The sequence below is a fragment of the Patiria miniata genome, unplaced genomic scaffold (genome assembly GCF_015706575.1).
Source record: "Patiria miniata isolate m_02_andy unplaced genomic scaffold, ASM1570657v1 HiC_scaffold_5, whole genome shotgun sequence".
Classification (NCBI taxonomy): Eukaryota; Metazoa; Echinodermata; class Asteroidea; order Valvatida; family Asterinidae; genus Patiria; species Patiria miniata.
In genome coordinates this window covers 32,621,579-32,765,757 of record NW_024037072.1, presented here as the reverse complement: position 1 = coordinate 32,765,757, position 144,179 = coordinate 32,621,579, and the positions used below count along the sequence as shown (strand labels likewise).

At 40.5% G+C, this 144,179-nt stretch overlaps 8 protein-coding genes, 1 long non-coding RNA gene and 1 pseudogene across 13 annotated transcripts in view; 2 read left to right on the top strand and 8 right to left on the bottom strand.

Moving 5' to 3' along the window:
- The window catches only part of LOC119741714 (JNK1/MAPK8-associated membrane protein-like), a 16,669-nt gene extending 16,204 nt beyond the window's left edge, over positions 1–465 (bottom strand). Inside the window, exon 1 of one of the 2 annotated variants that reach the window (XM_038217580.1) lies at positions 218–465. In XM_038217580.1, coding sequence (XP_038073508.1) covers positions 218–377 — 160 coding nt within the window. In that variant the 5' untranslated portion in view covers positions 378–465. The remainder of the gene's footprint in view (positions 1–217) is intronic. The other variant, XM_038217582.1, reaches the window with a different exon arrangement.
- Positions 466–5,451: 4,986 nt separating this feature from the next.
- On the bottom strand, positions 5,452–13,466 carry LOC119741206. 2 transcript variants are annotated; one of them, XM_038216938.1, is made up of 3 exons: positions 13,250–13,466; positions 8,374–8,638; positions 5,452–6,597 (listed from the first exon to the last, which is right to left on the bottom strand). In XM_038216938.1, exons 2-3 carry the CDS (start codon positions 8,630–8,632, stop codon positions 6,278–6,280), a joined length of 579 nt encoding a protein of 192 aa, XP_038072866.1. In that variant the 5' UTR covers positions 8,633–8,638; positions 13,250–13,466; the 3' UTR covers positions 5,452–6,277. The 2 variants fall into 2 exon arrangements, with proteins under 2 accessions (XP_038072866.1, XP_038072865.1); XM_038216937.1 differs by having other exon boundaries at positions 5,453–6,597; positions 8,374–8,641.
- A 5,005-nt stretch (positions 13,467–18,471) lies between these two features.
- LOC119740961 (leucine-rich repeat-containing protein 58-like) lies at positions 18,472–37,845 on the bottom strand. The gene is made up of 12 exons (XM_038216485.1): positions 37,575–37,845; positions 35,229–35,392; positions 33,064–33,218; positions 31,694–31,827; positions 30,130–30,261; positions 28,189–28,354; positions 25,978–26,159; positions 24,276–24,330; positions 23,648–23,808; positions 21,589–21,710; positions 20,298–20,459; positions 18,472–18,752 (listed from the first exon to the last, which is right to left on the bottom strand). Exons 2-12 carry the CDS (start codon positions 35,314–35,316, stop codon positions 18,583–18,585), a joined length of 1,527 nt encoding a protein of 508 aa, XP_038072413.1. The 5' UTR covers positions 35,317–35,392; positions 37,575–37,845; the 3' UTR covers positions 18,472–18,582.
- Positions 37,846–47,964: 10,119 nt separating this feature from the next.
- Positions 47,965–55,268, bottom strand: LOC119740960. Its single transcript, XM_038216484.1, has 4 exons — positions 54,871–55,268; positions 51,325–51,995; positions 50,118–50,176; positions 47,965–49,968 (listed from the first exon to the last, which is right to left on the bottom strand). The coding sequence occupies exons 2-4, from the start codon at positions 51,854–51,856 to the stop codon at positions 48,868–48,870; spliced, it is 1,692 nt and encodes a 563-aa protein (XP_038072412.1). The 5' UTR covers positions 51,857–51,995; positions 54,871–55,268; the 3' UTR covers positions 47,965–48,867.
- An 11,024-nt stretch (positions 55,269–66,292) lies between these two features.
- LOC119741510 (neuroendocrine convertase 2-like) lies at positions 66,293–96,265 on the bottom strand. The gene is made up of 11 exons (XM_038217291.1): positions 95,738–96,265; positions 82,404–82,514; positions 77,387–77,590; positions 73,410–73,518; positions 72,595–72,709; positions 72,010–72,098; positions 71,266–71,441; positions 70,542–70,757; positions 69,221–69,321; positions 68,734–68,961; positions 66,293–68,449 (listed from the first exon to the last, which is right to left on the bottom strand). Exons 1-11 carry the CDS (start codon positions 95,936–95,938, stop codon positions 67,555–67,557), a joined length of 2,445 nt encoding a protein of 814 aa, XP_038073219.1. The 5' UTR covers positions 95,939–96,265; the 3' UTR covers positions 66,293–67,554.
- A 2,775-nt stretch (positions 96,266–99,040) lies between these two features.
- Positions 99,041–106,662, bottom strand: LOC119740225 (actin, muscle-like). The gene is made up of 4 exons (XM_038215457.1): positions 106,062–106,662; positions 103,146–103,385; positions 101,665–101,911; positions 99,041–100,277 (listed from the first exon to the last, which is right to left on the bottom strand). Exons 1-4 carry the CDS (start codon positions 106,185–106,187, stop codon positions 99,748–99,750), a joined length of 1,143 nt encoding a protein of 380 aa, XP_038071385.1. The 5' UTR covers positions 106,188–106,662; the 3' UTR covers positions 99,041–99,747.
- Positions 106,663–112,655: 5,993 nt separating this feature from the next.
- On the top strand, positions 112,656–115,260 carry LOC119741385 (annotated as a pseudogene).
- Positions 115,261–115,672: 412 nt separating this feature from the next.
- On the top strand, positions 115,673–123,891 carry LOC119742034 (hydroxyacid oxidase 1-like). The gene is made up of 9 exons (XM_038218052.1): positions 115,673–115,778; positions 116,562–116,720; positions 118,154–118,305; positions 118,881–119,130; positions 119,620–119,753; positions 120,789–120,880; positions 121,265–121,426; positions 123,215–123,284; positions 123,520–123,891. The coding sequence occupies exons 2-9, from the start codon at positions 116,581–116,583 to the stop codon at positions 123,588–123,590; spliced, it is 1,071 nt and encodes a 356-aa protein (XP_038073980.1). The 5' UTR covers positions 115,673–115,778; positions 116,562–116,580; the 3' UTR covers positions 123,591–123,891.
- Positions 123,892–131,637: 7,746 nt separating this feature from the next.
- Positions 131,638–135,558, bottom strand: LOC119741204. Of its 3 annotated transcripts, none has more exons than XR_005272726.1 (3): positions 135,164–135,558; positions 131,924–135,032; positions 131,638–131,792 (listed from the first exon to the last, which is right to left on the bottom strand). It is a non-coding gene; the product is annotated as an uncharacterized LOC119741204 (long non-coding RNA). The 3 variants fall into 3 exon arrangements; XR_005272727.1 differs by lacking the exon at positions 131,638–131,792 and having other exon boundaries at positions 131,799–131,992; positions 132,152–135,032; XR_005272728.1 differs by lacking the exon at positions 131,638–131,792 and having other exon boundaries at positions 131,799–135,032; positions 135,164–135,232; positions 135,392–135,558.
- Positions 135,559–139,797: 4,239 nt separating this feature from the next.
- Positions 139,798–140,880, bottom strand: LOC119741384 (thyrotropin-releasing hormone receptor-like). The gene has a single exon (XM_038217135.1). The coding sequence runs from the start codon at positions 140,878–140,880 to the stop codon at positions 139,798–139,800; it is 1,083 nt and encodes a 360-aa protein (XP_038073063.1).
- Positions 140,881–144,179: the final 3,299 nt, after the last annotated feature.

Sequence of the window (144,179 nt, the reverse complement as noted above, 5' to 3'; positions counted from 1 at the left end):
AAAATTTGGCAAAGTCGACACGTTTTTGTACATGTGGATGTGTGGCCTATGTTTACGGACATGACGGAGGCAGTCCAGTAAATAGGCCACATTTATGGGGCTAGGAAATACTTAGATTATAGAAAATGTTCTTGACTTGTTGTACACCGCCATGACCGCTGAAGTGGCGTCAGGTGTCAACATTTTTTTCCCGATTGGGATTGTGAATGTGATTCACTGAATGGGCTTCTGTTACATGGCTCAAACGGGTTGAATGTAGCTCCTTCGGCTTCAGACACTAACATCAACGTCAGTAAAACTACACCAGACATCAAGAAGAAACTCGACCGTGTCCGATAATAAAGCATGAGACACGAGATCGCTACCAAAATGACCATATTTGAATTTTCTTCTGTCCAAAACAATCATTTTCAATTTCACTTGATCGATGAGCTAGCTCTCAGTAGTCTGTACCCATACCTGTGCCTATCCACATTCACAGGTAGTGATGTGGGTGCAAGACGTATAGTGTGTAAATTAGATAGCACGAGAGGGCGGGCTTCATAAACATTGCATGTGGCTGGCCATTTGCGGGGGGGGGGGGGGGGGGGGGAGGAGTTTGGAGGAGTTTGGGGAGGGGTTCAACTTCAGTTATGTTCCCTGAAAACAATTTTAAAAAAAAAGCGTCTTGGATTGTTAAATTCAGCCCCCATCAGACAATGAATTTAAGCAACAACTTATCATGTCTTTGTTTGATGTCTATACTGTCTGTGATATTATTATTATTATTTTTTTTTTATACCCATTGTAAATTTGACCTGCAAAATAATAAATGAAATGAAATGAAACAAAGTGCATTTGGTCGTGATGTTACACACATGTTTTTGTTCAGTGGGCGGTTGTGTGTTTCAAATATTTAGTATTTTCAGCAACATAGAGCTTCCTTGTACAATTTTTTCCATTTCATTCCGAGAGCAGAATAAAAGCATCTTTCATTACAAATATTCATTTTCCCCATGGCAGTACAAGCTTAATTACGAGGTTTACACATTGTCCATTCAAAATGCCAGCTCTGTGTATTAGGGGGCCACAGTGCAAGCTTGGGGAGGCAATGCTTACAATGCTGTTAATCTGGGCAAACTTTTATATTTTTATCACCAAAAAAAACCCATACAAACAAACAACAGTACACTATGTTCTATTGATGCATTTTAATTCTACTTTTAAAATATTTCCCATCTAAAATAGTTTTATACACAGCCAAATTAATAATATGCCAAACGGCATTGAAAAAACACTACTTCATTTTCAAGCTCTTTATACAAGGTACTTATCCAAAGTTGATCAAAACAACTGCCTTCCTCTGGACACAAAATGGCTGCTGATTTATGTAGCAACAGCACGTACATTGGCACTCATCACTGAGTGCACTAATGGTGACTGCTCTATGTTCCGACAACTGACCTAGATTGTGTTACTCCCGGTTAGGGTTAGGGTTAGGAATAGGAATATGTGCAGTCAGAATATAGGGGTGTCGGAACATAGAGGTGTAACCGCACTAATCACTTTCGTTCACAGTTTGTGTCCTTTTTGGACACAACTCTCTGTCAAACCGTAAAAGCACCCTTTGCGTACAACAGGTTTATTTGCTATGTCAACAGAGGGTGCGGTTTTTATGGGGGGGTATTTATATTTCTGCATTTCCAAACAAACTGTGGATGCGGAAACAAGGCTTATACGACAGAGTACACCATAATTTACATGTCTGGAAAGTTTTATAAAATTTGGCGTACCAGATCGCCTACTTCAAAACCTACTACAAAATTCGAAGTGCTTTCAGCCACTCGTCCCACTCATTGTGCATGTCTCGGTATAGAACTGCGTTACTAAGGACGTGCTTGGCGGTCTCACGTTCAAACTTTCATGACTTTATGGAACTATGGCTGAACCAAAACACTACGATACTTGTCAATTAAAATGCGCGTCAGAACAATTATATGCTAGCTGTGTGAACGATCGATATTCAAGTTGTTGGTCAGCATGGAGGCTAGCTACACGATTCATGAGTATATAAATATAATCAATTTTATCGACTGAACGATAAAATATCTTACAGGTTTATTTTGCGGAAACACCATGAGCGAATAATTTCTCAACTAAGAGAATGGTTCTGAAAAGAACCAGAGGTATAACCTCAATGTTCCAGTCAGTATGCTCTGACCGTCTTCAGGAGAATGCCTAAACTCTAAGAAGGTAAACACTTAAGTAGCAGAAGCGAAAGCGATTAAGTGTGAAGTTGCATCCTGTGTGGATGCCAAGTAGCTGGGATCCTAGAGCAAGCTTACTGCCCACTGAAGTGGAACAGTAGGGTGACAGTCTCAGTAGAGGGAGGACCTAGGGTATAGGAGACCCATCAGTCTAAGGTAAAGGTTAAGGACCTAGGGTATAGGAGACCCATCAGTCTAAGGTGAAGGTTAAGGACCTATAGGGTATAGGAGACCCATCAGTCTAAGGTGAAGGTTAGGACCTAGGGTATAGGAGACCCATCAGTCTAAGGTGAAGGTAAGGACCTAGGGTATAGGAGACCCATCAGTCTAAGGTGAAGGTTAGGACCTAGGGTGTAGGAGACCCATCAGTCTAAGGTGAAGGTTAGGACCTAGGGTGTAGGAGACCCATCAGTCTAAGGTGAAGGTTAGGACCTAGGGTATAGGAGACCCATCAGTCTAAGGTGAAGGTTGAGGACCTAGGGTATAGGAGACCCATCAGTCTAAGGTGAAGGTTGAGGACCTAGGGTATAGGAGACCCATCAGTCTAATTAAGGTGAAGGTGAAGATGGTCAGAGCATACTGACCGGAACGTCGAGTTTATACCTCTGGTTCTTCTCAGAACCATTCTCTTAGTTGAGAAATTATTCGCACATGGTGTTTCCGCAAACCTTTCATGATTTAGCATCTCCACCATGCAAAGCCTCAAATCTTACTTCTCTGTACATGGCTTTACAGTACTGCCATCAAGCTACAGCCATCTTGTTAAGAATGGGTTCCCATTAACAATATAACAGTGCTTGCATTTGCATGCATTACTGAATGCAGAATTGGTGTTCAGCTTTTAGACATGACTCCAATTTTCTGTAGCAATCAATCCTTTTTGCGTTTCAGCATCACGGTACCATTCAAAATTTATATGAAAATAGAATCATCATTTCTTGGACATCAATTCTCTGGCTTACATCACAATTGTCAAAATGGCGACTGCTCTATGTTCCGACATCCCTATGTTCTGACACCCCTATGTTCCGACAATCCGCACATAAATTTACTCCCTGTTAAGGTTACTGGGTTAGGGTTAGGGTTAGGGTTAGGGTTAGGAACTTGTGCATTCAGGACATAGGTGTGTCTGAACATAGGTGTAACACCCTCAAAATAACTGATTTCTGATAAACACTTTCTAACAAACATAATTATTTTGAAGTTTACCATTATAACCCATAACCCATTATTTTGAAGTTTACACATCAACTAAAACAAATATTCAAAGACACTACTTTCGTAAGATAATACAGTTGGGCATCATGTTTTGACTGTCAATGCACACCAGTTGGCTTTACATGCTTACTTGCAAAAAAAAAAAAAAATGACATTAGATGTCAAACAAATGAAACAAATTTAAAGTACTATAGTCAATCTGTTCTGATATTTTTACAAATTCAAAATCCAACAAGTTAGATTCGTTTCAATTCTAGCGGATCCTGCTAGAATCTTAAGATTAAGCCCTCAAATTTTTCGATTTGTGTATTTCAGGCCAATCAAGTCAGTTAACGGTTTGCAGCAGTTTTATTCATATTCATTTTTCATGATTAATATTAGGCCAAAAAAAAAGTCTCCGGTTTCTGGTATGGAGCTTGCCCAAAAAGTGGTGCGGCGACGCGGCTTTTTTCTTTTTTTTTACCTGATTTTTTTGCTTCAAATGTCGGCTGATGACTGCAAATGGTGCCCGACTATAACTTAGTGCAAATATATGGGAGTCCAGAGAGGCCACATAAAGCTTATTCTCGACCGTAACCCAATCTCAAAACACGTTAAAATTGTGCAGCAGCAGGATTCCAGTCAAACCAGTGAGTTTGGCGGTTTTGAGACATCATCTTTCATTGAAAAAAAACCTTTTTCATTTTGCCGACGCGCATGGTTACGGCGACGCGTGCATACCAGAAACCGGAGACTTTTTTTTTTGGCCTTACTAAAACTCATTCATATGTATTAGGAGTCCACTTTTTTTCTGTCCTTGTTACATCTGACATCTATGATTTTATAATTCTGATGCACTCCTTAATGCAGTCGTCCTCCAAGAGTGATTGTGAATAGCAAACTACCTACCCAACAAATCAAATTCGTTTGAAGTCATTCTTAATGACACCTGAATGGTAAATTACAAAGTACGTGTAGCAGATAAAAGGGACAGGAAAAAAGTCACACTTTGGAACATTAATTTGTAGAATGACCCATTAAGGTTTAAGAAAAAATCTGTCTCCGGTAAGGTGTGAACGATACTATTACTTAGGTGGTCGCAAAAACTACACTCAACCAAAAAAGAAAGTCCCCCCCTCCAATACTTTTTTGTTAAACTCAAAAAACAACTGAGCACCTCTCGCTCAAATAATGACTTATCAGTACTTACATTCCTTCAATCGGCCATACTCTCTACTTGGCCCAAAACAGTGATAATGTGTATGAATTCATGCAATTTATGACAAATGATACCGAAAACAGTTGCACTTTTATATACGTGCAAGTTGTGGTTTACACTCACCTTGCACACATACAAAAGTACAACTTTTTTTTCGGTACCATTTGTCATAAATTGCATAATTGTGTACACATTATCACTGTTTTGGGCCAAACAAAGAGTATGGCTGGATTGCTAAGGAATTACTGTACTGATCAGTCGTAGTTTGAGCAAGATGTGCCCAGTAGTTTTTGAGTTAGACAACAAAGTATTGAGGGGGGGGGGGGCTTTCTTTTTGGGTTGAGTGTATTACCCCACACCACAGAGTTGACTGGTTTGCAAGCAATGTAAATGATCATATCCTAATTAGTTTAATTATAATTAGTTTAAGTGTGGTTTAAGTGCATTAGGCCAAAAAAAAAAGTCTCGGGTTTCTGGTATGCGCGCGCGTCGCAGTAACCATGCGCGTCGGCAAAATGAAATAGTTTTGTTTTCAATACAAGATGATGTCTCAAAAACGCCAAACTCACTGGTTTGACTGGAATTCTGCTGCTGCATAATTTTAACGTGTTTTTAGATGGGGTTATGATCGAGAATAAGCTTTATGTGGCCTCTCTGGACTCCCATATAGTTGCACTAAGTTTAGTTGGGCACCATTTGCAGTCATCAGCCGACATTTGAAGCCAAAAAAAAAAAAAAAAAAACAGGTAAAAAAAAAAAAAAAGCCGCATCGCCGCACCACTTTTGGGGCAAGCACCATACCAGAAACCGGAGACTTATTTTTTTTGGCCTTAGGGTGTTTATTTGTTTATTTGCATTATCTTACTGATATAATTATTTTTCAGTGAATTACAGTTTACAAAATATATGGGCTGCATTTTCCCCACAAAATTATTTTGAATAATTATGGTACATGGTAGTCTCAGCACAGGTTTCATTAAAAAAAAATGACAAATATACATGTAAAACCAAACTCTATTTCATCTATGGAACTATTCAAGTATGTCTTTAAGTGAAGAGGAAATGTACCCTCTGAAGTCACGATTTAAAAAAAACAAAACTTTTTTTTTAAGAAGTAGATGAAACTTTCAAAACCATAGAACATGGTTGTACATGTTGCGCTTAAGAATTTTCAAAAGCAGATGTCAAGTTTTCGGTGATGAAACAGGCATACTTATACATAAATCTATTCCCCGAATCCAAGAAAATGTTACACAAATATTCCCAGGAAGAATCCTAGCCATCCTGGCAAATCCCAACACCATACGGAAAACTGCACACACACACATATACATCTGACTTTGATTCTGGAAGTGTGCCAACCCAATGTTAAAGACTGTCAGTTTAGGGGTACTGTACTCATCCTGACAGATTCCAACAATGCCGTTGGGATTTGATGGGTTGAGTTCTGTTAGGGTGAAAGCATTTTGAGCTAACAGCAAACTTGTTACCGATTGACGAACTTGACAAGATTTTGGTCGGAATAAGTACAAAATCAGTGATTGGTACTGTATAAGAGCAAAGGTGTTTACAGGAAACGGCAAAGGTGTTTACAGGAAACGGATTCCGTTTTCTGTTAATTTCTATGATCACCACTGCTACCTCCGCCACCCCCAAAATTGAAGGTGCTATGTGAGACGGATCCAATGATGACGGGGCTGTTTCTGCCGGTAATGGTGAGCCGGCCGACGTAAGGAACTGTGCCAGGCGGTGCATGGTAGGTGTAGGTGGTAGGATGAGCTTGTTGCGGCTGGTTATAATTAAAAGACGTCTGTGACTGTGGCTGAGCTGATGTTTCTTGTGGATTGATGATATTGGCTGTGATCTGAACCCCACCGCAGGCTGCATCTGCCGTGTCTACTGGGGCTCCTTGGGGAACTGCAACAGCCGTTCTCGCTGCGTATTAAAGGGAATATACAACATTTGCAAACATCAAAAAACAAAACTACCATATTATTATGAAATACCTTACTGGACTTTTATTGAATGACAGTCTAAAGCATCCTGTAAAATCATGGCACCTGGATTGCTGTCATTTTCAAGAAAAAAAGGTATTTTTGTATTAATTTCCAACGCTGGTCAGCCGACCAGTGTCGGAAAAACCTGACTTTTTTTCAACTACTGCCCCTAATCTACCAAATTTATCCAGTCCACATTTTGTTTGCAACTGGTTACATCTTAAGTGGGGTCAGGGAACCAGACTACAGGAACATGATTGTTTTTCTTGGTTTTTTCCACCATCTACGAACACAAAACCTCCAAAAAGTCAGTGAAACAATATTTGCTATAAACTACTAACCCCCCAAAACCATCTATTTCTGAAAATTTTGGCAAAAGCAAATGTAGTAGGTAATTAGTCATCTGACCTTTTGCACGGCGGCCATCTTGGAGGGAAATGAGAAGACTTTTTGTGCATTTTATTTATGTACAGCGATCACGTGCCTGGATTCATTCATACATGTACATGTACATACATGTACAAGTACATACATACATTGATGTACTTTTAAAGTCAAGATTTCACCAAAACTGGACTGACTATGTACATGGAGGTTTTAACAAATATGCAGATTGTTCAAAAAAATTCAGACACAAGAACTACATGTGCACATAGATGTAAACTACAAATTGTCCCCCCCCCCTGAAAAAAGGTCATTGTGTTTTTATGGGCAAGAAGCACTGCAACAGTTGGGTCTCAATGTTGTAGTCAACTTAGTCAAGACCATCACAAGTCCAGTCAAAAGTAAATCACACTATCCTTTCACAAATCATGTTACAACCTGGAAAAAAATACATTTTAGGCTGAAAAAAATCTTTAATCCAATAACTTAACAGCCATGGAAATTGAGACAGCAATTTTCAGTGGTCAAAATCACAATGCCATCACGAAATTCAGTGACGGTCTGATCGATCATCATGGAAAAATGAACTTAACCTAATTAACCCTGCTAAATGCAACAGAAAGCAACAAAGGCAAAAACTTGTTGCATACTGTTGCATTAAGCCGCCAACTCAAGTCCCCGAGCTCTGTTGCATCTTGCAAGCTTGTTGCACTTAGCAGGGCAAGTGCTCATATTGCCAAGGCGATACAAGAGTATCAACTGTTGCAGTTTGTTGCATTTAGCAGGGTAGCTGCTTGGTACCAAGGCTGGTGTGCACTGGGTTCACTGCACAATGCAACAGAATCCAATGTTGCAGTTTGTTGCATTGATCAGGGTTCTCATTTGAGTTGAGTTGATATATTGTTGCATTTAGTAGGGTACCTGAAGAATACCTGGATTAACCCTTACCCTACTAGACCCTCCAACGCATGCCAATATGTGCCTCAAGAAAATCTCCTATGTTTTTTGCATGGCCCTCCAATATCTGCCATGTCATTTCAAGGGTAACTGGACAGGCACTCCAATACATGCCACAGAGAACAATGAGAGTCCTCTGATAACAATCAAGTGCCCCCAGCTGGTCAGTATCAGGCACCCTCCAGGGCCTCCAACTCCTGCCAATTGGAGCCTTCACTGCTACATCAAAGTATCCTCCAATAAACTGCAGCTGGAGGGCATTGGCATAACCAACTGACATGCAGTAAACTACCCTCAGAGAGTAAGGGTTAATGGCCACTTTGCAGAAAGAAGGGCCCTATATAACATTCAAGTTTAACATTAATACCGGTACCTTGTAACTTGTCAGCCAAATCATTCCTGTCTACCCTCCTCAGTGCAGTCAGCAACTTCTCTCTTGCACCTAATTCCGAAACTCCTTCTTTCTGCCTCCAAGCTACCAGCATTGCAAAGATCTGGTTGGACACGCCATGATGATCCACTTCAAACCTGTACATCTTATTATTGTCAAAGTCCAGCTCTGTACCTAATCTCTGCCATTCCGGTCCCAGCAAGTCTGCTAATTCTCTAAAGTACTTTTCATCCAGGGCCATCTCCAACTGCTGATGTGAAAAATATAGTGTACATGTAAATATCACCATTTGCCAACATATCTCCAATTATCCTTCATTGTCCTTATGATTAATACCATTACCCCTTTTCACCTTCTTGTTTTTTTTTCTTCGGATTTTTGTTGTAACCGTACACTGGAGAGATTAGCAGAGAGTGGTTTACAAACGGGGGGGGGGGGGGGGGGGGGGGGGGGGGGGGGGGGGGGGGGGGGGGGGGGGGGGGGGGGGGGATGTGAAAATCAAAATTTGATAAAGTTTGACATGTTTTCGTACATGGTGGAAGTGTGGCCTTTATTTACGGAGGTAGTCTAGTAAATTGGCCACATTTATGGCGCTAACTCTCCATTAGCCCCACTTGTGTGGCCTCAGTATTGCTGCGCTGTGCGTTAGGCCACACATCTGGTTTCCCAATTATTAGGGAGTTTAGTCCAAACACTGGTGCATATGCAATGATATGGACTCCAGAAAGATGCTAAATTTCTCGAAAAATTTGAAGAAATATTACCTTTACCCGGAAGGCAAAAAATGAGAAATCATAGAATACAACCATTCAATTTCATTCATTCATTCATTTAACATTTATTTCCAACTCTGTATACAAACGCAAATAATATCGTCAGTCCACCTAAAACGACGAGGATATGTTTTGACGCACTCGCATTCAATTTGCGTTGGACAACGCGCGCCCATTGCAAGCGTTATCTGCGTCAATTATGGTGACTCGAGGATATACAATATAACGAAATAAATTAACACGAAATGAAATACATGTAATAATCAAAAAGGGTCAATAATGTACATGATATTGAGCAGTGGTATGTAAAAAAAAAATGCACAAACTGCGCCAGTGTTTGGAATAACGCAGTGGCTATCGTTACGGCAGCCGTAACGCATTTCCCATTTTCTATCGTAATACGGTAGAACTGCAACTTTTATTAAAACATGAGAAGAAAATATAAAATTAGAACTTACAAATGTAGAAGGAAACAAGTGAATTTGAACATGATGAACGTTATGAAATTCGGACTTTATTTCCCTTTTCAAAAAATCCTCCAAAGCCTCAGGTTAGAAAAGGAAAAAAATTTGAGTGCGAAACGGAGATGCGAACCCGCAACTTCGCAGTGCAAAATCCTACCCTCAATCGACTGAGCTGTCGCACTGCTGGCTAAAACGTGGGGAAACAAATTTATATACCTGTGTGCGTATCAAAAAAGTATCGTAGAGGGCGCTAAACAACGGCTGCCGTAACGATAGCCACTTCGTTGGAATAAACTCCTCAGTAGTATACTGGAGGACCTGGCGTGTGGCCAGAGATTACAGGAATACAGTCATGACAGTGCAGTAGCCCAGGTTGGACGAAGTCTTCATTGCAATACGACTAACGTCCAGGGCAAGAATTCTCTACATGAAACCACCCAACATTTTTACCAAAGTTTTGTTATGTTTTACCTTGTTACAAAAGCTTATTTCACGCCTGCATGTTCTATGTATCCTTACCTATTGGGCTGCTGGGTTCAGGAATTCCATATGTGATGCTGACTGACATTAATCAGGAAAATTCTAAAGCAGCGTTAAACTTGTACGTGTTTGTAGTCTCTTTTCATCAGTTTATTCCCAGAGTCGTACGTCATGTACAAACTACAATGTACGTGCGTACGAAAGCATGCACGCACGCTAGGCGCCCTCATTTGTTTAGTTTTGGTTGGAACCGTGACGTCACTCCAGCCAACCGATGTCACGAAAACGCTCAACCAATGACCAAAGCCGAAACGTGTTTCTGGTAACTGGCGCGAAAACACGCTCGGTCATTGGATTAGCGACCGCGCCTTCAAGTAAGTGCGCGTGCGTATGAGAGTGGTTACTAAGCAAATCGCGCGTGCGCACTGTATTCATGCTTCATAGTCTGGCCCCCGGACCAGACGTGATGAGCGTCGAGAATAATTGTCCGGTCTAGGGAACCAGACTACACGCTGCACAGACGTACGTCATGTACACCGACTAGAATAGACTCGGCGGTGAGAAACTTGGTACTTGGTACTTGGTGGTTATCCTCTTCAGAACTCCTCGAGGAAGTATAACTAAGAGGCTTGGAGAGTGGCATAATAACTAAATCAATGATTTAAATTGATTGTGGTTTGGGGCATTGATGGGCATTGGTTTAATTCCCTCCTCTCTTCAAGTGGTGTCCAGCCCAAGGTAGCCAACATCTGAGTTACGCTGCTTCTTCTTGAATAATCCTTGCAGACGAAACGTGCAGCTCGCCTCTGGACTCTTTCAAGTGAAGAGATGTTTTTGATGGCATATGGGTTCCAAGCAGTACTCCCATATTCAAGGAGGGGCCTAACCAGGGTGAAATATAATTTCTCTTTGACGGACTTTGAGGCTGGGTAGAAGTTTCTCATGATGAAGTTGAGGACACAGGTGGCTTTATAGGCTGCATGTTCAGTCTGGCGGTTCCAACTCAAATTATTCTGGATGATGATACCGAGATAAGTGATCTCAGCTTTTACTTCAAGATTTACCCCTAACATGGTGTATGATGGTTTTACCGAGTCTCTTTTTCTGGAGATTCTCATGATATTGCATTTGCTTGGATTGAATTTCATATCCCATGTATCTGCCCAGGCAGCCAAGGTATCAAGATCTTTCTGGAATGAATGCTCATCGGATGGAGAATGAATCTTGCGGTACATCAAACAGTCATCAGCAAAAAGTCGTGTTGTTCCACCCACAGAGTCGTTAATGTCATTTATGAAGAGTAGAAACAAGTGCGGTCCCAGGACTGTTCCCTGCGGAACTCCACTTAATACTTGATGCCACTTGGATGTTTCACCATTGACCATCACCCGTTGTAGCCTGTCTGTCAGAAATGATTTAATCCAGTTCTGAGTTTTACCTCTGACTCCATAATACCCAATTTTTTGGATTAGCTTCTTGTGAGGGATGACATCGAAAGCTTTCGAGAAGTCTAATACTGCAACATCTGTGGTTATCTGGTTGTCGAAATTACTGGTCAGATCTTGCATGGTCATGACGAGCTGTGATTCACATGACAAGCCTTTCTGGAAAGCGTGTTGGTTCGGGTTCAGGATTCGGTTGTCTGTAAGATGTTCCATAAGATGGCTGTCTATGATGTGCTCCAACAGTTTACAACTAGCCGACGTCAGTGAGATAGGCCTATAGTTGGAGGGATCATATCTGGAGCCCTTTTTGAAAAATGGCGCAACATTTGCTTTTCTCCAATCTGTAGGCAGAGTGCCAGTGTCGAGTGACTGTTGAAATATGACTGCAAGCATTGGTGCAATAACATCAGCAGCCAGTTTAAGTGCCTTGTTAGACAGAGCATCGGGTCCTGCAGATTTACTGGTGTTAACCTCCTTCAGCAGCTTGGCAACGCCATCCACGGACACCACGATGTCAGGCATGTCAGGATATGGAATGGATGGTAAACTCTGCTGGGTATCTGTATCAACCTCCCCTTCTCTGGTGAACACACTACTGAACTGGTCAGCTAACACATCAGCTTTTTCTTTATCTGTGGTGATGTTTGTGTTATCTTTTTTGAGAACCTGTATGGCCGTGTTGTCTTTCCTGTTGGAGTTAATAAATCGCCAAAACTGTCTTGGATTTTCAGATGAGGTAATATCCTGTAGGTGAGAACGCTTTGCTCGGCGAACCTCACGGTTGACTTTCTTCTGTAGTATTTTGAAGTCTTCCCAGTCTGATGTTAACCCACTTTTCTTTGCTTTCACATAACGCCTCTCTTTCTTTCTGCACATGCGTATTAGGTCAGTTGAAAGCCAAGCAGGTCTAGGTCTGCCTTTGGCAATCTTCTGAGGAACTAGTTGATTTATGATATCAGTCAACCCATTTTTGAAGATATTCCAGTTTTCCTCCACAGGTTTCGTTAATGGAGATGAGTTCATAAAATCAGCTTGTAACTTGGATACTGATTCAATGAAGCCAGGTTCGTCAACATCCTTCCATCGGAAAATGGTCCTAGGTGGTTTCGTGGGTTTGGTCGCCCTGATGTTAACTTCTGCTATCACTGCTGCATGATCACTAATCCCGGAACTTGCACGGGTGTTGTTGACTAAAGTTGGGCGTGTAGTGAACAAGAGATCTAAAATGTTCTCCGTACCAGACGCCGGGTCCCTTCTCGTTGTGAAATTTACCATCTGATCAAGGTTAAACTGATGAAAAGAGTCTACAAACACGTACAAGTTTAACGTTGCTTTAGAGTTTATTTTCCTGATTGACGTCAGTCAGCATCGCATATGGAATTCCTGAACCCATCAGCCCAACAGATAACTTTAAGGACACATACTGACATAGGAGATTAGAATACTACGACGTCAAAATTAGCTTCTCCAACAAGTTAAAAATATTGAAATTATTGGTCAGAAATGTTTTCGTTCGGTTTTGAGCACTTTTTACCCAGGACTCCCTCCGTTACGTAGGGAGGAAAGAGAGTCCACCTGGGCTAGACAGTGCAGCAATATCGCGGCCACAGTGGGACTAACTCTCCATAGACTTTGTACACAACCGCTGAAGTAGCGCGTCAGGCCAGGTTGCAACATTCTTTCCAAAAGAACTTACCCTTGCTCAGCGTGTAGTTCCGAAAAGGTCAAAGAAAAAAAGAACTCAGAAATCTGTTAACCAGAATTTTGAGTTTCCACAGTCCAGCAGTAGGCCTACCTACACTAGGGTAGGCTACAGTTTCAGAAGGAAATATCGATATACTTCGTCTGAGTTTCTGAAGCCTGAAGGAAATATCGATGTATGCACTTCGCCTGACGTGAGCAATAACGGGAACACCGCCCTCTATAGGTCGCCACCCTTACACAAATTATTGAGTATTTTTAACAAGTGCAATTTCGCAAGAACCGATTTTAGTCAGGTGGCTTAGATCTAATTTTCGTCAAGATCGTGACCGACTGGTCCAAAGCACCAAACTTGGCAGATATATTCTTATAGACCTAGAGAAGATATTTAGAAGGGGTGACACCTGAAATTCTTTTGGGAAGGGTGCCTAATTTGCATAAATCGTTAATCCCTGACGTGTAATATATTTATTCCCATATTTGGGTATATTTCCATTTTTTTTATTTTTTTGAAAGTGTATTTTGGGGATTCTAGTTACATATCTTTACTTAAATAACATTTTCCAAAGCATATAAGTGACTGAATAATTATGAGGACATAGTAACGATCCAAAATGGCTACTATTATGACCTAAAATTGCGTGCATTTACCTTGTCTCCAGATATCATCAATTAGTCTTGCCAAACATTAGCATTGATGAACTTCAAATTCACCAAGTAGCTAACTGGTACAGCTACCCTATTAAAACCTTATGCAAAATCATGTGAACTATGATAACATTGTGATATTAAGCACAGAAAACAAAAACTGGGGAAAACGAGGTGTCCATAAACTAGGCTAACAAGTAGGTGAATGGTTGCCTAACATGGAACACTGGAACAAGTTCAAGGAAATTCCCCTAATTATTGTTGAGAAAAGGTTTTGGCGTAGACAAAATTATTGTAAACAACAATAATCTCTTATTTAGGGGGATTTTGTTGAACTTGTTTAAGTTCCCACGTTACCCTTCTCGTCCTAGCCCAATTTACGGACACCACATTTTTTCCCCTTTTTTGGTCTTTTGGGCTAAGCATCAAGATGTTATCAATTTTCACTTGATTTCCCACTTATTTTTGTTAGGGTAACTATGCCAGTAAGTAACTTTGTAAATTTGAAGCTCATCAATACCCACGTTTGGCGAGACTAGTTGATGATATCTGAGGAAAAGGTAAATGCGCGTAACTTTAGGGTAAAATAGTAGCAATTGTGGTTCTTTACTATGTCCTCCTAATTATTCAGTCACTTATATGTTTTATAAAATGTTATTGAAGTAAGAATATGCAAGTAGAATCACCAAAATACACTTTTCAAAAAAATAAAAAAATAAAAATATACCCAAATATGGGAATAAATATATTACACGGCAGGGATTAACGATTTATGCAAATTAGGCACCCTTCCCAAAAGAATTTCAGGTGTCACCCCTTCTAAATATCTTCTCTAGGGCTATAAGAATCTATCTGCCAAGTTTGGTGCTTTGGACCAGTCGGTCACGATTCCGACCATATGCCACCTGACTATTTTTGAAGGAAGCCGGGGAATACCCTTAGATTAGAATGGGACGGGGGGGGGGGTGGAGATGGAGGCGCATTTTTTGTCCGAATCATTGGGCAATTTTTCTTTCTTTATTTAATAATTTCTTTAATGATATTTAAGTGAATGACATTTTCGTCCATAATTATTAACAAACTCCCCCCAAAACTTGAACAATCCATATCCATTCATACACACACACACCCAACCCAACGAAAGAATGTATTATCCAGACACCACCTCTTTGGTTGTGTACAAAGTCTGTGGAGCCGAATGCATTTTCAAAAGTATTTTCTAACAAAACTGGAATAGTTTCTCCGTCCAAGATTCATATCTTTTCAATTTTTTTGCAATGACTGACCTTTATTGATGGATAATATATAATGAAAAAAGTGGCGTCAGGATGCAACTTTCTTTCCCAAAACAAAACAAAAAATGGTAACACAATACAAACCAACCAAGAACAAACATACATGTATATAAAAGGTTCATTTTTACACTAAAAGAAAAATTAAATAATTTATTGTACCAAAAGAATAATGCAGTTCAGTGACCCTAACAACCCTGAAAATCCATGCCCCTGTTTTGGAGCATTTCGGCGGATGCAGGATACATCCATATCAAAAACTGGGGAATTTTGATGGATTGAGGATTGTAAGCCTAACGGTACGGCAGGATTTTGATGGATTCAGGATACCGCCTTACTGAGCAGTCACCAACACCAACATTTTTGTGCATGACACAATAGGTGGATTTTGGCAGATTCAGAATACTTTCTGGTAAAAGTGCCAAACTTGGGTTAATAAACAAGAACATCACCATAACAGACAATTACATCCATGCAAATTTTCTTCTGTCATTTATTTCAAATGTCAACATTGAAAAAAGGCAACAACTAAACTTAAGAGCAATTAAGTCAACAACAAAACTTGCTTTTTGAATCACTCAGAAAACGGCAGTACTGTAAAACATGTACAATTGCACTCATCCGACACATTTAATTTCAACTTGATGGCAATTTACTTACAATTTAATATTTTTAAGTGGTAAAGATATATTATTGTCGTTGAAATGAATTCTTGCAAGAGACCTCGCAGTCTGGTGAATTGTGACAATATTCCCATTTTTTTCTCACTTTAGCTCTGCTCCTAATTTATTTATAATGAGAAAAATGGTACAATGTGGAGAACAAACTGCAGCAATATAAGTATTTTTGCAGCTGATACGCACAAAAAATAAATATCACAAAATAATTTTCAACTTTCAATTTCGTATTTTTGAGATTGAATGACATTGGGCATTGTTAATGTGAACAGATGACACAAGGACATTGAAATAGAAATGAAAAAATAGAGAAAAAAACAAGAACACAGAACAAGATCAAAGGTTTTGATGGTCTCTAATAAGAACCCAGTTTTTTTAATCTTTTTTTTCATCAATAACGGCCCTCAAAGGAAAACTTCAAAACATTGAACTGACTTTGTCAGCTGGGAAGTGGAAAAAAAATCAGAAAACCTATTTCAGAAAATAAGTAATTTTCTAGACTACACGTAACTGTTTAATTTCCAGTCAACAAAATGAATGAATAAGTCAACATATTCAACAGATTGAATGTATCCAATCGTTATATTTCTTCTATGCACAGATCCCAAATAGATAAACATTTTTGAATGTTCACACATTTTCTTTAATTCTTCAGTAAATAGCTTTCCGATGGTCAGGTGACTCACAACTCATCCTTGATTGGTCAATCCGGTTCGTAAGTGACTGCGTCAAACAGGTGCACCCACCACTGAATACTAGCGCCCATTGGCTAATGCCACTTTGCACAACTTCTGGTGTAGCGTGAATATCCGACTCCATGAAATGTGGACTCATTGGTAGTACTGCGCACGCGTGAGTACGATACCATGCTATTTTTAGGATCGTTTCGGGAGAGTGACCTGACACGTGCGAGGGGTTAACCAATAATAGGGGTCCAATTTTCATAGGAGTCCGATTTTCATGTGATACCGGTTCCAATGGTTCCAATGCTTCTCCGTGTGTGTGGGCGTGGTTTAAGTCACACTTGTGAATCGGATAGGCCAAGTGTACTGAATCATGTTATATTATTGTTGACAATTTTCACTCTTTCCACTGACTGTTAATTCCTTTAATGATAAAGTTTTTAAACATCTTTTAATGTAATAGTTTTGAATGGTGATTAGGATAACCAGATTTTCAAAATCTGGTTCTCCTAATATTTTTTCAAACAGAAGAATATCAGTCACGCTGACAAAAAGTGCTTGATGTGCTATATGCAATACCCTACACAATGAGTGGATATAGTTTGCATGATTCATTGACCACTTGGCCTTTAAAAAACATTTCAGAGTTGTAATGGTAAAAAAAAATTGATAGGAACTCTCTGATCAGTCAAATGGGCAGGCGTTTCATATACCAAGAAGACTGCTAGTGAGTGAATGCAGTTACAATCAGAGATCATGGAGCAAATTGGGAACGTTCCAGTTGTTTTCTTTATCTCGTGTCAAAACAAATGGAAGGCTTTCCTTTTTTTTTTTTAGGTTGGTTCTGAATATCCAGTTTTCAAAATCCAAACTGAATAGTGAAATTCAAACCGAATATTAAAAAAATCTGGGTTTTAATCCCACCACTAATACTTCTCAATTTTAATTGCAAATTGCATTCAAACGTCCACATAATTTGCATACATTTACTAACATTAAAGCATTGCCTTGAATAGAATTTAAATACTTTGCAATCTCTGTTTATATATTCGATCAAAATGTTTGTTTTTTTATATCATATCAATTATTTAAGTATAACAAAAGCAACCTTGCATTTCAATTTGAGCATAATGGCAAAGCATGAACAAAATATATCTTAAGCATATGTTGTGAAAATTCAACGGCAAAAAAACAACTTGAAAAGACTTTGAAAACATTGCAAGATAACTCTACCTCAACTTATTAGTTGAGGACTTAATAATTGAAATGCGCTTTATTTCCATGTGTAAACAATTTCAGTACAATATCCTCCACAATCCACTGATAAGGGGTTTGAAGGATTCCACAGGATTAAGGCAGCCCAGCAGTAATCACTTTATGGGACTTGATCCCATTTGAAAGTAAAAAGAATATGGAGGATTTTGGAGGATTCAGGAAGAATCATAGCTTACATGCCTAACGTAAAGAGTTGCTGAAATTTTGTTCCCAAAACTTGTTATGATGTGTCCAATACGTTTGATTATTTTCCTAATAACCACTCTCAAACAGACGGCCTTCACAAGCAGAGTTTTCTTGAATTTAGATATTTCCTTTTAACTAAATTCTGAGTTTATGATTTGATGTTCAATAAAAGCAATTTTAATGTTAGCCATTGCAGGCCTAGCTTTACTGTGGCCAGAGTAATACTCATGTACACATTTTTTGCCTTCCTTATCGACTTGTGTTTAAATAGAAATTAAATTGAATTTGATTGAATTACATTGAATGGAGACGAACAGGATACGATAAAAAGCATTGTCTCAACAAACTCAGCAGCACGGCCAAGGCTGCAAATATGTCCCTTTGTGACTCTCAGTTTGGAAAACAAATGTTTTTATACGCTACAAAAAACTTACAGGATCTTACCTTTTTAAAAAATTTTACGAACACAACAAGATTCTGAGTGTAAGTATCTGGTAGAGTTGAAGAATTTCACAACAAAATCAACATATTGCACATGATTATTCAAAGCGTAGGCACAGTTGACCATCATGTGAGATCCACAGGTTGGCAGTGCATGTTGTTGAATGGACTACAGATCTGCTGGTACAGCGGCACACGGTGGAAGATACCAATGTTGGCAAAGACGACTTCAGACTGGTAGAACCGGAAGAACGGCCCCTCGCAGCTGGAACACTGCTTGCGACTCCTCAGCAGCGCTGTGGACGACAAGGAAACAAATAAGCCATTTGCAAACAACCTATACCCTTTGAGAGTTAAATTCCAATAAAATCTGGTACAGTGACTTGTTCACAATGCTTATTTTAACTTCGAGTTCTCCAGACCAAAGACACTGTTGCTATATCACATGATTCGGGGCAAGCTCTTGCATAGTTATGTAAGAGACGCTCAGCATCAATACACTGTTCACAATGGGTGAGAATGGCACAAAGGCATAAGACCATGCTGGAGCTCGGGTTGCTAGTGTAAGGCTTGCCCTGAATCATGTGATATAACAACAGTGACTTTGGTCTGGAGAATTCAAAGTTAAAATGTGCCAAGCATTCGAGCAAGTCAGGGCACCAGATATTACTCAAATTTAATTCGCAAATGGCTTATTACGATTACAGTCAGGTTTGTGGCTGCAATACACTTTTCTGGAGTTGTAATACGCTCCGTGCGCTAACAAGAGAGGCTGTTTGTTTTACCACTTTTGAGAGCCCAGTGCACGGGACACACCATGTGTGCGTACTGGTTCAAACGCGTATAGCGTAAAGCACGCCAACTTATTCTATTCTCAATGTGCACAAAGCCACATAGCGTCTTGGCATGAGGGTCTGGCGTCGTCGGTGACGTTTAAATGTCTCTCTGATGGTCTCCTGCATCTCTCCCTTTCTTGTCAATGAGGGGTAACTTGCGCACGGAGCCCGTAACCAAGCCAGTCACATGTCATCAAAAGTGATCCACAAGTTATTCAAATTTGTTAATCCACTTTTACGTGTGACCACCTGGACTTGTAAATTGACTTGCGATTGACTGAATTATAGCTCCACCCTTTCCCACCACAGATTGAGACTGCACCTTGAGCTTTTAATAACCCTGGGTCCCATACACCAACGTTATTTCTCCACTTGTTTCATTAACCCTAACCCTCTGCAATCCTCCAAAATCAGCCAGGCAGTTTTGGAGGATTTTGGAGCATTGAGGCTGATTTAAAAAGGTGTGAGGTGAGTTGATTTGGGGGATGCATTGTGTCAAGGTCTTAAGCTGTACCCAGCAACGTTTATGTTCAGCCATGCATAATGCACTGAAAACTCAATATTGGGCAAAACCCAGTATTGAATTAACATCACCCAGACGCAAATTCCATCTTATGAATAAATCTGGACTGTATCATGTTTAAAGATGCATACCCCATGCTTTTTGGAAGGGATTTTTTTGTCTCCTAACAAATTTTTAATTTGTATGTTTTGTTCTAATGAAAAAAAAATACTTTTTTCCCCCCGATTTTCGGTGTCAGCAAACACTCTGAAAAAGGGATTTCATTTTGTGCACAAATGAACCCGCCCTGCGTCATGTGCGTAGCCAATTATTCAAATTTTGTGAAGGAATACTAAACGTCGGTGGATTTTGTTGATCAATGTCTCATTCAAAAGTGAATAACTTTTATATTGCTTGGAAAATAGCAATTGAAAAATCAAAATCTATTTTTCCATGTGACACTAGAAAATAGCGCACGGGGAACGCATCTTCAATTAACCAACCTGCCAGCTCTGATGGTAAGTCCCCATCCATCCAGGCCACGTTGCACCGGGCGACTTGCCTGGCTGCGAGCTCTACTAACGGTGGAACATCGGTGTCTGGACTGATGGTCAGCTTAGCCCTAGCTGGCCCATCCCACTCATACAATAGTGGATTCTGATTGGCTGTTGGGTTCAAATCAGGTCAAAGAGTATTGATGATTACATGCAAGAAGTGCAAACAAATACTTGCCATGGAAAAAATATCTTGATGACCCTGCTTGACGAATTCCAAATATGAATTTTATTAGGACAAATTAAAAGTGATAGTGCTCATACTTTTTCCATTCGTCTTACAGTATCAAGGTAGCGTTCCTAAATATACGCGTAGTGGACTAGAGTCCCAAGTTGCTGCATATGTGGTTCCCTGTGTCACAAGGAAATTAAATGTGTAGTTCCGGACTTCAGGCATGCAACTGGGAAATCACAAAAAAAGAGGGAATTCAAATTTTTCCCAGACTTTGTACAGTGTTTTTCTATTTTCAATGGCACACATTGGAAGTAAAAAAAGAGGAAATCAGCTGATCCGAGGATAAGTTGCATGCCTGGGACTTAAGGCTCGGCACTTATACTCGGCACGAAAGCGAAAACGAATTTGTGATTTCAGGGCAAGTTTTTGCGCTGCGAATTCGCTGAAGTTTAACACATTTCAACTCTGAGGAACTTTGAAGCAACTGCTTTGTGACGTCAAATTTCATACAATTCATACAAAAACAGACAGATTGTTTCTGAAAAAAAAAGTCATTTTGTTGAAGTGGGTTGCCAAAAAATGTTTCAATTTCAATAACAAAGTGTTTTTTTTTTCACAAGGTAGAAAATGGAATCATTATTTATGCCCATCATGTCAAAACCCTTGGTATGACTGAGCCTGAAATCAGGCAATTGCAGGACGACTTACATCCCTGAGTAAGTCACTGCATTTCCAAGATTGGAAGGGAGACGCATATAAGATCCCATCCCCCATCCCCTGTGTTGATATACAGTGAACACTGTATAGTGCCCTCTATTGACAAACTTCACCGTCTAACATGGCTGAATGTTATACTATGGCATGAAAGTTAATAAATGTTAATCCAGTTCAATCCTTGCCGCCCTGTCATCAAATCACAACATCCCCCATCCCACTTACCCTGTCCCCCCCCCCCCCCCCCCACGGTTCTTAAAGGATATAAGGCTTGTACAGTTTTGCTTCACACTTTCAAAAACCAACTTATAGGGCCTACCAAGTTTGGGTGTTGAATAGTGTACCACTCACCACTGAATGTGTAGAGTTGTAGATATGACAGAGAGGCCGGGAAGTATCGGATGCAGTTGTTTCTGACGTGAAGCTCTTTCAGCTGGTGAAGCCGTCCCAACTGGTCTGGCAAGGTTTGCAGCCTGGGGCACAATCATAAATGTGATTACATGTCTTCACTATAACCATGGTAACCCTCACCAGATCCACTATAGGACGTTTTATGAAAGATTGTGCAGGATTGACTAAAAGGGCTCATGAAATGTTATTTTTTTTAATGCAATCCTTGAAAATACACCTTTTTTCAATTATCGTTTTGCCAATTTTCAAGGGTATTTTGGTGCCTTTTTGGTTTCTATGCCAATGCCAATGTCCATTTTAAGCAAAAACCTCAATGCTACAGCTATTTCAGCATCAAAAGTTGCCAGAATTTTGGATGTTTCGCTGTCGTAAAGTGTATTTTCTTTGGCGATTCATTGTGTCACTACATGGCAGTAAGCCAATGAGCAAACTCTTCTCACAAATGTTTTCAATGAACACATTTGTTGATTCACAACTAATAAAAAACCCTAAACTTAACTTTTCTTCCTAAAATGACATCACAGCAACAGCCCCCTCAGTTGTCCGGAAAAACATGGAAATTTTGTGAATGTTTAGAGAAGTGCACTTTTCAATAACATGTACCAAAAGGGATGTCAAATAGTTTTCATACATTTAAGAGTAGAAAGTTAAACAAAATGTGTTCCTAAGAAACATACATCTCTAAGGCTGAGCGCGGCCCCTATGCCTTTTGACAGAAGTGCAATAAATTATATCTGTGCCAATGCCTCTGGCAAAATTGTGAATTCTGGAAGATTCAACAAGGTTCCTTGCAAAAAAATGCATAGGGGGTTCAATTAGGGTAACAAAAAATGAAGGGAATGAGGATATAATTGGATGATGCACAAATGTCAGCTCGTACACAGTCTCTGCAACGTGTATGGACACCGTGTAATCGTAACTGTAGTATGATTGACATGGTCTTGCAAACTTCTTCCTTCGAATGCACACAATTTGCACACACAAAAATTGCTGATTCAAGGCACAGCAGTACAATAAATCTGAAGCAGGTTATTACAAATGAAGCTGTCAAACTTTTACCTCATCATACTTTGAAAATGCATCGTCATTTTTCTTGACACAAAGCAAGGTTTCCGTTGAAATCCCTCCCTTCCGAAGTGTTCATTAATACGTTTTGACTTGCACCCTCTTGAAGCATGATCGACAGTTTGTCACTCAGGAAAAAAATTCTCACCCCTATCACTCACTCAATATGTAACCGATTGGAAACTAAACTGAATTCATTCAATTGGGACCAGTATTTGACAAAGCTTTTTTTTTTCTTTTGCCGTGTAACCTCAATCCTCCAAATTCCTCCACTTTGGCAAAGAGGATTTTGAAGGATTCAGGACGGTTAGGGTTAAAGGGAATATACATCATTTGCTTTTGCTGTAATTTTCAGAAATGGATGGAATTGGGGGGTTGGAAATATATAGCAAATATAGTTACACTGACTTTTTTGAGGTTTTGGGTTCGAAAATGCTATAAAAACCAAGAAAAACAATCATTTTCCTGTAGTCTGGTCCCTGACTCCATATAAGAAGAAACAGAGCAGTTTACATACATTGGGGAATTGTAAGGTCAGGGAACCAGTCTAGCTAGCTTGTACCCGTTCATAGGTGTGTAATCGATTGCAAACAAGTGCGATGGTCAATTGGGGCCAGTATTTGAAAAAAAGCCAGTGTTTTCCAACGCTGGTCGGCCTTCCAGCGTTGGAAATTGATACAAAAATACCACTTTTCTTGAAAATGACAGTATACCAGGTGCCATGATTTTACAGGATGCTTTACACTGTCATTCACTAACAGTCCAGCAAGGTATTTCAAAATGATTTGGTAGTTTGATTTTTTGATGTTTGCAAATGTTGTATTTTCTCTTTAAAGTGGGAGTCTGTGAAGCTAGACTTCAGTGAACTGGTTGCACAAAGAAAGACATGACGGCCAAACTAAGGTTTCTGTTGATTGCTTTTTAGAAAACTTACTTGTTGTTGGACAGCCAGACTTTGATGAGAGATGTGCATCTAGACAGAGAGTCTGGTAGTTCCATCAGCTCACAGGACGACAGATCCAGCTCTGTCAGCATTATCAACTTGCCCAGATCAGCTGGCATCTTTGTCAGTCTGTTTTCACCCAGGTACAAAGCCTGCATATATTGTGGCAGAATGAGAACAACAGATGGTCATCAGAGCGTAATTAAATGTATTAAACTGAATTAATAAATACCTTGGAGAGTTGATAGTTTCTGATTGGTCGAGACTCAATCACGTGGGGGTGTATTAACGGTGATGATAAAGACCGGCTTCGAGAACAAGCAAATAAATGGCCCCTGAAACAGCACTGATCCAGCATCATCAACAAATCATTACAAAAACACCACGAATGACTAGAATATCAGTTATTGAAGAAGTTCCAGAAAAAAAAGTTATTGTTTGAAGGCTCGCAAGATTATCTGCATGAATAAAACATAATCCCTCACAATCATGACAATGCAAGATGTGTCAGTGTGTTTGGGAATATGATCGTTGTGTATATAATCCATTAAAAAATCCAAACAACAGAGCAAGTGTAAGCAAGGCAACTGGATTTCATACCAATGTCCAAGATTCTTACCGTCAAGTTCAAAAGGTTACATATTGAGTCCGGTAGTTCAGTCAGCTGATTGGAACTGCAAAATAACAAGAACGAGAGCCACAATTAAGAGGATGTCAATACCAACCAGCGTAAAGCGTAAGTCACATAGGCAAAGTTTCTTAGATGGATTCAAGTTTTTGCAATTACTTGCAAACTCCAAAACATTCAACAAATGCGAGTGCACAATAAGCTCTGGCTGTCTTGCATGAAAGTCTTGCATGAAATCTATCAAAATGATCCCTGCCAGAGCTTAAAAATGCGACGCCGATGGCACATATGGAACACCATACTTCAGATTTATAGTGATTTGTGATTTGTGATAAATACCACATGACTATAACATTGCTGCACATATTTTGCCTCCATTCACAAACTTTACATAAACATCTTTCCGAATCGTTACAAACAATTTTTGTTAAGTATTTATTTATTTTATTTTTTAAATAGAAATTTTGTAGTCATATTTTATGGGAAACTTAGTGGCCTTATTTTGGTCCATTTTCCAGGGACAGACCGACTGACCACCAAGTGACATATAGAAGCTCCTGCCAGAGCTAAAAAGCAAATCAGCAATCAGCAATGGGATTTCACCTGTGAGCTCTAAATACAATGCTGCAGTAAATACAGTTTCATAAGTATAAAAAAAATAATTGAAAGCACATTGGCAAATATGTGTATGTGTGAGTTGTTTGTTCAGAGCAAACAAACCGTTCATTTACTGATTGTTTGCTTCGGTTTTGGGCGTATTGATTGTGAATACAAATTTTGAGCTTTCCATGGAGAGTGTGCACAAACCATAGAGCTATATTAAATTACTAGAGCGGTAACTCGCCATTGCGAGGAGACGCTTTGAAGCCATCCTGGGTGCAGACATTTTGAATTCATGTGCGTGTTTGTAGAACATAATGAAATTTTGAAAGTGTACTCTTCATGCAACGCGCAAGTAGAAGATACGCAAACAACTTAAGCACGTCATTGACGGTTAAAAAAAACGTGACGGATAAAAGCATCTGCAGCGAATACGCGCAAGCGTTGCACTGTTTGCGTAGAGCAAAATGGCACGCTCATTTGCTGATCGTGCGTTTCGGTTTGGGCGTATTGGCTTCGATAACGCACCGGTATGGAATACAAATGCAGATATGCAAATAGCCATACAAAAGCCGTACAAAATTTCTAGGTCTCCATGGGTTTGTGCACAAACATGGATACGTCCAGCAGGCATTACTTTGTACACGAAGTTAGCGCTCTAGTAATTTAATATAGCTCTATGGCACAAACATAGATGCCCTCTGCATATTACATGTACCTTGCATATGGAAAGTAAGCTTAAATGATCTAGCATTGGATTTGTGGTCTGCGGGTAAAGCTGCAGGTTGTGGGTTCGAGTCCAGCTTGGGGTTACGGTGCATGTGCCCTTGGGCAAGGCACTTTGGCACTCAATGCCTGTCTCCACCCGGGAGTAAATGGGTACCTGTGAGGGCCGAGATGGTCATTGTAATTGATTTAGCTGCTTTGCGCAGAAATGGCAGCATCGAGCTGTATACTCCCCAGGGAGCTGAGATGGTATTGGAATGTTTCATGGGCCCAATGAGCAGGGGTAATAAAGATGTAGTGCATTGAGCCCTAGTCCTGGTGGATACGTGCGCTTTATAAAAACCCACTCTCTAAGACATAAACTCACTGTAGACAGAGCTCCTCCAGTCTGGCAAGGTTCCCTATCTCACTCGGCAGTGATTGGAGTAAGTTGTTGGTGGCATTGAATATGGACAGTGAGCTCAGATTGCCCAGACTACGAGGCAACTTGCGTAGGTGGTTGTTCTTACAGTCCAGCTCATGGAGCTTGTGAAACTGTCCAACAGCATCCTGCATTGGGACGTCAGGAAAATAATGCTAATGGTAAATGTCTGATCACAACGTTATAAAGAGTACATGTAGATCATTTGCAGCTATCCAAAAAGTAACTGACCAAATTATTGTTAAAAAGCTTACTTGGTTTAAAGACAGTAATAGTAATGGCACTTAACTCCCTGTGAAATTATTCCTTCTGGCATGCTGTCAATTTGAAGAAAACAATAAAAGAAGGTCATTTCTGAAGATGAGTCAAGTGACACATTTTTGGAAATTTTTATTAGTAGTTGGCTTGCAACCAGGCAAATTCGTAAATTGGTGCGCGCAAGCATTGACACGACGCACTCGTGCGCAGTAGCTATTATTCATTGGTTCAGTGTGTGTCATTGCATACCTGCAATCAGCCGACTGAGAACATGTTCCGGATGCTGATTTCGGGCGCAATTCAAAATATGATTCGGAAACTTTTGAATTGAAATCAAGATCCTAGAATATTGTTTTCTCAGAATATACAGCATTCACTGAGCTAAAACTTCTTCAGGTTTAGTTGTTAAGCACCCGTCTTTAGATTTTGCGCACTTTTGTTGTTTCAAACGAAACAAATGCATAAAATTAGGAATGATCTACTCTACCTTTAAAGGGTGGTGTTGAAAAAAAAGAATATTCTAGGAAGCACTGAGGAGGTCATGGGTTCGAGCACACCCGGGTAGCTTGTGACAAATTTTTTCGTAAATCCTCGGACAGCAATACTTACCTCAGTGAAGGGTAAAACCCACTACTGAATTCACATCTCCCCTCCGTCATATAACAATGAACCCTTTAGTACTTGTATTACATTGTAGTACTACACTGTATTTACTCCTTGAGAAATCCATGTTGGGGCGATTTGGGGTGGTATAAGGAGTCATAGGCAGGGAGCTTTTGGGCAGTACATGGTCTAATGTTTGAAAAAAAATGTAACGGAGACACTAGGAACCGGAAAATAATGTCTGAAACGCTTTTGTTCCAGACAAAATGTCTGAAACATGAACAATGACGATTGTATTTCAGACATTTGGCCACCGTTTTAGACAAAAACTGACTAGGAAAAACTGACTAGGTGTATTATAATTAATTTAAGGTTACACAAAGAAATTGACTGGAGCAGGGTTTGAACCTGTGACCTCCGGATTGCCGTTGCAGTACTCTATCAACTGAGTTATTCTCCCTATGTTGGCGGTTCCCCATTTTGTCAATGTCTTTGTTCAAGGGGGGCTAGTCAGAAGCCATAAACTAAAGAAAATTTACTGGGGTGGGGTTTGCACCTGTGACATCCGGATTGCCGTTCCGGTGCTCCACCAACTGAACTATCCAGCCCTATGCTGGCGGTTCCCCATTTAGTCAATGTCTTTGTTCAAGGGGCGCTAGTCAGAAGCCATAAACCCGTATGCCATGTAGCCAGGGATCACGCCCAAAGTCACGATGCGAGCAACATAAGCAATGCTGCAAACCCCGCAAATAGTAAACGGGGATCACTCAGAGAGGTTACGGCTTTTTATTACAAATTTTCAAAGAAACCACATGGGGAAACTGTATGTATTTAAATTATGTTAAGGTTGAATAAAGAAACTGGCTGGAGGGGGCTTGAACCTGCAAACTTCGGATAACCGCAACGGAACGGTAATCCGGAGGTCGCAGGTTCAAACCCCGCTCCAGTCAATTTCTTTGTTCAACCTTAAAATAACCTCAAAATATCTGAAACATGAGCCTATCCAGAACCTGACCAGGTTAAGTTTCAGACATTTCCAGGTGACTGACATGCCAGTTTATTGATAGGCTTAAGTTTAAGATATTTTGAGGCCAAATGAATGTCTTAAACATGATTTTAACAGGTTTACATTTCACACAGTTGTCTCAAACGTAACAAGGGATTATGACATTTCTGAAATATAGTAACCATTGTTCACATTTCAGACATTTTGGCCCGAACAAAAGCATTTCAGATATTTCTGATTCATGGTGCGATTGATTAATTGAATAACTGAATAGCCACAGGAGTACTGACCGGTAGTTCCTTGAGGCAGTTGTACTGTAGGAAGAGTTCCTCCAATCCTCTGAGAAGACCAATTTCCTCAGGTAGCTCCGTCAGTCGGTTGTTGATGAGATTGAGACAGACAAGCTGAGTGCCGACGTAACCGATGCGTGACGGACACTGCTTCAGATTCATGTAGCTGTTGGGAAAGAAAAACATTTCTTCAAAGGATGGGAATTCATTTTTCAACAGAGTGTGAAAGTTTCACATTTCATGTTCATCTTTCATGTAAAAGTTTTGATAGCAAACACTGACTAGTCTAGTCACAAACTCCTGTGTTTGTTTGTTTTGTAACGAATTGTACTGTGCATGATTTATAGCCTTAAATTTGAGGTCACTTTTTCATTGTTCTATGGTTCATCAATTTGCAATATTTTAAAAATGTTGAAAATTGTAAGGATTTTTTTCCACACAACCTATTTATTGTCCTTGATCGCATGGGCCTAGTCAGAAAACAAAATAATTCCCTCAAAAATAGGACATTTCGTGCAATTTGTAGCTCCTATATGATGTACAAGTCATTATTTCAATTAAACCTCACTAGTTTTTGAGGTCAACTTGCATGCCCTATTTGTTCACACACTGATTAAATTAATTAATGCTTAGGCCAAAAAAAAGAAAAAAGTTCTGCTTCCGATTACATGGCATTCCAAAATAGGGCAGGTAGTAGGGAATTGTTTTTTTGCCATTTTTTTTGTGTACGATCATTTGGAGGCGTCTGCGTGTAGTCAAAGGTAAAAGGTAGAATTGAATTGTTTTGGGTGTTTTTTCCTCACTTTTCCCATTAAAAAATTAGGGTAGGGGCTGTCAGAATAGGATAGGTAGGGAAACCAGAAGCAGAACTTTTTTTGGGACTAAGCACATACAACACACAAAGACTGTAGCCTGTTTTGGTAGGAGATGCACTGAGCAATGATCTTGACAAAGAAACCTCATCACAACATCAAAGACAATTGTGTACAATGTACATACGTGTATATATATGTTTGGCATGATAGAAAGTTGTCATTCACTGGAAATTATATAAATGTCTGTGTTCGGCTCAAGTAGCGAGGCGCATCTAATGCTCTGTGTTTTAAGCAGATTGATGGCAGGTTGACTTTAAGCTGTCTGGTTTCATCTTAACAAAGTTGAAATGGAAAAGTAAAATCTTAAAGTAGTTTATGACCCATATAATTCCAATCCATTGTCTAGTACGCACATTTAGATTGAGCAGTTGCTGTACAGACCACATCACCTGTGACGTCATACCGACACATTGTCCACAATAAACAGTTTCTGTCAACACTTTTTTACCACTCAAATTTCAAGAGATAAATATGCAGTGCAGAAAAGGATAGTTTGCCAAAAGTAAACATTGCATGACCCCAATATCTTATATTGTAAACAAATGTACACAAATAGTACACTTTCTAGTAAAAGAGGTCCACTTCTACTGAGTTAAGATGTAAAGTCTGTCAGGGCCAACATGGCCCATTAGGCTGGCTTCTATCTTCGGTATCAGTGACATGAAACAACCAAGAATACGCCTACTCCCCTTGAATGGGATGCTTGGCCATCGCAGGTTACTCCCCAGCTAATGCCAGTACCCACTTATACTCCTGGGTGGAGAGAGGCAAGTGGTGAAGTGGCTTGCCCAAGGACACAACATATGGCAGGTAGCTGGAGGTGAACCCCTGACCCTCTGATCATGAGTCACAAACCCCAAGTGCTAGGCCAAACTTCGGAGTGAACTGGGGGATCCCCCAGCTCAGTTTTACTAAAGAGGGCTCCCTTACTTGTAAAAAAAAAGACCCATCCTTCAGACTAGGCCAGTTTCGAGCCTGTCTGAGTACACCCAGTAAAGACTACACTGCACTGTACTGTGGCCCTCTCCTATTGACTAAGAGGGCGTTTCTACAGTGGGTTTGTTACCTGAGGTCCAATTCTTGTGGCTTATCATCAAGAGCGCCCTCAACGATTCCCAGTGCGGCTGAGCCTCCTGTCCCATGCGCTGTGCACACCGAGGCCTTGTTGGCCCGGCAGCATTCTCCACAACGAGAGTATCTGAAACAAAGGCAGAAAGATGTGGATCACAAGTGTCCATCGATCATTGCTGGACTCAACTTTTAACAATTAGCCCCTGAACTACATGTACATGTATCACAATGTATTTATTCTATGATGAATCCATACAAGCATACAGTGTTCATGGTGTTGGAGCGGTAAGGTGCGGTACAGGGAGTAACAGGCAGGGCGGTTTTGGGCGGTACAGGGAGTAACAGGCAGGGCTGTTTGGGGCGGTACAGGGAGTAACAGGCAGGGCGGTTTTGGGCGGTACAGGGAGTAACAGGCAGGGCTGTTTGGGGCGGTACAGGGAGTAACAGGCAGGGTTCTTTTGGGTGGTACAGGGAGTAATAGGCAGGGCGGTTTAGGGCGGTACAGGGAGTAACAGGCAAGGCAGTTTGGGGCTGTACAGGGAGTAACACGCAGGGCTGTTTGGGGTGGTATAGGGAGTAACAGGCACGGCTGTTTGGGGAGGTACAGGGAGTAACAGGCACGGCTGTTTGGGGCGGTACAGGGAGTAACAGGCAGGGCGGTTTTGGGCGGTACAGGGAGTAGCAGGCAGGGCTGTTTGGGGCGGTACAGGGAGTAACAGGCAGGGCGGTTTTTGGCGGTACAGGGAGTAACAGGCAGGGCGATTTGGGGTGGTACAGGGAGTAATTAACAGTCAGGGTGGTTTGGGGTGGTACAGGGAGTAACAGGCAGGGTGGTTTTGGGTGGTACAGGGAGTAACAGGCAGGGCGGTTTGGGGCTGTACAGGAAATAACAGGCGGGGTGGTCTGGGATGGTACAGGGTGTAACAGGTAGGGCGGTTTGGGGCGGTACTGGGAGAAACAGGCAGGGCGGTTTAGGGCAGTACAGGGACTTCTGATTAATTAGTCCACGAGTGATTCTTGCAAATGTCCGCCTTAAGCCCGGTTCATACTCGGTGCGAAAGCGAAAGTGAACGAGAAATTTGTGAAGTCGTGGCAAGTATTCGTGATGGGAATTCTTAAAAGTTGAACATACATGTATTTCAACTCGGTCGAATTTCACAGCTAATGGTTCATGACGTCAAATTCCCTTTGCATTCGCATTCGCATTCACATGAAGTATGAACCGGGCTTTAGTGTGAACAAGGAATAACCACAAGCAACAGTTTGGAAGCAAGCAACAACACTCTGGGAATAATACTGATGTGATCATATAGACCAAAATCAGCCTGACTGCTAAGTATTGGGAATAATCCATAACTTTATGCAACAAGCTACATCCAAATCTTGGATACTTCAGGGTTCGACCCTTACTTTTTTTTCACTAGCCAGGGGGCTACTGAATCAGACTCTTAACTAGTCCGGGGGCATTTTCACTACTAGTGTAGTCCACCCATCCCGTGTTCAAGTGAAGTTAGTCAAGTTATGATTAACCCTATATCCGCGCTCAAACTTGCTCATACCTGCAAGCTTTCTTGGACGGTACCCTGCCACAGCTCACACATAGGATACTCAGCTGGTATCGGGGCACCTCTCGACATGTTACAGTCACTTGTTGGCTGGATGGGTGACTCTCACTGTATGGCTTTCTGTGAACCTTTAGATCAAACGAAACCCATTCTTAAATTACAAAAATGCCTATAAAGATGTACATTCTAACTGCGTATACAGAGGAATCCCATTATGTTTGTTGACACCCAAACTGTCAGAGGTGCTCTATCTGGAATTATTACACCTCACCCACAGATTCTGTGTCTTGATTGGCCAAGAGCGAGTCACATGATACTTTCTATTTTTGCTATCTTTCTGTGCACGGCCAAAAGTACTATACCCGTAGCAACCAAAGTACTATACCATTAGCAACCAAAGTACTATTTCCACGGCGCGGCATTTGTGTGCAAACATGGCAAATGCATGCTGGTGTGCGCGTTGCACGCAGTGCGTTTTGTTCCAAAGAGAGCGCGCCACAGAGTTGGGTTCAAACACTTCGCGAAGGGGTAGTTTGTTAGAGAGAAATACATTTTCCACCAATTTTGTATTGAAGTTGAAGTTTATTTCAACTGTGTTCAGATTTAAATAATTAAAAATATTATAACCAAGCAGAATCTGTGGGTGAAGTGTTATAAAACAAATATTGAATGCTTTATCTCGTGGTGAAGTAAAACTAGCCTCCCTCGGTGATCCATGGAGCATTCTATTTTCCCTCGGGAAAATAGAATGTCCATGGATCACCTCGGAGGCTAGTTTTACTACACCACTCGAAGCATTCAATATTTGTATATTGAGGGACGTAACAATTTTGTTGTTGTTAGTACAGGGTGAGTCAAAAAAATGAAAACCCAAATGTCAGGACCAATTTTTGAATGAAGTTTTGCCTGTAGCACTTTCGAAATCTAGAATATGAAAGCCCAGTCATTAAGCTTTCTTTTCATTCAAATCACTGATGTACTTTTCAACTTACGGAATTTGAACACAAAAACCGTGTTAGGGTTCTGTCCATGGATCACCAAGAAAGTGAGTGTTCTTTCAACAAAACGAAAACAATTCTTAAACATGTAGGGATACATGTGAAATGTTTTCGTTTTGCTGACCTTTTTTGTAGTTGGGCACTCGTTTTCTGGATTCCATATTTTCATTGCAACCTCAACTGCTTTGCATGGTTACTTTGATAGGAAGACAGCAACAGAGGCAATTTTTGAGATTCAGTAAAATTTTGAGGGATCATTCTAAAGTCAATCCCCTTGGACACAATGTGAGGAAATGTATGTGTTTCCCATCTCCCAGTTCTAGGATTTGTGTCCCTAGTTATTAAAAAAAAAGCTTTGTTGTTCACCCTGTTTCTCATGTGTTGGGTCGTGGAGACCGTGGAGACATGGTTCACATAGGAGCCCAGGGATCGTCTTCGCTTTTTCTTGATTTGTGACGGCGGTTTGTGGAACACACTCCGCAGGTTAAACAGCAGACAACAGACCGTGACACCCACCAATCCTACAAATCAAACAAGAGGATAGGAATATACAAAAACAAACAAAAACAAGGTGAGGTGAATTGGTGCAAAAAATCACTGGTTCAAAGGTATTAGCTGATCTGACAACTTCTAGGGCCCAATTTCATAGTGCTACTTAACAGCTGATTTTGTGCTAACAGAGCCTCCGTCCATTTCATAGAGACTGTAAGCAGTAAGTGCAGCAAAAGCACGCTTAACCCCGGGTGAAACAGTTGCTTAAAGGGAAGATACAACATTTGCAAATATCAAAAAACAAAATGATCAAATTATCATGAAATACCTTACTGGATTGTAAGGGAATGACAGTCTAAAGCAAACTGTAAAATCGTGTCTCCTGGTGTGCTGACATTTTCGGGAAAATTTATATTTTTCCAACGTAGGTCGGCCGACCAGCGTGGAGAAAACTGGCTTTTTTCCAAAAACCAGTGTTCCCCAACATGTAGAACAAACCTGGCGCCCCGCCATGCTTTCTGCGGTGCCCGCCATGTTTAAGAAGTCCCCGCCAAGCTTTAAAATCCTGCCGCCAGGTTTAATTTTTTTGACTCTACAGTGTACATTTACAACTAAAATAATTGATTATTATCTATGATAACGAATTTGGCGGGAAACAGAGCTTTCACACAGTGGCTTTACTGGTTTATTTAACTTTGTGGGGATTCCTCCAACGTCAGGCATTTCCTTGGTTTCAACACCGGTGTCGGAGTCTCACAACACTAACTGGGGGAACCAAGTAAGCCAAAGATTCTAGCTGAACCGAGTGGGCACGGTACGAGCTTTCGCAGAGACGGCCGGACTCAAGCGGGAGCGGACCGCTACAGTGACGGGGAAGCAACAGCTGGACGGGGCCAGCGAGTGTACCGGATCACACTATAGTTCGAGCCATGGTGTGCATGGTCAACCGGGGCCAGTGGCGTAGCCAGGAATTTTTCAGTGGGGGGGGGGGGGGGGGGGGGGGGGGCGCTGGGGGGGGCTGGAACATATCATGGGGGGGCGTCATGTAGATCAATGATAATTTTTTTAGAAACTCAAAATCTCAGTGGGGGGGCGACTGGGGGGGGGGGGCGACAAGGTTTCATGGGGGGCTGTCCCCCACGCCCCCCCGTGGCTACGCCACTGTGTACTGTACATGTACGTCATGTAGGCCTACGTGTATCCAATCGCTATAAAAACTGGACTATTCAACCACTGGACTCCAAGACTACGAGGACCGCAGCCTGTGATGTGATGTCTGCCCAAACCTGATGTTTTCTTTCGCTCGTACCCCCGCCCTGCAAACAGGGCGGGGGGGGGGGGGGGGGGGGGGGGGGGGGGGGTACGAGCAAATGTTTTTCTCAGCTACCTCACGTGACAGGCACAACCTCGTATGTCACATGTCATCCACCTCATCCAGAAAACGACAAAACCACGGTCATCTTTGTGGCTTCCAAAACTGTAACCTGTCATTCCCAACAGCATATCAGCTGGCAAAAACACAAGAAAACTGAAGGTCACCAGTGCAAAAGAGGAAGACCGACAACTTCACGCCGTCACTGAACTAGACACAGATGTACATGGTGTTCAAGTACATGTACATGCAAGTGCATGTACATGTACATGTACATGTTCAGTTTTTATTAATCAAAATTAGGGGTGGGTGGGTGGGTCAAAATAATTGGAAAAAAAAGTCGAAATTTTAAAACATTGAAAATTCTGAATGGCCCCTAAAGTGTAAAAACCTGACCTTAAATTATGTTTTGTTTAAACCAAGATGTTTGGAGGATAAACTTGAAATGTTCAATGTAAAGAACTACATGTATGGAATTTGGCCCGTATTCAGATTTTGAAGCATTCTAGTCCTAGAATTCAGTGCATGTGAGGTGCATGTATTCTCAGAATTTCACAGGTCTGATCAATGTGCCAAAATTCAAGACCAGCTCTATCTGGGGAACATAATTTTATCAAGTCTTGGGCCAAGACTATGCCAAGGTGTCCTGCATCCTACAGATATTTACCCAGTATAAAAATGGCTATGCTCGAAGTCTGGACATCACCAGGTTTGGCAAACAGTTCCATTAAGTATTTGCCGACCGCTGATCCCATATTGACTCCCTCTACATGTAGCTATGGCTGGTCACACCTGTGCAGCATCATTAAGTAGTAGGCAAAAGGTTGTCATCTGGAAAAAAATAAATAAACTGAGCATGGAGTTACACAGACAAAGATGAGAGTTATGTATCGATAGCCATTCACATCTGCGATAGTTGTACATGTAGATGCAAGGTGTGGCTCTGTGCTGTACCTACTGCCACACAGCCAGCATTCTCACGGTTAGAGAAAGTGGTCAACCTTTTTCCGCGAAAACATTTTACATACGGTTGTATTATGTCTCAGCTTTTGCTCTCAGGGTTGATATAGTAATCTTACTTCAATTTTTTCGAGAAATTTAGGAATTTTTCTGGAATCTAGGGGCCTATGCACATGTACGAATGTATGAAGCAATGACTCCAAAGCTGTGACGTCGTGTTTATGCAAATCGATCTTGTCGCTCCGGCCACACAGGCTGCGCGAGTTATGATGAGACGGTTGTTTCTTGTAGGTAGTGGATATTTTGCCGGAGGTAACGCCGGCAAACTAACGTTTACTAAAGGTTTGCCGGCGGCAATCCATATCAACAGAGGGCGCTGTACTCTTTAAGATAGGGCTGAATTATGTATTAAATTCCCACCAAAGTTGTGTAGCACAGTCGGTGCAGTGGTTAAGCAATGGCTCTGGTGAATGGGATGTGAATGGGATTATAAAATGGTCTTATTCCCATCTTGTAAATACAAAAAATACAACGATAATATTGGCATGGAGCCAGACTAAAATTTGTCACCGGAAAATGTTTTGAGTACAAAAAAACAGTAACTGCGCATGTTCAGTGCATATCCGGCAAACTAACGTTTACTGAAGGTTTGCCGTCTCCGGCAAAATATCCACTGCCTTTCTTGTACAACTTGTCAATCGATTGTACAATGTAGCGCATAACCGGCCCATATACAGTCTGGGTGATTCCGCTGTACAAGAAACAGCTGTCGCATCGCAACATGCCCAGCTGTAGCAACAAGTTAAAATAATAACAGAACAATCATGACAATAGTCTCAGTCATTTCTTGTTGCCCAAAAAACACAGAAAAACAGAAAAATAGTGTAAGGTGATTTTTGAGCAAATAATTTTTTTTTTGACTCTAATTTGATCAAAACAAAACAGGGGCCCTACACTACTAGTAAACGATCGCCATGAAGTCTACCTCCAATGCCCATGACCTCATTCAGTCATTGTGTTGTGCCCATTCTTGAAAATCACGCATTCTCGAAAATGGGCATGCACATTCTCGAGAATGGGCGCGCATTCTAAGAATGAGCGCCCATTCTTAAGAACGAGCACGCGTTCTTAAGAATGAGCGCTCATTCTTAAGATTGGTTGGGAATATCACGTGCACAATTTATGAATTTTGCCCAATCTTAACAAACATTGCACGACATAATTATGTTAAATGAATTGTATAGCGGTTAAAAGGGAAACAATTCATATAAAGAGGAAAGAAAATGTGCTATGCTTCTGTACTCGTATAATTACGATAATTTGAATCAAATTAAACCTGTTATTATTGCTTTTTTCTGCCCACTATGGGAAGTTTTGTAATAACGGAGGACTGGGAACTAGTCTGGGAAGTGCTTTGTTTAGGCTAGACAAGTTACAAGTCCCTGCATGTATCATATGCGTGCCACAAAAAAAAAAACGATGTCCAGAAGCTGCCAAAATTGCTCTTTTGACTAGATAGAATTCAGCTCTGCGACGTTATGGTGGGATGTGAACAATAAATTGGTGGCAATTTAAATGGGAAATAGCATTAGCACTATGGGATGTCGCAGTATTCATTCTCATTCTTCACATTCTTCATTCTTACGTCCCCCCCCCCCCCCCGCTTTTATTATCCCAAACATAGGAATTCTTTGCACTAGTATTATTATGTCTCTTATATTTTCCCGGTCCCCCCCCCCCCATATTAATACGCCTTTACTTATCATATCCACTCTACTTTTCAGAGCCTTGCGTTGCAACAGTATAATTATTGAGAATCAGTGAACGAGGATTCAGCTAGACTTGCCAAGCGCAGCCGGTGCTCGGCATCGACAAGACCGTTATCTTGTCGCGCATTCTCGAGAATGTGCGCTCAATCTGGAAGAGTTATTTTTTGCCAAGATTGAGCAAGGATCCAGTTGCACATTCTCAAGAATGTGCATGCCCATTCTCGAGAATGCGTGATTTTCAAGAATGGGCACAACAATTGCATTGATTTATCAGTATGGCTTACCTGGATGAAACACTTGTCAGTTTCGACCGCTCCCGCGCTAGAATCTGTAGGACCATATAGCAAGGTACATTCCGAGTACCCAGTCAATAAATCCGAGTAAGCCTAACTGTTACTTGTTAGGTCTAAGTTCTCTAGTCTTAGACGTAAAAATATTGCAATGCAGTTTGTCATCGAGCTCAAAGAATGACATTGACATTCATGAATCTCCCGTCCGTACTATACGCGTAATATAGGCGCAGCGCCGCCAAGTGACATTTTTTTGGGGCCCAATCACCCTTTCATTCAGTTGCAACAAAGATAAATCGGACACTCCACTGAAAAATAGTGAAACAGGAAGTAAGTTGCTAGCTGGGCATGGAGAAGGGCGCCACCACGTTCCTGGTAGGTAAAAAGCAGCTTAATTGCTCCAGTTACTCAACGTGATAACCTCAGGTACCCAGAAATGTCTTTTGTAAATAAAATCATGCAGATTTGTAACATTTTAAAGCAATTTATTCTGTAATTAATAGCACCACTCAGGTGCTTCAGAGGCAAATTCCTAAATGTCTCTTTTCAAAATGGACAGTGGGCCTACATTTACAGTATCATGCTGTCAATTTCAGAAATTGCTGTCAATTTCAGAAATTGACAGCATCAAATTCAGAAATGGGGAGCCCCCCCCAAATCTTTTCATCATGTAGACATTGCTAGCTTATGGCTTATTCACTTCATACAGGGGGTATTTTTAAGGGGGTATTTATTTTTGTAATAGTGACTTTCATTTTTCTTTCTGAAGAGGTTGTGTATTTGCATTGTACAGCGCTTTGTGATATTCTTGTGACATGGATGGAAAACGTTTTCAAATAATTTATTAAATATCCTTTTTATTATACCTAAAAAAAAGTTAGGGGATCGTACATTCTATTTATTATTGGCAATGGGTTGTACTTGAACAGTGATTGTATTCATTATGATATAACTCATTTTGTGGGTTTTTAAATCGAATTTTCTTCGTATGTCTTATTTTGTTATTGACTGTCCGAAGTAGGAGATTAAAATCCCGCTCACATTTTTTTTGCACGATGCTATTTTCTCGGGTTGATTACGCCCATTTACCTACCAACAATAGGGGCGCACTTCTACGTTAAAGACGTCAAACCGTTTCATCGGTCCCGGCCCTGTACAAAAGGTACCTTGTGGCTTAATATCATCTTATGCGAATAGGAAGATCGTGTCCAGCCCCAGCCCCTACTCTTGTTTTATTTTACGTTGGCAAGCTGACCGGTGAAAAAAACTATGTCTAACCTTTCAGCACGGATGGGGGAGTGCCTTTTTGTGTTCACGTCTACCCGGTATCCCCCCCCATTAAAAATTACCTTGCTACGTGCTCTGTTTTCAACTGAAACGTTAAGAATCGATGATTTTACACGCGTCGGGTTCACCCATCTTTTGTCCGCCACACGGTTCACATTATTGTTGAAACGTCGTGGCGCAATAATTTATGTCCGTCGCAGCTCACTTTTTCAACGTCGCAGTTTACATTACGACGTAAGTATAATAATCCGGTCGGAAACCCTTCCGTTTTTTCAACATCGTTAGACATTTCTTTCGTTTTTAAAGTTACATTCTGCATCATCTGCTAGCTTATCGAGCTTGTTATGCCGGGGGAGGGGAATGAAGACTATATCGACGTCCGTCCGTCGTTCGAACCGTCTTAAAACCGTCTTGAAAAACAACCAAAATAATGTGGGCAAAAAAAGCACGGAAAAGATGCTTAAATGTTGCCCGTCGGTTGGCCTTGGTATGAAGTCACAGGACACATGGTACATCATATATAAGACACACCAATGCGAGTTTGAAACGGTTGACGGTCCTGGTGTATAGCCATTACTGGGACTTGTTTTGTAAGCCCTATAGCTCCAGAATACGTCACTATAGAGGAGCATGTTGTACAGTGCAGGGGGGGGGGCAGAACCGGGAGGAGGGGGGCCAGGGGGCGGCACTAATTGCCCCCCGTGACATTTAGCAAGTGCCCCTGTTGCGGACAGAAACTTGCCCCCTGGAGCATACAGGTGCCCCCTCGATCGCGAGATGAAAACAAAACTGGCCCAAAATTTCAGATAAGTTATTTTCAGTAAACCATTCCCAAAATGGTATAGAGAGTTCTGATATGAACGAGTTCTCCATAATAATAAAACCAAGCCACAAAACCCATACAATGCGCGCCCTAAAAATGGGCACATAATGCGTAGTTTGCATAATGGCCGGTTGTGAAGATGGTACCAGTCCCCCCTCCCCCGCCCCCCCCCCCCCCCCCCCCCCCGCCACTATTTGATTTTACGGAGGCCAAGTGTCCGGTGACAAAAAACGTGTCGACATTTCAGCACGGATGCGCTCCCCCTCCCCCCCCCCCCCCCCAAAAAAAAAAGACGAAATGCTGGATACGCTGTGTCATGGTCTATTTCAAAATAAAGGCTACCGGTTACTCTTGCTCAGTCGCTAGTGAACGGCAAATTACCATATATACGTGCACGATTCGCGGCACGTGATCAATGTACACGCACGAGGTTACCGGTCAATGACGAAAGCAGTAGGCATGGGTATTTTAATACGAAAGCATATTATTTACGACGGGTCTAAGGCCAAAACTAGAGTTTCTATGTATGTTGGCAAAAGAACATAGGGCTTTTTTCGCATTATGCTTCTTTATAAATAATATTTTTTTCATGGTACCAAGTTTGAAATCAATCCGATGAAAGGAAGTGTACAATTTTGGAAGCAGAATAAAATTGTAAATATTAAAAAAATCGTAAAAATCAACCGATGACGTCATCGTGACGTCATTTCGACGCCATGAAGTGTTGGAACGCCCTCTACCGACAGGTTAAAAAACGTCAAAAATGCATTTTCATTGGATGTCTGTGGCGAAGTTTGCGGTAATCGCTTCAAAATTAATGTACATGATGACCATAATGCAGACAACACATGTGCGTGAAAAAATTGATTACGTCATCAGACCGGAAGTTACAATAAAAAGACCAAACTTACAAACTGTACAAACATATTACAGGTGACGTCATCAAATGTCAGAGCGCCCTCCAGCGGCAGTTTAAAAAACGTCGAAAACGCATTATCACTTGATGTTAGTGGCGAAATATGCGGTAATAGCTTCAAACCTAACATACATGATGAACTTAATGCAGAAAAGACCTGTGCACGAAAACAAATGAATGATATCATCAGAACGGAAGTTATAAAGAAAAGATCTTTAAACCTTAAACAATTGCTAAAAAATCAACCGTGAGAGATATAATCAAGGTGTGGCTATATATAGCAGAGTAAATATAGCTCTGGAGGTTTCTGGCGATGACGTCACAATGACGTTATCAAGTTTCATATTACAAGCAAATAAATATTTCCATATTTAATCTTTGAAAATCAATATAAAATCAACTGCTACAGATTTGATTTTGTTTTTTATGGCAATCGATAAAATATTGCAGGGTCTTCAGTTTTGGTTTTAAGTGCACAATTACGTGACCCTTCCTTCCGGTCAAAACCGGAAGTGCCTTATTAATTGAAATTGGCAGAAGATGCGAACTTGCTTTTAACGATTCGCCGAGTGTCTGCCTAGGCAGTACTGTACACACATTTTACAGGTGACGTCATCAAATTTTAGAGCCCCCTCTGGCGGCATGTTGAAAAGTCAAACATGGATTTAAACATGCATATTTTGAGTTGATGTGTGTGGCAAAGTTTGCGGTAAATCCATGGCCCAACACCGTGTGGTTGTTCCTTCAACCTCTGGTTATTTCTGTATTTGATATTTCATCGTATGTTTTGCAATATGCATTTGATGTTTCACTTTACATTCGATGTTTCGTTAAGAGTCGCAGTCTGGTTACTAGACCGCGAAAGTCTGACTATTTTGTCTAAAGTCAGTATATGAGACGTCAGGGGGATCGCGTAAGTGATTAGAGCCAGACCTAAACGGTAAAAACCGGAATAGTGGGTAATCTCAATGCATGCGCAAAGCAGTCGTCATTGTATGGGCATACCGCCAGCTGCATGTGTTTGTACTTTGTACATGGTATGTACATGTACATGTACATGTATGTGGCAGGGCCAAATTTATCTTGTATATTTTTCATGTATGTAATGTATAGTGTATTGAATAGGAGTAGTTCCCCTTAGAAAAGAAGACCATTTCAGTTTCACTTAAGATTCCCCCCCTTTCTTGGTAGTGTGTCCCCCTGGTTGTTTACTTTAGCCCACATGTTCCCCCTATAAAAGCTGCCACATGGTCAAGCCACGGATCAACCAGCAGACCAACAGAGACAACTTCATAGTATGTATACCGGTATTTTATGTTCCTCCTAACTGGAGAGCCTGTCCTGTTTGAGCTCGGTCTGCTCGAGTCATTTGACTTTATTCCTGCTTGAGTGTTCTTTGCAAGGTCCACTATTCACACTGTGTTGGTTTTAGACTTTAGGGTTTAAGTCTTAATTTCTTGGGTTTTTTTTGGTTTTTAAGTTTTATTCTTTGCTTTTAGTTTCTGGTTTTTGGTTTAAGGTTCTTGTGAATAAATTCTTTTTGGTCCTTTTTTTGGTTGAAATCTAGAATTGTGTCCCTTGTCCCTATTAATTCAGTCTCCTCACGCCTTTTCTCTTAAAAGATCCTGAGTTTAGTTTAGTTTTGTTAGTTAATCCCCATAGAGTCTTAGTTTGTGCGAGTTCCCCAAGTGTGTCATTTTTCACGGTTACATGTACATCATTGATCATCCATAATAACCACATGCCATATGACATCCAAAGCCAACCTTTATTTACACATAAGTGCTAGCGTGGCGCTCTAAAATCCAATCGGCTCAGTACCGGTGTCACGGTCTCACTTCTCCGGCGTGCTAGCTTCTCCGGATGGATTCGGCGAACAGTTGAGCACGTTACAGTGCACGTTACATGAGCACGATACATACTGATGTGTCCGCTGTGCTTACTTTTCCTCGGGCTGTATTACCATGGAGCTATCAAGCCTATTAATAACACAGTAAGGGACATCCAAGAATGTGTTATGTAACACTTCCCCCATGGTCTTGCAAGCATTCTGATTTGTGTTCCCAGCGTCATGCATGTGTGTGTGTTTATGGAGGAATAATTAAGAACGAACTCCTTGGTCCGTGTTCCTTGCTCTTTCATGTTCAATTTTGTCTTTATTTTTGCAACCATGCGGCTTAAAATAAATGTGCATTTCAAGTCTTTTTTGGTTATGGTTATTGGGAGTTGTGCGCGCCACGAAAATTCTGGATTCGACTGGTACCCTGTATGCATACAACACCGGGTGCAGTTTCATCGTAATTCTAAAAAAAACAACAGCCCACCGAGTGTTGTTTAAACAAGATAAGCAGAGTTACAGAATTCGTTGGCTTTAATTAAGTGGCACACGCGAGGGTTCCTTGCTCTATGGTGAGAGACTGAGGATATTTTTTGGCAAAATATGTTTTCTTTTTAAAACTTTACGGACTAATATTCAGTGCAAGGAGTGAAGTATTATTTAGATTTCTTCTCAAGTTACACTCTCAGTCATTTTTAGTACAAAAGGGCAAAATGTCAAAATGTCAAATATCTGAGTGTTGTCAATTCAAGCCGGGAACTTACGGCTGCGCCGAGAGGGATTGAGACCTTTATAGTATACGGCCGACAAAGAAAAGAAAAACATTAGGCCTATGTCTGCAAAATTTCACTAAATCGATAGATGGGTTTAATAACTAGAGAAAGGACATCCAAACTTCAATTATAAGCGCCCCGAATTGCGAATGATTCGGTATCAAAACAGTCTCAGCCCATCGAGGCTAACGTCCAGGCACATAAATTGAAAACCCTTTTTTTCATCGCTGATAGAACAGATTTCCGGCTTTGGAACGAATGTGGTCCGTCGTTAATGACAGAAATGTTATTTTGTTGTTAAATCATCTTACGAAAGGGGGAATGAAAACTGAGAATGTATCATAAAATAGCGCCTTGAGAAAATCGGTGTGTAACCGGGTGAATTAGAGCCCCTTGTATTTTATTCCCTTTTGTTCTTCCTTGTATGTGATGGCCTTTTTGATTTCATTTATTATTTTTTGTAGTTAGCCCTCATATATTCTGTTGCATTTCCATATCTTACTAACATACTAACCTTCGAAGTTTCTTGTTTTTTTTATGGACATGATAAAACACTCCCTACCAGAGTTTCCCCATCTACCCCAGTTGTGTTCTGTTAAATTTCATGATGAGAATGCAGCCTTGGTCAATGGTCTGGTGTCACGTGGGGTGGGAGACCTTATGGGGTGATTTTGCCTCTGTTACTGGGCGTGGGAAATAAGTCCAGACTGTGCAGGCCACTTTCAGATCAGACATTGATATGCAAGCACCTTGTTCAGCTCTTGAATCACCTCTTCAAAGCTAAGCGCTGGGCTCTTGGTTTTCCCAAGTTAATCAACCGATAAGGTAAATGTCAATTTCTTTTGATACTCTTAGTTTTATTAGTGAGGCAGTAGTGACATTAATGATGATTTATTAGTGATAGTTCTCTTATAGTTCGACAAAGAAATAAGAGCCGAAATCATTTGTTTTCATGATTTATCTACCGGTATAGTTTAAGTCATGGTTATTTGGATCACTGAAGATAAGAGTATTGCGAGGAGGAAGAGTGTTTTTCTAGTTTATAATATAATTGTTGCTTTTAAGTGCATGCTTACGGTGAAGCCGGTGATTAAGATTATATGGCACAATATGTGTAACAGTGGTTGAATTCCAGCATCATTGCTGTGGAAATTCTTTCTTTCTTTCCTATATTGGACTATAGATACTTGATAGGTACTTTTGCGGTTGTTATTGGTTTATATTTTGTAGCTAGTTAAATTGTGTGGCTTTCTTATATCATTGTATCATTACTCGATATGACTAGTGTTTAGTTCACCTATTTACATGGTGGGTCATATAAGAGTGTTTTGCCTGAGAGATTTGAGTGAATTGGTCAGATGAAGAAATCAATGTAAAGTTGATTCATTTTGCCAGTCATATGTTATTTCGGTGTATTTTGTATGTTAAAGCTAGACCTTTATTGAGGTTTGCCTGTGAATCTTTTGACCTTATAATAGGGTGAGACTTGAGACAACAGGTGGGAAGTAACCTGGGGCAGGACAGGCTAGCTGAGCGAGCCAGCCATTTGGCCTCGGTGCCACTGGCCTGGGACGGTCGTTAAAGTACCCCTCGAGGCTGAATGGGGTATGTTTAGTCTACTGACTGATTGATTGAGTACTCTGTACTTATTACTTTGTTTTATGCTAAATTGTGCTTTATGCCAGATTGTGGTGGAGAACAAGACTCCCAGTGAAAAACTTAAACTGTTAAGCTGGTGTTTTTGTTACTTTGATGCATCAGAATATTGCTTTGGCCAGTGAAAAGTGATTCTTTGTTTCTAAAATCATGTGCATGTATCTGGTGGATTGAAGTCATGATTTGTATTGATGTTATATTTTAACGGGGAGATCAGTAAATGATCAATTGTTAAAATGAAATTCCTAAGTGATATGCAGTTCTGTTGATTTTTATTATTTAAGTTTAATTTTATTTTTCGTATTTTGTTTACAGGGTTTTTTGGTGAAACCGTGTAATGCCAACAAGACCTGTTCTATTAAAGTACATAATTGCCACCGCATCCTGATTTGTGTGTTTCCTTATTTTATGGTGCGAAATTTGGCTCACAGGTGCATTGGTAAACCCAGCCCAATTAATTCTATAATGAGACGGAAAATCGGTGCATTGGTAAACCCAGCCCAATTAATTTTATAATGAGACGGAGTTCCTTGCCCTTGAATGAAACAAAAACTCATAATTCAGTCAGACGATGTTGTTCCATCTCTAATTTCAGAAATGTCCAGATTCGATAGATGGGTTAAAGCACATCTAAAGTTTAATTTATTAGCGCCCCAAATAATTCGGTATCGAAACAGTCTCAGCCCAACTACATGTAATTTCACATTGAGGTTAAAATCCAGGCAAAACATTATCAATATATGTCGTTCATCAGAATTACGGATTTCCAGCTTTGAAATGAATTTGTTCCATCTGTAATTCGGTTGTTTTTTTTGGGTTAAACCATCTTACGAAAGGGGGAGTGAAATAAAATCCTGCCCCGAGAAAATCGACACACATGGCAAGCCCAGCCCAATTAATTTAATTTAAAAACGGAGATCCGGCTTTTTGCAATTCCTTCAAATCCACAGTGCAATCGGGTCGGGAAGGGCCACGTTCTGAGGCCGAGGGCCCGGAGACAGGGTGCCCGACCGGTACTGGCAGGCGCGGTCCGCTGATGAGAGTGCACGTGCCGCTAGTTGCGCCCCGCACACCGTCGGGGTCCGATGAGGCAGCCGCGGCCGATAACGGGTTCAGCTATTGTTTTGGCGGGAAAAATATTGCAAAAATAGCAAACGGACCGGGGTTTGTACTCGAACACAGTGCTTGTCAAAACGCACCCATTTTGCCGATAAGCACAGAGCTAGAGCCCCTTGCTCTATGATGTAAGCAATCATAATGGTGAAATTTTTCAGACATATTTTTTTGTGGTTGTAGTCGGTATCGGCCGTGTATATCGTGGTCTTAATCCCTCTCGGCGCCGCTCCCGGCTCGAATTTACAACACTCGATTGGATATTCGACATTTTGTACTATAAAAAAGAGTGCAACTTGAGATTAAGTCTAAATTGGTACTTCACTACTTACACTGAATATTAATATTGATAAGTTTTAAAAAGAAAATATCTTCGGCCAAAATGTCACACAACTTCCATCGTGTGCCACATAAGCAAATGAATTACGTAACTCTGTTTGTCGCCTATTAGCTTATGTAAACAAATTATCATGCATCTGGATCATTAAACGGGACAGGTGGACACTCTGCCTTGGAGCTTCCATGTGTCATTGCAGTCCTCAATGCATACGTGGACGTAGTAGCATGGATGATGCACATAGTACAAGTACAGCTGGGGGTACTGCCCAAACAATGATGAATGCATTGCGCAAGCTCACAGAATTACCTACAATTCCGTTTTTTACCGTTTAGGTCTGGATCTAATCACTTACGCGACCCCCTGACGACTCATACACTGACTTTAGGCAAAATAGTCAGACTTTTGCGGTCTAGTAACCAGACTGTGACTACGAAACATCAACTGTAAGTGAAACATCAAATGCATATTGCAAAAGATCGAATACAAATATACCGATGAAACATGGAATAGTACATATTGCTCGAATTATCAAACATAAATTCGAGAATATCGCAAATATATTGTAAAACATCATACCATGGAGGTAGAATTAGAATTGTATAGAAAAACATTGCACATTTAATGTAAAACATGGAGCATAATATTGAAAACATCTCACATATAGGCCTATATCGTCAAACATCGCACATATAAATTAAAACTCGCACATAAATGTAAAACATCGCACATTATATTGAACACCGCACATATATTGTAAAACATCGCACACATAATGAAAAACATCACACACTTATACTGAACATCGCACATAAATGTAAAAGATAATACACACATATTGAACATCCAACATATATATTGCAAAACATTGAATATTGCAGCGTTTCACACGCCATATGTGAAAACGTCACTGCGAAAACTACACGCCCATACTCAGTGGTGTATACCGGGTTAAACTTGTTGGGGCACTAAGGGGTGCATACATATTCAAGGGGGGGGGGGGTACTGAGCTAGCAAAATGATTTTGTTTGTTCAATTCAAGATTTTAAACCGGGCCGGGGGGGGGGGGGCAGGGAGGGGGTACGGACATCTACGGGGGAGGGCACGTGTCCCTTACTCCATATACATGTACAATGTACATGTATACTTTTGGTATCAACCGACATCGTGTCACATCCAAACGGTGCGGAAGGGGTCTTAACAGTTGTGCATGGGTATCCCGGGGAGGGGCGGGCGGAGGGGCAGGAAAATTTCGCCCGATCGTCTCCCTCCCCCCCCCCCCCCAAAAAAAAAAAGGGGGATGGTAAAACGAAAAGGGAGCTGATGGTATAAGATATATTTATATGGAAATTATATCAAATTTTTTGTATGTATATTTTTAGCAATAGAAACTACCTGTGTACACACAATAATGTACAAAGCCATGTTCACAGTTTTGAACAGTGCCCCAAGCGTCATGATATTATGATGTCCCGCCCCCCCCCCTCCCACCCTGTCCTTTTTTCTCGATTTTTTCACAGCCGGTAAGTGCTGTTGCCCCCTCGCGCAAAAAAATCACAGAGACGCCCATGCATGCCTGCATAGCTTGGCATTCCCGCTACCAACAGACTAGAAGGTTCAGTACATAAGACACACAGTTTTACAAACACGTATACACACAGCTCAGCTGTTTATTTCTCTTAACGTACTCTTTCATACATTTTTTTTACATTATACTTTTGAAAACCTAAGTCCAAAGGGTGCACGTTTGACCTTTAGTAATTGCGACGGAGGCATACGCTTTATAACTATTTTAAAGGCAGATAGGATCATTTGCTTTTCATGCATTTTGCTCGTTTCCAATAATAATAACACCAATTAAATTCTTTCAAGAAAACAGTTTAAAAAAACAACGCACAACCCTTTGATCACGAAACACGAATTCGTCAATACAGGGCGACCTCAAAAATGCAACCCTAAACATTTGCCTTTTTTTCTAAAACGTATACTCCGTGCATTTTTAATGTTTTGGATATCAGATTAAAGGTGAGAGTTTTTTTCTCCAAATAGTGAATAAATCAGACAAATTAAATGAGCTTTTTGATAATAATTCGGTAGGTTACTTTTGGGATAAATGCAAATGATTCTATGTGCCTTTAACTATAATCCTGCGTTCCGCAATGGTCGTACTAGCAATGCATTCGAGAAATATTCATGTACATATGGTTTATATCAAGCACAATATAAAACACGGGTGGGTACAAAATGTACAATGTAGTACCAGGGAAGTATGACCCCAAGATTAGCCTCTGGACTCCTAACATGCAACAACTTTTGCGCGCGCATGTCGGATGTTAATCTCGGTTGTAATGGTCGCAATATCATGGGTCACGGCTTTATGGGTGAAAGCACTTGTCACTACATTGTATTTATTTCTAGATCCAAGATAACAAATAGAAAATAGCAAATATCATTGGTAACCAAAGGTTACAATATATTGTACACTAGATGGTATTATATACACCACTTTTTTTTTACAACTTTAGGCTGAGGTGGATGGTAAATTTCAGGTCGAACTTCCACTGTTCTGAATCGTGCTTGACGATTGCGCGTTGCAACTATCTGGGCTTATTGTTTCGCCAGAGCTATTACGCTTGACAGCCATCCTTCGGATGTGCTGAAGGTTAATCATCGGCGGACCATTGTGGGAATGGGAATGGCCATCTTGCCGGATTAAGATCGCCCGTAAGTTCTTCATGATTTCCTGGGCGGCCGCTGAGTCGAAAGATGAGGTGAGTTGCTGGCTGGCCGACATCCCATGGATAGCATTGTAGAGAACCTCCGTCTGTTGGCGTAGAGACTTGAGCTGCTGATGCATGAGCGTACTCTGCTGCATTAGGGAGGCTGTCTGTAAAGTGAGTTCTAGAAGGCCACAGTGCCGCAGCAGAACAAATGTGCGGTTGAACCGGCGCCGCTTCCGTTCAGACTCGTCAGTACTAGTTGAGTCACTCGAGTAACTCTGCTGCGCCTTCTGCCGATGGGTGAAATGGTGCTGGTGATGGTGGCTCGGGCCGGAGCTTTCCTGGCTTAATTCGTCACGCTTCACAGTGGAGATCCTGATTTCATGATAGTGCAAACTCACTGATTTGGCCGTCAAATTCTTTCGTTCCTTGCCACCGTTCTGGCGCGTGTCCACACCCGAAGACGACATACAGGTGCTTTGGGACTGCACAGATTGGCTACTTGCGCTGGACGTGGCTATGCCAGTGTCCGTACCGTTTGAGATACAGCTCTTTGCAGTTTTCCCCTGGGAACCCTCCTTCTCTTGGTGAAAATGGACGTGATCCATGCTGGCAGACCCACTGCTACTAGAGGCTCCCGAGTAAGTGACCGTGATGTCAGCCGTGGCTCTCCCGTGTAGCTTGTTGCGCATCATGGGTGGCACTTTGGTTGGCTTGCTCCGGGACTGGGAGCTGGACCCCGAATCTGACTGGTCGCCTCCTTTACCGCACTTCCTAGAGCGAATGTGCTCCCGTTTGGGCGCATCGTGGAGGACGCGATCGAAGTTGGCCCTGGACCAGGGAGAGGTTTTCTCTTTGTCGCTGCCGACCTCAGCACCGCTTGACGATGTCTCATTGGTCTCAAAAGAGTAGGTATCTTTAGGCGTCTGAAACAGAATCAGCGTAAACGTACATAAGTAAGAGTACAGTGTATGTCTCTTCAGTGAAACTCTATTTAAAAGTAGGATTTAGATAATAGTCGAAAGTGTCCATGACTAAGAATACGGCAGAAGCTCCCAAGGTAAACTTTACTTACAGTGGAACGATCATACAGGCTCGATGAAGACATGGAGTCTGATGAGTATGGACTTCCACCTAGGGAAAAAAAGGTAAATGGAAGGAAAGTAGTTATGTTACTACAGATATCAAACCAGACAGACAGGTGTTGGTGGTGTCATGAATCCAGTAGAGGGCCGTGGTCGTACTCTCTAAATTCCAAAGAGTGAACATTCACTCCATTCGAGTGAAGATTCAATCCCACAGTCGGAAACTATAGGGACTAGACGTTTTAGAGTGAAATTCCTTCATTCGTAAAGATCGAGTTTTCACTCGAGCTTCGTCTGAGGCAAGGGCGGATCCAGGGGGGGGGGGGGGCCAAAGGGGGCCATGGCTCCCCCCCAAAAAAAAAACGAAACCAATTTTTTTTTTTTTTATGTGACATCGCAATAAAGGCAGGCAATGAGTACACCACCATCTTTTTCCTCCAAAAAACATTGGTTAAAGTGGTCAGAAATTGCCTCAGATCGCACCACAGAGCATCTAAAATCCAAAAAAAATTCGGGGCCCTTAAGCGGGCCCCGAACCCCACGCCGTAATTTTTTTGACCCATTTTTTGGGGGGACCAATTTTTTTTTGGCCCCCCAAAAAAAATTGTGTTCTGGATCCGCCCTTGGTCTGAGGTGGTACTTTTTCAGACTATTTCAATCGAAAATGAGAGTGATTTCCACTCTTAAACGTCTAGTCCCTAATTTCACTCTTTGGAATTTAGAGAGTATGAAAAAACCCCGTAACCTCGAAAAATAACCTGTAATATCGATTATCACTTTTCATACATGGTATGAAAAAAATGAAAACCGAAAAAAATCGAAATCCGTACTTCCACATCACATGTCTTTTCAGTCGGTCTTAACTTTGTAAAGAATACATTTGTATACTTCCAATTCAATCCTCGATACCACTCAATTCATTGAGATATCGAATGTTAACTTTGTCCTAACTTAACGTTGAAAATTTACTGACACAATAAAAACTACTGTAATTTTTTTAATGCGGCAACCTTGCCTTCGAAAATGTGTTGTTTTATGAGAATGTTTTAAGGCAATAGTGTCAGCATGTGAGTAGATATCAGCCGATGCGTTTGGTGGAGAAATACGTCATTATAATTAACAAAAATAACATTACAGGATTGTGATTTGTCCCCGTTCCTTTTATAGCGTTTAAGGATTCCTTTATAATGTTCTTACTTCTGGAATAAGGCAATCTGCCTTGAATCTGCCGGTGCTTTCTAATCCCCTGTGATGGATCTGGATTCATGATGGCGACCCTTCGGTGGACATCAACAGCCTGAGCAACAGCCTCACTGTCTTCCATCGTGGGCGGTATCGACGGTATCGACGGCTCAGGATAGTACTTGCGTTGTCCCGCTTCACCTAGGTCAGGCGGGCTGACATACAAAGACGGAGACACGGGCACTCCGCACGTCTCAACATCGTTCTCCAGACCACCTTGCTGAATCAGCAGCTGATCGCTCAAATTCTCCATCCCGAGAGGTCCGAAGCACACTGAAGAGGACCCTCCGATGGGCACCTCTGCCTCAAACTCCGGCGAGCTGCAATTTTGGGGCCAGCTGTTGCTGGCCTGGAGCCCGTTCACCAGGGGAAAAGCCCGCACTTCTCCGGTAGCTTGGCGTGGAAGTGAGAACGCCGGCCGGTAGTTGACTGGCTCCTCATGGTCCGCCGTGCTGTTTAATCCCGTCGTCTCGGATACACTATCCATCTCTGCTGCCCTTGCGCGGGTTAACGTACCACGGACTAGTTTATAGATTGCATGGGGTCCGTTTGGCCAATGGACAAATCCTGCAATCCGAAGGGAAAACTTGTATAGTCGAGTAGAAAGCACCAGTCAATGGCTGTATCTGTTAGAAAAAAGAAGAATATATTGAAATCACATGTTAATCAATGTTTAAATGGAAATTGGAAAAACATTTTTAAATTGTCTTTTCCGGCTTAATTCGGCCTTAAAATGTAAGGTGCATCTTGAAACTAAAATGCATTGTAATTTTTGTTCACATGAACATAATAATAGTCCCGGCATCAAAACGAAAAAGGGCCCTGAATTCTGTCAATTCTGTCAATTCTGCTGTACTAAAAGATCATCAGGAAAAAGATCCAGTATGGTAAAGATGGGTACACGAATTAAAGTGATGCTGTACTAAAAGATTATCAGTTCAGGAAAAAGATCATCAGGAAAAAGATCCAGTATGGTAAAGATGGGTACATGAATTAAAGTGATGCTGTACTAAAAGATTGTCAGTTCCGAAAGATCATCAGGAAAAAGATCCAGTATGGCCAAAAAAAAAAGGTCTCCGGTTTCTGGTATGGAGCTTGCCCAAAAAGTGGTGCGGCGACACGGCTTTTTTTTTTTTTACCTGTTTTTTTTTTGCTTCAAATGTCGGCTGATGACTGCAAATGGTGCCCGACTAAACTTAGTGCAAATATTATGGGAGACCAGAGAGGCCACATAAAGCTTATTCTCGATCATAACCCCATCTAAAAACACGTTAAAATTGTGCAGCAGCAGGATTCCAGTCAAACCAGTGAGTTTGGCGGTTTTGTGACATAATCTTTCATTGAAAAAAAACCTTTTTCATTTTGCCGACGCGCATGGCTACGGCGACGCGCGCATACCAGAAACCGGAGACTTTTTTTTGGCCTATGGTAAAGATCCCCAGGTGCATTATTCATGACTTGGCCCCAGCCGTCCTGGGAATAAAAATAAATTACGGGGCAACGCCATACACAGGAGCGCTGCGCTTGCCATTGTTAATCTGTCACAGGGCAGTTGCTTTGTACAATAGAGTGTACAGTGGCGTCTCCATTGAAGGGGGCCTCGTCGGCGTAAGCCGATAACGTGCCCAGAAAATGGCTTCATTTGGGCTCGAGAGCGAATTTACCACGATATGATATTTGGAGAGATCGTTAAAGGGAATATAGATCATTTGCTTTTTCTGTAATTTCAGTAATGGATGGATTTGGGGGGTTGGTAATATATAGCAAATATTCTTACACTGACGTTTTTGACATTTTAGGTTCGTAGATGCTATAAAAACCAAGAAAAACAATTCATTTCATGTAGTCTGGATCCCTGATTCAATTTAAGATGAAACGGAGCAAATTACAGACGTTGGGGAATTGTAAGCTTCAGGAAACCAGTCTAGCTGGCTTGTACTCGTTCATAGGTGTGTAATCAATTGCAAACAAATGCGGACTAACTGAATATGGTCAATTGGGGCCAGTACTTGAAAAAAAACCAACATTTTTTTTCCAACGCTGGTCGGAAAAATACGTTGATACGAAAATACCACTTTTCTTGAAAATGACACCAGGTGCCATGATTTTAGACTGTCATTCACTAAGAGTCCAGCAAGGTATTTCAAAACAATTGAGTTGTTTTATTTTTTTATGTTTGCAAATGTTGTATTTTCCCTTTAAAACAAAATGGGGGGGGGGGGGCTATGAACGTTTACACGATTACCAATGTTTTTTTAATGTCCTTACCGCGTGAAGGAACTTTTGGCTACAAAATGTTGGTCCTCAAAAATCGAGCCATGAGAACGTACGCTATCGCGCTAGTGCATGGTCATTTCACTCAAACAAATTTCTTTTCAAAACGTCCTTCAAACACCAGCTCAGCTTGGGACCTGAAATCTTCAGTGGATTGTCACATACACTTTATGCGACCCCAGTCTTTGAAATAAGATAGGTAACGAATCTAAAACATGACATTTTAGCGAAATTTGACTAAATGTGCGCCATGTACATTATTTGGAAATTATTTCAGGGTTTTCGGAAGCGCGCCAAATTATGTCGATTTTTTTTTTGCCTCAGGACAACATTTAAGTCTTGCTAGATCGACTTTTGCGATTTAAATTTCGCGATTAAAATAACAACCATTCCTCTATTGTTCATATTTAATGATTCCGTGAGTTAACATGTTTGTATTTAACTTAAAAAACAGACGTACGTTTAAGTCTCAGGGTTCGAAATTAGCGGTAGCCCGCTAGCCAAATGCTAGTCAAAACTGCGGCGGGCTAGTCAGAAGGCTGACGGAGAGAAGCCTTCTAATTCTAGAAGTAAACCACAGTTATCTCGGCACACACATTATCCAACTACATTGTCAGATATAATTTCTTAAAATTTTTGGACGCGATTTCGAATGGTTCAATGGGTACAGAACAAATGGATATTAATTGTGTCCAAATAAAATGTCTCCGGTAACTCCGAAAAGGGTCAGTCTGTGAACTGTTATAATGGTTTAATTTTGTGCATGCCGCGCGCCGGTCGTAATTCGTATGAAATTCGGGTTTAACTTTTACACATGCCCTGCGCTGGTGGAGAAGTTGTAGAACGAGTACACTTATATTATAATTGCTGCATTATACATAATATATAAATATCAGTTATATGAATATTCATCAGTCGACCGCTAATTTGTTCTCGAAATACTCTGAATTTTAAATGTTCTCAGACTGCAGAAGCGCATTTCCCTTATGCTGATTAATTAACAGCAGCACGATATGTTGTGAGCATGTTCGGGCCGGGCCCCCTAAATTTGAGGGAGGCCCCTCAGCCCGGTTAATCCGCAACTAAACGGGAACACAAATGTGCGTGATCGTGGGAGAAAATTCCATGTAGCCTACATGTATTCATCATCAATGAGAAATTACAAAATTCCTCATTTGATTCATCAACGACTCATGAGGTAAGAAAATGAAGAATGTGCATGCTTACCAGATGATAACTGCTGAACATGGACCTACTCTTTGAAAAAGCAAAAAAACAGTCAAGTTGACTCCTCCATCAGCAGTACAATTTCACGACTTGTGAATCCGAGAGTAACATATTTGTCAATCGGCAGCGTCAGGAACTTGTTAACAATAAAACAAATCTGAGAATCCCAGGTTTTCCTTCCCGAAATTGAAATGATTTCACAACCGAAATTGGCTTATTTCTCCACACAGCTTGTGACGATCAATGCTGCTGCCCGTCGACTAATGGCTACATCATTGTATTGCTTCGTGCCGAAGTCAACAGTCGCATTGGATTACACGCGTGTCGCATGGACATTATCAACCCGTGCAGGTACACGTGAACAACAAGGTGGATTTCTGCTGTGTGTTTCCACACGTGACGTCCCGAATGCGGCCACACACACGCTGCACGTGTCAGACAACGTGAAAACTCCGCCATGCAGGCCAACAGTTGTCCATTGCATTCGCGCTTGTAGGCCTTTCAGTAAGGCGCACGTGTAGTCTAGTGTGGTATATGATAATGCATTTTTCTTTAGGATTTCCAGGATCGGGTCACTGCATGGATACACGTGTACGTTGCTGTCTCATTCTCAATCAAATAAATCAAAGTTTGCATCCAAGTAAAGAGCATAATTCACATCAATAACAATGGGGAAAAACGCTCGGCGAGGGTTTTCCATAGACGCACTTCAACTTAACTTGAGACTAGAGCAGGCTAGTCGAAACGTTAAGACCAAGAACAAGTTCTTATAGAACTTAAAGCAGGACTGTTCTTATCAGAACAAAAACTACTTAGCGAAAGTTGATATAGGTTTTCGCGGCGAATTTCCTAATTTTTCTAATCGGTTTCATTATCAGCCATTCAATTTCACGTGAGTTTTGCACATGTGGTCAAATTGGGGTATCTTTTTCATTTGGGGTTCATTCAATTTCATTTTTAGGCAGCCAAGATTTTGCTCTGAATGTTGGTTTTCATTTTCGGGCAGCCTATTTCGTTTTGGCGCATTCAAGACTTAACTTGTAGCAGTCTTAAATTAAGTCTTTGCAACCTTTTGACGGTTGACGCATTCAAATTAGCGAACATCTGTGCGCTTATAACGTATAACCATGCTTTTCGTTTCTTATTCGTTTATGGGCAATCGCTTTCATCGTTTGGTCATTTAAATTAGTAAGATTTTTTAATCAATTTGTTTTTCCTATTTTTCTCCGAGGTTCATTCCCCCCCCCCCAAATCTTGATGACTGTAAAATTTACAATGTTACAAATCAACTGATATGAGGGAAACAAGATGCAACGAAATATAGGTTTTCCCGGCGAATTTCCGAATTTTTCCAATCAGTTTCATTATCAGCCATTCAATTTCCTGTGAGTTTTGCACATGTGGTCAAATTGGGGTTTCTTTTTCGTTTTGGGTTCGTTCAATTTCATTTTTAGGCAGCCAGGATTTTGCTCTGAATTTTCGTTTTCATTTTCGGGCATCCTATTTCGTTTTAGTGCATTCAAGACTTAACTTGTAGCAGTCTTAAATTAAGTCTTTGAAACCTTTTGACGGTTGACGCATTCAAATTAGCGAACATCTGTGCGCTTCTAAAGTATAACCATGCTTTTCGTTTCTTATTCGTTTATGGGCAATCGCTTTCATCGTTTGGTCATTTAAATTTGTAAAAAATTGTAATCGATACATTTCCTACTTTTCTCCGAGGTTCATTTCCTTCCAAAACTTGATAACTGTAAAACTTACAATGTTACAAATTAACTGATAGGCCCTATGAGGGAAACAAGATGTAATTACGAATTAATTAATTGAAGTGACTAAGATAATTTGTTTTTCACTGTTTATCTTTACTACTTGTTTAAACGTTTGAGCAAGGGGCATCTTAACGTTGACGATTTCTTGACGTGCAAGACATCGGAACACCTATGTTTGGCAATGGATGTACCATCGGGAACATTTCTCTCGAGTTATTTCTTAAATGTTTTCTTGCGCATGTCTGACCGAACACTTACTGTATTCACAGGGCCCATGCAAAGTTAGTTTGCAATGCAAACCTTGAAAATACAACTTTGTGTCACATTTAACCTTATTTGCAAATTTCATTTTTCATTTTTGAAGGATGTTTTTGGTGCCTTCTCCGTTTTTATGCTAATGCAAAGTTTCATATTCATTAGAAAACCTGTGATGGCATTCCGGGCATGATTAATGTTACATGGCTATGTAAGCACGAAAAAGTTGTTAGAATTTTTGATATTTTGCTGTTATAAATTTCTTTCATTTAGTGATTCTTTGATGTGTCAGTATGCATGGCAGTAAGCCAGTGAGCAACCCTTTCCCACAAATGTTTTCAATTAGCAAATTTAGGATAAATAATTTGAAAGAAAACCCCCAAAACTGAACAGTGTCTTCCTGAAATGACATGACAGTAACAGCGCGTTCATACGTAGTCCGGAAAAGCACGGAAACTTTAAGTGTTTAACCTTAAAAGGGCCGGGTTATTTTGACCATTCCGCCTCGGTCCCTTAAGGGTTAAAGAAGTGCACTTTGGCGATAAGATTAACCCCAAAATGTTGTCAAATGTGTAGTTTTCTTACATTTCACAGTAGTAAAGAGTTCCACAAAAAGAATTCCTGAGAAAAACTCATAATTTACGCTAAGGAATACGGACACGTATGAAGTCTCAAAAGATGTTTGACAAAATGTGAAATATGTTTGCCCATTAATGAAAACGAATGCCCGATCAACCCTTTACTGCTGGTTTAGACGAAATTGAATGAACAACGCGATGCTTTTAATATGAATGCATCTTTGATAGGGACGAGTGAAGCTAAAAGGCGATAGTTTGCTCGGATAGTGAAATTGAATGATTCTTTTTGATTGTCGAATGCCGATCTGCGTGTTCTTTCAATTTCAATCTAAATCGAATGAGCCAGGCGTTAAATTGAATGAAAACTTGGTGAAATTGGCCGGGAAAACCTATAATAAATTGAAAGGGACTAAGATAATTTCTTTTTCACTGTTGATCTTTTCTACGTGTTTAAACGTTTGATCAAGGGGTTTTTTACGTTGACGATTTCTTGACGTGTAAGACATCGGGACACTTATGTTTGGCAATGGTTGTACCGTCGGGAACACTTCTTTTGCGTTATTTCTTAAATGTTTTCTTGCGTATGTCTGACCGAACACTTACCATATTCACAGGGCCCATGCAAAGATTTCAATGCAAACCTTGAAAATACATCTTTGTGTCACATTTAACCTTATTTGCAAGTTTTATTTTCCATTCTGATGGGTGTTTTTGGTGCCTTCTCCGTTTTTATGCTAATGCAAAGTTTCATATTCATTAGAAAACGCGGCTATTTCAGCAAAAAAAGTTGCTAGAATTTTGGATATTTTGCTGTCATAAATGTATTTAATTTGGTGATTATAATGTGCCAGTACATGGCAGTAAGCCAATTACCAACCCTTTCCCGCAAATGTTTTCAATTAGCAAATTTTGGATGAATAATTTGAAAGAAAAACCCTAAACTGAACAGTGCCTTCCTGAAATGACATCACAGTAACAGCATTAGTCTGGAAAAACATGGAAACTTTTAAATGTTTGAAGAAGTGGACATTTGCAATAAGATTAACCCAAAAAGTGTTGTCAAATGTGTAGTTTTCTTACATTTCACAGAGTTGCGCAAAAAGAATTCATGAGAAAAATTCCTTGCACATACCCTTTGATTAAGAAAGAAAGTCAATTTACGGTTTGAAGTCATCAAATATGATTTACGCTAAGGAATACGGACACGTATGAAGTCTTAAAAGATGTTTGACACAATGTAAAACATGTTTGCCCATTAATGAAAACGAATGCCCGATCAACCCCTTACTAATGGTTAAGACGAAATTGAATGAACAACGCGATACTTTTAATACGAATGCATCTTTGATAGGGACGAGTGAAGCTAAAAGGCGATAGAATGCTCGGATAGTGAAATTGAATGATTCTTTTTGATTGTCGGATGTCGATCTGCACGATCTTTCAATTTCAATCTAAATCGAATGAGCCAGGCGTTAAATTGAATGAAAACTTGGTGAAATTGGCCGGGAAAACCTATATTAACAAAATGATGAAGCTAAACTTTAAGGACCCTAAAAATTGATAAAATAACAAATCGACAATAACATGTTCAACACATTAAAATGCAGTAAGAAATGGGTGGTAGGGGAATAGGACATCAACAAGGTGGGAAAGGAAAGGCTAGATTATTCGGGAAGGGAATGGGAATCCACAGTAATGTTTGGAATATAATTTGGGATCTTGGGATGAGGAAGTATAAAAATCAAACTTATCCTTTAACACTATAAAATGCCAGACATAATAAAGTTCAAGTCCACCTTGACATTTCTCCCAAAGATGCTGGCCTCTTTTACAAACTGTGATTTTTGCCGGCGTATTCACGAGGAAGCCACTTTCGATCGTGTTCCCTGAATCTATTTTGTAAACTGTAAACTGTTGAATCGGGATGGTGCCAGACTATGATTGGAGTGCGTTCCAAGCCCCAGTCACTTTCCCTTTTTTTTTTAATGTGGCTTTAAACATTAGGGTTTGTTTAATCGCAATTTTTTAATTATTCATCACAGCAGACTGGTATTAATTTAAAATGAACTTTTATTTCATTGCTTTCATTTCTACTCGTATGTTCCAACAATAGGTCATTCAGTTTCCTCTGAATTTTAATGCATGTCTTTAATCCCATTTCAATTCAACGAAAGTTCAATCGTTTACGTTGTCCGTGCATTCAGTTTTGAGACACAGACGGCCAATTACGTTACCTGCGCATTCATTAACGGAAGCATACCTTTTCGCGCAGAGTTTTGGAATACAATTTCGTGAATGACGGTGCAATCAAAAGTTCGTTTTTTTCTCATTTGAAATAGCACTTACATCACAGAACATAAAACTAAGTGATAGTCAATGTTTGAAATAACCATCATTGCTTTCATTTCTACTCGTATGTTCCAACAATGAAGAGTTTTATAGCCCACTTTCAATTTAATATGGCCGACTTGTGAATAAAGGGTGCGTTCGTTTTCGCTCGTGCCCCCGCCCTGCAAACAGGCGCTGGGATACGCTGATGAGCTTCACAGAATCTTGTGAAGGAAGTGGGGATGGCATTCATGATAACTTATCATGACCTATGTATAAAGCATCTGGCTGCAGCTGTTTAAGACCGCAGTTAGCCAGTGCACACAAATTCTATCCGAAAACTAAATGCACGCATTCTGTACCAGATGTGATTTCTTTTTCATTGCGGACCATGTGGGCAACTTTTGAACGTCGCATTATATGCAATTTGACCCATCGTGAATTCGAAACGGAGCCTGAGCAAGTGACGAGAATTGATAATGATTTACAAAACAGATACGTTTTACAAATTTTCCTACATTATTACGCTTTTACGAACAAAAAAAACCCATTTATGAATGAGAATGAAAGAGTGATGACTCAGTCTTAACAGCCGTATACATTCTTTGCAGGGTCGTGGCCGTGATGACTTGCAGGTCACAGGTCACGCAAAATCTATCCAATCAGAGCGTCAATTCATCAGCGTGTCCCAGCGTCCTGTTTGCAGGGCAGGGGTACGAGCGAAGCGTTCGTTTAGCTCACTGGGTCGACACCAACCTCGTTCCCGGGGTGTAGAACAGTACGCTCCCACGGTCCCACCATTACCTGCTCTCTCACTCTGGTATTGGATCATTTTGCATATCAATTTTTTGTTACATATGCAAATAAGGAATAGTCTGGTGCCTGCCTGTGCTTTACATCACCGTTTGTTTTTCTATGTCGTGTCTGGGGCAAAAACAGAATCAACTCGTCGCGTGCGTGAGTTATAATTGAATTGAATTGAATTGAAATTAATGCATACAAATTGTCATCGCGGCAATATGCTGAATTAAGACAAATTCACAATAAAAATGTTAGAATCCTAAAAACACTTATTAAATTTCTTTAGGGCCTACTAATTAAAAGACAATATAGGTCATTTAGTTTCCTCTGAATTTTAATGCATGTCTTTAATCCCATTTCAATTCAACGAAAGTTCAATCGTTTTCATTGTCCGTGCATTCAGTTTTGAGACACAGACGGCCAACTACGTTACCTGTGCATTCATTAACGGAAGCATACCTTTTCGCGCAGAGTTTTGGAATACAATTTCGTGAATGACGGTGCAATCAAAAGTACGTTTTTTTCTCATTTGAAATAGCACTTACATCACAGAACATAAAACTAAGTGATAGTCAATTTTTGAAACAGCCATCTAAAAGCAAAATTTTTTAAAAATCTTGTAAACGAATCTGAATGAACATAAACGAAAGGTATACTGCTAAATCACTTAATTGATTGAACTGAAATGGAATCGAATGCTCTGGTAGCGAAAATGAAATGCGTGTTCAGAGCGATTCTCAAAGTCAGACGAAAATGAATGACTGATTTTCAGAAGTAAATGAACATTGTAGGAAATTGGGGCCGGGAAAATCTCTATTTTATAATGAATGGTAATATACGAAATAAGGAATGAAAGACGAGAGAATAATAACACCAAGTACACAATACAAATCCATTACCTGCTAATGGTGGGAGCGTTCTGCTTGATACCCTGAAAACGAGGTTGCCACAGACGCTGCTCGTCGAGCAGGGTCAGTTGCTATTAGTGGCTACAATCATAACGAGTTAATTGTTCTTTTCCACTGTTCGGCATTTTGAGTGGTTTGGTCAGCTGGTTTGAGCCAATACCAGCCATCCTCATGTCATCAGTAAGTTGTTGGTAGGTTCGCATAAGTGCGCCACCACTACGGTACGGTTCTGTCAGTAGGTTCATTATTTTTGCGAAGCGTGGTTGATGCTGATGATGTGACATTACTTCGGCGATAAAGTTCAGCATTTGTGATGCGCTCGGGGTATCTGACATTTAGTGCGTGACGCAGTAGAGCTCGATGACGCGTCGATGCATGTTTTCTCAAGCGTTTCTGTTAGCGTCCAACTGGCCCCACTGTAGAAGAGCACCGACTCAATGCACGCGGCAAATAGTTTGACCTTGAGGTGATCGCTTGCTGAACAGGTCCATACAGGAAATACGTCACACGCATGCGTTGTTCATTCAACGAAACGGACAAATATGGCGGTCGGACAACGGAAATCTCAAGTGGAGTTAAAAGTTAACTTAATTTGAAGTTTAGGCCAAAAAAAAAAATAAGTCGGTCTCTGGTCAGCGCGCGCGTCGATTTTAATCATGCGCGTCGATCTTTTTTTTCTTCAAAATGTTCCGCAGTAGCTCCAACAGCGCCCTCTATTTCCGCACCTCCTCAATTTTTTTTACCAAAGAGCACCAAGGAATGGGAAATTGCACCAAGGCAAATGATCGAAAGCACCAAGGCAAATTACGGAGGACACCAATGTACATGAGGACACCAAAAAAGCAAAATAGTACCCCACCTTGTCTGTACAATCCAAGCTTGAAAAAAAAAAAAAAAAAAAAAAAAAAAAAAAAACCGCGTGGCCGCGTCAATTCCGGAACTTTGGTCTGACCAGAGACCGAATATTTTTTTGTGGCCTTAAAGGTATTCATTTATTGAGTTCATTGCGACTTCAGATTGAGGCTAATTCCAGCCAAAGTTTTTGGAGTTTTGCAACGCACTGAAATTAAAGGAGTCAATCTCAAACTAATCTGAAATGGGCCGTTTTGTGAGTGGTTAAGACCAAAAGTCTATCGGCGGACTTGCTAACTAAGCTATGGGACCTTTATAGTTCTCGGGGAAGAGTGGTTCTCAATTAAGAATATTCTTCGATTTTTAATATTGGTTGCTACGTTTATTACTTATTTAATTGTGATTGAATTACTATTTTCGAAAAAACGGGATGCGCAAACGATGCTAGGAATCCTTAATTATTTTCAAACACTTGTCCTTCGCCTTTCTGGTATATAATAAAATAGGGCAGACACTAAACGGATATGTTTTCCATTTTCATTTTAAAAAGTATGAAATTAGTGCCGAAATGGGGGGGGGGGTGGGACTATTCAAAGATTCTTAAAAAAATGTCGAAAATTTTGAAATGAAAATAGAAAAGTTGCGACCATGTAGCTAGCCGATGTAGCTTAACTACAGGGGTAGGGAGACAACCCCCCCCCCCCCCCTTTTAGACCTGCAGCTGCTCGCCCTCACACCTCGTGCCATCCGCTCAGAATTCGAGAAAGACAAAGTGTTTTCATTGTAAAAAAAAAAATATGGATGCCCCCTCCTGCAGAAAATATCCATGGGTTCCCCTTGCGAACTTAACCCACTGCTGCGTGGATGGCGTCCTAAACTATACAAAATGTGTTAGCCTTTGTGAGATATAAGGTAATTGTAGGAGGGCGCCCTCCTACTATCATGTCCGCCATCATAGTAGAGTTTAGGGTGCAGATATGTAAATAGGCCCAGAATTGCCTACGCGAGCCAAATCACAATTTAATTCTCAGAAATTAGAGCATATTGATGGCCGTGAACTTCAGGATTTATACAAAAGAAGGATGCAAGCCGTGCAGAGGACTGTGAGCTCGGATTTCTGTGAAATTTGGATGAAATTGGGCCATACAATGGCTCTATTTTGCAATGGAGCGTAGGCGTCCATTTTCAAAATGGCGATGGGCTTCTGGACCGCTGTTAGGTGTGATCATCTTTGGATGGAATTTTCTCCCAAAAGTTATCAGTTAAACCCCCCCTCAACCCCCCCCCCCCCCCCCCCAACAGAAACTGACAGATTATGAAATAATTAAGCTTCAATTTGATGGGTGTCTTAAACACCAAGGAGAGCTGTGAGTATTTTTAAATTATTTTTGGAAGTACGCGTATAGGGTCTATGGGAGTGGATTCGCAGGTCTGCATCCTTTAGGGGCAACAACACATACGGACAAGAACACAAGGACAAAATGCCAGGACCAGGTTTCTTTACACTATATGCTTCAACTCATTTTATATCACCACAGAGAGCTTCCCCATGCCTCACTATACACAACCATGCATGACAAGCCGTTTAGAGAACTTAATTATGCACTTAAAGATATAAGGGTTACGATGCATGAAAGAATAGAACTCTATATCGGTTTTTAATTGACTACAAGGTGTTCAAGATAGGAAGTAATCGCATTGGTTGTTTTTAGATGCATAATGAGAAAAATATTTATAGACCATTTTGCTCGGTAGCCATCTTGGAATTCCAGTGCATATTTTTTAACAGGGATGCGCAAGAGGAGAACATCTGAGAAAACGTTATGAGTTGAATAAAAAAAATTGAAGATTATGAAGATGGCTTGTGTAAAAGAGTCCTTGTCATACTTTGAGGATATTGTTTTGACAAGCGTTCAGCTAAGACGGAACAGAATGAATAAGAAGAGTCAGCTTGCTATGTTTTATAACAACCTCTGACACTTTATTCAATGCGTGTGGACGTTACAACTAGATATATCCAACAACTTAGATTGATTAAAACTGACTATCAATTATAAATCTTGCAGAAGTCGGTTTTTTTCCCGACTAAGGATAGATTGTGGTTTAATATTCATGAGATCAAATGTACCGGGAGTCCACAATCAAACTTGTCAAGATTTTGTCTCCAGTTTCTGTTTAGACTTTTACACTGCACAAATTGTGGCGTAAATCACCACGCGATTATGTAGATCATAACTTTCGTACAATATTCACAGCAACAATGAAATTAACCGACACCATGTGCTCAGTATCAAACTTCATTTTTTTGCAGTATTACCTAACAACTGTTGTATGTTAAAACTTCATTAATTAAACAACAAACACATTAATTCTTCATTTCTACCTAAGTCTTTTTATTTAAGTTAGCATGCCACGTGAAATAATTTTAGTCAAGCAAAATAATGTTTAATATATTATCTTGTAATGTACATTATAGTGTCATCCTACTGGTTTTCATTTACAAACTTTACATCACATAAATATTACTTTGACATATATAGAATAATATATAGATCTTTATTCGGTGTTTCAAATAGTGCTTTATTTTCGTCTACAGCGATATACATGACAAACTAATACAAAAGCGGCACTTATTTCGGCAAGAACACGTATCGGGTGTTGCTTTTGTTTTTTGACTGGTGAAAGTACAGGACACGTGCTAAAACAAGATCACATTGTATAAAGCCATATTTGTGCTTTAAACAACCAGCTGCATTCCATACGCGAACAACACTAAAGTTTCGTTACGTTGCAACGTTCCAGAGCTTTTTTTTGGGGGGGGGGGTGCATATCAACTTGGAAATTTTCGCAAAGCTTGGCAACGTTCGTTTATAAAGCGAAACGCATCCCCGTTTCTTCTTGACCCGCATAAACAGAAAGCATACCCTCTTACACGCTTGTCACATCAATAAACTTCATGCTTTTTGACGAAAGTAACATCTAATAGATCGTTTGCACTTTGGCCATCTTGGAGGTATGCAGTTTTGTTCAACGTGGACATATAGGAGTGGACGTATATTGCGCATTCGTTGTTAATGCATTCACTTAAAAACAGACCTCAGAGATGGCGGTGAATGCAGTGGATCTATACAAACTGCGCTAACTAGGAAAAGCAGTGTTAAAAACTAATAATTCTAAAAGCCATGTTATACAAAGTGTTAGTTGTTGAAGTAATGGTGTGATTTCAAAATATTTGACGAGAAAAAAAAACAATACTGAGAAAAAAAAAATTCAATATCTAAATTGATTTTCCACATACCATTTGCCATATCTTGGGAACAGAAGTATACTGCCTACAGATAGGCTAGATTTTGATTAAGTACCATGCCGTTGATAACCTTTTGAATGCATCATTTTTCCGCAGGAACAATTTTGCCTCTAAAAGATTTCTATACCTACATTATATACTCTGATGGGAACATGCATTGCGTTAATAAACTTTTTATTTTATTATTAACAAATCCCTTCTTAGACTTTACACATATTATTTATGTACAAGTACTAAGGAAGAACACTGAGTAGTCTGAGTCTATTTTATGTTTAATTAATTTAATTGTTACTTACTCAAGGTGAACACAAACATAATTTGCCAACCTTACAAAAAGTTCAAAAGACAATTAAGTGCCTCCATACATAAGAAAATACCACCAGGGTTCAAGCAGGCCGCCATAATCTTCAAACTTTTTTTTAAAGATGAAGAAATTGGGAGACGTGTGTAATATGTGATGCCTGGTGAATGTGTTACTGACGGGAATGATGGAAGTACAACTTGATTTCAAACACGGGTCCTACACACAAGGATTAACGACTGTTCTGAGCTCTAATACAAAATGCACTGACCGGACTTGCCTAAATTGGTTAGACGCGTGATAACGGGCATTAATACCCGTTGACTTGTAATCGCGAATTTTCCATGTGTGCCATTGTGTCCTTTTTTGCATGACATCTAAAACGGAAATATTCATAAAGCTTTAAGCAAAACCACTCCTTATGTAAGATATAATATTATTGTTCAAAATTGTGAAAAAAAAAACACTTCAGGATATAACAGACGGTATTGTGCAGTTTTTTGTCGTCATAGATAAGTATTTACCCGAGAAATAAAAGTCAAATTTCAATAAAAAGTTTTAGAGAAATGTCATCCCGAACCGATAAAACAAATGCGACATTTCATTGTTCATTTTAAAACTAAAGATATAGTGCTCGGCATTAACATAGTTATGTAGTTATCACTTATCAGAATTCAATTATAAAGACCAAAACGTAGACTCATGAATATTCAAAAATATAATTAGCTGGCTTGACAGACTTCGACAACAGATCGGGCGCAGAGCCCAGCAAATGTGAAAGCCGCCGCGCGCAGGGGTCTTTGTTGACAAGTATTCATGGTATTTGCCACCAGTACGGGCCGTTATCGGGTGTCTAACCAGGAGTTTGACCGAGTCGTTAATCCTTGTGTGTAGGATCCGAGTTTCAAAGAAGCTGCAGTAGATACGTGGGAGCCATCTTGGAAATGGTTACCGTAGCAACGGTGTCAGAAGTATGTCTTTTGACCTTTTTGTAAGGACAATCTAGGACATAATTACACTAAATAAAACAACAAAATTCGAGCAACAACCTGACGAGTACACCTAGGATAGGCCTATATGCTTACAGTATCGTCCAATCACCAAACATGACACAGGTGATTTTACCTATGATAAAGAAACCATGATTTTCCGTTCAGACTGTGATGGGATACTGCACATTGAGGTACATGTATTCCGAACAGATAATGCTCCTCAAGTAAAGCTTATGTTAAACGCCTCAACATAAAATGGCTTTTTCTATGATGGTGCGTTTTTGCGGACTTTGTAGTCCTTGCTGTTTAGGATATTCAACGTTGTTTTGAGTAGTGACGCCAACAGATCCTTCTCAATTTTCTGTCATCAGTATTGATTTAGAACAGTGGATAAACTGTACTCGGTGCAGAGCTGTGTTTGCGTGTTCTCTGACATGGAATGATTTTTTTTTTGGAATTGAGTACGCATCATTATTTCAAGAACGGCAACCAACATACATTTAGAAGGTTGAAAGTTGGAAACATTTTGTTTCTGCCAATATGCAAAGGATCTGTAGGCGTGAATGGAGGCTGAGGGTGGGTTCGGGTGGGTATTAATATCCATATGGATATTTCTGTTGACCATACTTCTCTTCAAACAGTTGCCCAAGTTTGCTCCAGATGTCCGGATCCTTCCAGTCTATGTTCTCTTCATCCTGATCAGTCCATCCATCCCACGGGTCCTGACCCACCGGCTCACCGTAGAACTCGTTTTCCCCGTACCAAGGCTCCCCGCCATCAGGGTAATAGAACGCTTCTGGTATGTCCCTGGAGTCCTGTAGGCCATCGACCGTCAGTGGCGGCAGTACTGCGTTGTCCAGCGCTGCCGGCATTTCTAAGATGTCATCCTCTCCCTCGGTTTCATCTTCATCTTCGTCTTCGAGTTCCTGGTTTGCCTCTTTGTTGATAGCGTCCTCTAGATCTTCAAGGAGCTCGACCTCTTGACCCAAGTCCAGGTTTCCTCCCGCCTGACTTTGTTCAAGCTTCCGCTGCTCCTTCTCCTCGATTTCTTGCTCCTTCTCGGCCTCCAGGACGGCTTGATTGCAGCTAGACTTGGACTTGGCTTCCTCGATGTAGGTGCCTTCTTTGGTGCCGTGTAGCACCAGAGTCCACTCGGTCAGGGTGGCGACGTGCGGGCTGCCGTCTGCCATGGCTACCTCGAGCACCCACTCGCCCCGGGGGTCTTCCCCCCAGGTGTGGGAGGTCATGAACGGCCAGCGCTGGAAGCCGTCGATCACGTCCTCGTCGGCTGGACGCTCACTGAGCAGGATGCTGTGGGTTCCCATTGGGGACGTCAGATAGATGGTCACGTCACCACGCCGGGTGCTGTTCAGGGTGATGATAGCCTGAGTGTGTTCCAGGTAGTTCACCATGTTGTCCTGGCCGTCGCAGGCGTCAGTGGTGAGTCGCAAGACCAGCTTCTCACCAGAACGACCGTCTGGAACTTGACTGGAATTTGAAAAAGAAAGCAACGTGAAGGGCATCCCGTTATTTCATATTATGTTCTGTGCACTTGTGATTCAAGAAGCCATAATCTTCTTATTTCGACTGTTTAGGAAACGATGCAGAGTAGTCTACTTTTCCCTTTCCCCTCTGGGTATTTGTGAGAGCCATCCTTATGTCAATGTGTTCAACCCCCGCCCCCCGCCCCACATCCATCCCACCCCCACCATCATCAACAAATTCGGTTGGAGATCCGTCCATGTCTGACTTCAAGGAGTGTATAAGCTCACCTGACGCCCTTGTAGGTGGCCCCTGAACAGTGGAACCGTTCCGGCACTGTCTTCCATTTCTCGGCCAGCTCCACCATGGCTCCGGCGTCCAGTACGCCAAAGCCGAACAGGTGGTTGAACTCCAGGCCCACCCCGTTGCACTGCCACTGGTAGTTGTCGTCGTAGAGCTGATTGCGCTTGGAGGTCAGGACGGTCAGGTGCTGGATATCCCTCCAAGTCAGGCTGGGGCTGTGAATGACAATTCAGACTCAATTAACGCAGATATTGGTTAACATGTACATTACTAATAGGCAGGTCGTGGGTTCGAGTCTAACCCAAATAAACTGTCGGACAGCACCGAGTATGCAGTGCTTACAGAAATTACGTCTAACCAAGACTAAGTTTACCTTTTACTTCGGTCTGAAGTTATAACTCAACCTGGACCTAAACATCACTCTGAATGTCCCGGATGCAGTGACTTGAAAACTTACATGTTCTCCGTACTTACTTAGCTTCTAGAGCCAGAGCGAAGACACCAGCAGCCTCAGGTGCCGCAGCTGATGTGCCCGAGTGAGCTAACGTGCAGTTACCGTACAAATCCGTAGTGGCCTGGAAATAATGAACATAAGTGGTGAAATAAATAGAAGTAACATGGATGATATCCTACTGTCGTGTATAATTTGCTTGGTATGGCATGATGCATGCGTCGCTGCCAAAAAAAGTCACTAGAGCTGAAGGAGTTTTATACGAAAAGAAACCTACGGTGATAACATAATATCCAATATGATAACCACTTCATGCAGAGCAGCTGCTTCAGCTAGACATGCATTAGCGGAAGCCTTTTTTTTACGCAAGTCGTTGTAACTGAATTAAAATAACGAGTACAGCCAAGTCTATTCTTCTCATGCGAGGACTGGAGCATGCTAGTTGTGAGGGCAATCTATCTGAGATGACCATAACCAGAACATCATCATGTATAATGTGTTAACTATACAAAACCCCGGCCGCGGCTGCCACGTTCAAACCTTATGAAAATACTCCAACCATTGGTATCACGTGACACGACATGGTGTCTCTGTACAGGGTGTTCCAAAAAAAAATGCTCCACTCTCCTTTTTTTTTTTACAAATTCAAGCAAACCTGAATGCATTAATTTTCTTATTATGCATGGTAAAAATGCTATGTGTCTTGGTTGTTATCTACCCAAAAAATTGGATCATACTATCAATCCACTAGGGACAGAAATGCTTTGTAAAAAAAATTGTAAATCAACCACACGTAACAATTGTTCACCTATGGCTGATTGTTCACAATTGTTACGTGTGGTTGATTTACAAATAGGTATTTTAGTCAAAGTCCAATAAATGGACAATGCCATGGTTAGTTGGTTTTCTCTTGTTTGCTTGACAACAAGTGATGACTGGTCTTTCATAATAGATACCAAGTAGAATTTTTGAAAAGCACACTTGACAAAAATCGATATTTTTAAATTGGTGATTTGAGTCCCCAGCGCAGTTGGCAAATGGAGGCGAGTTCATATTTAAGCATTGCTGTCCCTAGTGGATTGATAGTATGATCCAATTTTTTTGGTAGATAACAACCAAGACACATAGCATTCTTACCATGCATATAATAAGAAAATGTATGCATTCAGGTTTGCTTGAATTTGTAAAAAAAAAAAGGAGAGTGGAACATTTTTTTTGGGACACCCTGTATATAGTAAAAACAAAAATAGACCAATAATTGAATTGGAGAAATGTTCACGAGCTGGAGCTTGAAGCCGAAGATGAGGACGAAGCCAATATTTCTTAAACCCCTTATAGACTCACCACACCAGCCTCGGGATGCCTGTTCCTGCCGTTGCTGAATGTGGAGGCCAACGTGGATGAGCAGGACTCGTCGTAGAGGGCGGTGCGCCCGTCATTGATGGCCGAGTTGATGGAGATGGTCCACATGCTAGACGCGTACCCGTCACAGTTGCAGTCGTCGTTTGGGCCACCGTCTCCTGAGGCCCACACGTAGATGCTACCCTTGCCACCACGTCCCTTTGAACAAAAGACAAAATATGCTAATTGAAACTGAAATAATCGGTCCCTGATTTTCACCATACATGCGTCAAAGTAGTCCTATAAATCTAGAATCCCTACAATCAGTTTTACCCTGTGCTTTATAATGTTAGATTATAAAGATCAAGGAGTAATGTTTTAACGAAAAAACTACCTTTTTCTATATTTTGGGCGTTTTGCAACCCCCTGAAAAAAGGCTTTGATTTTAGAATGCTTTCTTGCGCAAAAACAGATTGCGAGTAGACTCGTTATCAGTTCTTACATTATCGCTGCTGATAGGGGGCTAAAACAAGTCTACCCTGCGAAAACTGAATTTTATTATCGGGTGGCAAATTTCATAAGATTTTTTTTTCGTGCGATGACTCATTCTCAAGTGAATTACTTTTGTTTTGTTAGAAATATACGGTGGCAATTTGAACAAAACTCGGGTGAAACTTAAAAGAACAAAGAGAGTACAACCAGTGATTGGAGAGGTTTTGAGACGAACCTTATTGACTCCATCAGCGATCGCCTCTAGTGTCAGGTCCCGCGGCCCGTCCACCGTCTTGCCGTTGTCCTGCGGCCCCCAGCTGGCGCTGTAGATATCAATCAACTGCGGCTCATGTCGCATGGACGATGCCTCGATCAGGTCGGTCATGAAGGGCTGGTCCAACATGCGAATTCCTAGACAGAAGACATTTTAGTCTTTTAATTTTTTCCTTTCTTTTTAATTGTCACAGATTATGAAACCAAGGATTCTTCAAAAGGGCACAGGGACAGAAGCCGGAAGCCTGACGAAACCTAGAAGGAGAAGACGATGATGAGTGAATGCTCAGTTTTAAAATGTCGAAGGAAAGCTCTTGACGGATTTCCGAGGGGTACCAAAGGAGTCTAGCCAATAAACAATGCAATCCACATGCCGGCCTGGGTGGGATATGAAGCCAGGCCACAAAGGTGATATACAAGGAAAGTACCGATGCGCCAACCTACAGGTTCCCCATATCCAAAATACGCCATGACTGTACTGTCAATTATCAGCGTGCATTCGGCATGGCTGACTCAAGCAGGTCATCAAAAGTCAATCACAAGTGATCCAATCCCAAGTCTGGGATAGAATATTAGTTGTTCATGGCCCTGTTTCTTTCCACCTGACTTGCGTTTTGACTCGTGATTGATAATTAAAATTATCTGTTGCTGGCACTTACAAATCCAACAGAAGATGGAGATCTATACTGCGTGCATGCCTACTTACCTGCGATTTTCGAGTTGTAAGCAATACCAACTCCGCAGATACCGTTATTGGCTACGGCAGAGACCTCGCCTGCACACCGTGTTCCATGACTACAAGAAAAGTAGAAACAGCGTACATACAGTTTAACAGTTTAATTGGGTCTTTCAATAAAAATGGTTTTCACTATAAAATTTCTTTTCAAAAAGCAGTTGTGCGAATGGAAATGTATGGGCGGTTATGGGCGCAGCTTGAAAAGAATGTTTGCTTTTTTAACACCATGATTTGGGACTTGGTCCCGTGAGTATTGATACAAATTACGAGAAGTCTTGGGGCGACAATGGTTCCAAATCTCGGCTTCGTTTTTACCTCAGACTTCGTCGTCGGCTGCGGGAATTTTAAGGCCTAAACCAAATGTACAACACTCTTACTTTTTGACTACTATTATATTGATTTGACACTCAGTAGCATCGATACTGAGCCTCCGTTCCCCAGGTTTGAATACTCAAACTATGGGACCTGAAACTAGAGCTCGAAGCCTTAAACTAATGAGTCCTTTAAGGGGCTGGTTGCTGCCACCAAGCGTTTGGAAGACGCATAATGTTTTACCTGTTGAACCAGTCGTCCGTGTATCGTGGGTACGGGAATGCATCATTACTGCTGTAATCAAAGCTAGCAGCTAGATTGAAGTTGGGCGCTAGATCGTCGTGCATGTAATCGATACCTGCATAATGATGGATACATCAAAGATTATCGATACTTGCAACATTGACTATGACTACTCAAGCAAATACGTGATAACAGTTTTATGTTGGTTTCCTAGTATGATTGTGTTGTAAAACCTGGTTAACAATAATATTAAAGGGCATTATACGATCTGGAATGCGCCCAATTGGGCTACAAAACGCGTTTTAAACGAAATAATATTAAATAGAAAAAGCATTTAAAAGTGGAATATAAACGTCCATACAACCATCCTTTAAAAACTGGGCGGTTTTGTGTTAAAGTTGTTCTTGCGAGAACCATGCAAGAACGAATTTCGGGGGTCATAATTTTGTCCCCGAAAAATCGAGCTGTTTAGTGCTAGTTGTGATCCAGTCGCACTTTTCTTTGGCACTCTGTGGACGTGTAAGAAACAACATTTGTGTATGTGAATTAGTACCACGCACATAATGTGTACCCTGCATTGATTATTTGGAGCTTTATGTAAACAATTTACCGACTTGAACATGCATATGTTAACAGCAATTGGAGATCGTTCAACCACAAAGAGAAGAACGAATGATGTATATATATTCAGACAGACTACTTGAAATTTTGAACCTGCCATACATTATAATGTAAGACACGGTTTTAGGTTTTTTTTAAAGGTAAGGATGAGGTTACATTTTGAGAACGTATAGGTTCTGATAACGATTACTCACCATCGTCCATGATTGCAATGGTCACGCCTTTACCCGTGTAGCCTTTTTTCCAGGCGGCCTCTACGTTGAGATCCAGGCCCTTCTTCCCGTTGGCCTGACCGGTATTTTTCTGGAGAAATAAAAGGCGCAATTATAATTGGAGGATATATTTACGGTACTTGCAGAGGGTCGAGACGATCCCTTGAACTGCAGCCCTTTATGCACTTTTTTCTTGGTTTACTTGAAAGTGTGGCAAGAAACTAGATTTAAATACAGCCATACTGAACGTATTACAGTGTTGCAGTCAATTGGTTTTTGTTCCGTATTGTACGTTTCCATGCTGCCTTTGGACCTCATACTCTCTAAATTCCAAAGACTGAAATTCACTCCACTCGAGTGTAGATTCACTCCCACAGTCGGAAACTAGGGACTAGACGCTATAGAGTCAAATTTCTTCAATCGTAAAGATCGAGTTTTCACTCGAGCTTCGACTGAAGTGGCTCATTTTTCATACTATTTCAATCGAAAAGGAGAGTGATTTTCACTCTTAAACGTCTAGTCCCTAATTTCACTCTTTGGAATTTAGAGAGTACCTATACGCCCACAGCATTAAAAGGAAGATACAACATTTGCAAACATAAAAAAAACCCAAATGATCAAAATATCACGAAAAACCTTACTGGATTGTTAGGGAATGACAGCAAAGCATTCTGTAAAATCGTGGCTACTGGTGTGCTGACATTTTCAAGAAAAATTGTATTTTTCCAACGCTGGTCGGCCGACCAGTGTTGGAGAAAACTGGCTTATTTTCAAAAATTGCTCCTACTTTTTCATATTTAGTTATTTTCTTTGCAATTGATTACACACCTGTGAAGGAGTACAAGCCTGCCAGACTGATTTTCTGACCTTACAATCCACCTAAAGTCTACAAATTGCTCTGTTTCATCTTAAGTTGGGTCAGGGAACCAGACTACAAGAACATGATTGGTTTTCTTGGTTTTTCCAGCATCTACAAGCCCAAAACGTGAAACAAGTCAGTTTAACAATATTTGCTATTACATTCTAATCCTCCAAATCCATTTATTTCTGAAAATTGCAGCAAAAGGGTCATACCATGTCAGACCAACGCACTTTTTTACCTTATGTCTTCCGATTTTGATAAAAAATTGCTGTGCTTGTAGGTCTTGATGAGCAATGAATGCACACCAATTTTTAGACCGATCCGACCTACGATATGGTCAGGGCAGAAACCACAAAAACCGGACATTTTTAGAGTAAAATACCACCCTTTTGGTAGAAATATGTCAAAACCATGTCCATGTTCATCAAATATATGCGAATTTGGTATCAATATAATAAGAATTGCATGCTCAAATCAACTCTTTTGTCCAAATTAAATTTTGTGAAAAGTAGGTCACGTGACCTTTAATATGTTATCGTGACCTTTGACCCAATTTATGTACTAATATAAAAATGACTTAATAGAGCATGTCTCCTTCTATCAGAATCCACTAAAAATCAATTGGGGTCTTCAAAATTTACAACTTTATGACTATTTTTGTACAGTTGGTAGGTTACAAATTAGTCAATTTATAGACTTTACATTACAAATCCACCCACACAACTTACTATTCTGTTTCTAAAGGTACTTAAATTAATCTTGGTTTGGGAATTTCTCATGTTTAGGGCTGATGAGGTCTAACCAGACTCATAATATAAATTAACAGCAGTGGCGCACCCAGGATTTTGCTGTTTGGTGGGGGGGGGGGGGTCTCATAACTTGTTTGTTTTCAAATTTCTGTAGAAGATTGAAAAAAACCCTCAAAATTCAAACAAACAAATTGACAACCTTGGAGGGGGGGGGGGGGTCCAGCCCCTCGAGGCCCCCCCCCCCCCGTGCCACTGATAATTAGTTATCCCACGAGTGCGCTTTGAATTGAGGGCTCCCCACCCACCCCGGGGTGCCACTAATAATTAGTTATCCCACGAGCGCGCTTGGAATATGAAACAATGCAATGCTGCTGTGACCAGTGGCGTCACCAGACTTTTCAGTCTGGGGGGGGGGGGGGGGGGGGCACAGGGGGGGCACCAGCATTTGATGGGGGGGGGGGCGCACTTAGGTGGATACGGATCGCCGTCCTGGGGGAGGGGTCTAAGGGGAGGGGGTGCATACGGAGGATGGGCTAGATGCAAAATGGTGCCACATTTGATGCTAAATTCGATCTGAAGATATCTCCAGAAATTGCTATTTTTGAGGTAATGATTTTAACAACGCGCAGAATTTTGCAGAGGATAGGGGGGCACCAGCATTTGATGGGGGGGGGGGCACTCGGGGGGGCACTAGGTTTTCAGGGGGGGCACGTGCCCCCCCCCCCCCCTGGCCCCCCTTGGCGACGCCACTGGCTGTGACCCATATGCCACCCGACGCACTACATTATTCCGTGTTCCACGAGCACAAGTGGGCTAACGAATTTATCTTCAAGCAAACTGGACGTCGAATGCTTGAGAGTCGATTGTCATCAGCAGTTACTGTTCAGGGTACGCAACAGCTCTATGCTTTCTACCCGGACCCAGTACAGCGGACACACATCCAGGTGAAATTTATCTCGAAGGAAAAAAAAATGCCAAATCTGTGAGACTCATTCAATTTCAAGAAGCGCAGTGTTGAATGAGTAAGGTAACTTTGATTGCGATATTGAGTATTATCTTCAAGCAACATTGAATCCTACACCCTGATTAGTCCATCTATAGCAACAACAGTGTGATTTGATATAATACTGCACAGCTATACTGCATCCCAGATATCGAATGTACATGTACATGTATGTATTGTGTTCTTTTTATTTGCTGCTGAACGGTCCGATACACTATGCACCTACATCCCTCACCACGTACAATGTACGCATTCGACGTCAAGTTTGCTTGAAGATAAATTCGTTATGGCTCGTGGAACACGGAATAATGTCGTGCGTCGGGTGGCATATGGGTCACAGCAGCATTGCATTGTTGCATATTCCAATATTGTTTCATATTCCAATAGCTCTGCGGCATTAGCCACGTCCACAGAGTTATTAAATTAATTTTAAAAAGCTCCAGACATTTTTCTCGTGCCTGATTTGACAAGCATTTTTTGTGTGCTGGTGAATCTTCTGTACTTTGCGCATGCAGCTCTATGAAAATTGACCTCAGCTCTTGTATGTATAGTCCACGGTGTGATCAAAATGCTCAATATGGCGTCAACAGAGCATGAAAGGAACGCGCTCGAAAAGTGTCAGACAGCGGCCGTGGCCGTGCGTCACTGGTGATATCAATCATTGTATCTTCCACTGAGGTACGTCAAGTAATACTTGCTCAAAAAAAATGCATAGCATGGCATTTTTAACACCTCGGCGTTATGCATGTGTTGTCAAATTGGGTATACAATGACTAGAGCCGCTGTCGACAAATGAACTGCCTAATTAGTCTCGTTTTAGGTGGAGATTTCCCCATCAGTCAAATACATTGTGTACACGGGATTTTGCCGACAATAATTACTAATGGTGGGTGTGACACCCCACACACATCCCCCTGTAGCGCGCGACGCCCGTGATTGTGTCATTTTCGGCAAATATGCCAACCTGAACAGTACCACCCAGCAGTGTTGTATTGGACTCCATCACAAGTCCTCTCAAGTCCTCCAGTACTAACTCAAACTCAACTGATCTGTGACGAAATCATTCCTTTGTTATTACAGTGTTCACCCCTGTTTCTTGTACTTCCTTGCGGCCGATGAGGGGGTGCTTGTGAACAGAGCGGATAGTGTCAGTTATGTCGCAATGTTTGATGCCCCCCCCCCCTTCATCGGCCAGCTTCAGACAGGATCATATAATTATACGGGCCTGATGGAAGTCGACAAATTTGCTTCACCAAACCCCTCCCCCCCCCCCCCCAAAGTCTTTGCTACCCCACCCACGTGCTCCTTATAATTGTGCTTACAACAGTCCAGCCAAAAAACTCACCAGGAACCATTGTTTAGGTATGAGCGGATCGTTGAAGTCCGTCCAGCTCTTCTCTGTGTCCTTGTCTTGACCCGATTCTCCGCCCGTGTCAGTGCTGGTCGTCTTGGCGGCCACTTCGCGCCTGAACCTCCTGAACGCCTGGTGCAGATCCTTGAAGCCTCTCTTGTCCCTCTTGAAACCCGTCTGTTGGATGACCCGCTTTATCTGCGCAAAGCAAGGGCAATTAGTCTCTAATAAAAACACATCTCATACATTTTCCTGGGGGATTGAAATATCCCGTAACTGTGATTGGCAGTGAGCAATTTTGGCCTCTAGTAGATTAGCAGAACTTATACTTAAACTTTATGTAGGGTTTTAACTGAGAGGTCCTTTTTTTTGGGGGGGGGTTTCAAACTGGATAAACCGTGGAAATTACAAAGGTACATGAGGGTTCAAATATTGCTACGTCCGGCAAAACCTCAGAAATCTGGTAGCTTTTTCAATTTGTCAAAAACCAAGAATGTAAGATATTCTGGGTACTAATTTTCTGGGTACAATTTTTGTACCTATTTTTTCCCATTTTGTTTGCATAATTTACTGCATCGGGGTAACCTGGTTGTTCACTAGTCACCAAATACTTTGGGAATGTCTTCGGCACTCAAACAATGAACCTTGGATCTTCGTACCGTATACTACGGGACCTGAATCCAACAGATGTGGTCACGGGTAAGACTTTAATTGGGGGCCATAGCCTATACCCCCGAAACACAACTAGGTATAGATAGTAACTTCAGTCAACCTCAATATTTTTAAAGTTACTGAGAAACAAATATTTAACGTACAAATGGGTCGCAGTAATTTCCCTTTAATCAAGCAGCTTGACGTCAGCATCTCATTGCATATCCGTTCTGGACAATGGCGCCCGTATAGATTCTCAGTGCAAATACCATGCAACAAAAGGCACACATGGCGGGTCGTGGTGCGATTACATGACCGTCTGTGCTTAGAGTGCGTGATACGCTTATTTATGTATGAACCTACGTCATGCCGCTACCATATGGACGAATGATAATTTGCTTTGCCTGCCAAACTGTGGAGCGGAACACAGTAAATCTTTCAAATCAGAATCGGCGGAAGTCATTATCGACGTGTCAAAGAACGGCAAACAGCAAACAGCGTTACCGACAATTGTTCAGAGGTAATTCTTCTTGGCATGGAGTGTTTTAGGGGAATAAGGGATGTTGTCTTTGTATAATTTTACTTGACAGTTTCAAATAATATGCTTTTGCGGCAAGATAAATGGGAATAAATCCTGCTAGTGCAAGATTAGCAATTCAAACGGAATCAGCGGTTCCATTTACTGTGGGTTTTTCGTTTAAAAAATATTACAGATACTTAAAAGTATAAATTGCTTTAAAAATTGTCAAAAAGAAAGCGACTTCTGATCATTACGTTGATATTTCAAGTTTGAAAAAGGATGAATAATGTGAAAACAAAGATTCACGGAAACGTTGTTTTGGAAAACGGCACCGCGTGCAAAAATGTGCTGCGTTTTCATAATTGTATTGGTAAAATGTTGTTCATTTTTAAATATAGCATAAGTGACTTCAGCTGAAAAAAATCGTTATTAAAGATTACGAAAAATGTCGTAAAAGAATGGAAATTATTCGAAGATTTCTCAAACACACTTTGCTTGTTTTTACCTTACAGATTTTAATTTGTTATACTTTTTCTTCACAAAAAGCATGTTTGCGTTTGTTTTTGATGTTTGTTTTGTTTTGATTCTTGGGCTAAATCAGCTTGTATATCATTTCATGCCATTCTAAATGTCATTCAAATTTACACTGAATGTTGTATTGATAAGAAATGCAATTTCCATGGAGTCCCCTGCGCTTCCCCGCGGAGGTTTTATAAGATCGTGACCATGCATCAACAATCAACTAACGTGTGACGTCGATAGACCGTATACTCAGAAGATAATCCCGCAAATGGCTCGATAATAGGCACAGCTTACGAGAAAGAAACCCTGAGATATAACTGGCCTAACATGTGACTCTGAGACCGGCCATCCGAAGATATACCCGCGGCGAAATAATCACTGATTTCCCCCGAGTGTCTCCACGGAGCCACGCTATAAACTTTCTCATGTGCACGGAGCAACGTGAACCAAGACAGCCCTATTTACGACATTAACTCAATAAGCTTCCCATGGAAATGCCCAGGCCACACAGATCTCGCGTGAAATCTAATTTAGTTCCCTGGCCATGGCGAGTGGTGCTTTTCAAACCATCGTCGGTTACTCCGCACATGGCGAAGAAAAATTGAATTATCCCGGCGCCCAAAACGCAAAAAAGACTTCGCAATGAGGTCACATCGGGGTCCTCGGAAAGAAATGTTACTCAATGAATCACACAATTGGCGTCCGCACCATCCGCAACAGTGACACGTAATTACACTGATAATTGTAAAAATTAAAAGTGTGGTGACCTCAACTGACAGACATAAATGTAATGGATGCATTGCTTTGTTAAATGCATCGCGAGAATACCTTTTTTTTTTATTTAATAGCAATATGCAAGGTTGTTGCCATTCATTACAGTTAAGAAACTTGGCCAGGAAATTAAATTGACTATTATTTTTTCTAACTTGAATATACACAATATTTCATTTTTGATACGATTAAATTTTAAGGTCAACAATGTCAATTAAGTACGACGGAGAAATCTCTGGAAAATGCGGATGTTATATGAAAACAAAACGTAGTCACTATTGACTGACCTTTTTACTGTACGTGCTCTTCATCGATTCGATTTTATTTTCCTGACGTATTTTCAACTTGTATGTATTATTAAATTACAAATAGTCTTATTTTTTTGAGTGATTATGTTACAAATTGTCTTATTATTTTGGCATTTATTTTGGGTTGTTATTCTGCACAAACAGATCGGCTTGCGAGTAAACTGGCTCCCGGTCCTTACATAATCGATCTGAGTACTAGGGAGGCAGGAACCAGTCTATCCTGCGAGAACGGACTTATTGTGGGGCCTCAAACAGTTCGAAATCAGTAAACTTATTATTTCATAATCTCAACGTGGTGATTTTTTGTTTGATACCCATTAAAAAGTGAACCACGGTTGTATCAATTGCTGGAGAAATAGCAAGTTAAAAAAGGCAAATTTATTTTTCGAGGTTAAACTCGAAAATAGCACGGAGAGTAAGCCTACATCTTTAAGATAGATGCCTCCAGAATTTAAAAAAAATATATTTTGTATAATGTTAGCGTTCTGCGGTCGCCGAGAAAGAAATTGTAAAACAAAATCAATAAAATCCGGAGCCTTATTCAAATCAGGGTTTTTCATTACTGCTCAACTCTCACTCTTTTTTTTAGTACGGCAGATATGTGATGAGATTGTTCATTTGAATTTGACACACAGTCAGAGTATGTCATGAGAAAGATATTTGGCTATAGGGCTATCGCAGATTTGTCCTCTGAAAAAATATAGGTAGAATAACAAGCAATGGCAGCCATTTTGAAAATTTTTAAAATTTCATGTCATTTTCCCTATATATTTTTTTCAAAGGACAAATCTGCGTTGGCCCTATAGCCAAATATCTTTCTCATGACATGACAGACTCTGGCTGTGTGACAAATGCCTTGCTTTTATCATGAAAGTGCACAATCCCCCAAATATTTCCCCAATGGTTGCAACCCTGCAAAAAAAATCCCATAGACGCTAGTGCTAAATGCACATAATTTACTCAGAACTCTCGCAGGTATTCAAGCTGCACAGCAAATGATGATCAATGTGTACGTGTCATCTTTCATTTCCTTTTCATTTTTTTGGTGGGTTGACCATTGACTTTTCGAGATATTCTCACCCAAAGAAGACGACCCCTATTTTCCCCAAAGCGGAAAAGTAGCCATCTTGAAAAACGATCCCTCCACAACAAGGCAAAATAGCGCCACTTTTCGAGCCCAATAGCATCCAAAATGCTCAGAATTGGAAGCCCCAAGTCCGGGCCAGAGGTTCATTACCATATCTCTTCAATTCCCCAATTTTATGGCTCTCAAAACTCTCTAATATAGAATATTTTGAGGGTATAACTCTTATTCATGAACTCGGCGGACGGATTTTTTGCCTATTTACAGGCGTGCATCCCAATCTGCCCCACTATTAAATAAACTACCCACAATGCTTTGCAAAGAAATCACGTTGCATTGTGGGTAGGTTACTTTATATTCCGTGCCCGTATATCCTGTGCGCACAGGGGATTGTCGACCCGGGTTACTATAGTGAAGTTATCCGATGAGAACTCAAAGAAAGTTGCCATCAAAAACATATTAACTCCCGGGATCCCTTGCCGAAATACATACAGCTTTAATTCAGTTCTGGATATAATATTATTATGCACAAGACCTGCTCTGGGCGATGGCTGTATCAAAGTAATCACGTTGGTTATTCAACAAGGCAAACCGGCATTGGATTTCATAAGTGAAGATTTTGTTCGGCGAGTACACGGCATCCGCTTTGTTCCAAGTGGCGCGCTCAAGATGGACAGTACATTCCACCCCTGAAGCCAAACACTCCGGTATGAAGCCCGGGAAGGGACAGGGTGGAATTTTTTTTTGGCATTTGCTAATTCGTTCGCACGAATTCGTGGGAACGAATTCGTAATTCGTGCGAACGAATGAGCAAACTCCAGTAATTCGTTCGCACGAATTAGTAATTCGTTCGCACGAATTAGTAATTCGTTCGAACGAATTACTAATTCGTGCGAACGAATTACTAATTCGTTCCCACAAATTACTAATTCGTGCGAACGAATTAGGAATTCGTGCGAACGAATTACTAATTCATGCGAACGAATTAGCAAATGCCAAATTTTTTTCCACCCTGTCCCTTCCCGGGCTTCATACTCCGGCTCTCCTATCTCCTATATTTTGTGTGTTTGTGTTTTCGCTCAGGCACAACATTAGCTGAGCCCGAATGTTTTCATGAGCAGGAAATTGAGCAAAAATGTCCGCCTCTATACTTACCATAGGTTCTGCCTCTAGCGTCTGCACATGCTCAGTGCTTCGCCGTCGCCGGTGCGCGTGCGGTGAACTCCGTTTATGCACAAAATGATGTAAGTTATCCTGGCCCAGTACCTTTATAAAAAAATTAGAATCATAAAAGAAAAGATTCATTAAAACCAATTAAGGCACTAACATCGTTAAATGAAGTGTCAGTGTGTTTTGCTTTGTTTTTCGAAAACTTCCAATTTTCCTTATCCCACTTTAGTTAGAAATATGTTATTTTTATACGAAAAACATTTGATGTAAATAAACCAAGTGTTATTTCTTTGATTAATTCTTTCTCTTTACCATTTTTCCAAGCAGTTAAGCAATGACTGTTTATTTTTTTATGCGTGTGCATCATTATTATGACTGGTTCCAAGAACACTATGCGAACACAGCGTTGGTTCTGGGGCGAAGTACCCTCTTTAGTTGTATGTAAATCTTTACTTTAGTCACAGATGAAACAGTAGAAATAGTTTCTCGCTAAAGGTCTACTTTATTTTGAAGTATAGGAACGAATGCGACTGATGCCAAATTATTGTCAGGGTAAACTGTAATTTTGCCCGTTAAATATGCAGTTTTAGCGATATGTGATAGAAGTACATTATTCCTATACGAAGGAGCGAATAAATCTTATGCCTGTGCATACAAGATACGTTGTGATCATTTTGTTTTAATTTAAAGGATTTTATCAAATTTTACCGAGGACTTTACGTGCTATTTTGTGTATGTTGTTTGTTGAATTTCCGCTAAGGACCCGAACTCATCTGCATCGACAAAAATGTAATGTTTCATTAAAGTCTTAGTTGCCCGGCAACGTACAAAATCTTACCAATGACGTCAACATATTCAACTTTTTCTATTCGCCCTCGCTAATTGAATTATTCGGCTACCATATATTATCAAATGTTCATGCAAATGGGTTTTAGAGCTTACGTTTATTCATTTTACCTGAAAAGCTCGATACAAACGATACGATGCTCGAATTCACGTTGCTTGAAGCGAAACAGGCACAAACACGGGTTATGGTATAGCATTTTCAGTACAGTTTCAGAAACGGTGCGAATACATTTGTTATCAAGCTGCTAGGCTTGCGCTTACTAAATAATTACGGGTCGTTCCGTTTTGTTAATGTAGCAGACAAAGGCACATACCTTTGGCACATATCTGTCACATTCACATCAGGTTTGAACAGAACAAATATACATCGGCAGCGTCAGCGCTCAACAGACTTTGGGATCCTCTTCTGCTTAAATTTACAGAGAGGTGCTGGTAACTCGGCAGTATGTTTTCTCTTACTCAAAGACAAATAGTGTGCAATCTGAAAGTTCCTGCACCTCCTACGTCCTCTGCGTGATGTGAATTTGTGTAGACGAAGACGAAGAGAGTAAAAGCTGGAAAAATCAGTGATGACGATGGAAACCTCAGTTGTACTTTGAATAGGCCTAGTATGTCCTTTCGTTCGATATGTTCTACCTTTTTTCCCTCAATTTGTCTGGTAACATGCACGCGTGACACCCGATGCTCTACTCTTGCAAAACGTTTGAACAAAATGTACAACATGTATGTATATTTACTCGATAAAAACAATTAACTTCAAAGGTTTTTAAAAAAAAAAGTGTTGTCCGTTTAGATTGCAGAATGACAAAGAACAATGCAGGAAGACACTATTTATACCTCAAAACAAATTTGTCTTGTCTCAAATGAGCGGCTTTTTAAAATTCAGTGCGGGCTTCCCTCCAGAAATTGTCTCGAAAATTATTCATGTAGGTCCAAATTATTTATGAACTTTTACTGTGTTTACACGAAAAAGTACATTAAAAACGTTGCAACGAAGTGAAGAAAACAGATAAATAAAATCCCCGCTAATGGACTGTTGAATTTACAATGAGAAAAATTGCCTCAATTTGTGTCATAAAGACAAGCCTTTGATCGTATTGACGTAATTTAATTTGAACAAAAGATAAAGGCCGGACGCCTCTGTATTGAGGAATTTCACGTGACGTCACAAATATGCATGCCCACTTCCGAAATTCAGGGAAAATGCTCACAACTATCCAAGGTGTTTGAGACACACATCAAATTAAAGCATATTTCATCATCTTTCTTTCTTTTTTCAATTTTATTTCGGGTTAACCAATGACGTTTTGGAGAAAATTCCATCCAAAGATGATGAATTAATCATAATGCAATTATATACTGTACGATCAATGGATCGAGCGAAGCGCTAGACGTCCAAAAAATCGCGGATCTTTCACCGTTCACGTGATGAGGTCACGTGGATGGAAAACCTCAATACGTCCGGCTAGATAAGGAAAGGATACAGACAATGAAAACTCAGAGTCGGATAGCTTGAGAGGTAATCATAATGTCATCAGAAAAGTAGAGATTTGGGTGAAAAAGGAAACGAAATAGATAAAGGGAATGCTTACATTAAAAATGCTGAATTGAAAAGCATCGTTGAATTTTATTTGCAATTCGTGAACATCTTTAAATGACTAAAGATGTAGTGCCCGTTCTTTTCATCACGCTCGATTTTGTTTCTAATGAATTTTCAACTTGTTTGTTTAATTCTTTAACATCTTCGATTATAATGGGGCGGGAACCAGTGCGGCTTGAAGTAATTGATTTTCGGGCTACAAATAATTCGAAATCTGTACATTAGTTGTTATTCCAAGTGCACGTGGGAACATTTCATAATCTTTACTAATCCTTTTAAATAATTTTAATTAACACTGGCCGATTTCGTTCGATATCGCATTCAAAATGAATAACTTTTGCGGTGATATAGAAAATGTCGATATATGAAATAAAATCTTTTTCTTCGGGGGGGGGGGTAAACTCGAAAGTAGCACGGAAAATACATCTTGAACTTTTTTTTTCTTTGTCGAACATCATGTATTTTATTAGACCTTTAATTAATAAAATGAACAAATTTCACATCTCAATATCAATTTCGGCGGTTGTCCATTTCGTATGCTACATCCGGGTAAAACTGTACTTTTTTTGTTTAATTGAAAAGTGAGTGATGATTTTTTTGGGTTTTGGTTTTTTGTGTGTTTGGAAATAGTACTGGCAATTCCTACAGCAACCAAGAGGGCGCTAGAGCCGAACTTTTAAAAAGTGCTGCTTGTTCTTCATTGATCCTCGTTGTAGAAGTCTGGTCACGTAAAGGATTCGGGCGTTATCCATCATGGGACACACACATTCCGTGCCGACAACCTCCAACAAACAAGGATACGACCGCGAGCTTATTAATCCACATAAAAGGATACTCCGGGGCCCAGTTTCAACCTCGTACTCCCCACCACATTAATACTTTGGAATCGAAAACTGAAACGTGCCATCCGGCGATGCTCTAGCTGTTCTCAGTAAACCATTGACATTTAGAGACTTAAGAGTTGAAAACGTGAACTGGGGTTGAAACCACATATTGTCGCTTTTTCGTTGAAAAGGAATTTGTGTTTTTGCAGGATAACCTTTCTCATTTGTTGTGCCGAGTTTTTTTCATAACGTGATCACGTGATCCATTATATTACCCCATGTAAAACAAAAAGAGAGAAAAACATCATCACCCCGCAAAAGATCAACAGCATCCGACCACATAAAGCACCATATGTCTGAAATGAGCTAATGTCAGTTTTTTAGGAATGCGCAGACTGTCGTGTTCCCAGAATAAAATTCATTAGAGGCGTGCTTCCCGATCCTAGCAACGGGGCGATACGGCGATGAGGCAAATTACCAAGGCAAGCGCGCTTGTCTCCCAAGCAAAGCCCTTCCCGCCTCTATACAAACACTCTCTGTTTGAGCAGGGGAAGTAAAGAATGCAAGCTGACGAAAATTCGCTTTTATAAAAATGGACGACCGCGCTTGATGGGGAAACCGACTTACTCTAGACCGAGGTATTGGGTTTCTAGAATTGGTTTCGTATTTTGATGAATTGTGGGCCTCCGGTTCTACGCGCCAAAGCGGGTTGGATTATCCTTTTTGGCGCAGTAAATGTTTTATGCTGATTGACTCAAATCCCTGGGCTTTGCAAATTGATCTCAACGTAACCCTTTTTACATTGAAAAGCAACGAAAAACGCGAGGATGTTTTAAAAGCAGCAAGTGTTCGCCAGGAATATTTGGTATGTCATTTAATTTGAAATGGTCGAGATCCTACTACTGGTAAGCAGAATAACATGTTGTCATTTTGAGGTGACGGACATCATGGCCGAAATATCATCAGAAGCATTGTCGTCTTTGAATTTCATCTTGAAAATCAAACTTTGAATTTAAAAAGTTGTCAAATCGTTAGTCAAGAAAACATATGCTTTCCATATCGCCGTCTTCCCACGTCTGTTCAGCAAAACAAGCAGCGTCGCGTGAACGCTCAGATCGGTTCGTTTCTAAGCCCATTGTTGCAACAACATAGCCGAGGCTCACAAGTTTGACCTTTTAAGAGCTTGTCGCTCCCTAAAAGCGTAATTAATGCTAAAGCCCCCGCCGAACAAGGAGATAAAGTTTGAATAAATTATACTGCGACCGGCAGCTATAACCGGAGGGAATCAAATGCCGAGCGAGAGGGCGCAAAAACGGGTCTTGGTTTAAGCACCGGGGAACAGAAGAGAGAAAGAAATCATGAAGACATGGTGGGTGGACAGACAATAATGGATTCTAGCACTTAGGCTAGGAGAGAACGAAGAAGAAGCAGTGAGTGATAAACCGATAAAGGGTGAGAGAGATGAGGGATATCGTCTTGCATACTCCATCGAGGTGATAAGGAAAGAGGATTTAGTTAATGCGGGGGTTGGGCTGTAAGGCAAATGGTAAAGCAATAGGGCGGGAGGGGAAGGTTGTGGTTTTGTCCGGCTTCAGGTCGATTTGGTTTGTCTTGGTTAATTTGCTTTCCTTCGTTCTGGTTGATATCGGCAGTTACAGTGTTCATTGTTTCTCCATGCAGTTCTGTCCTCCACATTGGCCGAGTTCACTTCTGATCTGTTGTTGTCGATTTGCTAGCCTTTATTTGATCGACTATTCCGATAACTAACACACTGCATGACATGACCAGCCAAGTCGTCCATGTTTCTGATCGCATAATTGCTTTCTACGATCTATCCCTTGGCCAAGGAAGCACCGGCCAGCTGCACCGCTCATGCACCGCCGGCTCTGCGCCCGCCCGATCGCCCCATAAGCACCTGCTTATGGGGCTGTCAAGACTTGCAAGCACCCGAACCGTCTCTCCGGGCTGAGAAACAGACGATTATTCATTCAAAGCATGAAAAGACTTCGTCAGAGCTGAAGTGTGATAATGGTGTCCGTGTAATGTGTTTTTTTTTGGCCGCGCCGCTCGCACTGTGTCGTCGGAGGTTAAAACATACCATAGTGTCATTTTCACTATACAACATTCTTCAGTCTCAAGAGCAGCGGAGCTTTCCTTTCTGTTACTTAAATAACCCCTCGTTACGTTGTTTTTAACTGATATGATTAACAAGACGATGAATGCAGTCATCCCTTAGAAGCAGTGCAGCCAAAGAGTCATGGGACACGATTTGACAACAAAAACCACTGGACGATTTTAAACATTAGAGAGTTGATGTCTCATCGATCATTTGACAGCAATAAGTGCAGGCTTTCCCTCCACATCTTAAATGCTGGGTTTGTTTTAAACAATTACATTGCTAGTTATTTAAACTTGTGAAACAGGTAAGCCTACTCCTGATGGTTCATTGATATACGGCAGATGAATCATGCGTGTCACGATGTGCGGATTAAGCGTTTAGACGTGCTTTATCTCTCAATGAGAAGTAGCTAAAAACACATTTCTGAACTTACCCTGTATTTACTCAAATTAGCAAAAGTGAAAATTGATGGCTACACGCCTCGTTTCATGGCAAGTCGTTGTTTTAATGATACTAATTGTATTTATCTTGCGTGGTACTGAGAAAATGCAATTTATGAAATACACTTTTCATAAAATTGTTCTCGCTGCATAGACAATTAACCCCCGTCTCTCTTGGTTTCGCAACACAAAATGACACGTTCACCTTGCTCGGCTCGTGCTATTAATATCTTGAATTTCCCCGCGGGAAGATCTATTTCTCAAACGTAATGTCATTACACTTAGCATTTTTTATCCTCCAGATTTCTAAGATGTTAATAACAAGCAATGATGGACTGTCAGAGTTATTTCTTGAAAGGTAATACTTAATGGGGCCAACTTAAAACTAAAATATATTGATTTTATGCTTGATAAATTACCGTTATACGTATACTGCAAATTATTTCTTACATTTTGAAATTGCAAAGAATATCTTTCTTGAAATTGCGAAGAATATCTCGAATTGAAAATCAACATAACCCCATATGTGCACCTGCTGTTGGAATATCGAACTGCCTTATTTGAAACAAGACTCTCACCTATGGAATTTAGCAGTTCCGATCACACTGCGATTCGTAGTAACAGCACTGGTACAGAAAATCTGCGTTTTTCGCTTTGAGATAAACAATCCACCCGTGTGCGTGCGCATTACAGAGGCTGCCAACAATGTAGGTTCTGGTTCTAGAGTTAGATCCGGGAAAAACTTCTATTTATACCAGTTTGTTTTCAATTTATGCTTAAGAGGTGTCCATCTTTCTTCTTGTTACGTAAGTTGCAGATTGCAATTACAAATGCTGTATAAAGAAATATCCATGCGCAGCTGGAATACTGAATTATATTGGGAAGAAGTCGTCACTAGTGTTTTAGTCTTGTTCTCATTTGACTGATTTGAAAACCCACCCATTCCGCCCAGCAGCATCACAGCAAATTAAAGTAATCAATCCTTTTCGGCCTTTCAATCCTTTAATACCCAGAGGGTGTCCAGATAACACATTTGGCGGGAAAAGGAAGCTCATTTATTTTGCCCGAATCAACAAAATGACGACAGGTGATTTTGTTTCCGCCCACAAAATCAGGTACATGTATTATTACTGTTCTATCCCCTTGCTGGTATCGGTCTTTTTGTCAGGATTTTTTTCTTTTAAATTGATACATCTGTGTTTTAATCAAGTTTGAGAATAAAGCGTGGTATTATTGCTGTGGCTCTTATTTGGGACATTCTTGTAATAAAGGTATGCAGAAATAAACCCATAACCGGGCCTATCAGTTGGAAATTGAAAACACTTCAACATTTTTAAGAGAAAAAAGTCGTCCAAGGGCAAAACCCACTATTACAATTTTCAAGTTGACGCGAGTTTCATCATACACGAATTAAAAAACAACTTTCGACCTGAAACAGTACATACTTTTTATAGTGCTCATTAGTCCAAAAATACTTCAAGATATCGTTTTTTTGCTGTATTGTATTTGGTTTCCTTTCTCTGATAAACTACACTGATTTCAAAATTGAAAAGGTAGTCCTTGGGATAAGATGTTGCGCAAGCGCAACAAACTTTTCTTTTATCTGAACTGCAAGTCGGCACTATGTTTGTATTCCTTCAAGAAAAAGCCAATTACTGAGAATGTGTAGCGCTTGAAAGACATCAAGGGCAAACAACAAGGTCTATGATCTTATTAACTGTGGAGGACAAAAATAACGCACAAGTAAAGTCCGTTCCAGCATTCTTTATCACCAGAAGATTTGTCTTTTGTGCGCTCGAACATCTATAATCGCCCTGGGATTACTGTAGACAAACGATAAGCAAATACAAAGTTGCACGCATGCGCAGTAGCATATAATTAATACGGCCAGCTACAAAGCTGACCTTCATGTGATAATTGAAAACAAAACGGAGGTCTCTCCCTCTTGAATCGAGTCAAATGACGTCCAAAAAGACGAAATCAATCAGACACCAAGTTACTCTTTAAAAAAAGGGTCTATTATATTGAATGTTTGCGACGTACGCGGAGTTCTGAATAAAAATCGATACGCACTAAAGCGTCAGGGTGGTAGAAAGGCAGTGGGCTGCGCACATGAAAAGGTCACCGCTCATTTCGCTCAATCAAAATCTGTCAAACTGCTCAATACGCGCGTAATGACCTGCTCAATAAACACTTGAAGCAGGCAGTCGACTTTCAACCTGTCTTGCAAGGTCTCTTATAAGACCGAGTTTTATCAAAACAAAACAAGATTACCCGATTGCCGAGCGTACACGTTCTTTGTCCAAATAAAAATCTTCTTGTGAATAGTAAAGTCATTAAGGGTTTTATTAAATCATAGAGCAAAAAAGTAAATAAATATAATAAAATAGGGCTCAAAGGTTGTGAAATAGAACAAAAACACGAAATTTCTAGCTCAGCGACATCGCAAATGTTATCGTAAATATTCGCAAAGATATTTCCTATCCAATTTGCGACATCGCAAATATTTTTGCAAATATTGCAAATATCGCGACATCGCAAATATTTGCACAAATATTTGCAGAGCTTTTGGCGATGTGTGATGTCCCTTCACGGCCACGATACAAGTAAATTTTCTAAAACCAGGGAAAACCCTCTGTGTCATCTTTGTGCGGTAAATCAAGCTGTCTATGTTTTAATGATTATTGTTTTTGTCCTTTTATTTTTATCACATTCAAATCATATTTAGGTATAAAGGTTTGCTATATAGATCTCATCATTGCGAATTTTACGACAGCTTTGAATAAAGTCTTTTCCAATTCTTCAGACGTATGTAAGCATCAGGTCAATATCCATTACATGTTTAAAGCTATAATATGTTTTGACACGCATTTGTCTGCGGCATTCAGTTGTTACGTAGTTCAACAAAACCTGGGAGTGACAGCTGGTGGGTTCGAATCCCGCCATTGCAAAATCTTTTGGTTTTTACCACATGGTCCTAGCCATTCACTAAACAATATTACCATTATAATAATACCAACGGTATCTTAGCGCACTTATAAGTAAGCTTTTTGGCCGAGACTCTCATTCGTACAGGTGTAAGGCTGGTTGGATTGACTCGGCATCTTCATCCCTTTATGCATATGGTGCTTGGGGTTATATGGATGGGCAAGAAAGGAGGCGTGGTGGGTTAGAAACCCCCCAATCCCACAAGAGTCAGTATATGAATTTCATTCATGAATTCCCCAACCAGACCCCTTATTTCATGGCCAATATCACATAATGTTTCACCCCATACACTTAATGTTTTTGTGAGACAGATTAAACTGGTGCATGAAACGAATTTTCCTGAGGAGCACATTTTGTGCAACTTTCTACTCCTTTTTAATGTATGAAATTATTTGACATTCCTTATTGGTTAAGTTTATTGAAAAAGTGCACTTCTTTAAACCTTAAAATTTGCCATACTTTACCGGACTACGAGGGCGCTATTGCTAGGGGTTTATATAGGGGTTTTCTGTTCAAATTGTGAAACCAAAAATTTGCTCATTGAAAACATTTGTGAGAAAAGTTTCTTCACTAGCTTATTGACATGTACTGACACGACAACGAATAATCAAAGAAAGAAAGTTCATGACAGCAAAATATCCAAAATTCTGGCAAACATGTTTGCCAGAATTAAGATTGTGCATACAAATTTTCCCTGACAAAAGCTACAGCAACTCTTCACTGAAATTTAAACTGAAATTAACTATCAAACAGATATTCTCAAGAAGTTACCACTGCATACCTGTATTATGTTCCGTTTCAAATGACAGCTTGTAAAATGCTCTAATTTGATTAAAGACAGAACAAAATAGTTTGAGGATCAGACATTCACGTGGGCAGAGCCACACTACGAACGTTTGATATAATCCAAGCATGCTAATTGGAGTCGATTTCAGAAATTGTGACATCATTTCGATCAGAAATGTTGACTAAGCTGTTGATTGGTCAATTTGGCTGCCACGTTTTTGTAATGCAACAGCAGGTTACGGAAGACCCGATCTAGAAGGCGCCCGCTGAATGGTCAGAATCTGGAGGATAAGGACAAGACGCAGTCTTGTTTTGCATAATTAATCGCCGACAAGGGCGGATCCAGGAATGTTTCCAGGGGGGGGGGGTTCATCAGCAAATCAATGCTGAAATGAAGACAGGTTTTTTTTTATCTGTGGACACTTGGCCTCCGTAAAATCAATAGGGGGAGGAGTCGTACCATATTTTCAATGGGGGTGCTGTTCCAAACCGACCATCATTATCACAATATTACAGAATAGTGTACAAATACCGGCCCCGTAACCCAGCTGACTCTGTTCGAATATTGTGCACAGGCGGACATTATTACCTTTCCGAATCTGCACGAATATCATAGACGCTTGCGTGCAAGCGGCTATTCCATAAACCAATCAAAATTTTAATGAAAGCATTAACTGTGTATTCTCTATTTCAAGCGTGATACTTAAACGCCAATTTCATAATAATCTTTGACTGCTATGTTTATGATTAGGCTTTTTTGAGTTAAATCACCTCTTTTAATTTAAATCTTTCGACAGTTTTAGAATTCAAAGCGCGGCTTCTAGATAAAGACAAATTATTGCAAAACAAATTTTGTCCGCGAAACAGTGTAATTATCCATCAACTCCAGTCGATTGAAAATTGTTTCACAAATTAAACAAAATCTAAATCAAAATTGGTGTAAATGCCTTTTAAGGGAATAAACATAACTCACAAGCCACTAAAGTATTGGATAAGATTGTAAAACCCCCAATGATATTAATTTCTGACAGGTTGTTTTTACACGATAAAAGATCGGCAGATTATGTGATTGAATCGATTGATTTAATTTGACATTACATACAAACAAGGGCGGATCCAGGGGGGGGGGGGGGCAAAGGGGGCCATGGCCCCCCCCCCCAAAAAACGAAACCAATTTTTTTTTTTTTTATGTGACATCGCAATAAAGGCAGGCAATCAAGGGCGGATCCAGGGGGGGCCAAAGGGGGCCATGGCCCCCCCCAAAACGAAACCAATTTTTTTTTTTTTTATGTGACATCGCAATTAAGGCAGGCAATGAGTACACCACCATCTTTTCCTCAAAAAACATTAGTTAAAGTGATCAGAAATTGCCTCAGATCGCACCACAGAGCATCTGGAATCCAAATTTTTTTCGGGGCCCTTAAGCGGGCCCCGAACCCCACGCCGTAATTTTTTTTACCCACTTTTTGGGGACCAAAATTTTTTTTGGCCCCCCCCCAAAATTGTGTTCTGGATCCGCCCTTGCAGGCAATGAGTACACCACCATCTTTTCCTAAAAAAACATTGGTTAAAGTGGTCAGAAATTGCCTCAGATCGCACCACAGAGCATCTAAAATCCAAAAAATGTTCGGGGCCCTTACGGGCCCCGAACCCCACGCCGCAATTTTTTGACCCACTTTTTGGGGGGACCAAATTTTTTTTTGGCCCACCCAAAAATTGTGTTCTGGATCCGCCCTTGCATACAAATAATGATCAGGATTTCCTTGACAATCCAACAGCAAATTCGATCACACAGATAACTGAGAAAAAGCTTGAGAGGGTTGGCGCTATCATACATCGGTGAAAAAAAACCAACGGGCTCCATCAAGAAAAGCATTAACTTTAATGAGATCGCCTCCGCAAAACCCATTATTTTATAGAGCGTGGGGCATGTCGTGTAATTGGGTTCGTTAATATTTGCCCGCAGCCGGTTAAACATAGAAAACGTGACGTGCATAAAGAAAAGCAGCACAGATTTGTTCACCTTTTAGGCAGCAGCTGTTTTTAAAACAGGCCGACGCTACCGACACAAAAATAGCGGTCCTTTCTACCGGTAATTCAATGTCTTGTCTTGTTGAAAATTGATTTGTACGGGAGAATCGGCGACCTGGAAATTACATTTCATCTATTTCATTGCCATGCGTTCACTATGCTCCTATTTTTTGTGAGTAATATTCAAGCCAAATTGTTATCTTCTTCTACGTCAAGGTAGCCCACCCACTTCATTTCTTTATATCCGTCTGTATTATTGAACTGCTTATTCTTCATCTATAATGCCTTTCATTTGCCCATCCAGGGCTAATAACGTATTCTGATATGAGTTTTCTTGTAATGTATCCATTATTCTTCTTTCTTGCTCGAAAACACAGGTCTTGAAAAAAAATTTGAATCAATATAGCAACCTTTTGTCTTGAAACACTTGACCATGCATGATTGATCAACTAACCGATTAACAAATCGATTACCTTCATTGGACTTGTTAGGGATGAAAATTGGTTTCCCGCATTGTGTCATATTTATCAAAAATATCGAAACTGAATAAAACTGCTGCAAACTGTTTACTGACCAGTCTGACTGGATTGACCTTTCAGAGAGGTCCTGCCAGGCCCGAAGCCTTAGACCCTCTAATATGTGTATTTATAAAAAAAAATACTCCTTAACATAAAAGACGTGTTTCTTACTTCTGGAGGTCGCAGGTTCAAATCACGCTCTAATTATTATTATTTTTTTTAACCTTGCAATTTGTGTTAACTTTTCATTTTTCCTTGTTTCTTTTTATTTTCATATTCGATTTCTTTATGTGAATAAAACTTTATGTCATTTAGAATATATAATTACCTCTTAACCTTAAAATTTAATTTTAAACATTTCTCCTGTTTTGTTGTAAATCACCCCTTTTCAAAGTTGTTATTCGCAGTATCAGCTAATAGCTGAAAATAATGCCAATCTTTTTTTTTTCATTTTTACGAATAGTGAGCGTTTCCAAACTCATCAGTGACGTAAGAGGATGAGCATATAAACTAGACGAAAGCCCTTGCGACATCTACGGGCATATAGATTAGTAGCAAAGGGCATTAGTAATTTGAGAAGAAAAGCATCGGCATATGACTGGGCAAATGTAAAGCGTCATGGTTGTTGAGAATTATTTCACTCGGTGCGTTTGTTTGATGTGTTCATGATGTCTAGCAAATGATGGACTAACAATGAGACTGATGGAATTGTCTGTTATCATTTTCTTTTTACATCATTTCAAAATTCAAATTTTTATTCTCGTCGAAATATTTGGAGAAATTGCTTAGAAGGAATTAACTTGACCCGACTCTCATTTCTGTGTAAAATATTTCCTGGGAAAATTTTGAACACGGATTGGTTTTATAAAGGCTCTGTCTTAGCTCCGTAAATGTCTTCGATTATATTTCATGTATTTGAAAATAATTTCTTAACGATAATCCATGATCTGAAGATATTGAAATCTTAAGATAAAGACCTTTAATTTTTAAACCAACTTTTTTTCACAACCCGGTAGTGGTTCTCGACAAAATGGTGCGTACAATGAAGAAGGGACCGGTGATAAAATTGAATGCATTTGGTAAAATATAGTGGACCTAAATCACTTGAGGCAGTGGATTATTCATGTTTAAATAAGGGCTGCTCTCAATGGGAAGGAGAGTACTTACCGTTCCCCGATATTCGAAAGCATGTCTCTTGGCTATACTATGGGCAGCCTCACCGGCACCATCGCGCATCTCCACCAAGAAGCTGTTGGTGTAGACGTCATCCCGAGCCCCGTAGATCCCACTGACGGCCCAGGCGATTAGACACAGACCAACCATCGGTAGCATCTTGACCAAGCCGCATGATGTTGCCACAACCACCATCGCACCGTACCGACCCGACCACCTTGCGCCGTAAAATCCACCCGCTTAACCCCCTCTCCTTAAGTCGAGCCCTCGCTAATCCGTCTGTTTTCCCCGTTCGAATTAGTAGTTCGGTTTTCTTCAATTCCAAAATTTAACACTCAAACGGACGAATCTCGACCCAAAAATTCGGCGCTCTTTCCAAGATTATCTGTCGTCGTACACACTGAGTGCAGGATGTATTTTTTCTCTCAGTTCCTCTTGCTTGGCTGATGATGCGGTGGTTGTCGTGGGAGGGCTGTACGTGCGTACGCGTAGGCATAATGAGTACTGTCTCCACACGATTCTCGCCACCGCGATTGGCCCAGACGTAGAGACTGCCATTCATATGATTATGTTTATAATTCCTATGACAGCGCTGTGTTAATGTATAATTTCTGCCGTGATCTGTGGCCACCTAGTCAGCGTGCAACCTTAATGAGGGTCGCGGTGCATTCGATTTTTTTTTCTACCGACGTTCAAGTTGACTAGCCGTCCATTTTTAACTATGATTTTCTTTTTCCACATATGCACATTTATCTGTGAATTGTCTTTATTTTTGCCAATGGCGCCCTAATACTCAATTTTCTATAAATTTGTTTAAGTTTTTATGCACAATAGTCTGCGCTTACACCTGTCATTTTTTATTTTCCATCTTTCCAAGAGAACACAAAATTGTATCACAGCTGTTTGTTTTCGATTTGAATCCATGCAAATTAGACTAGACAAAATGAAAGCCTTTTATTTTTTAATATTAACGCAATTTTGCTGTTTTCTCGCATTTTATGTCAATTGATTATATTAACTCTAAAATCGAAAATTATGTTATGTTATTATTACCTAGCAACATTCAAGGAATCTCACACGATATCATTTACCAACGACAATAAAACCAACACTTCTAAGTGGAATGAGTAGTCAAGTAGCCTAATATTATAGGATGTATACATGAGGGGTCCTCTTATCATTCCGACAGATGGCACCTGTAATTCGTGTTTACAAATGACCACTTCAAAAATAACTTCCCGTTTGATACCTAGTCTAAGCATGTGTCCTTTCTCTATGATCTAAGCAAATTCACATTGGCCATTGGGGAACGTGATTTTTCTCTCTATCTCCAGCTGTGTTGGTAATAGAACTAAAATCGATCTTCTCTCCACAGAAACGTGGGCTGACATTATGGTGCCCGATTCTGTTTGCATAATTTGGCAGCGAATCAACTGACAGAACCGATATTGGTTAGATATTAACTCTTGACAATAACCGATAGAGTGTCAAGTGAAGGGCGCCGAAAAAATCTATAAGTTTAAGTTGATTATAGCATATGCAATGGTGTGCTGTGTGCTTTGTCATCGTGGTGAACCCTCGGTGTGCTGAGGAAAAATGGGAGGCTAATTATGTGCATGACGTCATCACTGTCTTGGCGCCGTCAGCAGATCGTCGCCAAGCAACCCACGTCACGACTTTCTATGATTTCGCCCTCCCGCGCACAGACAATGGCGCAAGCGATTGGAAGCAGAAACAGAGCCATTACGTGGGTATTGTCCTTTCATTTTTTGAAACAAAAATTAAAAATAGCACGTTACATTTTATTTTTCGTGTTTGATTCTGACAACTACTGATGACATCCTTGGTTTTTAGAAAACCTTCCACAATAAAAAAAATACATTGTGTGTGGCATTTACAAGGGAATGTGAGAAGAACACCCGCTGAGATTAAATATTTATAACCCATCTCACAGATTTATTTCATTCTTTTTTATATACGCAGCGGATTATATTCTAACTATAAATACATCGGACAAAGATTCATACTTTATTGATGAACAGAATGGATTATATTTCTAACTATAAATACACCGAACAAAACATTTCAGAGTGTGTTTTACAATAATATATAGAGACGTGCGAAGGTTGCTTATTTTCTCTGCTGTTAGTGTAAGTTTGTAATTCTAGAATCGAATGTGAATCGTAATGACAATTAAGTCAAAACAAAGACGTATGTGCTTTTTAATCGCATTTCTCTCCTTTTGTTTAAGGAACATTAATTTCCTTGACATTTTTATCCTCCGAATATTATACATTGTCAAGTCCTCAGGCAGACTTTCTTGTCGGCCAGTTCTTCACCTGAAGGATCAATAATTTTGGAAAATAAGCAATCTAAAATGTTGAAAGACTCGTCATGTGGAGCATGGAGGCAACAATAAAAAGGACTGAGGCTCCCAGCATCTTTAAATTCCATCCTGAGAAAATGAATATCAGTTGAAATCAACATTATTAAATCTGTTTAAAATTCGTTTTATGCCGTTTGGATAAAATGTCAGGCTTAACAAACGCTAAGACAAGTTCGTTATGGCAAGAAGCATTTTAGTTTGGCCTAGGCCTATCTTCAAACCCAAAGTAAATAGAGCCATTGTTTCCGAACCCCATTTCGACCAAAATATTCAAACCGAATTTTTATAGTACATGAGATTTTTATAGTACGTGTTCTTTGTCGTTTTCTATGAATGCTACAACGCCATGGTTTGTTTAAAAAATCACGATTTGGGTTCTTGAAAAAATTACGAGGACCGCACAGGCACAATTTTGCGGCTTAAAATGGAAATGTTCGTTCACATCTCTGTAGCTGTTTGTCGAAGATGCAAACACTTTCCAAACTCCCTCAGCTGCAGTAAATATTATTATAGATTCAGGGATGATCAGTCGAAGGGAATATCGTCACTGGATTTTAACAAAAACATGTTTACGAGGTGAGTTGGCGGCATAATATTGTGGTTGCGCCACGATTTATCAAGGGTGGATCCGGGGGGGGGGCAAAGGGGGCCATGGCCCCCCCCCCCAAAAAAAAAAACGAAAGCAATTTGTTTTTTATGTGACATCGCAATAAAGGCAGGCAATGAGTACACCACCATCTTTTCTCAGAAAAAAACATTGGTTAAAGTGGCCAGAAATTGCCTCAGATCGCACCACAGAGCATCTAGAATCCAAAAAATTTTCGGGGCCCTTCAGCGGGCCCCGAACCCCACGCCGTAATTTGTTTTGACCCACGTTTTGGGGGGACCAAATTTTTTTTTGCCCCCCCCCCAAAAAAATTGTGTTCTGGATCCGCCCTTGCGAATTATAGCTGGTTATCAATAGTAATTTCCATAGCAAAGTGCAGAGGGGCCAACTATCAACAGAATTTCATTTTCATTGCACAGTTTTTCCATGTTAGTTTACGATTATGTCACTTTTGTCACCATGGTACAATACTATTGGCGATTATGTTACAAGATGTCCTAAACTATACACAATCACTATTATTTGTGTAAATAAAGAGAAACAACAAGACTGTTGAATTATTGTGCGACCACCATTTAGAACAATAGTTCGACCAGAGTCGTTCGCGCCTCAACTTCAGTGCGCATGCGCCAGGTACGTCACGAATCAACCACTAGTTAACCACTGGTCCGTGCTCGAACCTGCTGATCATGGGTTAGAGCTCAGCTTGAAGATAATTGTGCATTGTGTTCTTGGGCAAGAAACTTGATCTCAATTTCATATGCTACTTTGAATGACATGGAATTTTACACTTTTTACAGACTTTGCATGTGTAATTATTGTTCCTCATATAATTTCCAAGTATGATAAAGCATTTGAATTGACATAGCTCAAGGATTGAATAACAGGCCGGTTGACAAAGAGGAAGGCGAAGCATATACCGTTTTAGTAATCACTATCGGGTTTTAGAGGTACTTCTCATTCATGGACAACTGAAGAGAGTGTAAACATTGATCCATTGGAGCCAGTTATTCACAGGCACTTTTGATGGACAATGCCAGGGCCTGATTCCTGGTACTCCTGCCGGCTGACCCAGATGTGCCGGAATGTCGGCAGAGTGGGAAGGATAGCCCCGCCCATCCAGGAGGAGTACCTCCTGTCCGGAGGGGCGACGATGTTCACTTCTGGCGCGCCCGTCGTGGACTGCTCAAGATGCCGCTCCACCTCCAACTTAAGCCTGTCCGCAAGGCCGGGAAACAGGGACGAGCCACCCGATAAGACGATGTTTGCGTACATGTCCTCCCGCAAAGAGCTCTCGCACTTCTCGATGCTGTCTACCGCGAGTTGGCACAGACCAGGAGCGTTGATTCCCATCACCAGGGGCCGAAGGAGCGCTTCTGGGCACTGGAGCTGTTCCTTACTCACCGTGATGACCTTACTGTCCGGTAAGCGGTAGTCCTTTGCCAGGGAAGGGTCGGATGCCAGACGAGCCATTTCTGGTTGGAAGTTGAGGGCGAGGCGGCACATTTGCTCCTTGATTTCACGGGCGAGTTCACTATCAGCTGTGTGAAAACAAAATCAGGTGAACGGAATTTGATTATCCAACTAATAGTTTTCTCATTTCTTCTTTCAACTCTTGCAACTATCTCCAATACCACCATCGTGACCACCACAGACAGAAAAACGTTAACACAAATTGTGTACGTCATTGGTCATCTTCGATCTGCAGTAATTATCCCCGTATACACAATCATGGTCAATCAATCATCATCATCATCCCAATCATTCAATGCAAGGGCGGATTAACGATTGGGGCATTTAATGTGGTTAAAAAATCCCTAACTATTTATCCCTGAAATTACATTATGCAAATTCTCAAACCTCGATTTATTACTTTGTGTTTCTCCAACCCATCCCAAACTCCTCGATCGGCTACAGAAATTTCGTAATGTCATCATCGTTATCCTTATCGTTAATTGCTGTTATTTCTCATCTCCTTTGTCATTGCAGTGATCACCATCATCAAAATTGTCATCATCGCAGTCATTGTTCATCTTGTTCTTGGGACCATCATCGCATTGTGTCATATTTATCCTTATTGTCATCAACAATGTCATCGTCGTTTTCGTGACAGTTCTGATCCTCTAATCGTCAATATGAAGTTCCTCTTTGTCGTCACATTAACAGACATCGGCATAGCGGCATCATGTACAGTCGTCAATGTGTAATTACTTCACAATACTATTGAGATCTCAACAACCATAGAGGTTCCTATCCACCACCCCTCCCGACACTCCCCCCCCCCCCCCCACACACACACCCACACACAAGTTTACGTTACATACCAAGTGTGGACTTTCCATTGCTTTCGTGTAGTTAAGAAAAACCAGTGAAAAAACTCATTTTTCTCAAACTGTGAAAACTCTTTCAACCCAATTTTTTTTCTATGATTCCCTTTAGTGTTTCTCTTCATTCTGCTACGGATAAACCTAACCCAAAAATGCCTCTAAACCTGTTTTCCAGAAATGGGGAAACACTGTGTGGACTTGCCCAAGTCCGCACAGTGTCTCCTCTACCTGGTTTATGTGGACATCTTTTGTTCGGAAGTTCGGGGTTTGAACCTGCGACCTCCGGATTGCTGTTCAGGTACACTACCAACTGACCTATCCAGCCATTAAAGCCGTATCCTCTCTGCGTGAATCCCGTTTGCTATTTCCCAGGTTAGCGCTATTGCTAATGTTGGTGTAGAATCGTGATTTGTAGGTATAAACGTCATGTCATATACGGGTTTATGGCTTCAGAACAGGTCCCCCTAATGAAAGGCATTCACCAAATGGGGAACCATCTTTAGGCTATAGCTCAGTTCGTAGAACGCCAGAACGGCTATCCGATGGGCGCAGGTTCAAATCCCGCTCCAGTCAATTTCTTTGTTCAACTTTTAAAAATAACCTGCCGACTTCGAAATCAAGCCTCGAGCGAAGAGCATGTCCGACAGATATTCAGTCAAATCTTGGCCCGCCAGGTCCTGTCGCAAGGTGGCGTGCTTCAGGGCGAATCCTTCCGAGACTGGTACCGCGTATGACACACCGTGGCCCACGTGGACGACCATTCCAGTCAGTCTACCAGACGAACACATGGACAGCTTAGCTTGATTGGCAAGGTAGAAAGCTGGCACATTGAAGGTTTCAAACATTATCTGAAATTCAGAGAGAGAGAGAGAGAGAGAGAGAGAGACGAAGAATAAAGAAAGGAGTGCGCGTGATGTTGAGATGGATTTTTAAAGTAGTTTTAACATGCTTGTAAGACCTGAAATGTATCTGTCGTAATGCAGATACATTGTAATTTGAATTTCCATACAGGTATGGTTCAGCGAGGTAGGGGCGGGGCTAGGGGCTGTCTCGTGTTGTAGCCGAAATGATTTTGCTTTCTTTAATTGATCTGCCAACTCGTTGAAACTCCAAACCACTGATCTCTATATAAAGACTGGATAGCTAATAAAGAGCCGCACAATGTACGAATTTGACGCCATATTGGTGAGACCGGCTGGTGATCTACAAAGGACAAGTTGTCGTTTTTATAGACAGCATGATTTCTTTTGTAAACGTCGCGGTTCACTTGACTTATATTTTGACCACCATCACTGACCAAGGTTCACTACAATTTTTCTAACGTCGTGGTTACTAAAATGCCGCAAATATAACTTTTTCGGCGTTTTGAAATAATAATCACTACGGAAATGTGTCCCTTTTAGAACATCATAATATGTGTACGTGACCAAAATGCGCGTCAACTGTTGATACAACGCGCGCGTATTTACGCGTAGAACGTTCGTATAATACGCGGCCATCTTCGTGAGACCGGGGGCGAATTGGTCAATATGCAAAGTCTACTGTGTGAATGTTGTATGCATATCCGCTATCCAGTCTTTATATAGAGATCAGTGGTCCAAACACATATACCCAAGGCACCGGTGAGCGCTGATTGTTTTCACACTACTCTTGGAGGGAAACACAAATGTTGCAAAGCGTCGCGAGTAACTGCTATAGACCATTATCATTTTGCGGCCATCTTGATTTTTTCCCATTCAAATCAACGAAACCAAAGCGAGGCTGGAAGGAAAAATAGTCTGGTTCCTTTTTCACAAAAAAAATATCACTGTTATTGGATACAGGAAACATGACTGAAATGGTGGCAGCATGATAAAGGTATATACGATCAAAGAATGTACATAACTTGCGCACGTGTTTTGCGCACGGGAGGAATTCACCGCAGGTCACAGATCAAACCAAATTTATATTGAGAGTTCTTGCAGTAACTGTTATCAAACACCGCCCTCTCTCGACTAGAAATGTACAATGCAACGGCATTTTTTCATTGGAAATACTGGCACGGAAAATAGTAGTGCTTTCTAACCATGAACGATTTCTCACCTGGGCCATCTTTTCTCTACTCTCATTTGAGCTCAGCGGGACCTCGGTAAGTAGCACTGGATGGTCCTCGGAAGGCACGCGTAGCTCGTTGTCGAAGGTGTGGTGCCAGACCTTCTCCAGCCCATCCCAGTCTCTGACTAGTCCTCGTTCTATGGGGCTTTTCAAGGAGAGGACACTCCTCCTCTTCAGAGCTTCGTGTCCAACGAAGCTGGCCTTGTGCCCTACGCCAGGGGTAATCCCCTGTAAAAACGAACGGTAATGTCGTTATTTAGATCCTTTGCAATACACCATCTATAAGGGTGCGAGAATAGACTTCTTGCACTCAGTTGTTTTGTTCGAAATGAAAAGAGTGAATATGCGAATGAATTGTACTTTTCCAAAACAATTGAAGCCAAATTGGCACAATTACCATGCACCATGGTGTATCCGTCAAATTCCCGCAATTATTTTATTTGTTTTATTTTTATCTTATTTCTTTCTGGTAATGAAACCAAGGATTCCTCAAAAGCACCCTAAGTACTGTAGCTCGAAAGCCTGAAGAAACCTGAAGACAATGAGAAGAAATAACTGTTTTAGAGGCGGGAGGAAAAGCCCAGAAGAATATCCTGAGGAAACCTACGGAAGCAGGTAGGGACTGAAAGCCCAATCCATATATTGGCCCGGATTCGAACCCGGGTCACAGCGGTGGAAGGCGAGGAATGTACCGCTACGCCAACCTGTACATTCTATTTACACCTAGTCAATCACAGGTCATCCAGTCTCAAGTCAAATATGCTAGTGACAATGCTGTATCCAAAGGTCCCAATGATAGTACTTATTCCCTTCACAAAATCCTGTGAAGGAAACGCGGACGTCACAAACCATTTTGGTAGTCAGTTCAGATGCTACGATCAATTTCGTATACATCCCGTGGCACTGGTCACCGGTAAAAAAAAACCCCAAAATCTATCCAATGTGAACTAGTAAATTAAGTGGTCATCGGCGCCCCTGGATAGGGTGGCGGATACTTATGGAGCGCCAAAAAGGGGACAAGCGCAGTTTCCCATTTTCTGCTAGTAGAATGTTAGGTTTTTAGAAATAGGAACACCGGTTTGTCTGCTTGTAGAAATTTGGATTTTACTTTAACAACTACATGTATCGCAGCGCTTCAAAAGTGGAAAACTAAAAATCTCAAATATTTATTAGCAACAGATGTGATGCTCCAAAAGTGGACAACCCCGTTCTCCCAATTCCTGTTTGCAGAGATTTAGATTTTAGAGTCACAACACCCGTTTTCAATATGTGGGTTTTACTTTGACGACTTTTCTTGACGCCTCAAAAGTGGACAACTAAAAAATCCGCAATTTCTGTTAGTAAATATTCGGGTTGATCTTACTGTAGAAACCAAAATCTGCTATTTTTTTGCTAGCAGAAATGTGGTCGTGAACCGAAAGTGAACAAACTCAATTCAAATTGTTTATACTTAAGTTATTTTTCGCTTCATAGTTCTCTGTGAAATGTTTGGGCAACATGCAAAAACGACGAATGTTCCCCTCCCACGACCCTTTTACCCCCATAACTGTGCCTCAGCTGGTTGCATGCCAGCAACTGATGGCCAAAGTATTGACTCTCAACACGAACGCTTACCCGCATGATAGAGGAAACAATTTACGTTACATTATTTTTTTTCCAACTAGGTAGCCCATTCAGTGGAATCCACTGGTCTCCCATGGGTCTTAGTAAAGAGAAGACAATGTGGAGAAATTACAGTTTTAGACGTGGGAGGTAAATCCCAGAAGAATATTCTGAGGAAAACCCACAGAATCAAGTAGGGACTTGAAAACCCAATCCACATATTCCCCAGTCAGGAATCGAACCCGGATCACAGTGGTGGAAGGCGAGGAAAGTACTGGGGAAGATTTTACTTACTGGGGAACCTCCAATTATCCGCGTGCCGAAGGAGTTTACCCTCACCTAGATCCCCGTTGCTATCTCAACAGTTTATGGAAAATCACCTTGTTTGCTACATTTTAGTTGTCGTAATGATCCGTAATATCATCATAATCATTGACATTTCATCATCATTGCAGACTTGTATTCGGGTCATCAAACATCGAGTCCGAGTCCGAATTACACGGTCTCCCGAGTCCGAGTCCCGAGTCATTCAGGTCGAGTCCGAGTCCGAGTCACGAGCCACTAGGGTCGAGTCCGAGTCCGAGCCACGAGTCACGTGTAAGTACTATATTGGAAATAGCCGCACGCGCTGTATATGAAGAGTACTTCTTGCTTAAATCTAGCTAGAAATGGAGGGTCGAGTTGAAGCCTAGGGCTTATATGACCCATCAAATCTTGGTAAAATTAATCTGCTCTTATCTTAAAGAGGACATGTGGTTGCAGAGTAGAAATGATAGAAGAGAATAGAAGTTGAAGGGGTAATGCGAAATTAATCAATTAATATCTTAATATATTGGGGTGAATTTACAGCTACGGAATGTCCAGACATTATTGAGACTGTATTTAAAAGAAACGAGAGATAGAGCTTGGACCACTTCCTCTGGCAGACTGTTCCATGTGTCAACGACTCGGTACTTAGATGCGCTTCTTCTGCACCGCACTGACTGTTGATGGCTCAGGAAAGGATCGTCTTCAAAATACGTTAGAATTATCTAGTTGAAAAAACATGTGATTTATGGTAATTTTGGTGGAGTCCAGAGTCACGCATCAGATCGAGTTCGAGTCCAAGTCGGGACCGCAGGGCCGAGTCCTAGTCTGAGTCCGAGTCTTTTGTCATCGTGGCTCGAGTCCGAGTAACGGAGAGTCGGACACGAGTCCGATGGCGTGTCATACAACCCTGCTTCATTGTCACTTCGTGAGCCTTTAGTTTCATTTTCATCATCGTTGTCACCGTCATTTGCCGCTCATTTTGCCTGTTCTTACCTTGAAGCGGGGCTTGCCGACCACACACGGGAAGACGGCGCTGGGGAAATCCTCACCGGCGAAGCCAGCTTTACACGAGAAGGACCCGCTCTGAATCACCACGGCACGAACACCACCCTCAGCCATTCAGGGAAAAAGCTCAAAAACGAACAAAATTATGCCTACTAAAAGGAGAAGAGACTCGTGTTCTGCAAGTACCTCAGTGCAGAGCCGTGATTACGTTAATGGAGGAAAATTCAGTCTTACTATTTCTGTTTGAAAAGATAAGAGTCAGATAAAAACTGATGTGAAAAAGGTACATCAAACTGGGAATGGAATGGAAGTATGGGAGTTATTTTGCGATAATGGCTGTACATGACAAGCTGACCTGCTGCCTGAATGCTTTGATGAAGGGTATTTGTTAACAAAAGACTGAATATAACCCCGGGGAAATAGCTACAATAGAAAGGGGAAAACACCATGCCATAGTTGAAAAGAGTTATTATTGAAGAGACTGCTCTGATCAGCCATGCCCGCACACAGGTTGTTGGTAGGCACACAGTCAAAATGGCATAGCATTCATACAACGTCAGAGTCAGCAGATCTCTACTCATGCGAGGTTGTTCCCTTTAAACGAAATCCGCATTTAGGAATGGAATCCATTGTGTTATCAAAGCCAGAGCAAAACCAAAAACTCAAACAGTTTTTAAAGGATAGTTGTGTGGACGTATATACAGGTATCATACTTTTCAATGCTCCTTCCAATTAATACGATTTCGTTTCTAACGCGTTTTGTAGCCCAGTTGGGTGCATTCCAGGCTGTAATGGCCGTTTAAAGTATTTTCATCTGTCCTGTTTCAAGAGGAATGTCAAATGCTACCATCAGTTGTCCTGAGCACTTACTCTTCTTTTTATTGCTCTTGTAGCCCTGTACCTTGCGTGGCTTTTAGCCTTGTTCGGGGCAAATAGATTATGCATAAAAAAAATTGAACCAGGGCCGGTGTAGTGTCGAAAGAACAAAAACTGCATCATTGTCCCCTATAAAGGTATGATAAAATAATTGCACGTGAATATTGCATTCTTGTTTTTATTCGTTAGTAGACTTGTCTCGAGTCACATAACTAGTCAAAATTCATTACGCAAACACTGTTACACGCTAACAAAGAAAGCCTTGGGGTGCACGCCTGTAAATAGGCCAAAAATCCGTCCGCCGAGCTCATGAATAAAAGTTTTACCCTCAACATATTCTATATTAGAGAGTTTGGAGAGCCATAAAATTGGGGAATTGAAGATATATGGTAATGAACCTCTGGCCCAGACTTGGGGCTTCCAATTCTGAGCATTTTTGGATGCTACTGGGCTCGAAAGTGGCGCTATTTTGCCATGTTGTGGAGGGATCGTTTTTCAAGATGGCTACTTTTCCGCTTTGGGGAAAATACGGGTCGTTTTCTTTGGGTGAGAATATCTCGAAAAGTCAATGGTCAACCCACCAAAAAAATGAAAAGAAAATGAAAGATGACACATTGATCATCATTTTTTTGTGCAGCTTGAATACCTGTGAGAGATCTGAGTATTTTTAAAAGAATTTTGAAGTATGTGCATTTAGCACTAGTGTTTATGGGCTTTTTTTGCAGGGTTTCACCCTGTAAAGACTGACAATTGAAGATGACCGCCGCGCTTGCGCTTTGCCGCGGCGGTGTTTTTGCAGTGGGCGGAGCCTATGGGAAGGGGGGGGAGGCAAAAGTATTTTAAAGGTATTACCAAGGGCTTTTCCCGTAACGGGTTTTCCCAAATTGTAAGGGAGTCGTAGGCTATCAGCCGATTACAGCAATTTTGAGTTGAAAAGGGGGGGGGAGGCATTTTGAGCTTCAAAGTAGCTGGAACTCAATTAATTGTCGTTGGGGGCGCTCTACAGCTAGCAAGCGCAAAAAAGTCACTATTTGCGGGCCAAATTTTGACCTCGGATAATTTTTTTCTTTCAATTTTTTTTCTTCAAAATATTGACTTTGGAGATATTCTGCTTCTCCTGAATGTGTTTTTGTGTTAAAATATGAAAGTTGCCTGCTATTAAAGGATGCACGCCTGTAAGTAGTCAAAAAATCCGTCTGCCGAGCTCATGAATAAAAGTTATACCCTCAAAATATTCTATATTAGAGAGTTTGGAGAGCCCTAAAATTGGGAAATTGAAGAGATATGGTAATGAACCTCTGGCCCAGACTTGGGGCTTCCAATTCTGAGCATTTTGGATGCTACTGGGCTTGAAAGTGGCGCTATTTTGCCATGTTGTGGAGGGATCGTTTTTCAAGATGGCTACTTTTCCGCTTTGGGGAAAATACGGGTCGTCTTCTTTGGGTGAGAATATCTCGAAAAGTCAATGGTCAACTCACCAAAAAAATCAAAAGAAAACTAGAGGTTCGCGTTTGTTGTTACAAACGCAGAGTGGTCGGGTAGACAACCATTTCATTAGACATTGTCTAATTAAGTTATGAATATGTTTATGTCAGAAAAAAGGACCGAAAACTTCAACATTTCCAGTACCAATTATTTTTCACAAAAAGAATGCGTCTTTTAAGGTATGATAAATTTCAGTAAACAGTTTGAGTACAAGTTATTTCCGGTTTGATGGCGTCATCAGTCAAAACAGGGAAGGGAGGACACTTGTTTATCATTAAGTAAAAATAATGCATGGAAATTAAGTGTATGTAATAATAACAGCTACATGTAACTTCCAGTTTGATGACGTCACAGTATTTGGAAGCAAAAGGTCAATATTAAGTGTAACAGATGTCATTTGGGGGGGGGGGCAAAAAACAAAGTCATGAGACAAGGATCAAATGATGACTTTAAAAATAAAATGGTCATTGTTGAATTCTCCCTACAGTAATTTCCGGTCTGATGACGTCATGATTATGAAACCTTGCAAATTCATTTGTGGTTGCTCACGGGATATATAGGGGCAATTATATCATAAAAATTTGATTAAGGGTTTTAACATTTTAAAAGATTAAACTGTTTTCCATGTGCCGCTGGAGGGCGCCCTTTCTTGGATGACGTCAAAATAATGTTTTTGTGATTGGCATTCCTCACTTAACACTTCAATAATGTATTTGTCTGTACGAAAATGCTTCCGTTTTAGAGTTAGATTCAGTTTCTATTGCACTCCCGGTAACACCGGAAGTAAAGGTCAAGCAGTTTTGTGCCCGGGAATAAGAAATGTTGCTCAAGGCACCGTCTACAACCTCACGAAAAAACGAACACAATACCCTATTTAGTTCAAGAGATATAGGTCAAAGTATTTTGTCAAATCGTGCAATCAAATCGCTTGTAATTTGATACCTGATGACGTTTTGATGACGTAACAACAGTTATAACATCTTCGTAACATGGTACAGGTTCACAGTAGGTTTTATGATCATACCGTAAACCGTTTGGAAGAAATTGTGCTTTGTTTCGATTTCAGGCTAATGTCTTCATTTTGAATTCACCTAAATTTAACCTTCCGGTAGACCCGGAAGTAAAGGTCAAGCGAGTTCACGTACACAACACAAAAAATGTTTATCAATTTATGGTTTATCTGATTACAAAATTGGAGCATAATTGATCATTTTGTTGCAGAGTTATAGATGAAAGAAGATCGTCATTTTTTCAACGAAAATCGCTTGTAATTTGACACCCGATGACGTCATAGTGACGTCAGTGTAATATGCGCCACCCGGAATGAGGGTCAATATATGTTCAAAGGTACAAGTTCATATCATATACCGTTTAGGAGAAAACCCGCGGAAACGTGCTATGCAGAAAAAGAAAGAAAGAAAGAAATAAAGATTAATCGCAACAAATCCAAAGAGTGGTCGGGTTGTACCCGACCACTCAATGAAAGATGACACATTGATCATCATATTTCTGTGCAGCTTGAATACCCTGTGAGAGTTCTGAGTATTTTTAAAAGAATGTTAAAGTATGCGCATTTAGCGCTAGTGTCTATGGGATTTATTTTGCAGGGTTGCACCCTTAAAGGGAATGTACAACATTTGCTTTTGCTGCAGTTTTCAGAAATAAATGGATTTGGACTGGATTAATATGTTAAAGTAAATATTGTTAAACTGACTTGTTTCTCGTTTTGGGCTTGTAGATGCTGGGAAAACCAAGAACGTGACCAATCATGTTCTTGCAGTCTGGTTCCCTGACCCCACTTCAGATGAAACAGAGCAATTTATAGACTTTGGGGAATTGTAAGGTCAGAGAATCAGTCCAGCAGGCTTGTACCCCTTCACAGGTGTTTTATCAATTGCAAAGAAAATGCGGAGTAACTTAATATGAAAAATTGGGAGCAGTTTTTGAAAAAAAGCCAGTTTTCTCCAACGCTGGTCGGCCGACCAGCGTTGGAAAAATACAATTTTTCTTGAAAATGTCAGCACACCAGGAGCCATGATTTTACAGGATGCTTTAGACTGTCATTCCCTAACAATCCAGTAAGGTATGTCGTGATAATTTGATCATTTCGTTTTTTGATGTTTGCAAATGTTGTATCTTCCCTTTAAGACTACGTGCGCAAGTACTCCTTCACAGGGGCGTAGCACGGTCATTTTTATTTGGGGGGGGGGGTTTGAAAAGGGCACTTGCACATCCGTTGTGAAATGTAGACAGGTTTTTTTCTCCGGACACTTGGCCTCCGTAAAATCAAAAAAAAGGGGGGGGGGGCGCTGTTCAAAACCGACAATTATGCACACAAAGGGCCAATATATGGTGCTTTTCAGGGCGATACATGTGCGAAATTCTGAAAAAGGCACCCAAAACGGCATATGCCACAAAAAAGGGCACCACTGCTTTTTTGAAAAGGGCACTTGTTCAGAAAAAAAGGCCCTTCGTAAAAAAAAAGGGGCACTCTTTCCAAATTATTAGGGGGGGGAGGGTAAGCCGGTTCGAAAAAAAAGGCATTTTAATGGAAAAAGGCAGTCTTTACAAAATATTGGGGGATTTACCCCCTTACTTCCCCCCCCCCCGGCTACGTCTGGCTACGTCTGGCTACTACGTCTATGCTTCAACGGCTTCAAAGAGAGAGCGGGACTGTTGAACACTTTGCCACTGTACGCCTGGCGCACACATGTGGGCTACGCATTCACAAATTCAAATCAATCATGTGTATCCGTAGAGGGCCCAGTTTTCGACGGTACGCGTTTTCGACGCTTGACCTTCTACGTCACAGCGCGTGATGTAAACAACTCCGTGTGACGTCTCAAACTTGGAATCCCCCGGTTCGTTCGCTGCTCTTGTCCATCACCGAAAATGTGGAAAGTTAAGGCTCTTCCGGTAGGTTAAACTTGTACGACTAAAAAAGTTGGGTTTTTTGGGGGCGTATTTTACTAGATACTAAATGGTGAGGTGTTTCGTAGCTCTTGTTTTCTTTATTATTGGTCCTAAAAAGTTTCTGTGTATGCCGTAACAAAGCCCAAGATATGAAGAACAAAAAAACGTCACGCAGCTTGTAGCAAAGCGTTCTGGGTAAAAACTACGGAGTCTCCTAAGAAGCGTCTCGCTTATATTAATATTATTTGAAAGGCATAAAGTAAAATGATCAAATAGGCTTCATTTGGTTTCAATACAAAAATTAATACAATGATTTAGTGTGAAATTTCACGACAACAGTGCTGTGAACAATTTTCGGTTGTTTTTATATCTTGAATGCTTGTTTATTTGATTTATTTGATCTTATCTTGTTTTATAAATTTTTGTTAGACTGTTCTTAATATTCATCCGTTCGTTTAGAAATGGGTTGTTTCTTAATTTATATATTTTAAGGTATTTTGTGGTTGCTATATTTAAATATTCATATTTTTTTTTCTTGCTTTCATCTCTTAACTACATTGTGCTTGTTTGGGTGTTTGTTTGTTAATTTGTTTGTTTATTATTATTATTTTTATTTATTTATTTATGTTAAATGATAACAATTTTCTTTTCTTTGTGCTAATAGATTTGGTACTGATTTGGTCAGACCAAAGTTCCGGAATTGATTGCTTTTTTTTTTTTTGCTTTTTTTTTTCTTCAAGCTTAATTGGATTGTACAGACAAGGTGGGTTACTATTTTGCTTTTTTGGTGTCCTCATGTACATTGGTGTCCTCCATAATTTGCCTTGGTGCTTTCGATCATTTGCCTTGGTGCAATTCCCCATTCCTTGGTGCTCTTTGGTAAAAAAAAAATTGAGGAGGTGCGAAAATAGAGGGCGCTGTTGGAGCTACCGCGGAACATTTTGGAAAAAAAAATCGACTATGATTAAAATTGACGCGCGCGCTGACCAGAGACCGACTTATTTTTTTTAGGCCTAATATTGTCATTTTATTATTTAAGAATTTTGGTTTTGTTTAATGTTTTTATTGGTTTCATTCAATAACATATTTTAATGTAATCAGGGCCCTTAAGAATAGCAGTTTGAGTAACTGAAAAGGCTACCCTGTTGAAATAAAACTATATTGTATTATTATTATTATTATTATAACATATTGACGACTAAAATGCAACTCGGCCCCTATGTATTATTTATTCTTTTGTAAATTTATTATGTATTATTGTTTCCTTTTTTTTTTTTACAGAATATGTGCATGAGTCCGGTGAAATGACCCAGGCCAATCACCTACAGGAACTACTCTCCGTCAGCCTTAACCAAAGCATTCCGTTTGGTTATTGAAGAGAATAGGTCCATTGAGGCTGCTGCAAAAAGATGTGGCGTTCCCGTGACAACATTGAAGGATCGAGTCAAAGGCCGAGTTGACCTGGAAACTACCAAGTCAGGACCAGCTCCGTTGTTTACCCTTGAAGAAGAGGGAAAATTTGTGGAACATCTCAAGAAGATGGCCGTAATGGGTTATGGGTACAGGAGGGCTGAAGTTGTCGACATACATGTAGCTACCTTGTATGCTGTCAGTCTCCACAAACGGCAAGCAGGACATCCATTAACCCTCAGATGGTTAAGAAATTTCATGGGAAGATGGCCGGAGCTTCATGTGAAAAAAAACACGAAGCTTGGACATATACAGGGCAAAAGCTACATCTGAGGAAGTTGTCAAGGCATATTTCACTGAGCTTGACAGGATAATGACCATGTACAAGCTAAAAGATGCCCCTGAGAGAATCTACAATATTGATGAAAAGGGACTGAGGCAAAATCATTCTCCACCTCATATCGTCAGTGCGTCCAAGAGCACAGTTGCTGTCACTACAGGCAAGGGTTCTACTGTGACAATCCTTGGTTGCGGGAATGCCATTGGACAGCAACTTCCACCATATTTCGTATTTCCAGGAAAGAGGATGAGACAAGAGCTTCTTCAAGGCTGCACTCCGGGTGCGAGCGGAACTGTTAGTGACAGTGGCTGGTCCAACTCTGAAGTTTTCATGGACTACCTCTCATCGCATTTTTTTAAAGTATGTCACAGACACCAGAGAGGATGAGCCCATCCTTGTCCTTTATGATGGACATTCTTCCCACATCTCCCTGCCATTGATTGACTGGGCAAGAGAACACAATATCTTGTTTGTCTTACCAGCGCACACGAGCCACGTCCTGCAGCCAATGGATGTTGGATGCTTCGGGCCATTTGAGAAAATCTACAATTCAATTTGCCACCAACACATGCGTGCCCACTCTACAACAGGCATTGACAGATACTCCATCTGTGAACTTGCTTGCAGAGCATACTCGAAGGCCCTATCCCCTGACAACTTACGAAGCTCTTTCAAGAAAACTGGCATCTATCCTTGCAACTATGAAATAATTGATGTCAGCATTTTCGAACCAGCCAAAGCACTAAATAAGACAGCAAGTGAGCTGACAGATTTGTCTGAACCCCAACCAGTTGGTCCACAAGGTGACGGCAGTGGCAGCCTCCCTCACTCAGACTCCTGTGATCTCTTCAAAAAAAGAGAAGAGATCATAGGCCAGCGAGAGAAAGTACCAAGAAAGAGGAGATGTGTCTCTTCGGTGACATCGGGAAAGGCCATAACTGAAGAAGCAGTAAGGAAGAAGATTGTGCAGTTTGTTGAAACGTCACAGAAGAAGACATCAACCAGAAAGAAGAAATCCACCAAAAGGGCAAAGAAAACAGAGTCTGCTGCCATGGCTACTACACAGAAGAAGACATCAACCAGAAAGAAGAAATCCACCAAAAGGGCAAAGAAAACAGAATCTGCTGCCATAGCTGCATCACAAGCCTGTGAGCCTGGACCATGCCGAACAATCACATCCGGCCTTGATGTATCTTCTGATGAGGAAATGAACGAGGGTGAGAAATGCTGTGTGTGTCACCGATACCGCCCTGTTGAACTTAAGGATTCACTCTATTTCACCTCATGGGCTCAGTGCATGTTCCAAAGCTGTTCACATTGGGTTCACTTCAAGTACTGTTGTAATGTCACACGACTACGACTGAAAGACACATTTTTTTGCCCATGCCATGGTTTGCCATGCTTTCAGTCCAAAACAGAAGAGTAATTTCAAGTTCTTTCCCAGTATGTGCTTGGTTATACTTGAAGATCCAAAATTCAGAAAAGTTTTAAAAGTGGCAAAGTTTGTAAAATTAAAAAATATCTTTCAGTAAATGAACTTCTTTTCACATTCAAGAGGATTGTTCCCATTTTGCCAAAACTGAATTATTCATTACGATGATGAAATTAATTTTCTTATTTATTATGAGGATAGTTTTGATGATCTGGAAAAGGAGGGGGGGGGTGGGAAGGAGAATATAGCAGGAACCGTGAAGACCCAAGGAGAAGGAAAAGTCACTCCAAATTCCCCATCTCCAAAGTGGAGCAGATGGGCCCATCAGGCCAGGGGGTACGTATTATTGGATCATAACAACAATGTTGAAAATGCAAACCAACAAGTCTTTAGCTTATGAGCATTTTTGAGGAAGGCAGGGTCGGGAAAAACGAAAGATGAACCAATAAAAACATAGACGGAAGAATTTTACAGTGCCACACAACATTCGAGTAATTTCAGACATTTATTTTGCGTATGGTTTCACTGGGACACCTTACTCAACGCGACAGTCGAATATAGGTCACAATGCTTACTGTGCGGTGCGCCACGGACAGCAACAAAACAGGTAATTTCGCAAAAGTGACGGGAGTGATCAACTTTCTCCAAGTTTATTCTATACGTCTGTGATATGAATAAAGTGACCGAGACCTCTTTTGGTTTGATACTTTCGTTCATGTTGGTCAGTTTGAAGAAAAGGCCTTATATCGTCGAAAACCGGTCATGCGAGTACACGTACTTTAATTTGCAGTCACGCGCACGGGCTGGGCATACATGTATATCCCTGCTGCAAAGTTCATGTACGGAGTCCGTTGACAAGTCTACCTGGACCGTTGACATTTGGACCCAGTAGGCGGAAGATTGCTATAGGCCTTTCTTTTGTTAGTAAACATTGGCGCCATTTTGTATGGGCTGCCGTAAGCGCATAAATTGAAGCCGTGGTTGGCAACGTATTTTTCCCAAAAAAATCCTCATAACGCCATTAACACATAGTAAAAAGACATGTGTAGGAATTATTTTGTAGCTTTGTTGAAAATGTTGTACTTTCAAGTATCGAATAATATTTTGGTGATCTGTAATTACTCTTCTTCATTTTTGCAGTGTTGGACCTTCCATACTTTTGCAGGCCGTGGTTGGCAAAAATGCAGTTTGCCAACCAAGCGCAGAAAGATCTATGTGCAAACGCCATTTTGTGAGTCCGAGACTTCAGGTAGGTATACTTATCGTATTCAAGCATTTATAAGCTGGTTCAATGTGTAACGTACTGTAAGTAGACCCGTTTTCCCCATCCCAATAATTTCTACTTTTGCATTTTACAATAGTTAAGATGACATAGGGCACCCTATCCTTTTTTCCTTTCATTCATTGTCTTTGTCTATTTTTTTTTACATTGGGAATTACATTACAATTCCCTGCAGAAGTAGCGCATGTGCATTAGTTTCCCCCATTTTTTTTTTTTTGAGGGGGGGGGGGGTAAGCAATTGGGGTTCGTGGGCGATATGGTTGGTCGTGTCTAGCCCCTAGACTATACAATGAGACAAGCATAGACGTTTATCATCTGGGTCATTATCCTGATGAAATCATCGGCATATTTGCTCTTTGATTTCACGGGCGAGTTCACTATCAGCTGCGTGAAAACAAACTCAGGTGAATTGAATTTGATTATCCATTATTTGTTTTTCTCATCTTTTCGTTCCACTCTTGTAACAATCTCCAAACCACCATCGTTACAATCACAGCCAGAAAACAATCATTGATACGGTCATGAACACTTAACAATGCTTTAATATACGACCCATTGAGATGGCCTAGTTAAGTTCGTAGCCTGGTAAACATCAAAAGGTGATTTTTTCGAAGGAGTTAAAATAATCATGCGTGTGAATACGTACTTGTGCACAGCCATCATATCTCAAAGTTGATATTAAAAGGAAGTTTAGCGTGTCAGTTCATATCGTTTGTCTTTTTTTCTCAATGATTTCCATCCAATTACAAGGAGGAACTGGATTGAAGAAATGGCCCTATCAGAGCCGGTTTGCCTAAAAGACTTTGAACCGCTTGCTCGTGCGTCCCTGCCTCAATTGACCTATGAGTATTTCAGAGGTGGCTCTTACCCGGAACAGACTCTTAAAGACAACGAATGGGCTTTTCAGAGGTGAGTACACGTCTTGGCAACACACGGAATAACTATGACATTGACAAGGCAGTAGAGCTGCCTGAGATGCGCTTTTCGTGAGTCAAACGCTTTGCAAAGACACATAACAGACACTATACGCGGATTGAGCTTGAGAGAAAATTATATTGAAGTAAATATTAGAAAATGTTTTAAATTTTCTTGAGATTGCGAAAAACATAAAGCGTGTATAATCAGTATCTTTCTATTGAGAAGCTTTTGGAATCAACTTCATAGTAGGGGTGGATCTACGATTTTTTACAAAGCGAGGGGGGGGGGGTGTTAATTCAGCTGGTTATTAAAAAATGCGAGAGCGCGTCAGAACGGCCAGGCCTGAGGTCCGAGGCCCAGGAACATTTTGAAGCATTCTAATCCTTTCCTCAAACACCTTTTGAGAAAAATCAGGGATCTCCAGAGGATTTTTTTTTCAAAACTCATGTGGGGGAAATTTTCTCGTCGTTTAAAGTTGCGAAGACACGGGGGTGGGGGGGGGGGGGGTGGCGAAAATTATTTGATTTGAGAAGCTCTCTTGTGCATTGTTGAACAAATATGGGGGTCTTTAGGGCAGATTTCTCCCTGAAATTCAGAAGGTATTTCTTCTTCTTTTTTATCAAAAGAATCAACATTTAACAAACATTACAACTTCAACCTCGCACTGCAGGCTGTTATCATTACTGTGTTGATAAAGCCAAAAACAAATGCTTCAGATTACATTGGCTTTCAAAATGAAATCGATATATCTGGGATTATTTTATATTTTGTACATTTTGTTTGTGGTGATTTAATGGAGAATAGTGTATAGAGAAAAGAGTATAGTTGCGATCACATGCAAACGGTTTTACTTCGAGGAATGTCACGTGCACCACTTGCATGCGCGGAGTAAAATTCAGAAAACACGAAATTAATTCATGAAAACGGAAAATACATACACAGAAAAGAGAGATCGATCAAGTTGTCTTGACGAAATCGCAGAAATCTTCTGTTTCGATGTTTGCTTGCGATTTTACAATTTTCCACTATATGCATGTATAGGCCCTTCCCCGCCGGTCCTTCCATTTTCACTTTGTTATAGCGCGCGGCGGGAGCCAGTCTTCCAGTGTCACATGCATGTATGACGCCTGCGTTTTCGCTGCGAAGGGAAGTTGCTGAACACACCGTTATATGGGATAGTGTGCCCTTCACGTAGGCCTATTTCGGTTTTGATACAGCTGGTTTAATAATTGTAGCAATATGAACAAAATAATACCAAGGATTCTTCATGTTGAGTTGAACTGATACGACAGCAAGGGAACAATTTGCAACGGAAAAAAATCGTTGCGACCAGTATGGACCCCCCCCCCCCCATGAAAAAAATCCGCCAGGTATAGCCATCGTTTGTATACCTTCTAATCCAGTTTTTTTTGGTTCCACTGCAGGTACAGACTGAGGCCCCGCCTACTACGAGATGTCTCTAAACGAGACATGCGCACCAACATGTTGGGTCAAGACATTGCCTTCCCCATAGCTGTAGCACCTACGGCGATGCATTGCTTGGCACACAACGATGGAGAATTGGCCACCGCTAAAGGTAGGTGCACGGATCCAAATGCTTTGACGTGTTGGTTATTCCATTGGTTGTTGATCGCTCCAAAGTCTGGTTCTGTATGATTCATCATAGATATTGTACATTCACGATTCCATTGAAATAACGTTTCAGGTCAGCTAGTCTAAATTCCATCTAAGCTTTGGCCAAGATTGCATCGAATTTATTTTGTAATTATCTATTATAGAGAAGCTTCCGACCTGAAAACCTTAAAGACTCGCATGTAAATCACGAATGCTTTTACCGCATGTACCATGGGGGGGGGGGGTGTTAGATTCCACCCGATGTTCCCCAGTCCCTATGTTCCCCAGTCTCTATGTTCCCCAGTCTTTAGGGTTAGGGTTGAGGAATAAAAAAAAATTGAAGAGGAATATACTTCCGGATGCGATCGGTCCTCCCACATTCCTAACAAAGAAAGACGTTGATGTCGTGTATAGTGTCTGAATATTTCAAAATTGTGCTTCAATAACGCCTACATTGCTCCGTTTTACTAAGGAATTTACCAGCACTCGATTTGAAAATAAAACAAGTTGATTAAAAATTACCATTCTGATTGACAGCTGTCAAGTCTATGGGAACTGGAATGGTCCTAAGTGCCGGTAGTACCACGCCCATAGAAGACGTAGCTGCAGCCTCGTCCCCGAATGGTATGCTTTGGGCTCAGGTTCATCTGTTCAGGGATTTTAACACGGTCCGCATGGTCATCAGGAAAGCTGAAGAAAACGGATACAAAGTACTAGTGGTGACACTAGATTGTCAGGTGTCGCGAAGAGAGACTTGGAAGCGAATGAAGCTCCCGCCAGGAAAGAGGTAATTTAGTAACGCATGATTAAGGTGTATAGAACAAATGTTTTTGTTATCGTCGGTCAACTGTTAGTCAACTGTTCTGAATTAATGATGAACCTATAGCCTGGGAGAGGAGGAGTGTAGAGTTGTTATATGGATCATTTGTTTGAGGAATTTAACACTACATGTAGGCTAGTCTAGTTTCCGATATTTTCATGAATGCAAAATCAACGTGTTCATCCGTCGACCAAAAAGGAAATGGAAACATGAAATGCTTTGTCTTTGCTTCAACTGATCGTCAAAGGTAGTTTTGATTGTCTCCCATTCCGGGGTTAAGATGTAAGATTACCGGTTGCATGAAATGTCTGGTCAGGTCTCTGAAAGTAAGTGGAGGCCTCTGCCGCGTCACAGCCATCTCTTTTTGTGCAATAAGAGATCCTTCTGTGTAGTTTCCTCATTAGGCATTAAGGAAATGAATTTGTTTTCCCCTTGTCTTCATCTTCTATTTTACAGGCTGTGTAATTTTCCTGACACCGACCTCGCAAATCTTGTGTCAGTGACTAGTAACGACAAAGTCACCTGGAAGGACATAGACTGGTTAAACAGCATCACCTCCCTGCCTATTGTACTCAAGGGTATTCTCACTGGTAATGTTTTACAGTTGGGGAAGATGTTACGTTGTCCAACCTTACCATTACGTTTTGGCTTTATGTTTGGATCGCAATCAAAGAAAAAAGCAACTTACCTTCACACAAAATACAACTGAAGATGAAAACTTTATTGCGTTCTTAATAAATATACTCACTTTGAAATATAATCAATCCTCTCTGAGCAGCGACCACATTTGAAGTTTGTCTTGCTGGCTGCATGGCTGCTTGGCTTTTTCGCTTGCTGACTGGCTGGCTAGCTCCCCTGCCTTGCAGGGTGGTGGACTGACAGTCTGGCTGGCTGTTATGCTAGCGGGATGGCATGCTTGTTGGCAGGCTGGGTGGCATACTGACTGACTTCCCTGCTAACTGGTTGGCATGCGTGTTGGCTAGCTGACTGGTAGGCTGGCTGGCTGGCATACTGATTGCTGGTTTGCTATTTCTACATGACTTGCTAGTTTGCTGGCTGGCTGGCTGTCTGGCTGCTGGCCGGTTAGATGACGAACAGGCTGACGGCTTGATGGCTGACTGGCTTGCTCTTTGGCCGCTGGCTTGCTTGCTCACTGGCAGGCTGATTTGTAGGCTGGCTGGCTTCCTGGATGGAAGGCTGTCTTACTGGAAGGCCTCTTGGCTGGAAGGCTTCTTGGTTTATAGGCTTGTCGGCCTGATTGGCAGGTCAACACGTAGGTCGGCTGCCTTGCTTGCTGGTCTGTCTGTCTGTTGTGGTGTCTGTCCTGCTGTCTGTGTGTCTGTCTGGCGGTCGGGAAGGATTGCTGGTGGGGTGTTTGTCTGACGATTGCCAGAATGGCTGGCTGGCTGCGCGGACGGCTATGGGGCTGTGTGGTCGCCTGGTTGGTTGGTTGGTTGGTTCGCTTTTTCACTGGCTGGCTACGGATTCCATACCGACGCTTTCCTTGTAGATTTACTTGCTATCTACTTTCTTTTATATAGCTTGTCTATGTTCACCCATGAAATACTCTAACAAAACAAGATCTTCTCTTTTTCATTATAATTAAATGCAAAATTTAATTTTAGGAGAAGATGCTCGTGAAGCCTTGAAACATAACATTGCTGGAATTATCGTCTCAAATCATGGCGCTCGAAACTTGGATGGAACTTTAGCTACGGTTAGTAGTCATAGGGAAAATTATAATCACTCATAATACGAATTTATAAGGTTTAATCTTACATTTAAAAAATGCTTTCAGACAGAATTTCCACTTCAAAACAGCCACGGATGCAAATACATCTTATCACATTTCAAACCTGGAAAGGTTAGGGTGAATACTAAAAGCTCTTCTTTGATTCGCTCTTTAAAACTAATTGGTATGGGATGAGTCGACCTCAAGCCTACATTCCAACGCGAATATTCTGTACCCTCCAATACAACTTTGCCATTCCCTTCGTTGAATTGTTCTTAAAGCTCAGCGGGGCGTGATTTAAGTCAATCTACATACCATTGTCGTCGGGATTCTCCACCCATTGACACCATTCCGTGTATTGCTGTACAGATCGATGCGCTATCTGAGGTAGTTGAAGCGGTGCGTGGTGCCAATGTTGAGATCTACCTTGATGGAGGAGTACGGACAGGCACCGATGTGTTGAAGGCGTTGGCCCTGGGAGCTACAGCCGTCTTTATCGGTCGGCCGGTTATCTGGGGACTCGCCTATGATGTAAGTCTCCGGAAAGCTAACAAGGCTGTTTTATTACGGTAGTGGTCGGCCCTGTTGTATTAGTCAAGAAGGGGGAGATCCGTCCACGAGTTAAGGAGAATGGGAGGCTCACTGAACACGACAGGCATTGGATGGGACACTTCTCCTTGATTTGCTCTCAATCAGTCCATGATTTATTACTGTGACATCTAGTATGAGGGGAAGCTTACAATCATAAGTGAACATAAACCAAAAACCCTACAAAGAAACGGAAAAATACTATTTTGAGTTCTCTGCAGCGTATACATTTCGCTCGCTGAAAGTCTACAATTTATACAGCAGAAAGCAAGACTAACGAAAAGTACGAATTTGTAATCAACATAATGTGTGACTCTGACGTCTTTAAGTTAGCCTAAAAATATCAGAAACGTCAGATTTACTACGTTATTCCACAAGCAGCCATCGCAGCAAACAGGCCTTGATTTCGAGCTGCAGGAGTCAAGTGTGGGAACAGCTAGTGTCCAAAATTTCGCACGTGCAATGTACACAAAATGTATACAATGTAAGCCACTTCCGGCCGACGGGAGTGACGTCGAGAAAACGTTTTGTAATTCAGCAAATGTGGGTCAAAATGTCATAAGCTAAAATTTTACCTCGCTATGATATCCCCAAATCCCCACATTATAATTGACCATGACACAAAACAAACGCGACCAAAATGAGAAGCCACTTTTAAACTTGTGATAAATAATTGCAGTCGCACGATATGAGACTAAATGTAAAGTGGTCATCCAGCTATCGTTATCAGTTGCTATAGAGCGATCGAACAAAAAGTGTTCGAGCGTCGAAATTCATCAATTATCAAACGAAAATACATGTTTATCAAAGGAAGTTAAGGAACCTTTCAGGAAACACAGAAGCTAAAAGCCCACCGCACACCACGTGCTGAGCAAAAGGCTCGCGAGGCCGTGAGGCAAATATCTCCCCTGTTTAAACTAGCCAATGAAAGCACATTATTCTAGTTTATCGGTCGCGTGATTTAAAAAATGGGGACAAACGCCAGCAGGCTTTAGAAACATTTGCACACAAATATCTCAAAATCACGTGAACAGAGTACGTGATTTCATAGGCTTGTGAATCGTTTTACCTCAGCACGTAGCTCCCCCAGTTTATCGGTCGCGTGATTTAAAAATGGGGACAATTGCCAGCACGCTTTAGAAAAATGTGCACACAAATATCTCAAAATCACGTGCACAGAGTGTGATTTCATTGGCTAGTTGATCGTTTTAGCTCAGCACGTAGCTCTCCTCGACCGCACACAACAAGATAGTTGCCTCACGGCCTCGCGAGGCAGAAAACTCAGCAAAAAATTCACCGCACATGAGGATGAATTTTGTGAGCTACATGCTGAGCAAACGGCCTCCAATGACTTTTTGCTAAGCACATACAGCTCTTGTGTGCAGCGGGCTTAAAATGTCAGCGCCGTCGTATCTCTGTGTAGAATATCAGTTAATGGATATATGTAAACAAATTGTTGTTCATTTCTGAATAAAATTAATATCAGCCACTTCAGTGTATTTTTCGCAAAGATGCTTTTCAAGACAGACATCTTGGTTCATATCTGTCCCAACTTCATCGTCTTTTCCCCACTTTTTTTTCTTGGGATTTTGAAAAATCTACGACTTCACGAAGATACCTAAGCCCCGTATTTGACAAGTGTTAAGGTAAAAGAATCCTGTTAATTTTGCCACATACATGTAGTAATTAGTAATGAGCATTTGCGCCGATCGTATTTCTTTCTTAACGAAGGGCGAAGAAGGAGTAAGGAAGGTTCTTGAAATCATCAGGGATGAGTTCAGTTTGGCCATGGCACTTTCAGGTGAGAATGTTAATGAAGGACATCTGAACTGTGATTTTTTTTTATTTACCATTAAAACATTTTGGTTGTTAAATACAAAAGATAGAATGACATCTAAGTTATTAATGTAGATTATTTAATATTTTGTGCAGTGTCACGTTGGTGAGGTTAATACATGTATTATGATAATTGATAATGCGTCATGTCAATAGTTACATCTGGGACCTAATGTCAATCCCCTCGTTATTCCTTGCAGGATGTTCCAGTCTGAGTGACATCACACCAGATCTCGTCGTAAGGGACCCACGATACGATGCCAAACTGTGACAGCGCCCTCTCCAGGTCATTTGGATGCGTGACATAATCATTGGAAGTTGGTCTCTCAACTCAATTTGTGTCCACCTTCACCCCTTCTTCCCCAGAGTGGAATCTCCAGTTTAAGTCAATAAATCAGTGCATTGTGTTTTCTATCATGAAAAATCACATTAATTTGGTGACTGTTGTATGCAAGAGCGTGGCCTCGAATAGTAACTAACATTTCTCTGAATTGTCTTCTTTTTTTGGTCTTACTATACAGACCTATATGGTTATAGACTTTCTGACAAACTGTTGTTTTGAGGTATTTGTACCGAATATTAATTTACAAGATTGTGGAAATAATTATTATCACGTAAACAAAATAAGGAATATATCAATGATAGTCATATGTCCCGAATGTCGTAATGCTTATTATTTCCAAATTTAATTCAGAAGACAATGGACCGATCCAGTAAGCCCCGCCCACTGCGCACTTGGCAAATTAAGGCTGCATCCGAATCAACTGTCTAGAGCTAGGTCTAGGTCTGCGCCCATTGAAAATACGTGGGGACGCGCTGACAATAGACGTAGCCGGAGCTCTGGAAGCCCGTTTCGGACACGGCCTAACACGTGCTCCTCTCTAATGCCACGCTGCATTTTCCTGCCGCGCGCATCATACGCGCGTGCACGCATGTCGGACTTTTGTGCACGCACGTCGGACCTAAATCACGGCTGTGATTGGTCTGAACACCATGGGGCGGTGCTTACTGGATCGGTCCATTGAGTTACTTCCAATGATGCACTCACATGAGATTCTGTCTTCGACACTAGGAGATGACATGTGTGTACCGAGAAGCGCCATGTTACAAAACGTGAATACAAGAGAGGGCGCTGTTTGGATATAATGAATACCGCAGTGAATGAATGTACCTTGATGCAGCAGGTTATGACATGTATGATAATGACTCACCCAGAATTAAACCAGTGGCCATTGGCGAAGATCTCAAAGACTTTCCCTGGAGGAGACGGTCTAGTGAGAAGCGCTGAGGTTCAGACGGCTGCTGGTTATTTTGGTTATTTTGACAAGAATCTTAAAGAAACGATCAGTGTACTAATCGCGAAAAATTCAATCCGAATTCAAGTCACCTTTTATTGAACACTCTTGTTGGGACAATAACTCAAGAAAAACACATTGCACTGAATCGAAATTTAGTCCAATACTTGATCGTGACATAAAGTACAAGATATGTGAAAATTGACTTGAACCGTTGCAGAATACATTTAATATGATTTAAAGAAAAAACAGTGAATAAATCGCGAAAATTGCAATCGAATTCAAGTCACTTTTAAATGAATAAGAAATAAAACACTCTTTTTGGAGACGAAAACTCAAGACAAAGATATCGCAATGAATTGAAATTTTGTCTAAAAGTTGGTGGTGACATGAAATACAAAACGTTTGAAAATCGACGGGAACCGTTGAAAAATAAATTTCATATCAAAAATTTTAAAGAAAAATCCGGTGTACTAATTGCGAATTAAAAGTCACTTTGTGGAGATGATAACTCAAGAAACAAATTGCAATTAATAGAAATTTCGTCCAGTAATTGGTCGTGACATAAAACACAACATGTTTGAAAATTGACGAGAATTGTGTAAGAAACAAATTAATACAACGAAAACAAAAGATACAGTGCAATCACGTACATTTCGGCAACAGCATTTATTTCCAATAGAGGGCGCGCTACACAAATAGCAGTACCTACCGTAAAGTAAGCGCAGATCTCATGATCTGCTCAACCGGAAGTCACTTTAAACAATAAACACTCTCGTTGTATTGGAGACGATAACTCAAGCAAAATATATTGCATTGAATTGAAATTTCGTTTAAAGATTGGTCGTGCTATATGACACGACAGGTATAGAAATTAAGGGCAACCTTTAAAGAATACATTTATTATGATTTAAAGAAACGACATGTCAGTGTACTATATAATCGCGAAAAAAAATCAATCTGAATTCAAGTCACGTTTTATTGAACAATTAAAAATAATACACTCTTGTAATGACGCTAACTCAAGAAAAACACATTGCATTGAATTTAAATCTCGTCCAATAATTGATCGTGACATAAAATGAAAGGTATTTGAACATTGACGGGGAACCGTTGAAGAATACATTTAATACGATTAAACGGGGAAAAAACAGTGTACGAATCGCGTAAAATTCAACCCGATTTCAAGTCACTTTCAATTGAATAAAAATAAAACACCCTTTGTGGAGACGATTACTCAAGAAAAACAAATTGCATTGAATTGAAATGTCCTACAATAATTGGTCGCGATGTGGCGGGAACTCCCAGGGCCAATAAGGCTGTTATTAGTCTGACACCTTTTAGGGTGAAGACAATCCTCTAAAACCAAGGCTCTTCCCTAAAAAAGAGATCATACTCAGAGCATGGGGGAATTCCTCCATGCTCAGAGCGACCTTCAAGGCTAAGAGTGCAGGTCCGTTTTGGTGGAAACTATCGCCGATTATGAATGCGTGTTAATTTTTACCTCTGTTAATTAATTGCACAATAAACCTGTAAACGAAAACACCTGAAGCAGAATTGTCGGTAATCTCAAGCAAAGGCGATCATAATTTAGTTTTCAACGTTTGAACGATCATAATTAAGTGCTAGTACTCAATGTTTTCGAGGTTTTTGCGGGGTTGCAAAAATCTGCACGCTATTTTGAAAGTGTTTGTTCGGAGTTGGCTAATACTGGCTAACAATGTGGTCAATATCACTGAAACAATCATTTCAAGACGAACAAAATGTTCTATACCTTCAGTATGAAAACCTATGAAATTTCCCAAAATATCATAGTTCATGATGTATTGCCAATTAACATTTCCGAAAAGACATAATATCCTATCGGGAAAATTACAGGAACAGATAGCGCTTTCAAGGACCAACAACCGCACATCGATAACTTGAATTCATAACTCACGTCTAACAACTTCGCATTTGTTAAAACCTAGTTTTGCCGTAAAATATATTTTTCAAAAACAGCAACGACCTGACATGACTTATTATGCAACATATGGGGAGGTTGTTGGTTACTAAGTAAAAAGGCGGCGACGATCATCGTGTTCAAAGGCCGCTTGCATTCAAGTTGAATGGTCCAGGCTTTTGGTCACAGTGCTGTAGCTATGGACATTCCTGAGGGATTGGAATGGGTCAAAATGTAAATCACCCAAGAGTTCTGATCCCTTCCGTTCATATATGCATAATCAGACTTTTGACCAGAGATAGGGATCCGTGGACAGCGGGTGATGCTAGCCAGGACTAGTTGGGGAGCGGAATCCGTGCAGATACCGTGTATTAAAAATGTGGTTTCTTTATGTTGAATATTCTGCTCCCGAGAAACAAAAAATAAAGCCAGGACGCTCATTGCATTACTAAACAGGTATGTTTTAAAATCAAAATGGAGCAATGTTCGTGAATTATGTAACATCGTTGAAAGGTAACTCAGATATGTAAATTATGTGCGCGGGAATTTCTTTGTTCGGGTTCGCTTATAAGTGTGTTGCATCATAACGGCCTTCAATTTCAGTTTCCTTTTACAAATGAAAACGAGCTTGTAAATAATGTGGTCATGAGTAGTTTTATTCCGTTTTGTATATTAGCTTTCGATTACAAGAATTTCGGTAAAGGGCCCATAAAATGTATTTTTTTTTCAATGCAATTCTTCAAAATGCACCTCTGTGTCACATTTAACCTTATTTTCAATTTTCACTTTGCCGTTTTAAAGGGTATTTGGTGCCTTTTTGGTTTTCATGCTAATGCAAATTTCCATATTCATGAGTAAAAGTGTGATGTCATATCAGGAAGAAACCTCAATGTTGCAACTGGTTTGTGCACACAAAGTTGCCAGAATGTTGGGTATTTCGCTGTCGTGTTAAACTTTCTTTTCTTTAGTGATTCGTTGCTGTGTCAGTTCATGGCAGTAAGCCAATGAGCAAACTTTTCTCACCAATGTTTTCAATGAGCAATGTTTTGGGTTCACAATTTTAACAGAAAAACACCTTATATGAACACTGTCTTTAACAGTGTAATGACATCATGGCAACAGCGCCTTCGGTTGTCTGGAAAAGCATGATAAATTTGAAATGTTTAAGGAAGTGCACTTTTCAGTAAAAGTAACAAAAAAGGAATGTCAACTAGTTTTTGTAAACTTAATAGGATTAGAAAGTAGCACAAAATAAGTTCCTAAGAAATATTCACAGCATGGGCCCTTTAAACACACAGAAGCAGTACATTTACAAATAAAACAAAATCAAGCCACATTTTACCTATACCGCAAACCGCTGTAAAAATAAAAGTGCATTAAACTACAATATTAACATTAACATATAATAATTGTATATACCTTAAGTGCACAGAGCCAGTATTAGGAGAAAGCCCATAAGACAAATTAAGCATTTTACCCATATGATAATATGGAGTTGGTAATATACATGTAGGCCCCTATAATTAACAAAGCAAAATGTATTTCAATGTTTCAATTTAACACCCCTTCTTCCATTATTAAACTGGTATAAAGAAAATCGTCTTGCAAGGGTCTGGTAGTGTAATATTTAACATAAGATGATAGAGTGTTTCTGTACCCTTGACAGGATTTTTGTTCTGTGTGATTTGGTCCTTTTCGTTTAAAAGTTACGGTAAAGCCTGTAAAGACAGTCCAAAATTGTTTGGGCCACTTTTTAGATTATCTGGTAGCTCAATAAAACTAAAAGGCATTCACATACCTTCTTGGTATATGTAAATGCCTTTCATTAGATACCAGACAATCTGAAAAGTGGCCCAACTTGGAATTCAAATCCTTTCATTTGATAAGCTGTATCTCTCGACTCCGGTGTCCAAACGAGATGGGATAAACACCACTGTGTAGAATATTTACTATACCTTTAGACTCTACAGGGTAAGTCAATAAAGACGAAACCCAAATGTCAGGACTATTGTTGTATTGAAGTTCTGCATGTAACACTTTCAAAATCTATGATATAAAAGCCCAATTCATAAGCTTTCTTTTAGTACAAGAATCATTCAAATCACTCACGTACTTTTCAAGTTACGGAATTTTAAACTCAACAACCATTTTAAAGTTCTGTCCACGGATCACAAAAGCGTGCGTTTTTCAGCAAAACGCAAACCATTCACATACATCCCTAAATTGTGTATGTGATTTGTTTTCGTTTTGCTGAAAGAACACTTCCCTTTTTGTGATCTGTGGACAGAACTTTAAAACGGTGGTTGTGTTTAAAGGTCCGTAACTTAAAAAGTACATAAGTGATTTGAATGATTCTAGTACTAAAAAAAACCCTCATGAATTGAGCTTTCATATCCCAGATTTAAATGGGGTACATGCAGAACTTTACTAAAACAATGGTCCCGACATTTGGGTTTCGGGTTTTTTTTACTCACCCTGTATAGAAAAAAATTACAAAAAACAGAGTGCTAGTATTTTTTAATATTTATGGATTAACTGTTAAAGTTGTATTGACACACGCTGTATATATATATGCAGTCAAATTAATGTTCAGATATTTAATTACAACACTAAAAAAGACCATTAACTCCACTCAAATTAAGATAAACTTTAAAAACCTAACACCTAAATAGTTATGTGCTTCTATTATTTACAAATGGCACTTACAAATTCATTTCAGCTGACACTCCTTATATATTGTTCAAACTCAATGTTCAGTTTTGCCGCCTAGATAAACAAAAGTTATACATGTATATTGGATTTAACATTCCGCCTTTAAAGGAAAGATACAACATTTGCAAACATCAAAACAATGAAACGATCTCATTATCACGAAATACCTATACTAGATTGTTAGGGAATGACAGTCAAAAGCATCCTGAAAAGTCGTAGCTACTGGTGTGCTGAAGTTTTCAAGAAAATTGTATTTTTCCAACGCTGGTCGGCCGACCAGCATTGCAGAAAACTGGCTTTTTCAAAAACTGCTCCTATATTTCAAATTTAGTTATTCCATATTTTCTTTGCAATTGATCACAAAGCTGTGAAGCCTGCAAGATCTAGCAGGTACATTGATGTTTTAATAACGTAGTATGCATGTTATGTCTAATGTTGTCATGACATTTTGCAATAATGTTCTAGCGACATTGTCTCAGTAATGTTTTAACGACACCTTCTTGACATTAATGTAAAAAGTTTGTCTGATGTTTTCATTATGTTATATTTACATTATACTTTAACATCAAAATAATGTTCCAATGACAACTAATGTTGTCTTGACATTTTGCAAAAATGTTATGGCGACATGGTCTTAGAAACATTTTTATTTCGTTCTTACGACTTTCCTGCAAAAGTGAGTTGAACATTATAATAACATTACTCGCACATTTTGCAGAAATGTTGTGAAAACACAATAATAACATCACCAAGACCATGTCGCTATAACATTATAAAAATAACATTATTAAATAACATTAAGATAATGTTACGCGTACATTTCACCGGAATGTTGTTAAAATATAATAATAACATCATTAAGAAACGTTCCAACCACATGTTATTGCGTAAGTTACGTTGGATACTGACGTTTGAACTGTATCACGTGTTTGTACAATGTTCGAGTCTATTCCCACTTCGTTCCTGCAATCAATCGGTTATGTTAGCAATTTCCAAGGTTCCTGAAATTCGATTCATATTGCTTATTATTCAAATTAATACGCAAAACGTATCGTTCATGGCGAAAAAAAGTGACACAATTGCTTCACCAAGGTTTACCACGCCAACCTCGGTTATGTTAGCAATTTCCAAGGTTCCTGAAATTCGATTCATATTGCTTATTATTCAAATTAATACGCAAAACGTATCGTTCATGGCGAAAAAAAGTGACACAATTGCTTCACCAAGGTTTACCACGCCCACCTCGGGTCAACATGTAAAGTAAGGTCACAGTAAAATTATTCATGTTGTTACAACATCATTACAACGTTGTACAATGTATGAACAATGTATGATCATCATGTAAATAAGTGGGCAACAAACTAGTTGATTGTCTCGCTATTAACTTTTATATAATATAACAATTCAAAACAGGGATACAGAATAATGAAATTGAAATGTTGATGCAACCTTATAATTGCAGGAACGAATATGGGAATGGCGTTGCATAGATACTGATTCCAACACTGTACCAACACGAGCAAGTTCAAACGTCAGTGTCAAACCAGACTACAACATGATTGGTTTTCTCGGTTTTTCCAGCATCTACAAGCCCCAAACGTGAAACAAGTCAGTTCAACAATATTTGCCATAGCATAATAATCCTCCAAATCTATTTATTTCTGAAAAATGTAGCAGAATCAAATGTTGGATATTCCCTTTTAACAAGTGTCCTACACTACCATACTGCTTTTCACATTTAATATACAGGGTGTATCAAAAAAAAGTATACACATAGAGAAATTTATCAAAAAAGGATGCTTTTTAATTTTTCAAAAATCTGTCACTAAATATTGATGGACCAAGGTCTTACGCTTCAATTGCCACCTTTTCAATCTTCAGCTGTTCCGCATGAGTGAACACTAGCTATTTACTTTCACCAGATTTGAATTGGCTTGCGCACAAAAGTAAAATGGTTAAAACATAATCAAACACCGTGGTAGGGAAGTTTAGGCATGTGCTTTGTTGCTCACAAACTTTCATGAAAATTGGATTAACCCTTAGTCCTCCACAGGCCCACCAAGTTTGGACTCAAGTTGCGCCTTCCTCAAAACATTAACAACAGCATGACCTTACAAGTCAATGATTATGCCTAATGGTAATCGTCATGAGGGAATGCAACGTTTGCACTTCATGCATGCACGATTCAGTCTTCGACGTGGCCACCATTTCTTTGCACACATACTTCTGCCCTCCTCAGCATGTCATAAACTGCGCACCTAATCATTGCGGCATCCTGCCTCACAACAGCAACTTCGGCAGTAACACGTTCTTGCAGGTCATCCAGGTCTCTTGGTGGAGTGGTGTACACCTTAGACTTAATGTGGTGGTCTACCCTATTATAAGTCTAGGGCTGGGGTCCGTCCTTGATTAAACACGGATGAAACTGGACACCAGTCAATCACTTCTCGATCACTACGGTTTATTACGAATCGGATGCTTGGTCAATCATAGAGGTCGTAATAGAAAACCCCAAAACAAAACCCTGTAACAAAAAAATAAGTATTGCCTATTTATTACATAATACACAGTTTCATAATAATATCTGGGTTCTAGACACACTCTTAGTTCAATAATCGTCTTCAAAAATAATAATAAATATATATAAAACCTTACCCCAGGGTCAGTCAGTCTAAAATATTAGGTTGTCTCGATGCATGTACATGGAGTGGTGTACATTCGGTACTGTGAAAAACACATAGAAGTATTAGAACTACATGGTTAAACACATGTACATGTGGCCTACGCAGAAAGTTTCATGTTATACCTCACGTGGCTGCAAACTTTACACACACAAAAAAGCTGTAAAGTGGGTCTATGTATCATAGCTTAATAAATACTCACTTCCTGGAACTTAAGTCCCCCGAAATTATAGGAAGCAGGGTTATCATTCCTGAGTTCCTGACAGTGACATTAGCGTACAGCATTCTCCTACATGTGTCTGAATTTCTCATCGATTGCCCACTCGAGCTCTCCGCAAAATTATTTCTCATTCAGGGACTGTCCCTCCGCACGCAATAGCGCGCGGTGTCATGGAGACAAACGATAAACACGCCATACACAACAGCGGTGTCCTGTTATATCGGGACTCCCACAACTTCCCTGCTTTTATGCCATGCGACCCGAATGGCACGTACATAAGCATCACAATGACCCAAGGAGATATGTACATCAGTTTACATTAGTTACAATCAATAACCTTTAAAACAAGCAATGGGGGTAATAGATATCTTCAACAATCTGAACGTTTGAGTTTGGGATACTCGGACCAACCCCTGTGGTCACATTTGTAATTAAAAGTAAGCTCAAATGAAAAGCTATAGAAACTCTCTCTCTGTTCCTTTCAAGTGAAAAACACATAATTTAAAGGTACACATCCGTCTTTACTTTACTGTTACAAGCTTTAACTTCAAGCTTTAGTAAAGATATTATCTTGTTTTCTGTATATAATACTGTGTTTAAAGAAAACTGGTGTCAACAAGAAGTTACAATGTTGTACTTCCAATAATACAAACTGTGTTAAACAGATTTCAGAAGAATTCAAACTCGCTCTTCAACTTGTACACAGTATAAGAAAACAAAATGCTTCCTATAAGATATTGGAAAACGTTAGCAGAGCAATATAGCTAGCACACTATCAAAATATTTTGTAAACCAACAACTTTGTTATAGTAACTATAAAACATGAACAAGTAGCAAGCTACAGGGTGCCAGGCTGGTCAAACCATGTCCTATAATAGGAGTACCAGGACCCATTACTTAACTTGATCGTCAAGCAGAATCAATGATAAATAATTAGGTAATTGCATTTGGCCAGCAACCCCAAAGTCTCGTCCGACGTTCAGAGGGCCTCAATCCAAACTCCTCTGGACTTTGGGTGAACATGTGTGTTCCAACTACAGGTGATGTACAGGTGTAACTTGGCCTATGAGCTATGTAAGATCCAATTTGACTCGCTCCCTTATTCGAACTGAAATTACGGATTACAGGAGGTTTGTTTTCAACCTCATCAACATTTGGAACAACGACCAAAATTAAATACTCATCAGATGAGCACTCACTCTCATCATTGAAATCAGAATTTTCATCACAAATACAAGGTGAACAAGAATGTTGACAATCATCAACAAAACTCTCTGTCAAAATCACAAAGTCATCACCATGGGGTTTGTTCAAAGTACTGGAATCATTTACCTCATCAAGAGGGTAATACGCAGGCTCATCCAGTGGGTTCCCTGCTTTTTCCTCTGCCCTAAGTTCAAGCAGAATATTTATATTGGATTGCAGGTCATCTAACTGCTCATTAATTTGTTGCTGCTGCAAAACCAAAATGTTTACTAACTCGATTAAGTATTTCTGACTTTCGAGTAGTGGTAACAGACTATCATGGTCACTTGAACTAAAGTGATTTACATCTATGTCACAATCAGGTATAATTGCTGGGCCATATGGACTACACTTTGCCCTTTCTGTAACAGGTGGGTCTCTTTCCCAACTTGATTGATCACATTTCAAATCTTGAATTTGCTGAGGCACTGGACAACTAATACCTTTCAGTGCTCCAACAATAGTATCAATAAAGGCTCTATGAGATTCCACAACAACATTTACCAAGACCTCATTTGTGGCCATAATTCAAACCAAAGTTATTAGCTTCAAAGCTATACAAGAATCTCAGCTGATGTAAACACAATCAGGGCCGAATTCAAATACAAAATGTCACATGTCTACAATAAGACTAGATGCAATATATGCAATCAAAATGTGTACGCTTAACAGGAAAAATCCAGTCAAAACATAAGGAAAAAAACCTAGCCATGAAAGTGAACTATATTCACTGACCACAAAATATGTCTCTACAAGGTCCCAAATATTCTGGTGAAATTGCCAAACAAAATCTCACAATGGGTTATTCACAAAACCACTCAACAGTGAGCACAAATATAGTTCTACAAATTTAGAACTAGAATTCCATGCATACAAAGCAGGAAGGTAAAAATTTGACAGATTCCACCTTGGAACAAATTGGACAGAAAAGAGTAGACCCATACAATACAAACAGTCTTCAAATGAGCTGTATACAACAAGGGTCAACAGGGGATGCAAATGCAAAAATTCCCTGGATAGATCAGTGAAAGCGCACAAATACAAAAGAATATTCTAGGCTGCAATTTCTCTGAAAATTTCTGTAGCACACCTTACAAGTAGTACGTGAATACAAAATGTTGGCACTTTTCAACAACATTACACAAAATCTTCTGTTGTGAGCCAAAAAAGGTGAGTTTGTCAAAAAGTCTTACATAGCAGGGTTATACATCAATACCCATGGCTGTACACCATGAAAACAAGTTGGCATATGCCAACAATACAAACAGACTTGTGCTCGTCACACAAGTACAACTACATGACAAAATGTCAAAGTGGCTACACGCCGATACCGGCGTATGGCCTCAGCCACACCGCCCGGTAATGCCATCATCCAGTCCGACTCTGGGGGTCTCTTCGGTAGAGGTAGCTTGATGACAATAACTCCCAGCATCCTGTCTACGACGCCATTTTTACTGTGGTGGTCTACCCTATTATAAGTCTAGGGCTGGGGTCCGTCCTTGATTAAACACGGATGAAACTGGACACCAGTCAATCACTTCTCGATCACTACGGTTTATTACGAATCGGATGCTTGGTCAATCATAGAGGTCGTAATAGAAAACCCCAAAACAAAACCCTGTAACAAAAAAATAAGTATTGCCTATTTATTACATAATACACAGTTTCATAATAATATCTGGGTTCTAGACACACTCTTAGTTCAATAATCGTCTTCAAAAATAATAATAAATATATATAAAACCTTACCCCAGGGTCAGTCAGTCTAAAATATTAGGTTGTCTCGATGCATGTACATGGAGTGGTGTACATTCGGTACTGTGAAAAACACATAGAAGTATTAGAACTACATGGTTAAACACATGTACATGTGGCCTACGCAGAAAGTTTCATGTTATACCTCACGTGGCTGCAAACTTTACACACAAAAAAAAGCTGTAAAGTGGGTCTATGTATCATAGCTTAATAAATACTCACTTCCTGGAACTTAAGTCCCCCGAAATTATAGGAAGCAGGGTTATCATTCCTGAGTTCCTGACAGTGACATTAGCGTACAGCATTCTCCTACATGTGTCTGAATTTCTCATCGATTGCCCACTCGAGCTCTCCGCAAAATTATTTCTCATTCAGGGACTGTCCCTCCGCACGCAAAAGCGCGCGGTGTCATGGAGACAAACGATAAACACGCCATACACAACAGCGGTGTCCTGTTATATCGGGACTCCCACATTAACATGGCCTCACAAGAAAAAGTCCAGTATGGGGTAAGATCGGGCGATCTTGGGGGCCACTCGACGGGCCAGTTTTAATGCGATGAATCGATCGCCAAACAATTCAGTGAGACGTTCAGTCACGATCCTCCTCTTGTGCGGTGGTGCCCCATCTTGCGCCCACCAGGCACGCCTAAACTGTTTATTTCTTCTGCCTGGACGTTAACGACAAAAATCATTGACATGCTGAGGAGGGCAGAAGTCTGTGTGCAAAGAAATGGTGGCCACGTCGAAGACTGAATCGTGCATGCATGAAGTGCAAACGTTGCATTCCCTCGTGACGAGTACCATTAGGCCTAATCATTGACTTGTAAGGTCATGCTGTTGTTAATGTTTTGAGGAAGGCGCAACTTGAGTCCAAACTTGGTGGGCCTGTGGAGGACTAAGGGTTAATCCAATTTTCTTGAAAATTTGTGAGCAACAAGGCACATGCCGAAACTTCCCTGCCACGGTGTTTGATTATGTTTTAACCATTTCACTTTTGTTCGCAAGCCAATTCAAATCTGGTGAGAGTAAATAGCTAGTGTTCACTCATGCGGAACAGCTGAAGATTGACATGGTGGCAATTAAAGCGTAAGACCTTGGTCCATCAATATTTAGTGACAGATTTTTTGAAAAATTATAAAACATCCTTTTATGATACATTTCTCTAAGCGTATACTTTTTTTTTGATACACCCTGTATAGAGACACATTAAAAAAATCAAGCTGTATTAATACCTTAGTGCATTCCGCTGTAAAAAAAAAAATGTATTAAACTTCCACATTAACCTTAAAACTAATACAGATTATTAAATTGTGTATACACTTTGAATGCCCAGAGCCAGTTTATTAAAAAGTAACATAAGAAAAATAAGGCATTTTACCCATAATCTATAATAAGGTGGTAATATACAGGGCGAGTCAAAAAGAAAGTTACCAAAATTTAGTATTTTTTTAATATTCAAAAGCAATTAAATTTGAAACACCAATGAAGAATATCCGAAAAGAGCATCTTCTTCCACTCATCTAAAGAGAGAGAAGAATTACTGAAATTGATCCATGCTATCACGAGTTATGCACGTTTTACTAAAAGAACCAATTTGTATAACTGTCCATGGAATGTCATTAGAAGCTATTGAGCTGGGCGAGTTTTACAGATTACATGCTTACGCTTCATTGTAGTCAATATAGGCATTCATTGGTTCGTAGAATGATAAATGATCAGTGGTGGACAGCCGAGTTTTGTGGTCTTTTTTATTGAAATAGACATAACCTGGAAATTGAGCACGTAAATTACGTGAAATGTTCACAGTTAAAAGTCAATAAGATGTACTTTATCCCCATTTTGTTTAATGTGAAATGGAGCAAGCAAAATATTTGTAAAGTATTGTTCAAATTGGGTAATTTTCTTTTTGACTCACCCTGTACATGTATAATTAACCCAAAAAAATGTATTTCAATGTTTACTTAACACCCCTTCATCAATTGTTAAACTGTCGTCTTGTTTAGTAGGCCGGCACGGGGTCTAGTAGTGGCCGTAACTTGCAGGATTGCGCCAATCTTGATCTCCGAAGTGTTCCATTGGCTGAAATGATATTCAAATATTTGGTATAATTTGGTTTGTGACTTGGAATTAATTTGGTTCATGAGATTTCAGGCATTTGACCAAATTAAGACAGTTAAACGGCATGGGCCTTGCCAGGTTTTTTTTTCAAGGGGGGGGGGGGGAAGCAAATTTCCAGCAAAAATTCCTTAACTTTTTCATTATATTCTCAATTTATCATTTTTCCGAGCGTGAGCAGGGGAGCATTTGCCCCCCATCAAATTAACAGCAATATGGCTTCGCACCTCTTTTCATTATTTTTTTCCCCTGTTCCCCCCCCCCCCCGTTTTCCGGAGGGGGGGGGGGTGAGGCGCCCCCTTACCCCCCCCCCCCCCGCGACACCCATGTTAAACGGTTTGAGGTACTAGTTGTAAAGGGCCGGAAAACAGCGTTTATTATGACCTGTCAAAATTACTTAAAACTCTAGGTAGGGCATAGCTTATTTGAGGTTAAATGAATATAGTGGGGCAGTACCTTTAATGATACAATTCGGCAAATAGATATTTGGCTATATGGCCATCGCAGATTTGTCCTTTGAAAAAATATTTTGAGTAACAAGTAATGGCAGCCATTTTGAAAATTTTGAATATTGCTTGTCATTCTACCTGTTTTTTTTTTTCAAAGGACAAATAAGCGATGGCCGTAGCTTGTAGCCAAATATCTTTTCAAGACATTCTTTGACTTTGTGCCAAATTCCATGCTTGTATCATCAAAGGTACAATCCCATCACCTATCTGCCGTACTGACGTGGGGTGCTGTGGTCCAATGGTTACGGTGTTCGACTCGTCACCTGTGTGCCGAGGTACATGGGTTCGAATCCTGACCGTGGGAACATGGTGCTTGTGCTCTTGAGCAAGGCACTTTACCATTATTGCTTCCTCCTTCGGATGGGACGTAAAGCCGTAGGTTCCGTGTGTTGTCAAATGCACGTTAAAGAACCCATTAACACTTATCGCTAAGAGAAGAGATTAGTCCCGGTGTTTCTGGGAGTGGCAGCAATATGCGCAGCAGCATCTTGAAAACCATTATAAGCTGCAACATAATGGGTCTCATATTTCACATAAACTTAAGTTACCTTTCTTTAAATATACATAATCTCTAGCGCTTTGAGTACCTAATTATTGGTAGATGCACTATAAGACTCCGGTGTTATTATTATAATTATGATTCATTTTCGTCTGAATTTGACGAAATGTTTCATTTTCGCTACCAGAGCATTTGATTCCATTTCAGTTCAATCAATTAAGTGATTGAGCAGTACCCGTTTATGTCCATTCATATTCGTTTTATACAAGACTTCTTTTTTTGCCTTCAAAGGGCGATTTCAAACATTCGCCATTCTATTTCACTCTTAGTTTAATGCCATCGGCTCCAGATACAATTAGGGGTTTCTTTTTCATTAACCGTCAATCAAATTAGCTATACCTGAAATCAATTTAGAAAAGATATGCTTGCGTAAATGATTGCACAGGTAGCATAATTGGCCGCCTGTTTCTCAAAACCGGGAAATGAAAACGATTGAACTTTCGTTGAATTGAAATGAACATTTTAGGAAATTGGCCAGGAAAACCTATTTTAATATGGAATTTATTTTTCACAGGGAAAAATGTGGCTCAGTGTTTAATGTGCGCCATTGGGTTGAACGTAAAGATTCAAAATTGTTCACATTTGACGCTCCGTCAAATCGAAAGAACGTAATTGAGGTTATTTGAGAGACAGGTGCAGCGATTTCTAATTACTCGAATCTCATGTCGTAGTGGTTATACTGCACAGTGGATGCCGAATGGCTGCAAAAAGTGCGAAAGGCTGATGCGAACGTTTGCAGATGAAATTTATCACTGAGAAAAGCGTTTGTCTCTCACCCCATGGAATTCGCGCAGCTGCATCTCCTCAAAGCCTGACACCACGTATGGTGTCATGAAGTATGGTGTCATTTCCACATTAAAAGTGTTGATTGTTGCACAAATATTGATACCAATTACATTTATTGACGTAAGGCATGGTAATACTAAAAATCATTAAAGCAAGTGTTAGATGTAAATCAGTGCATACGCATAAACGTTCGTGTAGTTCTAATTTTCTAAGAAAATATTTTCCTCTTACTGCTTTTAGTCTAATGATAAATGCGTAAACTGAGAAATAAGTCTGAATCTCATAAGTTCTGCCGTTTTAACAGTGACCTATTCATATCTGATCTCAAACAACGAACAACCAAATAGCGTCGCGCCCGCTCATCCTACGTTTAACGAAAAATTCTCAAAATTATGTTCTGTTCTGGCTTGCTTTTGCGTTCTAAGTTGCGCACAGAAGAAATACCCCGAATCGGGTAGCAATTAAAAAGTTAGAAATTTGAATAATTCCATGGCTAGATAATGAGTATTTTTTTCAAAAACGACTATTACATTGCTAGAAAAATAGTAATGTATAAAGAACAAAATCGGGTGTGGGGTGAAACTCACAAATACGGTAAGTATGCCTGCATCTTCATTACACCAATGCGATGATGGGAAGAGTCATGTATTAGTCCACTCAGTCAGAGAGAATGTGCAGGTGAACAACTCTGGGTGTTCTCTGAGTTGGTCTAGATGACGAACAGCAAGATGGCATGAAAACCTCACGGAATGCCTGTCTGTACTTCGTGTTGGTTAAGTTGTAGATGAGCGGATTGATACACGAGTTGACGACGAATAGTACTGTGGAGAGGACGTGGATGTTCTGGTCTGCATCCCAGCGAGTCACGCCCAGGGTTTCATGGATGTAACCACTGATTGTAGTGACAGACCTAGGCGCGTTGCAGAGGAAAAAGATCAGGCTGTTGAGAGCAAGCATCCTGGTGATACGGACCCGCGATTGGCATATCTTCCTGATCCATTCGGGAACCTGCTGGTTGGGGCGATTCATGCGATGTGCGAATCGGTTTCTGAGGGCGTGAATGATGCGAGCGTACAGCCAACAATTAAGGGAGAGACACACGATGAAGGGAAGAACTAAGAAGACGTCACTCAGAGATGGGGAAGGATGGAAATTGTCTGTTTTGTAGCTCTCAATAGGAGAGTTGCTTAGTGGGGCAACACCAGACAACTTACAACCCTTTAAAGTGACCATACGCTCCAAGTACACGATGACAGAGTAAATGAGGCTGCAGCACCAGGCTGCAGCAACGAGTTTCATGCTTCGCTTAATGCTTGATATTGCCATGTGCTTGATCGGCTTACATATCGCACGGAATCGATCCCATGCGAGCAGCGACACGGTCGAAATACTGGAATAATACGATGTCGTTGTAATTACCATAAACATACATCCCCATATTTTGGAGGAGTGTGGCGCAGTGTTAGTCAAGCTTGGAATACTGCTGACAATCAAGAGGATGATGTCAGCGATGGCCAGATTAGCAAGGTATACATTGATGACGTTTCGCATGGATTCACGACGAGCCACGACCAGTAAAAATGAACAATTACCCAATACACCAGTCGCCAGAATGACCACCATAAACCAGCGGATTGAGTTAAGGCGCCCTTCATCGCCTACCGTGATGAGTGTATCGTTGACTATCAGAGAGCTATTGGTGGACACACAATTGTTTAACGAAGGGCCAAGAGTGGCCATTTCGTAACAACCGAATTCCCTCTATACTTCTGTCTCACAGACTTAAAGATTTCTCCCGTCTACTTACAACGCGTTTTTGACCAAAGATTTAAACTCGAAGCCCTTTGCAGAGATGCTTTTGTAGCCAATGCCGACCATTAAAACCTAGTAGTCACGTGCAAAGTAGTCACGTTTATGTAACCACCACCAATAGTGTCCTGCATTGTAACGTGTATAGTCCCCGTGTTATATAACTTGTACCCTTTTGCGCATGTCTACGATCACAATCGAGTCACGTTCTTTTTTCTTAAGGTTTGATATTGGTGAAGCCCTTTCGGTGAACTCGTTTGACGGCTTCAAAACGTTTTTCATTCCATGGTTTCTTTACTTCGTAAGTAAGATTGCTGTTGAAATCATTGCAGGCCCTACGAAATTTCCTCGGAAACAGTTTGCAATATAGTGACTGCCTTGTCAACGTTCTCACTGCATCGCGGATGCAATTGTCTTATAGGCTGTTTATAAGCATAATTTTAGATAAAACCTTGATTATAGGCCTACTGTGTATGATATCTTCTACAATAAATTGAAATTATGCATTCACGAGCCTGCATTTCTGAGGCCTTGGATTGAGAACACCCTTTTTGGTAAATCTCGACACCCGAAAGAAAGTTGAGTTTAATTCGATGATTAAATTATACAAACAAACGTTATGCAAATGTACACCTCGTCTGACATACTTCACTTTGATTCGAACAGGCCTAACAAAATATGCCCCAAATTCCACAAAAAGTGGTTGGCATTCCGAGTTATTTGAGCGCTTAGCAATGGTCCTTAGATATTCCTCAGGCACTAAACAAAACGTGCTCAATTAAGTAACACATTTCAAAGCAATGGGTACCCTATTATTAAAATTTTTTGAAATGTTTTGATTCCTTGAATTTCTTAATATTTCTTACATTAACTTTGCATGAAGCCATTTTTTTTTATCTAAAGGTTATTAAGCACCTTCTATGCCTTAGCTTACATTTCGACAGGACTGTCTCTGAACACCACTTTAAGGACCAGACTGTCTTGATTATTTTCAGTTTCAAGCCGGTTTGAAGGACCCCTTCCCCGTCCCGATGGTAGAGGTCTTCAAGTCACAGAATACAGTGTGATGGACTCCGTAAATTCTTGCAGTATGTTCTTGCTTATAAGCAATTGTAGTGTTTATGTATTCGACCCAATGTCTTGATTATCTTCAGTTTGAAGCCGGTTTGAAGGACCCCTACCCCGTCCCATACATAGCGCTTAATACCTAAGGTCTCAGAGTGCTTCACAAGTATTACCCCTGTTCATCAGGACTTGAGACCAGTTTTTGAACCGACGTCAAAAAAAGATATAACAAGTAATTTCAGTAAACTAATGGTCAGTCCCGCTGGCATGGCCTGGGGCTAAGCTGCAAACCACACGCGTGCATGAAATTCCCGTGATGAATCTGTATCCGTGATGATCACACATGCGCATGCGTTGACTAGGTCTTAATGATACGATTTTGCACGAGTTCAAATTGAGCATTGGACAAATCACGCACATCGTCCATGAGCAAATCACATGGTAGGCAAGTAGTGGGTGCACGCGGGGCGGCAAATCCAATTCCACTGTTTTCTGATTAGTTGTTGGCCAATCAACACAACTCCACGTGTAGCAGCGCATCTTCATCAATATTTCTCGATGGGGTCTATCAATGTTGTTCCCAAGACCTTCATTATACAAGCAATGACGCACGAACGCAACTGTATGTGAAGGATTAAGTCACCTCTAAAATTTAGAAGCGCGTTTTCAGTCCTGTTTGCATGCGTTGAATTGGGACAACGGACAAAAACACACTAGCCATGTGGTTGCTAAGGCAAATCGCTTGCCGTTGATAAGCAAAGCTAATCCAATTACGTACTTAGACGCTACAGCAGAGCAGTGAAATTCATGCACCACAAAAAAACATGGTCTTTTGAACGTTGTGTTTCTCAGAAAATATGCTCAGTATGACGAAATTCTAAACTTCATGTCAGTGAAAAAATCGCCGTCATCGATGCCGAAACGTCAATACTTGTTACTGGTGAAGCTGACACATAAGTCTGGAAGAAATCATTCGAAAACTTCCACAAATATATTGTATTTATATCAATTTCTAGGAATTTCTAGGAAGTGTTTTTGTTATTTCACGAGTAGTCACAATATATCATCTCAGTATGTTCCGAATTTCAGCTTAATCTGTTGTTGCAAACCTATATACACCTATAACTATCTCCAAGGAAAATTTCGACGCGGATTTTTAAGCGTGCATTGTTCAGCAAAGCGCCCTAGACGCTACGGTTGACTGTTTTCGGCTCGGCAACACGATAACGAAGGGATTAGCATATACATTAGCGTCACCTGGCGTGACATGGCGTGGGTCTCGGTATCGACCAATGGAAACCGGCAAAAAGGGTGATATTTATCAAATAATAACTCATGAAAGAGGCTTTTCTCCAAATTTGTACTGCACACCATAATGGATAGGAACCTTATTTATATTCATGAGACTTGAAAAGATTAACAGATATTGCAAACGCCAGTGTTTCAACTTTCAAAAATGCACGTACTATCATCACTATTTTCCAATTTCAACAAAAAGTAATAAACATATCACAACGATTTTAACACATACTTGGATCATTATAAGGGAAATAAACTCTGAAAGTTGCATGAAGATACGGTCTTCCAAACGGGAGAAATTTTCAAAGATTTCGCCCGCCTGAGTGAACATGTCAGTGTGCATGTATTTTCTTTCAAAACAAAGTGTAACGTAATCTTTAGAAATCGCCCTACGCAACCACATGGCTGAGACTGCGCTCTTTAAAGCCTACTATGCGTATCCCCCCTGTTCACGGAATCACCACATTAAAATTGGCTCGTGGAGTGCCAGACCAATACCAGTGAGATAGAATTTCAGATTTGTAACAAATTAGAAATGAGGACACCATCAGACCGTGATTCCTGTTCTAAACGCCGTGTTATTGCCATGCCAAATTCGCTTAATTTGGATTTATTTTTTAAATTTTCGACACGGCAATATAGCACGGCGTTTAGAACCATTCGGCTCCGTACGTACGTAAATTCGGCACGTCACCATCATTTGGCTCGACAGGGTACTATCATCGATCCGAACGGCAGTGGCGCTCGAGGCACTGTTCTTAACGCGATGGTATTGCCGTGTCGAATTCAAGTCAATTCGAAGTGGAGCAAACCGTTTAGGAATGCGCATTTTAGAAATGTGATTGTTGCTCATAATATTATTAACA

What these genes read in the sequence shown, in the direction of transcription:
- LOC119741206 (XM_038216938.1), bottom strand. Translation starts at nt 8,632, where the DNA reads ATGGCCCTGGATGAAAAGTACTTTAGAGAATTAGCAGACTTGCTGGGA. An exon ending in TTTGGCTGACAAGTTACAAG is followed by an intron (nt 6,598 to 8,373) that starts GTACCGGTATTA and finishes TTTAATACGCAG; the next exon opens with CGAGAACGGCTGTTGCAGTT.
- LOC119740961 (XM_038216485.1), bottom strand. Translation starts at nt 35,316, where the DNA reads ATGGGATCAGCGGTCGGCAAATACTTAATGGAACTGTTTGCCAAACCT. An exon ending in CATAGCCATTTTTATACTGG is followed by an intron (nt 33,219 to 35,228) that starts GTAAATATCTGT and finishes TTTGATTTGTAG; the next exon opens with GATTGGTGGGTGTCACGGTC. An exon ending in CCCAACACATGAGAAACAGG is followed by an intron (nt 31,828 to 33,063) that starts GTGAACAACAAA and finishes TTTGATCTAAAG; the next exon opens with GTTCACAGAAAGCCATACAG.
- LOC119740960 (XM_038216484.1), bottom strand. Translation starts at nt 51,856, where the DNA reads ATGGATAGTGTATCCGAGACGACGGGATTAAACAGCACGGCGGACCAT. An exon ending in CAGATTGCCTTATTCCAGAA is followed by an intron (nt 50,177 to 51,324) that starts GTAAGAACATTA and finishes TTTTTTCCCTAG; the next exon opens with GTGGAAGTCCATACTCATCA. An exon ending in GCCTGTATGATCGTTCCACT is followed by an intron (nt 49,969 to 50,117) that starts GTAAGTAAAGTT and finishes ATTCTGTTTCAG; the next exon opens with ACGCCTAAAGATACCTACTC.
- LOC119741510 (XM_038217291.1), bottom strand. Translation starts at nt 95,938, where the DNA reads ATGGTGGTTGTGGCAACATCATGCGGCTTGGTCAAGATGCTACCGATG. An exon ending in TTACAACTCGAAAATCGCAG is followed by an intron (nt 71,442 to 72,009) that starts GTAAGTAGGCAT and finishes TCTTCTGTCTAG; the next exon opens with GAATTCGCATGTTGGACCAG. An exon ending in GCCACCTACAAGGGCGTCAG is followed by an intron (nt 68,450 to 68,733) that starts GTGAGCTTATAC and finishes TTCAAATTCCAG; the next exon opens with TCAAGTTCCAGACGGTCGTT.
- LOC119740225 (XM_038215457.1), bottom strand. Translation starts at nt 106,187, where the DNA reads ATGGCTGAGGGTGGTGTTCGTGCCGTGGTGATTCAGAGCGGGTCCTTC. An exon ending in TCGGCAAGCCCCGCTTCAAG is followed by an intron (nt 103,386 to 106,061) that starts GTAAGAACAGGC and finishes TCGTTTTTACAG; the next exon opens with GGGATTACCCCTGGCGTAGG. An exon ending in GTAGAGAAAAGATGGCCCAG is followed by an intron (nt 101,912 to 103,145) that starts GTGAGAAATCGT and finishes TCTGAATTTCAG; the next exon opens with ATAATGTTTGAAACCTTCAA.
- LOC119742034 (XM_038218052.1), top strand. Translation starts at nt 116,581, where the DNA reads ATGGCCCTATCAGAGCCGGTTTGCCTAAAAGACTTTGAACCGCTTGCT. An exon ending in AACGAATGGGCTTTTCAGAG is followed by an intron (nt 116,721 to 118,153) that starts GTGAGTACACGT and finishes GTTCCACTGCAG; the next exon opens with GTACAGACTGAGGCCCCGCC. An exon ending in AGAATTGGCCACCGCTAAAG is followed by an intron (nt 118,306 to 118,880) that starts GTAGGTGCACGG and finishes TCTGATTGACAG; the next exon opens with CTGTCAAGTCTATGGGAACT.
- LOC119741384 (XM_038217135.1), bottom strand. Translation starts at nt 140,880, where the DNA reads ATGGCCACTCTTGGCCCTTCGTTAAACAATTGTGTGTCCACCAATAGC.